Source organism: Rattus norvegicus, chromosome 14 (genome assembly GCF_036323735.1).
Source record: "Rattus norvegicus strain BN/NHsdMcwi chromosome 14, GRCr8, whole genome shotgun sequence".
NCBI classification, from domain to species: domain Eukaryota; kingdom Metazoa; phylum Chordata; class Mammalia; order Rodentia; family Muridae; genus Rattus; species Rattus norvegicus.
In genome coordinates, this window is record NC_086032.1 from 9,200,768 (window position 1) to 9,344,097 (window position 143,330).

At 46.8% G+C, this 143,330-nt stretch overlaps 3 protein-coding genes, 2 long non-coding RNA genes and 1 pseudogene across 13 annotated transcripts; 5 read left to right on the forward strand and 1 right to left on the reverse strand.

Moving 5' to 3' along the window:
* The first annotated feature begins 203 nt into the window (after positions 1-203).
* On the forward strand, positions 204-40,610 carry Hpse (heparanase). The gene is given in 12 exon segments (NM_022605.1): positions 204-474; positions 8,630-8,775; positions 11,630-11,755; positions 21,759-21,932; positions 24,325-24,493; positions 25,398-25,445; positions 26,744-26,837; positions 27,232-27,338; positions 30,047-30,161; positions 32,662-32,780; positions 34,818-34,964; positions 38,989-40,610. Coding segments are annotated over 12 exon segments (1,611 nt in total). The 5' UTR covers positions 204-268; the 3' UTR covers positions 39,149-40,610.
* Positions 13,659-21,735, forward strand: Ppid-ps10 (peptidylprolyl isomerase D, pseudogene 10; annotated as a pseudogene).
* Positions 40,611-45,009: 4,399 nt separating the features above from the next.
* Coq2 (coenzyme Q2, polyprenyltransferase) lies at positions 45,010-65,017 on the forward strand. Of its 8 annotated transcripts, NM_001044255.1 has the most exon segments (7): positions 45,060-45,316; positions 51,124-51,290; positions 55,515-55,636; positions 57,232-57,317; positions 58,757-58,890; positions 60,872-61,060; positions 63,670-64,491. In NM_001044255.1, coding segments are annotated over 7 exon segments (1,125 nt in total). In that variant the 5' UTR covers positions 45,060-45,063; the 3' UTR covers positions 63,844-64,491.
* A 14,709-nt stretch (positions 65,018-79,726) lies between these two features.
* Positions 79,727-84,075, reverse strand: LOC120096567 (uncharacterized). Its single transcript, XR_005493145.2, has 2 exons — positions 80,452-84,075; positions 79,727-80,049 (listed from the first exon to the last, which is right to left on the reverse strand). It is a non-coding gene; the product is annotated as an uncharacterized LOC120096567 (long non-coding RNA).
* A 3,748-nt stretch (positions 84,076-87,823) lies between these two features.
* LOC100363472 (nuclear receptor-binding factor 2-like) lies at positions 87,824-89,766 on the forward strand. Of its 2 annotated transcripts, XM_063273737.1 has the most exons (2): positions 87,852-88,151; positions 88,237-89,766. In XM_063273737.1, exons 1-2 carry the CDS (start codon positions 87,914-87,916, stop codon positions 88,983-88,985), a joined length of 987 nt encoding a protein of 328 aa, XP_063129807.1. In that variant the 5' UTR covers positions 87,852-87,913; the 3' UTR covers positions 88,986-89,766. The 2 variants fall into 2 exon arrangements, with proteins under 2 accessions (XP_002728120.1, XP_063129807.1); XM_002728074.7 differs by having other exon boundaries at positions 87,824-89,766.
* A 37,741-nt stretch (positions 89,767-127,507) lies between these two features.
* On the forward strand, positions 127,508-137,249 carry LOC134481703 (uncharacterized). Its single transcript, XR_010057446.1, has 3 exons — positions 127,508-127,610; positions 130,392-130,576; positions 135,781-137,249. It is a non-coding gene; the product is annotated as an uncharacterized LOC134481703 (long non-coding RNA).
* The last annotated feature ends 6,081 nt before the right edge of the window (positions 137,250-143,330 follow it).

Sequence of the window (143,330 nt, forward strand, 5' to 3'; positions counted from 1 at the left end):
ACCCTTCGAATGGGTGTGGATGATTTCAAAAGTGGACGTGACCGCCGCGGAGGGGGAAGCCAGCACGGAAATGAGAGAGAGCGCGGAGGGGAGGGCGGGGAGAAGAGGGCGCTAGGGAGGGACGCAGGGGAGGGGTGGGAGGGATGGAGCGCTGTGGGAGGGTACGGAGCCCTGGCGCCGGAGGCAAAGCAGGACCGGGTGCTGGGACCTTGAGCCAGCGCGCCGGCTGCCCCAGCTCTCACGGCCGCTGGCGGTCCAGCCAGGTAGGATGCTGCGGCCGCTGCTGCTGCTGTGGCTCTGGGGGCGGCTCCGTGCCCTGACCCAAGGCACTCCGGCGGGGACCGCGCCGACCAAGGACGTGGTGGACTTGGAGTTTTACACCAAGAGGCTATTCCAAAGCGTGAGTCCCTCGTTCCTGTCCATCACCATCGACGCCAGCCTGGCCACCGACCCTCGGTTCCTCACCTTCCTGGGGTAAGTGCAGCCCCCAGGTCCTGTTCCCTTGTCTCGAGGGCCAGCCATTCTCTTTGCTCAAACAACTTTGTGTTTGCTCTCTGGAGCCCTCACCCTCAAAAGCTTTTTCCTGATTCATTTACTCAGCGCGTGTTGCCTGGGCACCAGCCAGGCTCAGTTATTAAGAGGAGATTTGGAGGGGAAAAAAAAAAACAAAAACAAAAACGAAAACAAGGCTGTCACGAGCCCCAGCACTCCGTCTGGAACCTTTGAATTTTGCTTCAGTGTAGGACCAGTAAGCCAATGTCCTTTAAACTCTGTTAGGAAGTTTTGATTTAAAAGAAGGAAGAAAAGTCATGTAGAAATAACCTCAACGAAGAAGAACCATTGTTCATCCTCCCACCGTTTAAGCATGTAAATGTTACTGAGCTGGGCATGATACATTCAGTTAATAGACTGACTGTGTGTCTCGCTCCTAAGCAGGAAGACCTGGGTTCCAATCCCCAGGGCCCTGTAATCCAGGGTGTGGGTACACACTTGCAATCCAGCACTGGGGAAGCATAGCAAGTTTGAGGCCAGACTGAATTGAATGGGAGTGGAGGGAGGAGAGAGAGACCTGGAGAGAGGAGAGAGACTGAGTCTAATTGGGAAGGTGATAGGGGTCAGTGGGAAGGATGGGGGAGAATATGATCAAAATACATTGAATACACCTTAGAAAATATCGTGATGAAACCTCATTATTATGTATAATTAATATATGCTAATAAAAAAACTCTTTAAAAGCATGTCTCTCCAAGATGAGGGTGCAGACTGCCAGCTGCCTCGTCAGCTGCAGGAACCAACCACATCTATGGCTCCTGCCCCATGAGTGCACACTATCCCCAAGATGAAAGGCTCGGGGCACAGTCATAGGCCATCTAAATCTGGGAGCCTCCAAAGATGACCCCTCTGTTTGCTGTTTTGACATTGGGTAACCATCAGTACAGGCTAGCCTTGAACTTGTCACCTCCCTGCCTCGGTCTCTTGAGGGCCACCACACTCAGGTGACTGTCTTCACCAGCCCTCCCTGTCACCATTGTCAAAGGCCTAGACATCGATGGCATATCCGAGCCCACACTATTGGGTGTCACTGTGGATCTCACGGATTCCCATGGCTGAGGCTCTGGTAGTCCAACCACCCTGCTTTCTCCAATCTGACTCACTAGATTTCTGTGATGGCTTGCTGAGGTAGTAGGCACTTCCTACAAAGCTTGAAGTTTAAGCTAATGATTTCTTCTTGCCCAGCATACCCAAAATCCTGGGTTCAATCCTCAGCATTTGGTAAAACGAGGCATGGTGGCTTATGACCTCTTATTCTATCACTCAGGAGCCAAAGGGATAAGGATCAGAAGTTCAAGGCTAGCCTCAGCTACATAGCAAAGCCAGCCTGGGCTACATCAGACTTTATCTTTTAAAAAAAAAGAAAAAAAGGAATGTAAAGGCTGGTTGTGATGGTGAACATTTTTAATCCCAGCATCTGGGAGGCATCAATTTGTGGGAAATTAAATAACTCATCCGTGGTCGATCAGCTAGTAAATAGTCGTGCAGTATTTGAAGCCAGACCCTGATCACAAAAATAAAGGCATACAGAAAGAAAAGAAGCCAATTATTATTTTTAAAGGAACCGGGGCAGAGTGTGTTTCTTTAAAAAAAAAAAAAGGTTGTCTATAAACAAATTAATAGACTGATTTTTAAAAAACAACAACTTCCATTAACATTCAGATAGGAGAGTTGGGGCCCAGGCCTCTGACGTGCCTCCAGGAGGTGTTATCAAATGGACTCAGGTGGTCCAAGGTTGTTACAAGCACTAGATGAATGGAAACAGGTCTCTCTCACATTTGTAACCAGAGAACAAACAAAACGCAAAATTTAAATGTTAATCATAGAAGACTCTAGAATTGAAAAGGGAACATCTGTTAAATTTCTCTTCCCTGGGGAAATTAGTCAAAATATATCCCCAGCCTGGATTAGTGCAGAATACCAAGGAGACCCAGTCCTAGACACCACGTGAAGCAGAATTGGGATGTGAGGCTCATTTGTCAGACACACATGGAATTTGAAAACTTTTCAGTAGACACATTTTACAAAGGCCAGAGAGGCCAATCATGATCACTAGCTATAATCCTAGCACTTAGAGACAAAAGGATCATACATTCGAGGCTAGCCTAGGCTACATAGTGAGGCCCCCGTCTGGAGAAACAAAATAGCAAAAAGGAAACAGAAACAGTAAAGAGAAATGTGTGAACTCTAAGATTGGGCGGTGATCGAGCCTGAGTCCAGGGTCCTACACACTAACCAGTCTGCTTTGCCACAGAACTGCCACCCCCCCCCCCCTTTCTGGAATGACGCATCTCAAATCTTGTGGTTTTCGCTCGTCAGTTCTCAGTTCAGTTAAGCCTGACTACATTTCAAGTGCCTAGCTGCTATGCCTGCTGTATTAGAGGGCACCTCTATCTGAAGTAAGACACATGTACACAGGGCCATGGCTTCCTCGTTCGGATGACACATTGTTTCAGATGTGTCAGAATGCAGTGTTGAGGAGTGGTTGAAATCGTAAGTTCTTCAAGACAAAAGAGACATTGAATAACAAAGCAAAAAAAAAAAAATGCAGCCTTCGCTTGCTTCATACTCTGATCTGCTTCTTTTTTTTCCAGGAAACTTTTTTTTTTTTTGCCATTTCATTATAATTTTAATAGTTAAGCTCCCATATCGTCATTAACAGCTGCATCCCGTGAATGGAGAATTTGTTACCAATATGAAGTGCATGTTTTTATAACTCATTTTACTGGTTACTTTTCTGTCACGGCGATGAAACACCACAACCAAAGGCAACGTAAGGAAGACCCTTTTCTTGGGCTTATGTTTCAGAGAGTCCGTAATGGTGAGGAGGAAGGGCAGTGGATGGCCAGGCCAGGGAGTCAACACAAAGCTAAGAGCTTCTGGAAGTGGGGTGAGGCTAGACGCTCTCAAAGCCTGCCCCTAGCGGCTTCCTCTAGCAAGGTCTTATCCACTAACCCTCCTCAAACACCACTGTCTGGGGGCCATGGGCTCAAATAAGTGTGCCTGTCTTAGCCAGGGTTTCTATGGCTGTGATGAAATGCTGTGACCAAAAAGCAAGTTGGGGAGGAAAGGGTTTATTCAGCTTACACTTCCACATTGCTGTTCATCACCAAAGGAAGTCAGGACTGGAACTCAAACAGGGCAGGAGGCAGGAGCTGATGCAGAGGCCATGGAGGGATGCTGCTTACTGGCTTGCTTCCCCGGGCTTGCTCAGCTTGCTTTCTCATAGAACCCAGGACCACCTGTTCAGGGATGGTGCCACTCATAACAGGCTGGGCCCTCCCGCATTGAAGACTAATTGAGAAAATGCCTTACAACTGGATCTCACGGAAGCATTTTCTCAACGGAGGCTCCTTCCTCTCTGATGACTCTAACTTCTGTCAAGTTGATAAAACCAGCCAGTACAGGACATTTCTCATCCAAACCACCAGACCCACATTGGAAAGGGCCACAGGTCCCCTGTCTATTACTGAGAGAAAGACAAAAGAACTGAGAACAACCCCAGGCCTGATCCCTGAGAAGCTCTGTCCCTGACTGACCTCTTGGTATCCCCTTCCCTCCTAAGCCATTTCACCCCACTCCCTGGAGCCTCGAGCTTGGTGACCCACTATCATTTTCATGGTGTATCCCTTCACCCCCATGCCCTAGCTAATACGAGACAGTCCCTGGAAGCCTCCTCTCCCCTGTGTCCTGTGGAGTACAAGTTGTACATTCTCATACTCCACACCTGTGCCTGCTTCTAGACAATGGCTCCTCGGTTTGGATGCAAGCTGCTGTAGTTTAAATCCCCCAGTCAGTTACCTTCACTGGGTTAGCTCAGTTCCTTTTTGTTTAGGTTCTATATTTATAAAGTGAGGATAATAACAACACCCACGTCATTGTGATTTCAGGAGACCTGAGTGGGAAAAAAAATCCTTCCAACCCACCTACAGCACTGGAGGAAACTGATGTGTATTAAAGACTGTATTAACACCAGCCTAAGGTTCCCCTCCAGCTCCTGTTCAACCCTTGTTGCTTCCCTAGCCTCCATATTGATTAAGGCCTGGCAGTGCTCTCAGTCCCAAGTCCTACTGTCATCTTAGGTGACATCAAGCTTACCCCCGCCCCCCCCAAAAAACCAAAACCAAATCTCTCAATTTCTCCATCCTGGCCCTTCAGACAATTGCTACTCAGTGCTGGCCCAGTTTGCATCACTCGGTCAAATGTGAGCATTTCTTATCAAGGCCACATTCTACGGCATCACATCAATACCTTGAAAACAGTGACAGTGAGAATATTTACACCACGGAAATCGGCAAACCCTGAATCAAGGCACTTTTTTCCCCCTGACGGTTCTCCCCCTGACGGTTTGAGCACACGCCCTCCATTCTCCTCCACTTCAACCTGCAAATGTCATGCCCCCGGCTTGACTCCTTGTCTTTATTAACATCATTTCCATCTGTGGAAACTCGAAGCTCCAACTTCCTGCTCTTGGATCACATCTCTGCACCTTCTCAGCTCCCTCATGTAATAGCAAAAGGACATCCTCAGCACCCAGAGCACCGTGTCCTCTACGTCCTCCATATTTGAGCTTCTGGATTTCTCACCTGAACCCTTCGGTGATAATAACCTCTGCTTCTGCCTCATTGCTCTTTCTGAAATGCCAACCTATACTTAGTCCAATCCTATTTCTGCGCACACACACTCTTTGGAATCTCTGGGGTGGCCTTTAAGTCCGAAAATGGAAATATAATAGCATTTAGCGCATATCGCCTCTGCTTCTGTGTCAAAGAGAACCCCTGAAAGTAAAACACCAGCAGACTAGTGAGTGTGTGTGTGTGTGTGTGTCTGTGTGTATGGTGTGTGTGCGTGTGTGTGTGTCTGTATGTGTCTGTGTGAGTGTGTGTGTCTGTCTGTGTGTGTGTATGGTGTGTGTGCATGTGTGTGTGTCTGTGTGAGTGTGTGTATGGTGTGTGTGAATGTGTATGTGTGTGTGTCTGTGTGAGTGTGTGTATGGTGTGTGTGAATGTGTATGTGTGTGTGTATGTGTGTGTGTCTGTGTGAGTGTGTGTATGGTGTGTATGTGCGCATGTGCGTGTGTCCGTGTGTGTGTTTGCATGTGTGTCTGTGCATGTGTCTGTATGTGTGTGTCTGTGTGTGTGTCCGTGTGTGTGTGTGTGTGTGTGTGGTGTGTCTGTGTGCGTGGTGTGTCTGTGTGAGTGTTTGCGTGTGTGTCTGTATGTGTGTGTCTGTGTCTATATGTGTGTGTCTGTGTGTGTGTCTATGTGTGTGTGTGTGTATCTGTGTGGTCTATGTGTATGTGTATGTGCCTGTGTGTGTGTGTGTGTGTGTGTGTGTGTATCTGTGTGGTCTATGTGTATGTGACTGTGTGTGTGTTTGTATGTGTGTGTCTGTGTGTGTGTTTGTATGTGTGTGTCTGTGTGTGTGTGTGTATCTGTGTGGTCTATGTGTATGTGTATGTGCCTCTGTGTGTGTGTTTGTATGTGTGTGTCTGTGTGTGTCTGTCTGTGTGTCTGTGTGTGTCTGTCTGTGTGTCTGTCTGTGTGTTTTTTGACAGCCTCCTCTGGAAAAAGAACAGCTGCAGCTGCCTTACCCGTTCCTTTATTCTTTCCTTGACACTGTGGTAGACGGTGTTCCCCTTTCTTTTTCCAGCATATGACTGAAATACTGAGCCTTTCATCAATTTTGTTTTGATGGCAAGTTTTGCATCTGTGTTAAATCTGGTTTTTTTTTCCCATCAGAGGGTATTAATATCTTACTCTGAAACCACAAAAGACACTTTACAGAAAAGGAGACAAACAAAAGATCCTTAGTAGCAAGACTGAGATGTGTGACTTGCTTTCTGTGGTGATGGCCATAGCAGTGAGTTTTAATGTCATCTTTTCAAAGACAGCCATCGGCTGGCCTTCCCTTGCCCCTTTCTCATTCATTCACTTAACGGATATGGGCTAAGCACTGCCTCGTGCCATTCTCCTGGCACTGAGGAGAATCTGATAGAGCAGGCAAGGTCCCTAACCTCAGGAACCAGTACAAGGGCAGCAGCTGAGACAGACCAGTGAGATGCTTGAGGAAGCCGATTTCAGAGCATGGGAAACCCTCTGCAGGACATAAAGCAGGCTAGGTTGATGGAGAGTGACCATGACACTGTAGTCCATACCTCAGGGGACCAGGGTTTTGTCCGTGTGTATGTGACCCAGGCCTTCATTGGGTGCTACAGCTCCTTGCCTTCTAGGTTCCAAAGGACACCAGTCTGTTGCGTTGTCTCAATTACAGATAGTAGGTACACACCTTGCAGATAGTAGGTACATAAACCTAAACAGATCTCTGTCATCAAAGTCAAAATGCCAAGGGAGGACCAGAACCAGTGCCTGGCCAGAGGCAGTGGATGGTGCAAGGCCAGGGTGACTTGCTGAGGAGGACTTCCGTGTGAGCTGTGTATTGGCGTTCATGGGCTGGGTGATTGATTATGTTCTGTCCTCACTGAGACATTTTTCCTACCCTTTGTAAGACTCTTGAACACCTTCATAACTGCTACACTGAAATACTTGTTTTACACTTCAGCTAAGTTGCTTTTCTCAGGGCTGAACATAAAAGTGCACTGCTGGTTTCTGGAGGAGGCGTGTTGTTTTGGGGTTTTGTGGTTTTGCTCCGGGACCTAGGCATCTGGAGAATTGACATGCTTCTTTGTATAGATATCTCATCTCACCTTGGCTGAGTGGGTGTTCAGTTCTTTGGTCGCTATTACTCCAGTGAAACCAGCGGAATGGTACTTGGTTTTCAGTCTGAGGCCACTCCAGGTTTCTGTGTTCGAACTCTAACTGGTCCCAGATCTGAAGCTCTGGTTGCGACTCTGGGTTCATACTCTGAGCAGTCCCAGATGCGGGAAGAGGGTTGGAGTGGGTGGTAGGCTGTGAATGGGGAAAGGGACTGACTTGGGAGCTCTTTTAAGTAGGGACTGACATCTGGCTCCGCGGAAGGAGGGAAGAGGCAGGGATGGTTGGCCTTGATGGCTTCGGAGTGGGAGTGATGTGGGTACAGTGGCAGGACGAGGGGTACCCTAGAAAGATTAGAATAGGGGGAAATGAGGGCTGAGGTAGCTACCTGGGTCCCTGCCAAGTGTAGTGGCTGTGGAGTTCCTAGAAGATATCAAGTTTGCAGTCTGGTGTGACTGAACCTTGACTATAGCGAGGAGTCTACAGGAATTATCCCCAGCCTACGTGCATTTCTTGAGTTCCAGTCACGTATGGCCTTCGGACCTGTGGGTTTGGTGCCCGTTTCTGTATTAGTTTTGCCAACTTCAGTCACAGAATGTCTGGCAAGAGCAGCTTAAGGGTGGAAAGGTTTGGTTCAACATATTGTTCATCATGCCAGGGACGTCACGGTGGCGGGAGCTGCAGGCCGCTGGTCACGTGGCATCTGCATGGAGAGCAGAGAGACACCGTTCAATTTCTCCTTTTTATTCAGTCTGGGACTCCAGCCCATGAGGTGGTGTCACCAAAATTTAGGGTAGATCGTACCTTCTCTGTTAAACTTGTCTGGAAATTCACTCGTAGGCATACCCAGAGGTGCATCTCCAAGGTGATTAGAAACACAGGCGAGGTGACACTGAAAGATCAGCCACCACAATTGGCATCTCAGTTTCTACAGATCCTCCTGCCGCTTTCTTCCTCCCGACTTTCCAACCTATGGCCTGTTCCTCATCTCAGCAAATGACCATACGGTCTTCCCAGGCACTGCCCCCAAACTCACCCTGACACTTCTAATCTGGCTAATCACTAGATCTTTATTTCTGTGTCACCTCTCCTTGTCCCTTAGAGGCAGATAGCAGCTAGGAGTTAAGGAGTAGGTCCACCAAGAGACAAGGAAATGAAAATGTTTAACTGAAATGTTAACTAAATGTTTAGCTCTCTGAGAAAATAACAATTACAAGTCGCAACAATGTTGCACATCTATAAGCCTAGCCTTCCGGGCACAGTGGCAGAGAGACCACAAGTTGGAGGCAAGCATGGGCTACATATTAAGATGTCTCAAAAAAACTTAAAATAATATTAATTCTTATTATGCTTTCTTGTCACAGCTCTCCACGGCTTCGAGCCCTGGCTAGAGGCTTATCTCCTGCGTACTTGAGATTTGGCGGCACCAAGACTGACTTCCTTATTTTTGATCCCAACAAGGAACCCACCTCTGAAGAAAGAAGTTACTGGCAATCTCAAGACAACAATGGTAAAACTTTAAAAAGGGGATTGGGGATTTAGCTCAGTGGTAGAGCGCTTGCCTAGCAAGCTCAAGGCCCTGGGTTCGATCCCCAGCTCCGAAAAAAAGAAAGAAAAAAAAAACCTTTAAAAAGAATTTATGTTTTAGTTAGCCTCCATCGGTCATGAGACTGCTTAGTGAAAAGCGTTACTGCTCAGACCTGACCCTTAGACAAGTAGAGAACCCCAGGGGACAGACGAGTCAGTGGACGGCATCCCTCCTCTGATGACTTCTTGACTATAGAGCATCCCACATAGAATGTGCTGGGCATAACTGGGGTTATGAACAAACAGTGGTTGTAGCTGGAAAATAGCAGTTTGGAGAGAACGCATGGGTAGAAACAGTTAGACTAGAGAGTATTTATAGGTAACAATGTAGCAATAGACAGAAACACACGATTATGTGAGGAGAATGGAAGAAAAGCTGAACAAAGAAACATGGAGGAGAACTTTCAAGATTCGCTTTACTGGGCATTGGTTCTCAATTCTGCCCACTGTCCTGTTCCCCGGGGAAGTCTGAGTGATGGGGTCTCAGGGATCCAACCTTAGATTCTGTGTTTACCAGGCCTATCAGATGGTTCTGATATGAATGTGTGTGGACCTGGTCTGAGAACCTGCCCTTGCTGACCATGAGAATTTGTCCATGATGTGAGACACCAGACGTCTGGACAGTTCCAAGACATTTTATATGCTTCTTCACACCTTAAGAGCTATGCATTTTGTCTACAGTAGTGAGCTGCATTCAACCAGCTCATGTCTGACAGATTCCTTTCAGCTTACTCTCTCCAGTGAGGAAGTATTCAGTCAGTCAGCCGTTGGTCTCAAACTGAAGAGTGGTAATTACAAAAAGGCAGAAAGAAGGTGTGAGGGCCTCCTTTAATAATAAGTTTCTGGGGCTGGAGAGGTGGCTCAGCAGTTAAGAGCACTGACTGCTCTTCCAGAGTTCCTGAGTTCAATCCCAGCAACCACATGGTGGCTCACAACCATCTGTAATGGGATCTGATGCCCTCTTCTGGTGTGTCTGAAGACAGCGACAGTGTACTCATATACATCAAATGAATAAATAAATCTTAAAAAAAAAAGTTAGTGGTTTCTTGAGAATTTTCATACAAAAAAACAGTAAGTTTCAGGTGTTTGCTCAGCCCTTGCCCACCAGCCATAAGCATTCCTGGTTTTCTTTTCTGGATATTTGGCTTTGATGGCGCGGTCATCATTTAAGTTTAGATGGGAAGCCAGTTTTTGCATCTCGATTTCCTTATCCCGGGCCGATGAGGAGGCTCCCTGGGACCCCCAAAGCTCCCCTGAGAGTCCTTTGTGAGCACTGGGGTAGAAAAGGGACTGTGTCAGCCAGTCACAGGGTAGGAAGTCCCAGGAAGGAAGTCATCAGCTGATCACTGGTTCTGCCAGCAGCTCTGGCACCCCTGCTGTCTTGTGATAAGGCCATGCAGGTTTCCTGGGAGGAGAGTTGGGATGGCTCCAGAAGTTTGGATAGGGCCAGCCTTCAAGGCGGAACAGTCAGTAATTTGCCAAGTTGGGTCCTTTAGCTGTAAGAGGAAGTCACTACAAGGCAAAATAGCAGCTTTCTGTGTGTTTTTATTTTTTTTATGTGTATGTACACTTTGCCTGCATGTATGTATGTTCACCACGTGTATACCTGGTGCCTGAGGAGTCAGAGAAGGGTTCGATACTCTGGAATGGAGTTACAGACACTTGTGAGCCATTAAGAGGGTCCTGGGATTTGAACCCAGTGGTGCTCTTAACTGCTGAGACATCTCTCCAACCTTTTCTGGTTTTCTGTTTGTTTGTTTGTTTGTGGTTTGTTTTATGAAAGGTACTACATTTTATTCCTGGACAAACCATACCCCCCAATTTAAACATGATCAAGTCTCCAGGTTAAAAATGTTGAACTCTGGGGCTGGAGAGATGGCTCAGCAGTTAAGAGCACTGACTGCTCTTCTGGGGCCTGAGTTCATTTCCCAGCAACCACATGGTGGCTCACAACCATCTGTAATGGGATCCGATGCCCTCTTCTGGTGTGTCTGAAGACAGCTACAGTGTACTCGTATACATAAAATAAATAAATTAAAAAAAAATACTGAGCTTCATCTGGTAGGATTGTTAGGCGACCACGATTCTGTATAAAGCCTTGGTTTTCCCATTGTGTGGCTCCTTACAGACCCAGCCCCGTGCTCCCCCAGTGTCCTCTCTTGCAGTTGTGTCTGATTTCGCTCTCAGTTTTCCTCCGAATCCACTGAGGAACACAAGAGTTTTGCTTTTGTTTCTTGGCCAGGAATTGCTTGATCTGAAAGTCTTGTGAAATTTCATGGAGGGAAGCTGGTCGGGTGTTCTCTTTTGTCTTTAAGACAGGGTCTGGCTACTTAGTCAGAGCTAGCCTCAGACTTATGCCAATCCTCCTGCCACCGCCCGTGGAGCCACGCTGAGATGACAAGTGTATTCCCCAATGGCCAGCTGCATATGAGAAATGAAATTTCGCTTTTGAGCTGAACTCTGACCTCCACATCCGAATCTCTGATCAGTTCAAGCTGGGGAGGGGATATCGGGGTCGAACCCGTGTCCAGTGCTCTGTGTCAATGGACACCCAATGTTTCTTAGGTTGCTGCCCTTTGGTTGTTTTCTTGGTAGTCATTAGTTAGCCAATAAATGTGGTCCGTGTAACAATATATGTTTCTCTGATCTTATATTTAATAACCAGAAACATAAGTACCGGTGATAGTGGCCACAGAATGGTTGACTAAATATCCAGGTTGGGTTTCAACCTTGTCACTGTGAAAATGGCGTCCCTGAGTTCTCTCTTCTTCCTCCAGATATTTGCGGGTCTGAGCGGGTCTCTGCTGACGTGTTGAGGAAACTCCAGATGGAGTGGCCCTTCCAGGAGCTGCTGCTGCTCCGAGAACAGTACCAAAGAGAATTCAAGAACAGCACCTACTCACGTAAGAGCTGCAGGGCCTGCAGGTGCTCAGAGGGGCTGCACCGGGATGCGATGCCTGCCACAGGAATGTATATTGCTACTCCACCGTATTCAAACACTGTGGAGGGCTAATGAGAGTCTGGGGAATGGGTGAGGTGCCTGCCACACAAGCGTGAGGGTCCCCAGCGTTCACAGAAAAACTCGGGGTGGTTTCTCTGTGAGTTACTCCAGTGCTGGGACAGGTAGGTCCCCTCAGCGAGCACTCTAGTTGATTCGTAAGTTTCAAATTCAAAAAACTAAGGTGGGGGACTGGCACAGCTAAGAGCGCTGGCTACTGGGTTGGGGATTTAGCTCAGCGGTAGAGCGCTTGCCTAGCACGTGCAAGGTCCTGGGTTCGGTCCAGAAAAAAAAAAAAAAAAAGCGCTGGCTACTCTTCAAGAGAACTGGAGGGACTCCCAACAACCTGTAACTCCAGTTCCCGGGAATCTAGCATCCTCTTTTCCCCTCGTGCACCAGAAGCCCATGGAGTGTACCTGTACACACAGAATAAGTCATTTTCTAAAAGTTATTTGCTGTAATTTGAATAACAGATGAGAGTAATCTTTTTAAAAAAAAAACTCAAAGTGGGTGAAAGACAGAAATACCCAATGTCAACCTCTGGCCTCCATACATGTGCAAAAACACACACACACACACACACACACACACACACACCTGCACGCATGAACACACATGTGAACGTACATGTACACATACAGAGTTGATGACATAGGCTGGCATGAAGCTCTATGGTAGAGCATGTTCTGAGCATGCATGAGACTCTGGCTTCAATAACCGGCATCGAGAAATAGAGAAGAATCTGTGGAAGACCCCACCCCGAGCCCAAAGCTCGCACGGCTTCCCCTTGACTTCTGACTTTGGCAGCCCACCAGAGTAGGATTCAGAAACCAACTTCTTACGAAGTTTTTGATCCCTATGGATGTTCTCAATGAAGAAGGAGACAAAGCTAAAATCCAGAAATGAGAGAAAACGTGAAACATTTGTCTTACTGTGTCTGGGTTACCTCATCCAGAATGATCCCTTCCAGTGACATCCATTTACCTACACATTTCATAATTTCACCATTTTTCTCCATTTTTCGAGACACGGTTACTCTATTAGCCTTGGCTCTCCTGGAACTCATTCTGTAGACCAGGCTGGCCTTGAACTCAGAGATCCGGCTGCCTCTGCTTCCCGAGTGCTGGGATTGAAGGTGTGTACCACCACTGCCTGGCTCATAACTTCATTTTTGTTAAAGATTTATTTATTCATTATATATAAGTGCACTGTAACTGCCTTCAGACACACCAGAAGAGGGCATCAGATCCCATCACAGATGGTTGTGAGCCACCATGCGGGTGCTGGGAATTGAACTCAGGTCCTCTGGAAGAGCAGTCAGTGCTCTTAACCTCTGAGCCATCTCTCCAGCCCTCCTAACTTCATTTTTAACAGCTAAATAATTTCCCATTGTGTAAATGTAGCACATTTTTATTATACTCTTCAGTTGATTGACATCTGAGCTATTTCCTTTTCCTGGCTGTTGAGAGGAGAGCAGCAACGAATTTGACTGAGCCAAATATCTATAGTAGGACATAGAGTTCTTCCAACAGAAGCCCAAGAGCCATACAGTTGGATCATGTGGTACTCTGGTTTTTTTTTTTTTTTTTTTTTTTGGAGCTGGGGACCGAACCCAGGGCCTTGTGCTTCCTAGGCAAGCGCTCTACCACTGAGCTAAATCCCCAACCCCGGTACTCTGGTTTTTATTCTGAAGCGCCGCCCTACTCTTTTCATGATTGCTGTGCCCGATTGCAGTGTCACCTGCTGTGGGACTTATGTGTCCCCTTTCCTCAAATCCTCACCAGCACTGATTGTCTTTTTTTTTTTTTTTTTTTTTTTTTTTTGGCTTAGCCATTCAGGGAGTGTAGGATGGCATTGCCCTCCACGGCTTTAAAGCAAGTGAAAAGAGGCATTCTTCATTCACTATGAAGTGTTCTCATCCGAACCTTGATGTCGGATGACATTGCCTGGGTTCTGCTGAGATGGCAGTGTGGGCTGCCATGGCCTGATTCCTTTTGTTTGTTCATTCATGTGTTTTGAGTCGGGGTCTCTCTGTGTAGTCCTGAACTGGCGCTGACTAGGTGGACGAGGCTGGACTCGAAGTCAGAGAGATCCTCCTGCCTTTGCCGCCCAAGGGCTGAGACCAAAGGCGTTCTCCACCATACCCAGCAACCTTTAATGTTCTCGTCGAAATTGTTTTGAGGGACCACAAGCCACATCCAAAAAAGACAATGAACTTAATTGATAAGTATGTGTGCGTGTGTGCGTGTGTGTGTGTGTGTGTGTGTGTGTCTGTCTGTCTGTCTGTCTGTGTGCTGACTATCCCGTCCACTTATTATTTCCTGCCCCTCCTTTCTTGCCCTCCTATTCCCTAGGACACAAACACAGTGCAGTTCGGCTGAGTCATAGCTCACAGTGGCCTCTGATTACTCAAGCAGAAAAAAAACAAGAGTCAGATGCCTCTCATTCTAAGTCCAAAGCTAAACATCGAGGACGGCTTTCGAAAGCTGAGGTAGACAGAACACTCGACCTCTTCACCAAATAATTAGCCACGCTCTGACTGCAAGGGGAAAGTTGCTTAAGGAAACAGAAAGTTCTACTCCAGTGAGGACACGGTTGCCCAGAAAGCAAAACACCATTATCCATAAGGAGGGAGCTTTAGGGATCGGTATGGAAAATTAAACCACCACAGTCCCTTCGCCCAAAGCCTAATGTAGAGCAAACCCTAGCTCTCCTCAGTCTGTGAAGGGGAGAGAAGTGTGCTGCAGAAGAGGTCAAAGGGGCTCAGAGTACCTCGGGGTACCTCAGGGCACCTCAGGGCAGAGCATGATGTAGCTGCTGCCAATTATCCAGAAGGTCTGGCTAAGATGTTTGGTGAGGAGAGCTGTGCTAACATCAGCATAGGCAAAGCAGCCTTATCCTAGATGATGCCATCCAGGACTTTCATAGCTGGGGAGAAGTCAAGGCTGGCTTCAAACCCTCAGAGGGCAGCTGGCTTTCTTGAGGTAACAGACGACTCAGTGAGCAGTGGCTTCAACTTAAAGTCCCCAGCTGTATTATTCAGGTCTGCCATTGAGACCTACTGATGGGGGCGGGGGACGGGGATCGCTTTCAAAAACTTACTGCACACCAGGTCACCCACGCAGTCTTCATGCCTGTTCCACAAGCACCACGCTACGAACCGCTGGCGCCACTCGTGATTTCATAGAAGCATGTGGAACACGAGTTGACTCGAGAGTTTGGACGGAGTTCATTCCGACCCTCAAGGTAGATTTGAGGGGATTCACAACATTCAGTGGAGGAAGTAACTGCAGACTGTAACTGAAAATAGAAAGAAAAGGCGTCCTGTTTTCACTTTCACAGCGAGACTTGCCACAGCTGAGGAGTTACTGTTTAGCGATGAGCGAAGACAAGATTTCCTGAGATGGGATCGATTCCTAGGGGAGATGCTGTGAGCACAGAGAAGCCCCAGGGTCACACTTAGAATGTCACAGAGCTGACAAGAAACAGCGCAGGAGCCGAGGGTTTGGCTCGCTTTGCAGAAGCTGTGTCTCTAGGTGAGAGGCTGTCAAACGGCATCACGTGGCACTGAGAGCTCACCAGTTGCTAAGACAAACTTCATTCCTGTCTTAAGAAATTGCCTTAAATCTCTCGGCCTTCAATAATCACAACCCCTGTCCGGTAACAGCTGCCCAAATCAAGACCCTCTGTGGCCAGTCAAATGTTACAAGGAGGTGCAGACAATGATTAGTTATAGCAGTAAAAGGTTTTTGGTTTTTGAAAGATCAGTTTGTTTTGTTTTGTTCTTAGAGACACAGTTTTTCTGTGTAGCCCTGGCTGTTCTGGAACTCTCTCTCTCTCTCTCTCTCTCTCTCTCTCTCTCTCTCTCTCTCTCTCTCTCTCTCTCTCGACCAGGTTGATTCATGGATTTGCCTGACTTTGCTTCCCAAGTGCCAGGATTAAAAGTGTGCACCACCACTGCCCAGCAGATCTATTTATTTTGTGTAGATTGGTGTTTTGCCTGCATGTATGTCTGTACGAGGGGGTCAAATCCGATGGAACTGGAGTTAGAGACAGATCTGAGCTGCTATGTAGGTGCTGGGAATTGAACCCTGGTCCTCTGGAAGAACAGTCATTGCCCTTAACCACTGAGTGATCTCTCCAGTCCCCCGATCCTTTTAAATTAAGGTGTGTGTGTGTGTGTGTGTGTGTGTGGTGTGTGTGTGTATGTTAGACTTAATACTACTGCATTCTAAATAGACTGTGGTACAGTATAAATATAACTGTCGGTCATGACAGACTTCATTATAGATTTCACGTTTTATTGCAATGGTATGAAACCAAACCACTCCTAGCCATGTTTATCTGGCACAGAGACTAATTTGCTGCATGCCATCTGGATTCCAGTATATCAGACCAATGTTTATTACATGCTATGTATTTTTATATATAAAGGACATGAAAACGTGATAGGTAAGAAACCCAAAATGAGCCAGGCTGGGGTGGCTTACACCTCTAATCCCAGCACTTGGGAGGCAGAGGATCTCCGAATTGCAAGCCAGCATTGTCTACAGAGCAAGTTCCAAGGCAGCCAGGGCTACACGGAGAAACCCTGTCTTGAAAAAAAAACAAAAACAAAAACAAAACAAAACAAAACAAAAGAGGAAGAAGAAACCAAAGGTGAATTGTGTGCTGATGAGTAATACAGTTCCCTAAACTCTGGCGTTATTTATTTATATATTTCTGCATTACACAAAATGGTATTCTGCTTGCATGTGCACACAATATGCATGCAGTACCTACGGAGGCCAGAAGAGGGCGACGGGTGCCCTGGAACCGGAATTAGAGGCAGGTATGAGGTGCTTTCTGGGAGCTGGGACTAGAGCCTGGGTCCTCTGGAAAATCAGCCATTGTTCTTAAATGCTGAGCCGTCTCTCCAGCTCTAACTCTGGCCTTCTTAAGTGGAGTCAAGCTACCCAGATATGTTGGTAAGCCTGACTTATTGAGTTAAATTTGGCATGAAGCAGGGCCGTCTCTGATCCCTCTACAGGAATGACAGAAGTGCTAGAAATCCACAGTGTAAGCTCTTACTTGTAAGAGATCATTGTGTAGGTTAAGTGAGGAGGCTGACCACATGGTATTAGGTAATAAATGATTTCCATTTCCATGGCTTGGTACCGTCGAGACGCTGTGTTGGTGATGCTAAAATGTACACAAATAAAATAGAATGAAATAGAACAGGACAGGACAGGACAGGACAGGACAGGACAGGCATCCTAGAAAATATAGGTAAGTTTCCCGGTGCAGGTCCTGTCAGACCTGCTTATGACTCTCAACCTTCCTAATGCTGCGACCCATTAATACAGTTCCTCATGCTCTGGTGGACCCTAACCGTAAAATTACTTTTATTGCTCCTTCATAAGTAATTTTACTACTGTTATGAATCGTAATGTAAATACCTATGTTTCCTGATGGTCTTAGGTGACCCCTGTGAAAGGGTCAGTGGACTGCAAGGGGGTGGAAACCCACAGGCTTAAGTAGAGGACATAAAAACAAACAAAAAAGGCCTGTTTGGGCAGAAAGAAGGAAGGAGCTGCCTTGTTAGGCTGATTAGATTTGATGAGCTAGCCTCAGCTTCCTTTTCCTACCTTTCTCCTCTCTGCCTCTGTCCCCCTCAAGTGCAGTCCTATGCCGAATGTCTGTCTGCTGATCTATGTTGTAACTGAAAGGAAAGGTTGGTTCTATTTCTTTAATGTGTCACCTGGTTTATATTCATCCCAAAGATCTCTCTGCTTTCTCATTGTGTGTGTGTGCGTGTGTGCATGCATGTGTGTGTGTGTGTGTGTGTCTGTGTCCTGTGTGTGTACATGTGTGTCTGTGTGATGTGTGTATGTCTGTGTGTGATGTGTGTCTGTGTATGATGTGTGTGTGCGCGTGTGTGTCTGTGTCTGTATGTGTGTGTGTCTGTGTGTGTGTGTCTGTGTGTGTGTGTCTGTGTGTATGTGTCGTGTCATGTGTGTGTGCACGTGTGTGTCTGGGTGTGTGTGTGTGTGTGTGTGTGTGTGTGTGTGTATCGTGTGTGGAGGGCAGAGGACAACTGGTGGACGTTGGTTATCTAATTCCACAATATGGATCCTAGAGAACCAAACCTTTACTTACTGTGCCACATCACCGGCCCCTTATTTTTACTTTTAAGAATATATTTGAACTCAGAAGTATAGTACCTTGGTCCTAGGAGATATTAGTGTTTATCATGTTGTCAGGAGATGTACTGTTAGGAGAAAGGCCAACTCCACAGTTATCTAACTAAAGTAAGCTTTATTTAATCCTGGCCAGGATGGTGGAGACTTTGTAGCCCAGGCTAGCCCCAAACGCTTGATTCTTCTGCCTTAGACTTCCAAGTCCTAGGACCCCAGTTTATGCCACTGAGCATGTCTCTCGGCCTTGCTCTTTGGAGTAGATGTGTCTGGTCCTCGTTTGGGGCAGTAAATCCACAGCTGTGCCCTGAAGGGTAAACACCCTGCTCCTTCTCTCATCCGTAATTGGCAGGGATGAACCGGTGACTCGGGTTGACAATCCCTGACCCACTTCCCATGTCAGCCTTGCAATATGCAAGCGATCGTGGGCGTGGCTGGGCAGCTGAGCTGGTTTGCAGTGGGCTCTGTCGCTAAGTGTAGGTCCCTGGACTTGATCTTTGGGTCTGCATGGATTACGAATGACTGCTGAGGAAGAACCGACACAATCCCAGTGTGGAGGCAAAAAGCACTTGTGCTACAGAGCAAAGTGAGTGTGGGGGTTCGGGGTGAGCTCAAGGCTGTCCCAGATGAAGGCTTTAAGCCTCAGGTGGTTTCTCAAATCCCAGTGCATATCGCTCCTTGCTGGCTGGCCACTGTGCTGTGGAAGTAGGTGACAGCAAATATCTCGACACCTAAGTGTTGTAGTAAATATTATCGTGGGAGTTTTTACCGCACTTAGACCATATACTTCCCAAGTAAAAGACACAAAACCTAATAAACCTTAAAACATCAGAGCAGGGCAGATCTCCACCCTCTGTGCCATTTTGTCTACTCCCTGTCAGTAACCTCTGGATATCACTTACCATGTTCCCCCTGGGCCACTCCTACTTGAAAAGACCTGCCCTCATTGTCACGTGCTTAGGGTCTACCTACCCCATGGTGACTTCTTCCTCTTTCCTCCTCCTGGTCTCTGCCCAGGACCCCATAGCCCTGGAGCCTTTGCTCCGCCCCCTCTCCTGCTCAGCCCAGGATGCAGGCATCTTTATTAACCAATCAGGGATAACTTGGGGCACAGGTTTACACAACAAAAGGCTGGTATATGTGAGGATCTCCTCATCTTGGAGCAACCAGATCTTAGGGTCCAGTATATAGCATTTGAATACATATCAGCAGCAGACCAACCCTTACACCTAAGGCTGCCCGGACTCTGCGTTGAGTCTGAGACTGCATTGTTGTGATTACAAAGGTGATTCAGGCCAAAGACTTAGAAGCCAAAGAAAGCAAAGGAGAAAATGTGGACGTTTATCAGATAGAGGGAGGGGTGTGTGTGTGTGTGTGTGTGTGTGTGTGTGTGTGTGTGTGTGTGTTTTTAAACTAGAAGGGTTCTTGAGTGAATTTCTGCTGAATAAATGATTTGAGAATTTATATGAAAACCATATAGAGACTTATTACATGTATTAGACTCAGTTCAAAGAGCACACTTAAAATTGTGTTGTTGAGGACCGAGAGATGTCTCCATGGCTGCTCTTCCAGAGGACCTGGGCTCAATCCCTAGCACCAGCTCACAACATCTGTAACTCCAGTACCAGGAAATCTGACATCCTTTTCTGGCCTCTGAAGGTCTACATACACATGGAGGAACACAGACATGCATGCAGGCATGTGGAGGAACACAGACATGCATGCAGGTATGTGGAGAAACACAGACGTGCATACATACATGTGGAGGAACACAGACATGCATACATACACGTGGAGGAACACAGACATGCATGCAGGCATGTGTGAGTGATCATCCATATACATAAGATAAAAATGAAAGTGTGAAAACCTAAAATTGTGTGGTTGACCCTCTCAAATTCTAAGTAGAAAGCTACAGTCGCCAAGGCTTAGGAAATGGAGGCAGAAGAATGAGAAGTGAAAGGCCAAAATGTAGAGGTGCAGTTTGAGTTTGAGCCCCTGTGGCCATGAAAGGCCATAACTTAGAGGTGCAGTAGAGTCTGAGCCCCTGTCGTGCATGAGGCACTTGTGTCCCGCCTTCCAGCGCCTGCGGTAAAGATGTCCCACCCATTCCCAGAAGCCAAGCCCTCCAATTCCAAGAACCTGAGAGTCCTCTTTGACGTGGACATCGGCAGGGAGCGGGTTGGACGAATTATTTTAGAATTGTTTGTAGATATTGTTCCTAAAACTGCAGAAAATTTTCGTGCATTGCATACAGGAGAAAAAGGCACGGACCCCCAACAGGAAACCTCTCCATTTTAAAGGATTCCCTTTCCACTGAACTATTAAGAAATTCATGATTCAGGCTGGAGCCTTCTCAAATCGGATTGGGACAGGTGGAGAAAGTATTTATGGTGAAAAATTTGAAGATGAGAATTTTCATTATAAGCAGGACCGGGAGGGTTTGCCGAGCATAGCAAGTGCAGGTCCCAATACAAATGGTTCTCAGTTCTTCATCACAACAGGTCCAACTCCTCATGTGGATGGGAAACATGTGGTATTTGGTCAAGTAATAAAAGGGCTAGGTGTGGCAAGGATGCTTGAAAATGGATAAGTGAATGGTGAAGAATCTGCCAAACTCTGTTATTGCAGAATGTGGAGAATTGAAAGAAGGGGATGACTGGGGAATATTCCCCAAAGACGGCTCTGGGGACAGTCATCCAGATTTCCCTGAGGATGCAGATATAGACTTAGAAGATGTAGATAAAATTTTATTAATATCTGAAGACTTAAAAAAATTGGAAATACTTTTTTCAAGTCTCAGAACTGGGAGATGGCCATTAAAAAATATGCGAAGGTTTTAAGGTACGTGGATATTCAAAGGCTGTTATTGAGAAAGCAGAGCTGTCCAGACTGCAGCCTGTAGCCTTAAGTTGTGTGCGGCTGAATATTGGTGCTTGTCAGTTGAGGATGTCAGATTGGCAGAGGGTAATTGACAGTTGCTTGGAGGCTCTTGAAGTGGACCCTTCAAATACTAAAGCACTGTACGGAAAGCACAAGGATGCAGGATTAACAGAATATGATCAAGCATTGGCTAATCTTAAGGTGCATGGGGTAGCCCAGGAGATAAAGCTATCCCAGCAGAATTGCTTAAAGCCAAACAAATGATAAAGGCACAGAAAGATAAAGAGAGGCAGTGTAAAGAGAGAGAGAGAGAGAGAGAGAGAGAGAGAGAGAGAGAGGCAGTGTATGCAAAGATGTTTGCTTAATAAAGATTAAAGTTTCCTTAACTATTATATGTTACATTGATTATATAAAAGACAATGTATATTGTATACTATACAATGTATATACAATGTATATTACTGTCTACATGATCCCTGATGTGTCCTTTGATCATTGTTTACATAGAGGTGCTGACATAGGTTCCTTCTTAATCAAATGTTATGAAATACAAAAGAAAAAAAAGTGAAAGGTCATCCTCGTCTGGACAGTGGGTCTGAGACCTGAATGGAATCCTCAGCTTCCCACACATTAGCCAACTACGCTACCATCCAAGCTCCAACCCCAGCTCAGGCTTCCCTTTGCTTTATTGCTTGTCTAGTTGTGTCACCGCCTAGGCATAGCGACAGTCATTTATTAGGAATAGGGTTCCTTCGACTGAACAATATAAAGAAAACTCGTGAAGAGCAAGCTGGGAGGAAGTCTTCACTGTGGCGCCAACGTCACTAAATGCCACCATTTGTCTTTTAGGAAGCTCGGTGGACATGCTCTACAGTTTTGCTAAGTGCTCGAGGTTAGACCTGATCTTTGGTCTAAATGCGTTACTAAGAACCCCAGACTTGCGGTGGAACAGCTCCAACGCCCAGCTTCTCCTCAACTACTGCTCTTCCAAGGGTTATAACATCTCCTGGGAACTGGGCAACGGTATGTATCCGGGAACATTTCATTCATAAATGCATTTTCTGTTTTTATATTCCATCAGTCCCCACCTTATTTTTTGAGGCAGTTTTTTTTTGTTTGTTTGTTTGGGTTTTTTGTTTTTGTTTTGTTTTTGTTTTTTGGTTTTGGTTTTGTTTTTTTGTTTTTGGTTTTTTGATTGTTTGTTTGTTTGTTGTTGTTTTTGGCTACTGAGCCCTGGGATTTCTGTCTGTCCCTCCCAGCCGTTGCTGGGTTACAGGCACACTACTACACCAAGCATTTCATGTGGGTCCTAGGGATATGAACTAAGGCCTTCTTGCTTTCTACAACAAGCACTTTGTTAACTGCTACCCTAAATGCTGGTGGTGTTGGTTATGTGTCTGTCTGTCTGCCTTTTCTTTCTTCCTTTCTTTTTTCAAATGTGCATCATCATCATCACATCATCGTCGTTGTCGTCATCATATATATGATATATGTGATAGGGGACGGTCACATGCCACAGAAGACCCATGAATAGGTCAGAGGACAGTTTCTCGAGGTTGGTTCTGTCCTTCCGGCTCTGTGTGTTCTCTGAAATGCTTCACCAGCCAGACTATCTCATTGGCACACCTTCATGTAGTCATGAGATGAGAAAACCTACAGGAGCCATCGCTCTGGGCTTCCTCCCACATTCCCATAAGCACTGCAGTCCTTTAAACCTCTTGTGCTTAGCACACTGGACTTGTTTAAACGGTGAGGCTGGCAGTTTGATTTTCCCCCTCCCTTGCATTTGTTTTTCAGTCTGTCACGCAATATCCACATGGCGGTTTGAATGAGAAATGTCCCCGTAGGCTGAGGTATACGCAGACTGGGTCTTTTACTGGAAGAAGGGTTGGGGGAGGTAGTGTGGCCTTGCTAGCTAGAGGAAGTGTTTACTGTGAGCTGGCTTTGAGGGTTTATAACCTCATCTCTCTCTCTCTCTCTCTCTCTCTCTCTCTCTCTCTCTCTCTCTCTCCTCTCTCTCCTCTCTCTCTCTCTCTCTCTCTCTCTCTCTCTCTCTCTCTCTCTCTCTCTCTCTCTCTCCCTGTCTCAGCTTCCTGAGTTGGTCACTATAAAACATATCCTCTAAAACAATAAGCAATATAAATTATTTCTTCCACAAGCTGCTTTCAGTCATTGCAGCAGAAAGTACTTACTACACTCCCGACCACATTCCAACTTCCACTTCATGCTCAAGCTGTCTGGAAGTTTCCAGCGTAGATTATAGAGAGTTGCGAGCCACCAGGTGGGTCCAGGCCAAATGAAAGAACAGCCTGTGTTCAGCCTGTGTTCTTAACCGTGGAGCTATCTCTCCAGCCCCAAGGAACGTATAAGTTCTACCTAACATGTTAATGATTAGTCAGATTTATTCAAAATATTTGTAGAAGAATTCCCCATGCATCAGTCGAAAAGCTAAATGTGAGGCCCAAAGACAAAAACGCCATCATCTGATGAACACACGCTGTTCGGACAGACACTGTTCTACACATAATAGTTTTCTCCCTGCCTGTTCTTTTCATTTCTTGTTTTCTTTTTTTTCTCTCTCTCTCTCTCTGTGTGTGTGTGTGTGTGTGTGTGTGTGTGTGTGTGTGTGTGTGTGTTTACATGCTTGTCTGCTATGCTTATATGCATGAACATCAAAGGCCAGAGAACACCCTAAAGTGTCATTCCTTGGGTGTGAGCAAGCTGTGGTCTCTCACTCACCTTGGAACTCACCTTGTAGACTAGGCTGGCGGGAGAGCACGCCACAGAGGTCCTCTTGCCTCTGCCTCTCCAGTGCTAGGTTTACAAATGAGCCACCATGTCTGGCTTTTTTACATGGAGTCTGGGGGTTCAAATTCAGGACCCCTGCTTGCAAGGCTGGTATTTTACCAATTGCACAATGTCCCTAGCCCTCGCTTTTCTCTTGTTCTTTGTAAGGGAATAAATAAAAATCAGGCTACTAAATCCTGGAGGTAACCTACTTTCCAAATGCTTAACATCTCTACTAGTAACTTGAATTTGTTTACCCCACCCTCATGCCATGACCCAAATGTTGGTTTCCAAGCTCTTGTCTTTTTTTTAAAAATTTATTTATTTATCATATATATGAGTACACTTTAACTGTCTTCAGACACACCAGTAGAGGGCCTCAGATCTCATTACAGATGGTCATGAACCACCATGTGATTGCTGGGATTTGAACTCAGGACCTCTGGAAGAGCAGTCAGTGCTCTTAATCACCGAGCCATCTCTCCAGCCCCAAGCTCTTGTCTTTAATAACTCTTCTTGACTTTTGATTCTAGGTTTTATAGTTTGAACAACGTTTTGTTGCTGTAGGCTTGTGTTGAAAGAAAGAATGTTCAGGTGAGAGGTGAGTGTGAGACTTGCTGTCTTTCAGAGCCCAACAGTTTCTGGAAGAAAGCTCAGATTTCCATCGATGGGTTGCAGCTAGGAGAAGACTTTGTGGAGTTGCATAAACTTCTACAAAAGTCAGCTTTCCAAAACGCAAAACTCTATGGTCCTGACATTGGTCAGCCTCGAGGGAAGACAGTTAAGCTGCTGAGAAGGTAGGAACTGGGGGTGTACAACTAATTTCTTCTTCTTCTTCTTCTTCTTCTTCTTCTTCTTCTTCTTCTTCTTCTTCTTCTTCTTCTTCTTCTTCTTCTCCTCCTCCTCCTCCTCCTCCTCCTCCTCTTCCTCTTCTTCCTCCTCCTCTTCCTCTTCTTCCTCCTCCTCCTCCTCTTCCTCCTCCTCCTCTTCCTCTTCATCCTCCTCCTCCTCCTCCACTTCCTCCTTCTCCACTTCCTCCTTCTCCTCCTTTTCTCTTGGTTTTTCAAGTTAGAGTTCCAGGCTGTCCTGGAACTGATTATATAGACCAGGATGGCTTAGAACTCAGAGATTCACCTGTCTCTGCCTCCTGGATTCTGGGATTAAAGGTATAGGCCATCACCACTTGAAGCCTTCTTATTTTATTTTTAATGCTTAAATTAATGTGTACTTGAACTTAGCCCGCTGAACTGAGATTAGATGGTCCCAAATTTGTTGACAATAGCCAAAGTGTCCTAGAAAGAGGTAGTCGAGCATGTGCCTTCTGTCAGGCGTGAGCAGGGTATTGCTATGGGCTGTATGTATGTCCTAGAGTCTCCTATCAGCCTGTTTGGTCTGACTCTGGCTTCAGCTCTGAGGGACAGGGGTTTCCTTCTTAGCTTTCGCTGCTCTCTCGGCAAGAAAGCGGAACCCCTTTCCTCCGGTGGAGACGCCCCAGTAGTCCACATATTGGTAAACAGCTTGCTGCTTAATTATATGGTTTACCAAAATAGGAAATATTCAAGGATTCTGGAGCAAATGCCAAGTATGATTAAGATATTTGTGCTGCCTGAGACTCATAGTTGGCCCTCCCCAGGGGATGAAGCTCTTCTGAGGCACTCATTTGTTTGAGGGTAAGTGACCAACACGGGACTTTTCTTCTAGCTTCCTGAAGGCTGGTGGAGAAGTGATTGACTCTCTCACCTGGCATCAGTAAGTACTCACAGCTCAGTGCTCCATTATTAATGTCGGTTTGTTTGACGCCCTCCCCCAGGCCCTCGTGAGGCAATCATAGTTACAAATGGCAGCTCACAGGCTGGAGACCTGGCTCGGGCTTAAAAGCACCACTTGCTGTTCTTGCAGAGGACCTGGGTTTGGTTCCCAGCTCACAACCACCGGTAACTCCATCTCTAAGAGATCCAATACCCTTTTCTGGCCTCCAAGGGCACGACACACACATGTGCGTATAACTCTTACAGGTGCACATTTACACACACACACACAAATTTAAAAAAAGTTGGGTGTGGTTGGTGGTGCACATCTTACCACTCAGGAGATCTCTGTGAGTTCAAGTCCAGCCTGGTCTACACATTGAGTGCCAGGCCAACCAAGGCTACAGGCTGAGACTGTGTCTCTAAATAAACAAATAGTTTTTTTTTTTTTAATAGAGATTCTTTTCTGACGTTGGTTTGGTTTTTGTTTTGATTTTTTTTTTGAGACAAAGTCTCTGTGCCACACCTCCCCCCCCGCCCCTTTTTGGTTTTTTGAGACAGGGTTTCTGTGTGCAGCCCTGTCTCTCCTAGAATTCTCTCTGTGGTCCAGGCTGACCTCAGACTCAGAGATCCGGCTGCCTCTGCCTCCTAAGTGCTGGCCTTAAAGGTGTGCACCACCACCTCCAGCCAAAAGAATAAGAATTCTTTTTTTTTTTCTTTTTTTCGGAACTGGGGACCGAACCCAGGGCCTTGCGCTTGCTAGGCAAGCACTCTACCACTGAGCTAAATCCCCAACCCAAGAATAAGAATTCTTAATGCTGAAAAAATAATTCCAGTTGTATTTATTGTTGTTTTTGCCTGAGTGGGGATTGACTTTTAAAAGTTCAATAAACAGGTGGCATCTCGAATGCCATTATACAAACATTTTAATATTAATTAAACAAAAATGTAATGTTTTAAATAATGTGGTGGTTCTTACAAAGGTCGAGGTACGCAGCCAACTGAGCCATGAGCTACAGAAACAGGAAAACCAGTTGCTTGCCGATGAATGAGTAACCCCGAGTACCTGTACTGGGCCTGTCTTTTTAGCCACAAGAACTGATACATAGTTATTTGATAAAGTAGTCCCTTCTGATACATAGTTATTTGGATAAAGTAGTCCCTTCCCCGTGTTCCTTTCTCTCTGGAAGAACTGCCATTTTAAAAGTAATAATGATGAGAAAGTGTATGAAGAGGAACAAGGTTCACAACTGACTGAACAGCAGGGAGTAAATTGTCATTTTTTTCTGAATAATTTAGCTACTACTTGAATGGACGAGTTGCGACCAAAGAAGATTTTCTGAGCTCTGATGTCCTGGACACTTTTATCCTATCTGTGCAAAAAATTCTGAAGGTAATAGTCTTTCTCAGTTTTTCATGCCACACCAGTCTCTACGATACGGTCTGATGATGTCTATGGATTGACATATTCTATTCCTGATTTTAAAGAGTGAGCACCGTGTCTCCTTCCTTGGTTTCCTCCTCAGTATTGGATCTTATTTCGTTGTGATGGCTAGAAATTGAAATCCTTCTAATGGCCTTTCAGTGGCATTGACGATCATAGACCATGTTTACTTCTCTTCCTTCTGTACCTTAGAAGGCCCATAAAAGAGAATGGCGAAGGCCTGCATGATTACCGATGGATTTATAACTAACAGGACAGATGAGCCCCGAGACACGACACTCTGTGTGCCATTCACACTCAGCACTGAGGTGATTGACTTGTTTGCAATGGCCTTGTTCCTCAGGTGACTAAGGAGATGACACCTGGCAAGAAGGTCTGGTTGGGAGAGACGAGCTCTGCCTACGGCGGCGGAGCGCCCTTGCTGTCCGATACCTTTGCAGCTGGCTTTATGTGAGTGACACTGTGTGGCCTTCGGGCTCAGATTCCAGCTCTTCTGCATCCACTAATGGCAGCCAAAACCCGCATCCAGTACAGTTTCCGAGGTAGAGCCCTAACATTGTGTGCCAGGGACTTAGAAAAAAAGTGGTTTTCCAGGCTGGAGAGATGGCTCAGTGGTTAGGGACACTGGCTGTATGTATAGGACTGGGGTTCAAGTCCCAGCACCTACATAGTAACTCCACATTTAGGAGATTCAGTGCTATCATACAGTTTCCACGGGCACCAGGTATGCACAGGCTGCACAGACATACATGCAGGTGAGAACACATACATGTTTATGTAAGGTTTGCTAAACTGTGTCGGACATCTTTAATTGGTGTCCCTAGACAACCATTGTAAACAAGTATAAAATTTCTTTTATCAAGTTTGGCCGGGCATGAGGACATGCATTTGTCACTCTAGCTACTTAGGAAGCTGGGGCAGGAGGATTGCACGTTCAAGATCTGATTGGACTACAGAGTGAGTTCAAGGCCAGGCTGGACAACTAAGGGGTCTTGTCTGAAAATAAAAACATGAAATGAGGCCTGAAGATATAAGTCAGTGGTAGAGAGCTCACTAGAGGGTTCACAGGCGGGGTTGGGGATTTAGCTCAGTGGTAGAGCGCTTGCCTAGCAATTGCAAGGCCCTGGGTTCCGTCCCCAGCTCCGAAAAAAAAAAAAAAGAAAAGAAAAAGAAGAAAAAAAGATTGGGGCTGGAGAGATGGCTCAGCGGTTAAGAGCACTGACTGCTCTTCCAGAGGTCCTGAGTTCAATTCCCAGCAACCACATGGTGGCTCACAATCTGTAATGGGATCTGGTGTGTCTGAAGACAGCTACAGTGTACTCGTATACATTAAATAAATAAATAAATAAATAAATAAATAAATAAATAAATAAATAAATAGAGGGTTCACAGGCCCCAAGATCCACCCACAGTGTGCCAATGGTAACGATGATGACGGTGGTGATGATGATGACAGTGATGATGATGATGGTGATGATGGTGGTGGTGATGATGATGGTGATGAAGAAGATGATGGTGGTGGTAGTAATGGTGATGAAGATGATGACAGTGATGATAGTGGTAATGGTGATGGTGATGAGGAAGAGGAGGAGGAAGAGGAGGAAGGGAAGAAAGGAACAATTGTGTTTGAAAAATAGGCCAAAGAATTTGTGTAATCTTTCTGTCACTGTGGAAAAATACCAGAGATAAGCATGTAAGAAAGGAAAGGTTTATTTGGCTCACTATTGGAGGCTTCAGCCCCAGATCACTTGGTCCTGTTGCCTTTGGGTCTATGAAGCAGACTGTTAATGGCAGACACATATGGTAGTGAAACTGCTCACCTCATGGGTGATCAGAAGCAAAAGAGAAGGAGCCAGGAGGACCGGGTACCCCTTCCCCCAAGGATCTATGGCCTCCAGCTAGGCCTTCTTGCCTCACACAAGCACCGTAAGCCGAGGCCTTTGGAGACCATTTAAGGTCCAAGCCGTGAGAGTCCTTTCTCTAAGGAAGCTTGCTGTTTTCCAAGAGGCCACAGCTCCCTCGTGAACCCCTGTGGGAAGAGAAAGGAGGTAAACAAGGGGAGGAAAGAAGGGTGGGGAGGGGAGGGACAAGGATAAAAGTCCTCCCAGAGTTTGGGCTCTGAGGACACTTAGTGCGCATGCAGCTTCCTTGCAGAGTCTCAAGCTCAGCCCTAAAACACTTACGTCGCACTCAGAGGGTGACCTGTGCACCTCAGGACTGGCTGTGACAGCTCGGTGACCACTGCATACATTTGGTGGCTTTGGAGCTGGGGTGGCTTCCAGTTGGCATCTGGCTGCCCGGTCTTCATCCTGGAGCCCACTTCCGTTCTTACTCCTTTGTCCCTACCATCTTCCATGTTATGAGGCAGAGTCAAACATGAGCCTTCAGTGTTTGCACACAGAGCTGAGGAGAAGACAGAAGAGTCTGCCATTCACCGAAGGTGTGGGGGAGAGAGGAGATGATCCTAGCGTTTTGGTTGTGGTTGTGTGTGGCTGACTTTGGATGTCACTGTTGACAGCGCTCTCCTCTCTCTCTCTCTCTCTCTCTCTCTCTCTCTCTCTCTCTCTCCTATCTCTCTCTCTCTCCTATCTCTCTCTCCTATCTCTCTCTCCTATCTCTCTCTCCTATCTCTCTCTCTCCTATCTCTCTCTCCTATCTCTCTCTCTCCTATCTCTCTCTCCTATCTCTCTCTCCCTCTCTCTCTCTCCTATCTCTCTCTCCTATCTCTCTCTCTCCTATCTCTCTCTCTCCTATCTCTCTCTCCTATCTCTCTCTCTCCTATCTCTCTCTCTCTCTCTCTCTCTCTCTCTCTCTCTCTCTCTCTCTTTCTCTGTGTGTGTGTGTGTGTGTATATGTGTGTGTTTGGGGTAGAGGATTGAGACCACTGGATAAAGAACTGTCTATTTAATTCTACTCTGTAGAAGTTGTCTTGCCCTCCAGAAAACTCCTCCAGCCTATGAACGTCACTCTAGGCAAGCGTGTGGTGTGGGAGAGCGGGTGCGCCCATCACTGTCTCATTTGAATGACTTATTCTCAATTAACGCCATTTCTACCGTTTCCTGTCAACTCCTCCCGCCTAGATGAACAAATCCACGTGTAACCAGAATGGGAAGACTTTGTTTTCCAACCTAAAGAGAGCTCTTGTCACTCTGTCCCAGGTGGCTGGATAAATTGGGCCTGTCAGCCCAGCTGGGGATAGAAGTCGTGATGAGGCAGGTGTTTTTCGGAGCAGGCAACTACCACTTAGTGGACGAAAACTTCGAGCCCTTGCCCGTAAGTGACCTTACTCTCCTGGGTCTGTGAGTAGAGGGAAGTCTGCCCCCAGCCCTGCTCTAACCTTCTGGGGACAGTCAGAGCCCTCAGTAACAAGCCATGTGTGGCTGGGAGAAGAACCCTTTCGGATCTTCCTTCCTTCCTTTCTTTCTTTCTTTCTTTCTTTTTCTTTTTTTTCTCTTTTCTTTTTCTTTTTCTTTTCTTTTTTTTTTGTGACTCAAGAACAGAAATTAAGACTCAGGAATTATTTTTAAAATATTGTCCAAAAAAAAAAAAAAAGGCTTGGTGGTGGTAATCCAGCCCTCAGGAAGCAGAGGCAGGGGGATCTCTGTGAGTTCAAGCCCAACCTGGTATACAGAGTGAGTTCCAGGACACCGAGGACTACACCTGTCTTGAAAAACAAAAAACAAGAAACAAACAAAGAAAAGCTAAAATTGCTATTCCAGGACTGGAAGATGGCTCCGTGTGGGGAGACGCTTTTGCATTTTGATTTGTGTTTTGTTTTGTTTTGTTTTGTTTTTTGAGACAAGAACTTTCAGACTATAACTATAACTCAGGCTGTCCTAGAACTCACTATGTACCTCAGGCTGGCCATTGTCTCACAGAGATCCCCCCTGCCTTTGCCTCCCTAGAGCTGGGATTAAAGGTTGTTCACACTGACTTACATACAAACTGTCAAAAACATGTGCCTGCACACACACACACACACACACACACACACACACACACACACACACATACTCGAGGTGCAGGGGAGGGAAAGGGAGAGAGAGGGAGTGGTAAATGCTATCCTAGTTACTAGCAAAGAGCCACAGCTTTTTATGATATCCAGGTGTGGTGACTCCTGCCAATAATCCCACTTGAGAGGCCAAGGCAGGAGAATCACCATGAGTTCAAGGCCATCCAGGTCACACAGAATGTTTCAAGCCAGCCTAGGCAGCAGAGTAACCCCATGTCTCAACAACAAGGACAACAAATTATGTTATAACATTATAAAGTTTGTCCAACTCTTACAGCATGCCAGGGTTGTGTATTTGTTTTAGAAGACACCATTCAAATAATTAACTACTTTACCCATAATCTTCACAACTTGAACCAGGTGTGGCGGGGCATGTCTTTAATACCAGCCGGCTGCAGCCAGCTGGTCTATAGTGAGTTCTAATCCAGTAAAGAGCTACATAGTGAAACCCCGTCTCAAAAAATATGTATGTATGTATGTATGTACATATATAATCTTCAAGGTATTATGAATAAAACTTTATTTTTGCCCATCTCATACTATATTTGATGCTAAATGAGGAAATTTAACCTTTTATCCAACGTTCTACCTTGTGTATGTGTGAGTTCTGTGAGAGAGTGTGTTATGACTGGGTGTGTGTGTGTGTGTGTGTGTGTAAGTGTGAGTGTGTGTATGTGTGAGTGTGTGTATGTGTGAGAGTGTATGTGTATGTCTGTGTGTGAGTGTGCGTGTGTGTGTATGTGTGAGTGTATGTCTATGTGTGAGTGTGTGTGTATGTGTTAGTGTGTGTAAATGTGTGTGTGGATGTGTGAGTGTGTGTATTCTGTGTGCGTGAGTGTGTGAGTGTGTGTGTATGTGAGTATGTGTGTATGTCTGTGTGTGTATTTGTGAGAGTGTGTGTGTATGTCTGTATGTGTGAGTGTGTGTGTGTATGTCTATGTATGTATGTGTGAGTGTGTGTGAGTATGTGAGTGTGTGTGTATGTGTGAGAGTGTGTGTGTGTATATCTGTATGTGTGAGTGTGTGTATGCCTGTGAGTGTGTGTATGTCTGTGTGTATGTGTGACTGTGTATGAATGTCTGTGTGTGAGTGTGTGTGTGTGAGTGTGTGTGTGTGTGTGTAAACCATAAGGTATGATGGCCATTGCCCTAAGAAGCGTGACATTGACCTTCTACTCCATATCAATGGAAGCCAAGTGTGGGTGTCCTATCTTTGAAAACCGGAAAGTAACTGAGCAAACATATAAAACAACATTTGAAGATCTGTTTTCTAAGGATATTTTAATGGTATAGTTTTTAAAAATGTTTTTAATTTTTATTTTATATGTCTGGGTGTTTTGCCTGCATTTATGTGTGGGCCAACTTTCATACCCAGTGAGCTCAGAGGCCAGGAGAAGGCATTGCTTTCCCGGAAAGTGAGTTACAAGCAGTTCTGCAGCACTGTGTAGGGTCTAAGATCTGAACCCTCGTCCTGCGGAAGAGCAGCCGCTGCTCCTAACTGCTGAGCCATGTCCCCAGCCCTTCTAAGATTGACTCCTAAGAGAATGACTTGAATGTATTTAGCCAATATTTCAGTTTCCTTGTTGGAAATAGTGTGATGGTTGATTTATTCTGCTCAGGGCTTATCCCATTTACTGTGGTCATGGAAATCCCTGGGGTAATTGTCACACTCATACGATAGCTGTGCTTGTTATGACACAAATGAGAAAATAATCAGAGACCTGTTTTCTGTTCCATCCCTACCCTCTGCCCCATGAACTAGGATTACTGGCTCTCTCTCCTGTTCAAGAAACTGGTAGGTCCCAAGGTGTTAATGTCAAGAGTGAAAGGCCCAGACAGAAGCAAACTCCGAGTGTACCTCCACTGCACGAACGTCTATCAGTACGTATGGGACACATCCTTCTCCCAACAGCAGTCTGATGGGGAGGCACAGAACTTCCTTCTGGATTGGGGAGGCCCATAATTCCCCGTCCAGCATTCTGGTTACCCCCCCAGCTCTGATGAATAGGACTCCTGTTCTTTTTTATCCCTTCCTGTTTGTCTTCATGATAGCAGGATCTGACTTCAAAAATCGCTAGCAGGCTGGAGAGACTGCTCCAGAGGGGACATGTTCCCTGGAAGCATGGGGACCTGCGTTAACATCCACCATCCGGGTAGAAAAAGCCTGATGTGGCCATCATGAACACCTGTAATCACAGCACATTTGCATATGTGTGCGTGTGCACAGGAACATACACACACACACACACTTGCTGAAATAGGGGCTGAAGAGATTGCTCCGCAGTTAAGAGCAGCAGCTGAGGACCCAGGTTCAATTTCCAGTACCAGAACCCACACAAGCAACTTAAGCTGTTTGTAACTCTCAGTTTAGGGCATTCGATGCTCTGGCTTCAGCAGACACGCAGGCAGAACACTCATACACATTAAGAATACATTTAAAAGGGGGTGGGGAAAAAAAGAAAAGAAAAAAAAAAAGAATACATTTAAAAAAAAAAACATGCCAGGCTGTGGTTTTTTGTTTTGTTTTGTTTGGTTGTTTTTTTTTTTTTTGGTTTTTTTTTGTTTGTTTGTTTGTTTTTTTCCGGAGCTGGGAACCAAACCCAGGGACTTTCGCTTTCTAGGCAAGCGCTCTTCCACTGAGCTAAATCCCCAACCCCAGGCTGTGGTTTTAATCACACCTTTAATCCCAGCACTTGAGAAGCAGAGGCAGGATTCTTTTTTTCTTTTTAAGATTTATTTATTTATTATATATAAGTACACTGTAGCTGTCTTCAGGCACACCAGAAGAGGGCATCAGATCCCATTACACATGGTTGAGAACCACCATGTGGTTGGTGGGAATTGAACTCAGGACCTCTGGAAGAGCAGTCGGTGCTCTTAACCACTGAGCCATCTCTCCAACCCTTTAATTATCTTTTTTATTTTGTGTGATTATTATATTTTGTATGTTCTTATATATGGGCATGTTCATATGTGTGCATATACATACATGTGGTGCATATAGAAGCCAACATTCTTTGGGGTCCTTCCTCAGGGCCTTTTTTTTCTTCCTTTTTTTTTTGGAGCTGGGGACCAAACCCAGGGCCTTGCGCTTGCTAGGCAAGCGCTCTACCACTGAGCTAAATCCCCAACCCCATCTACCTTTTATTAGAGAAGGAAGGCTCAAAGGCTTGGAACTTTGCCAGGTTTGTTAGGCTAGTGGGGCCAGCAAGCTCGAGGGGGTCACGTCTTTACCTCCCTCTTCCCACCATCGCTAGAACGACAAGCAATGAGCCACCGTGTCCAGCTTTTTACATGGTTTCTGGAGATTAAGCAAGCATCTTAACAGCTTACCCATCTCCCCAGGCCTGTCTCCGTCTTAGTGTTTTTATTTTACATGCATGGTGTTTGCCTGCACATGTCTGTGCGCCACGTGTGTGCCTGGTGTCTGTGGAGGCCAGACGAGCGCATGAGCTCTGAAACTGAAGGTATACCAGTTGTGACCTGTCACGTTAGGACTGAACCCTGGTCCTCCAGACAAGCAGCTAGTGCTCTAACCAGCGTCCCGCTCAGCCTTTTGATAAGACTAGGGATAGCTCTTGTTTATATAGTTTGCAGTGAAGTCACGTGAATAGATCTTATTCTTATTAAACCTTCCAATATATATGAACATATGCCCTGGCCATGGGCTTCTGGGGCCCCGTGTAACAAAGGAGCAGAGAGTCCTATCCCGGGAGGTGGTGGTGTGGAGAGCAGTACTTTTCTCGTTTACAAAATAGGGCCACACGATTGCTCCAACATCATCCGAGGAAAGGATGCTCGTAGGTCCTGCCACCGTTGTGAATACGGGCACTCAGTGTGTCCGATCGCATGCACGTTCAAATTCTTCATCACCTGCATCGGACACATTCGTGACTGGATTAACCCGTTTGCGTTTAGCCCAAGGTATCGGGAAGGAGATTTAACTCTGTACGTCCTGAACCTCCATAATGTCACCAAGCACTTGAAGCTGCCGCCTCCGATGTTCAGCAGACCGGTGGATAAGTACCTGCTGAAGCCTTTCGGTTCTGACGGACTGCTTTCCAAGTGAGTAAATGTTCTGGTTGGTTGCAAACTTTATGTAAGCTTATTGGCATTTATCACAACGGAGACTTTTTTTTTTTTTATGGAGGGGAAGAAAGGGGTAAGCGTCGCGTTCCAATATTTTTCTTTTAAGTTTCAGAAATCCCATATGTGAATACTTATTCATATAAGTGTAACTCCAATGTAGAAGGGTATGGACGCCAACTAATAGCCATCCTAGGACAAAATCTGTAACCCCAAATTTCTTCACGTATCAAGATCCATTCAGTCTATTTAGTCCTTTTTTTTTAATTTTTAAAAAACGACTCTTAAATTTAAATGTATTTTGATCATATCCCACCCTCCCTCAAGTCCTTCCAGACCCTGTCTCCCTCTCTACCCACTCAGCTTTAAGTTCTTTCTCAAAACAAAAAACCAGTACAACAACAAAGGCCCCAAGAAAACAAAATGAAACAATGCCCAAAACGGTGTCTGTTGTCTCCTGCCCCCAACCCAGGGAGACTGGGTGTGCCTCTCTACTGGAGAAAACTGGTCCGTCGTTAACCTTTACCCTAGCGGCTACGTTTTCATGCATGCATTCATTGATTCATTCTTTAAAATATAACGAAATAAAATAGAAGCAGAAACTATCGCATCAAAGTTAGAGAAGACAAACCAACGGAAGGAAAAGAGTCCCCCCACAAAGCACAAGAATCAGAGACCCACTCCCTCTCGCACTCAGGAGGCCCGGGAGCCACTAAATTGGAAGCCGTATTCTGCCCTGTGGAGGACCTAGCGCACATCTGCGCAGGCCCCGTGCAGCCTCTTCAGTCCCTGTGGGTTCAGATAAGCTTTGTTCAGGGATGGCGTCCTCCATACCCCCCCCCCCCCCGACCCTTAGAGTCTTTCTGCGAGTTTCCTGGCTCTGACGGGAGGGATTTGAGGGAGACGTCCTCTTCAGTTCAGGGCTGAGTCTTCCCAGGCCTCTCACTCTCACACACTGTCTGGCTGTGGTCTCTGTATGTGTTCCTGTCTGCCGCCGGCAGAAGCTTCTCCGATCATGGGCAAACATGACGCTGATCTGTAAATACAGCAGACTAGCATCCAGTTCTCTGATCGCCACGTCTTTGTTTGTTTGTGTTAGGCCAGTATTATTTGGCTTTACCCTCGGTCCCTGGGCTATCTAGTCTCAGGCTCTTGGTCACCACTGCAGTGTCAGGCGTGGGTTCCACCTCATGGAGTGGGCCTTAAGTCTGATCGGTTATTGGTTGGTTACTCCCACGCTCTCTGTGCCGCCATTGCCTTAACGTATCTTGTAGGCAGTGCACCATTGTAAACAAAGGGCTTGTGGCTGGCTTGATGTTTATGGTGTGCAGAATACCTTCCAAATTAAGGTTATTTGTTCTGAAAAGATACCCCTCTTGGCGACGGACAGCCACAGGGGCTGAAGCACAGTCTGATCTAGTAAGGGCGTGTGGGTGGAACAAAACACCACACACAGGGCTGGGTGGGGGGTCTCCTGGAGCATTGAAGCAGCTTCTCTCTCTCTCTCTCTCTCTCTCTCTCTCTCTCTCTCTCTCTCTCTCTCTCTGCCTCCTCCTTTCCTCCTTCTTCCTTTTTTGACTAGAGTAAGAAAAAAAAAAACTTCATAAATGTGTTTCTAGATAAATCACGTTTATTTATTATCTATAAGTACACTGTAGCTGTCTTCAGACACACCAGAAGAGGGTGTCAGATCCCATTACAGATGGGTGTGAGCCACCATGTGGTTGCTGGGATTTGAACTCAAGACCTCTGGAAGAGCAGTCAGTGCTCTTAACCGCTGAGCCATCTCTCCAGCCTGATAAGTCCCTTGGATTGTTTCTAAATACATGTGGTGTGTGTATTCCTGAGCGCAGGGGTCAAAGGATAGCATGTGGAGGTCAGCTCTGTGCTCCCACCTTGTGGCTCTGGGAAATCAGATCCGGGCTGTTAGGTCCGGCAGGAATTGCCTGGGGATCCTCTGCTCTGCCAAATCTACTGGTGAATAATTCCCTGAGCCCGCATCTCACGGGCAGCTTAACAGACTTTTCTCCTCTTCCTCCCGTTTTGATTTAGCTCAGTGGTAGAGCGCTTGCCTAGCCCTGGGTTCGGTCCTCAGCTCCGGGGAAAAAAAAATAAAAATAAAATAAAAACAAAAATAACAAAAAAGCTAAAAAAAAACAAAACAAGGTAACTGTCTTCAAAACACACAAGAAGTTACTTCCCTCAGAGAACCCCCCTCCTCAATGCTGAACAGCTTAAACACGCATCCTCACAACACATTTGTAAGTGCAGCAGATTAAACGCCTCAGCCTGAGCAGATGGGACCTCTCTGCCTTCGTGTCTTACACAGCACTATTAATTCACAGGAATCAGATTTGTACAGAAGCTCTCAAATCGACGCTCGGACTTAGATAGGCCTTGCCAAAAGAGTCCTTCAATTGGTGCTGCGCTCTCTTAACTACCACCATGCAGAGAAACTTTTCAAGACCCATTTTTGCTTGTGGCTTCCTAACCTCCCCGCCTCATCTATAGTTTGATGTGAGATATGTGTAAAAACGAAGCAAAGGCCTGCGGACCTTGCTATAGACTTGGCAGCCTGGCACAATCAGGGCATGTTGTTCATAGGTCCTGAGCTGCGGGTCTCAGAGTTGAGCATCTAACAAAGGCTAACAAAGGTGGAAGCTGGTTTCTTTTTACCCACTGATCCCAGTAAGGATGGGAGGTGTGACTGGTGGTGCACACCTTTAATCCTACCGCATAGGAGGCAGAGAGAGGCAGATCTCCGTGAGTTCAAAGCCAGTTTCATCTACAAAATGAGTTCTAGGACAGCCCAAGCTACATAGTGAGATCCAGCCTTAGGCAAGAAATGAGATAAAAAACCGCCTGAAGAGCAAACAATACAAGCCAGGCTCTCGTCATAGTGCACACCTGTAATCCCAGTCAGTGCCCGAGAGGCAGAAACAGGAGGAGGTTGGACCATAGGTTAGGAGCCAGCCTAGGCTACATAGTGAATTCCAGGTCAGCTAGGTCTGCATAGAGAGACCCTGTCGAAAGAAAGAAAAGAAAGAAAAACCCAGGATACTTGGAAATAAAATATCTCAAAGTAGAGGATTAAGTAAAGCACTGATGAACTCATAGAACTCTGTGTGTCCGTCAAACCGACGCGGTGGATGAATACTGTAAGATGTGGATAAACATTAGGCTGTATTAAATGAAAAACAGTTTTAAGAAGGTATGCAAAACACACCATTTTTGTTCATGTAAAACGTGTTTATATGCTTAGAAAGGCAGAATAAAAATGTCAAGATGTTACAAGGAGGATGGGGAATAGGTTACTTCCCTTAGGTTTAGCTTCGTTTTAGGGGTTTTTGCAATGGGGTCTCCTGCACCCATGAATATGCTGTTTATTCTGAGCTGACTTTGAACTCCTGACCCCAGCCCCTGAGAGCTAGGATCACAGGCCTGGCCTGGTGCGCTCATTTGTATGAAAAGTGGTGATACGTAATATTTTCACAATGCTTACTGTGTACAGGCACTGTGATGAGTGTTGTACATGTAACACGTGAATTCCATAGATGGCATAAAAGTAACTCATCTCGTCAGTTTTTAGCAATAACAAAAGAAAGAAAGAAAGAAAGAAACAAACAAACAAACAAAGAAATGAAGTCCTTGAGTACAGTGGACTTGGGAAGACTGCTAGAAGTCTGAGACTAGCCTGGGTTCCAGCCTGAGCTACAGTGTGCAATGCTGTTTCAAAAAACAGGATAAAATAGGTACCGGATCTGTGCACGTTTCCGTAAAAGGCCACACATACTCTCGGCTAGTGTAGTTACATCCTCTCCCACTGCCGTTTTAAGTTTGTCTCTGTCAAACACCTAAGCTCACCTCCCGCTGAAACACGAATTATAGAATCCAAGCGGCCACAAAAATCCCCCTTGATGGTCTAAAAGGATCTCACAGGTTTGGTAGGAGCCACCATGCATGCGCAACCTGCCTAACTCAAGCGTGTCTTTCCTTCCTGTAGATCCGTCCAACTGAACGGTCAAACCCTGAAGATGGTCGATGAGCAGACCCTGCCAGCTCTAACAGAAAAACCTCTCCCCGCAGGAAGCTCACTAAGCGTGCCCGCCTTTTCCTATGGGTTTTTTGTCATAAGAAATGCCAAAATCGCAGCTTGTATATGAAAATAAAAGGCATTACAGTACCCCTGAGACGAAAGCGGTCAGGGGTGTCATTCATAAGAATAAAGCAAAACCCCAGCGGTAGGGAGCGGACTCCTTAGCAAGCTCCAGAGCCTCGGGAGGGCGGGGCATGCTCCAGTGCTGGATCCAGAGCCTCGGGAGGGCGGGGCAAGCTTCAACGCTGGATCCAGAGCCTCGGGAGGGCGGGGCACGCGCTTCAGTGTTAACATCCAGTGCGGTGTTCTCTAAGTAGACCACTGCAGGTGGTGACAGTTAATGGCACCATGTGGCAAATGACGCTTAGCACTTTGCATGCACTATTTTGAGGGTTATTAAAAATGAATACAAATGCCTCCAATATGACCAAGAGGCAAATAAGTGAAGGATATGTCCTGATTTAAAAAAAAAAAAAAACAACAAACTTTGTTTTTATTTTATTGTTATTATTTTGTTAGGAAGATTGTCAAATACGACCTCCAGTAGCCTCTCTGTAGCTCCAATGGGGGAAAGGCCCATTGCCTTAACGCCACACTGGCTGTAAGAAGACACCTGCTCACCCTGAGAGGAACTAAAACAGAGAAACAGCCCCTGTGCCTCTCTTCGTTCTTCTTGAGTCTGTGAAAGGACAGGTGGCTGGGTGGAGTAATACTAAACAAAAGCAAGAGACCGTCACAGTTGAGAGGGAAGGGAAATGACTGTAAAGGAGATGGTTGGTTGCTAGGGAGCTGTTTCCGGGAACACCTGACATGCCATCATTGGGGTTTATGGTTTCTACACCTGTAGTTCTTGCTTTGCTGGGAAAGCTTTGGCCTGTGAGTAACAGAAATCTTTAATGAGGACATTTGTAACCCCACATAAGTTGTTGAAGTGAGGTAGAGCCTGACAGCTGGGCACATCAGCAGGACACGTCATCATCAGGAGTCTACCTTCTTTCTCCCTCTCTGTCCTGCTGTCTGTAGTGCTGGCTCCCTTCTGGGCCTGGTCATGTGATGGCTGCAACTGGTCTACAGATCCATTGAGATCTGGCAGTGAGCAGAGGAAGAGATGAGTGGTTTCTTCACAGACCTGAAGAGCTCTTTCTTGGAGGCTCTCCCAGCAAGCCTTTCCTCAAGTCTCAAGTCTTACTGGCTAGGAATAGGTCTGTGGTCATTCTCAATGCCCATAACTGTCTTCACACAGTACTCCTTTGGGGAAGAGAGGTTTGGTGGAGTCCACAGCCCTAGACATTTGCTTTCGGTCTGTGCTTTTGATCAAGCAACAAAGTGTAATTCTCCCCCCCACCCCGGGATTTTAATATTAAGGATCGCAATTCTATATGTTTGTGCCTGCTATGAATATTATCTCGAGTGAATTTAGCATGCCGATGAAGCTAGAACGTAAAGTTTGTATGCCTAGATATTTTCAATTTTTATGCAAGTAGGTTTTATATTTTCACATTCGAAATAAACTAATTTTATAGCCTCGATTTGTGGTGTTCTAATAAATCTAAAGTTTACAGGATCTTACATTTGAAAGTCCAGTTTTGATGGGTCAGAGCTGTGGCTCACTGGAAAAAATGTTAGCCTAGCACAGACAAAAGGCCCTGTGTTTGATCCTCACCACCTCAGAATGAACGAATGACTGACTGAATGAGGCTTCTTGTTCCTTCACCATTTTCTGTAAACCTCCTACCTGTATGTGTTTATCCTCCCCAGCATCAGAGTGCTGAGTCTGCAGAAGAGGAACAATCAGGCATAAATATAATTTCCTACCTCAGTCACAACATCTTGACTTATCTATTTTCCTCGTCCCCCTTCCACGGAATAAACTCAATGCCTAATTTTTCACTTGTATGACTATAGCAACATCTGAGTTGTTCATTCACCCTGACTTTGCTTCTAACTCCTTCAAGATTTATTTTTTATTATTTCAACTGGGGGGGGGGCGGGTAGAGGCTGGTGCACGTGGGTGAACATGGGTGCACGAGCCCTCAGAGGGCAAACGCATCACCTCCCCTTCGAGTTGGAGTTATAAATGATTGCGAGTCATGCTGGGAACTGAACTCGGGTCTTTTGCAACAGCAGTTAACTGCTCTTAAACACTAAGCCATCCATTCTCCATGCCCTGTTTGAACCACCCACGTGGCTTCCCATTCCTTATAGGGCCATTAGGTCCTTCAGTAACTGGCACCTGCGTTTCATGGACCTTAACCTTAGACACCTCGTCCATTCTGTTCTCTCTGCACACAAGGAGATCTGAGCAGCGTGTGCCTGTGCCCTTTTTTCCTTCCCACTCTTTTTTTTTTCTTCTTTTCTTTTTGTCAGAGCTGGGGACCGAACCCAGGGCCTTGCACTTGCTAGGCAAGCACTCTACCACTGAGCTAAATCCCCAACCCCTCCTTCCCACTCTTATGTGTGTGCTTTCCCTCTGGCTGCTCTAGCCCAATTCTCACAAATGTCCGAGTTTAGAAGGTCCATTCAGACATTAACTTCAACACCTCCTCGCAGCATCCAAGTGACTTAACGTTGCTTGACTCTTTCCACAGAACCTTCCCTGACACTCACAAGCTATTTCAGCCACTTTCATCCCATCTCATGTGAAGCTTACAAGTGGACACGGGATCTTAACCATTTTTGCACTGCCTGTGATTGTCATACCATCACAGATATCTTTCTAATGACATAAAATAGCTCGCCTTACGGGCAACCTAAGTTCCATCCCTGGGACCTGTGTAACGTTTCATGGAGAGAACTGACCCCACAAAGAGCTGACCTTCTCCACACATGCAGGGTGGCACGTGCGCCTCCCCCACCCCACACACAAATAACAAAAAATAGATTGAGGTATTTTGATTTTGAATGTTCAAAAAATATGATATTCAGAACCTGAGAAGATATTGCCTGTGTAAATTTAAATTCTTATTTTTAAAAAAGCTAGAGTTATGTTGTAGATTCTATCCAGCTTATTAATTAGAACTTCACGATTGTGCAGAGCTGGAATGTTATGGACCCAGAACCAAAATTACCTTGGACTATCTTTTGTTCCCTTACCAATCATTCATTGCTAACCTCTGTCTCTGAACTAGCATCCTCCCAACATCACTTGAAACCTTTCAATGTATTCACTTAGTCTACCAACCCCAAACTAAACGCCACAGGATTTATTCCTTCCTTTGGGTGTACATTATTATTATTTCTACATTGGAACATTGTTTGGGGATAATCTGAAACCCGGTTCTTGAGCCACAGTCACTCATGTGGCTCAGAATAAACTCATATTCCCTATAAAGTAAGAGGTGTGGTTCTGTGTTGATGTATGTTACCTATTTAAAAATATTTGTGAATTTACTTTACTATTTTGTTAGACATTGCTCATTGTGTAAAGGTGCTTGTCACCAAGACTGATAATCTGGGTTCAATCCCTGGGATCCATGTATGTGACTTCCCACACACATGGTCACACACACTCACATATGAACACATGCACACACATGTGGACACACTCACACACATGGACACATGCACACAATAGACACAGGCACACACACATGGTCACACATACATGTGGACACATGCACATACATGGACACACTCTCACATGGACACACACTTACACACATGTAGACATACTCATGGACACACGTACACTTACACATACATGCATCATTACACCCAGATGAAAATTGTTTTAAAATCATTAAGGAAGCTGGGCATAGTGACATATGCCTTTCTTTTTCTTTTTTTTTTTTTTTGTTCTTTTTTTCGGAGCTGGGGACCGAACCCAGGGCCTTGTGCTTCCTAGGTAAGCGTTCTACCACTGAGCTAAATCCCCAGCCCCGACATATGCCTTTCTTTAATCACAGCACTTGGAACAGGCAGATCTCTGAGTTTGAGGTTAGCCTGGTCTACATAGAGAGTTCCTAGCCAACCAGAGCTACAAAGCCCAACCTGGCCTCAAAAAAAGAAACAAAAAGGAAAAAGGAAGAGGGGAGGGAGGGAGGGAGGGAGGGAAGGAAGGAAAGAAGGAAGGAAGGAAGGAAGGAAGGAAGGAAGGAAGGAAGGGTGGGTGGGTCAAAGTAGTTTAGAGGCATGTGCAATAAGAGGCATACGCAATACAAATTACATGGCTGCATGAAGCCCAGTGCTCAGTTACATTACTGTACTGAATATTAAATGTAATAGCATTGAAGTTTCCTTAAGATTCCTTAGAGGAAATGCTTGTCTGCCTCGTTAGTGAGACTTTTAAGCTCACACACCTGTTAGATTTTAATCTGCACACACCTTATCTTACTGCTCCAGTGATTCATTTCACTCTTGTGGTTCTCAACCTACACACACACAGAATAACTAGATACATGGAATAAGAGTAAATGTGTGTTTGTTTGTGTGTGTGTGTGTGTGTGTGTGTGTGTGTGTGTGTGTATCCCATGGAAAGTCATGAACATCATGTCACAAAACCAAAAAGGTTGCTATTAACCTTCTGCAGGGTTAACAGAACAGGGCAGAGAGCTGTGGGTCCTGAGCCCCTGCTTCCTGCTAATAACAATTCTTTGGACACCGGCTAGTCTTCCCTCTTCTGCCTTTGATAACATTCCACTACCACTGCTGGGCAAGTTGATTGAAACGGGTTTGAGAATCAAAAAGTTGATGGACTTTAAAAAAACAATTTCAAATAAAAAAATAAAGCAAATTTAAAAAATAGCTTTATCATCCTTTCCCTCTAAAATGGGAAGCATTCACAATGACTTTTTGCAATTTTAAATATTGTAATAGGAACTCCAGGCAAAAGGAAATAGCGTGCACGTGTGAAACATCTTGCATTTAGCATGGCGGCCCCTCTGCTACCTGAAAGGATGCTTGAGAATAAACAGCGTGGAGGCAAGTTTTGGAAAAGGAAGGAGCATAAAGGCCACAAACTTGTAGAGAATTCAGAGCTCAGCTAGCAAGCAACAGATGAAGCTAAAAGATCAAAGGACCTACAGTGCTTCCCAGACTACGGACAAAGGCCAGCACACCCTCCTGCTGTGTCTTCCACAAGTGTTAGACCAGCAACCTGTTGTTACACAGGTATCACAGAACTCACCGAACAAGCTCTAAGGAAGGGCACCAAAAAGGATACACCACCATCTTAAAACACTAAAATCCAGATAAACGACTTGTCCAGAGCCAGTCAGTGAGGGGAACACTACCAGGTACCTGGAAACATACCAGGGCCGACTACCTTAATCAGGATGTTATAACGTTGGTTGTTTTGTTTTTCTTTATTTTCTTTTTCAAGACAGGGTTTCTCTGTGTAGCCCTGGCTGTCCTGAAACTCATTCTGCAGACTAGGCTGATCTCAAACTAAGTGCTCAGATTAAAGCAGTGTGCCACTACTGGGTAGCTATGAAGTTGAGTGAAACTGCATCGGTTTCTTCGGCTGACTGTCAAACTTAGGTTCACCCTCGAGTAAAGAACTTCCCTTAATTAAAAAATGGTATATCTGAATTTACATAATTGGATTTGCCTTTTTAGTTCCCTTTTAGTTTTAGAATGTGAACATTCGATGTCGTTAATTTTTTTTCTTTTTGTGCCAGAACTGTTCCATACAAATAAACACTTTCCTTTTGAGTTCATTAAGAAACCTGGCGCTGGAGGGATGGCTCACCGGCGTACAGCACGGGTTGCTCTTCCTACTGAGGACCCAGGTTTGATTTCCAGTACCCACATGGCTAAGCACCATCTATAAATCCAGTTCCAGGAGATCTGGCGCCCTCTTCTGGCTTCCATTGGTTATAGGCGCGCGCGCGCGCACACACACACACACACACACACACACACACACACACACACACACACAGCGCAAAGAAACTCATAACCACCTAATACGACACCACTGCGCATGCCCGCCCGCGGCCTGTCGCCTGGGTGACGTCACCAATCGGCGTCCAGCCTAGCGTCATGCTGCGCTTGGGAGGCGCGGGGCTAGTGCGGGACCTGCGGGTGGTGTGGCCCGCATGGCTGCGAGGTCCGGGTGGACTCCCGCTGGCCCTGGCGCGCACCACAGGGACGTCGGGAGCGCGGGACCGGCGAGCGCCGGCCTCCGGGACGCAGCGCGGGCGCGCACTCAGCCTGTCCGCCGCAGCCGTAGTGAACTCGGCGCCCCGCCCGCTGCAGCCCTACCTGCGGCTCATGCGCCTGGACAAGCCCATCGGTGAGTGGGGCGGGCATATCCGTGGCTGCGTGCCCGGGTCCCATAACTGAGAGCCCGCTGCCGGCGTGATGCACCCATCGGGTCAGTCCCCTAGGGACTCGGTCAGGACCTTAGCCAGGGAGAAACACGCAGATTTCCCCACGCTCGGAGACCGGAGACCGGAGGCGAACATTGATAAACATGTATTTGCAGAGATCTTTCAGTTGTGATCCGGCGCTCCTTTGCTTTCTCGAAGCTTTTGATTGGTGATTTGCAGTTTTGAAGCATTTCTGCATTCATTAGTTTTCGTTTCTGCCTCCAAATATGTAAGGTCCAAGACGCATGTAAGACTATTGAAATTCACGCTCCCTGTCAGAGCCAGACCAGAAAAACCCAATAGTGTTGGTACTGGGCTTTTTCCTTCATTACTGATTACAAAGATTTAGAGCATCTGAACACAGCCGGGTATCGTGCTTCCTATTGCCCGTCAACATAAAACCCACACAATCCCCTCTCTCTCTCTGACCCTCTTCTTGACACCTGTGACACAATATTAACTCCGTCTGCACGGAACGCTTCTGTCTAGTTCGTAAAACGCTGTCCGGAGTAGTAGATGGATTCACCTTGGCCTTAGTGACAGAAAGCACTAGGGAAACTACCAGCTTTGAAAGAATTTGTTTCTGGTTGGACAAGACAGTTGATGACCTAGGAAGGTGTGGAAACAAATATCATGCACAAGGAGAAAGAACTTACTGTGGGTCTCCAATGCTGGAAAAACGGAAAAACTAGTACTCCAAAGAGAATGCTATATTACAGAGGAGTAGAGAGATCTTGGAGAAATATTTTTAAGATCCAAGGATAGCCAAATATGGTGGCTCACGTCTATAGTCCAGTGTTCAAGAGGCTGAGGCAGGAGGATTGATTCAAGTTGCAGGCCAGTCTGGGCTATATATTCTGAAATAAAAAACCAACACTTACTGGTGAAACGTCAAGAATGTCTGCCTGACCTGCACCCCTGGAAAGATGTAGGAATTAGTGGGAGACAAGGCTGGACGGAGGAAGAGAGGAACAACTGAATTCTAGCCAATTTAGATGTTGATATGTTCAGTTTCGGTGTATGGATGTGCACCCAAATGCCAAAAATATCTGTTCTGCCTTCACCTATGTGACCCCCAATGTGCCCTGTTGGGTGTGGTGTCTGTTTTCAGACGGGGGTCCCATTATGTGTTTCTGGCCAGCCTTGAACCCCTGCTTCCTTTTCCCAACTGCTGGGACTGCAGGCGCTGACCTCCATACCCAGCCGAACCTGTTTAGTTTGTGTGAGACAAGGGCTCTCTTTGTACTGCAGGTTGGCCACAACCTCCAGAGCTTGCTTCAGTGTCCAGGTGACAAAGGGGGGGGAGTGAAGTGGCAGCAGCCAGGTGCCACTGTTGACATTCTAGCTGTGAATGCTCCCTGCTTGGGCTTTAAGCACCGAATCCCAGCAGTGAGAGATTAGAATATAGAGCCTATTAAATGAAAGGCAGCCCCGCCATGATTAGGGTGTTGTGTAATTCAGGGTTTACATAAGCATTCTATAATTCTGTTCTTAAAATCTGGGTGACAAAGCTACAAGGGCGACCTGCAGGCATGCAGGACAGACCAACAGCTGCCACTGTTTCTGTTTTCACAATTAAACATCATCGTTCCAGTGGCCGTACGTCCTACCATGTAACGGGACTCTATAAAGTGTTATGAGCCTGGTTTCCAGCCAGATCTCATAGATTTGAACCTTCAGCCCCATCCAGTGGAGGAACTGTGCTTAAACTACTTCATGTCCCTACACCTTCATTTCTTTCTCTATAAAAGGAAAGTGCTGATATTGACTTTATAAAGTTAGCCTTAACGTCCATCTTCACATGGTAAATACTTTGACAAGTGCCTGCGTGTAAGAGTTCCAGAGGTGTTAGTCACTACCACTTCAGAAGTGGAGATTAGAAAATTATCTTTATAGTTATTTGTGTTGGGAATCTTAAGATACTGGCCTGCATGTTTTAATTCTATGTAAAATGATTACAGGGTAAAGTTTGTTCAGTGAATGCTTTTGGACGCCTACCATGTGTCAGGAGCAGAAATTGGCAGTAGAAATCTTGGTTTGATATGTATGTGCTTGTCTTATACGACAGTGGTACTTACTGTATTGCTGTTATTTTTTTTTTTGCTGTATTGATGTTATATCTAATTACCTCATAGAGCAGTATTAGTCGTCGTTGTGTTTTAGAAGGCAGTGACAAAGCTTTCTTGTTTCTCAGTACTAGGAGTGAAACTCAAAGCGCCTTCCACATGCTAGTCAAGCGACATACCACTGGGCTACATCGCTGGTCACTTAACCGATGTTATTCCAGGAAGTTTCGGCAGGTGGCGCTGTTTCTACCAGGTTGGCAGTGTGTTTCCCACTTCACTGCAGTTCCCGGTTGTCTTAAGGGAAATATATCATTAGAGAATCGTAAGCTCAGTCTACACAGGCATTTTGCCCTGCCATCCCATTCAGAAGCTGACCATTTTATTTCCTCTCCCAGAGACTTTCCATTTTGTAATAAACATGTCTGTCTACTACCCGTTTGGCTTTTCTTTCTTTCTTTTTCTTTTTCTTTTTTTTTTTTTTCGGAGCTGGGGACCAAACCCAGGGCCTTGCGCTTGCCAGGCAAGCGCTCTACCACTGAGCTAAATCCCCAACCCCCCGTTTGGCTTTTCTTGATACCTCTGCACCGTTCTTCACAGAACATAACTGAAACAAATGACTGTGTCACAGGAACACAGAAAGGAATGCCCCGGCAACCAGTGGGAACAGAAGTAGGGTTTTTGTGGGTTGGGATTTAGGTATGAGATGGAATTTTTGACTTAGGCTTCTGCCAGAGTGCTGGTTTAGAATTCTGCCCTAACACTGTGGCTCTGGGCACACCATGCTCCCATCTCTTGGTTTCTGCACTTGTTACCTTTCTCTTGCTGTGAGGAAGCATCATGACCCAGGCTGGGCTCACCGTTCCAGAGGGGTAGAAGTGTCATGGCAGGGAGCCTGGCAGCAAGTCTCAGCGGAGCAGAAGCTGGGAGTTCACATCTTGAACCACAGACAGTACACAGTCCACCCAGAATGCCCATGTCTTACTCCCAAAGCCTTCCTCCAGAGGCACACTTTCTCCCAGGTCAGATGCTGAGATTCCCAACAGCATCACCCATTGTCCGAACGCTAGAGCCTATAGGGGACATCCTCCTCAGACCTGCAGTTAGTGTGATAGAAAGAACTCTTGCCTTACTGTCCACTGTGAGAACCAGCAGTGTTTCCTGGAAGGTCCTGACACAGAACTGCTGTGTACCGGGAATTCATAAACACATAGTCCATTCTTTGAGCAATGTCTTCCCATAACAGGGGCTCAAGAAATATTAATATTATTACTTCAGGAGTTAGAGAAAACCAACTCTAGTTATGTGTGTTATATAGGTTAATATACACTGATTAGTCCATTCCAGTAGTCTTGGGACACAGCTCCATGGTCCAGTGCCTGTAGCTGCTCACTTAAGCCCCAAGTCCTGCTCTCAGAACTGTCCTCTGTAATACTGTCGTCTCATTAAAGCTCAGTGGGTAGATGTCAACCTCCCTGTTCTCAGATGAAGTTGAGACCTCTGCCTTCAGCCTCTTTGCTGTCTAGTGTCTGCCCCCTTACTGCTGGCCCCTATCAGCGAGTGAGCACACGCACATTGGAATACGGACTTGTAGCCAAGGAAAGCCTGGCTTCACTGTGCACTGGGTGTCATGAGGCCTAGTTCAGTGGAGACTTCCGTTCTAGCTACACCAAGCAAACGGTGAAACAAACGCAGTCTCTCCTCTAAGGAGCAGCGGTGTCTGCCTCATTTAGTGCTCCTCCGTTTGTGAGGTGCTGTTACTAATGACACTCCCTTTAGGACCTGGCGAGCACCGTGATTATACATATACAGTGTTTGCTGGCCAGTGCTTCCTGCACAGCCCATAAGTGTTACGTATTGTTCAAGTTTTGGGTAAGGGATTGTAAGGGTGTGCCTACCTCTTTCCAATGCCAAAAGATTAAATCCAGGGCCCTGGGTCATGCTAGGCAACTACTATCACTGGGCTACACATCCCCAGCTCCTGACTTTTTTAAAGACATGATTATACTGTGGAGCTTAACCTGGTCTTGAACTCAGACTCCTCCTGTCTTCGCCTCTTAAGTGCTAAGGTGTAGGCGTATGCTCCTCCCCTGGCCCCTTTTCTCTCATATTCCTAAGTCAGGAAGCAAAGTAACTATCAAGCTTGTGGTTAGCGGCACCAAGGATGCTGAAGCAGGAAGAGCTCTGCGGATTCAAGACCTGCCTCGGCAATACAGTAAGACCTTGTACCAAGCAAAACAAATCTTTATACCCGTTAGACTGTACCTAACAGGCAAGATACGCAAAGACTAGTTAAGACTTCCAATTTGGAGTAGAATTTCAAAGGTCGTTTGTAAGTCTCTATATAATGACTTCCATTCAGTTAATTTCATCTGGTTTATTTGCTAAGCATCGGACTTTAGCCCCCTTGTACACATGACTTCGCATGACTCAGTACTGAAGGACAGAAAACTCCACTGTAGAAGCCCTTACCCCTTACCATGCCCGTGAACTGTACCGGCTACAGTAAAGTGATGTTCTAGTGTGTTCGGAACAGCTGGGCCATCTCTCCAGCCTCTTTTGTGCATTTCTTCATTGTACTACTTCTTTCTCTGCTCTAGGAGCTTTATTTCATGTCTATGAGTACACTGTCCCTGTCTTCACACACACCAGAAGAGGGCATCGGATCCATTACAGATGGTTGTGAGCCACCATGTGGTTGCTGGGAATTGAACTCGGGACTTCTGCAAGAGCAGCCGGTGCTCTTAACCGCTGAGCCATCTCTCCAGCCCCTGGGGTAAATTCGTATTTGCTATATGGTTACAGGTTTATTTTCCCTTGATTTGATGGGTCTGGTTGTTGTTAGTTGACAGGTCTCTCTGGTTAGCCTAGGACTTGATCACAGACTGGCCTTCACCTTGATCCCCTGCCTTTGTGTCTTGGTTTCAGAGTATAGATAGCCAGCCCCACACCTGACTTACCCCCCAGTTTTGCTAGGTTTTATTAGGGAAGTTGTTGTTTTGTTTTAGATGGGTCTTGCTGCACAGACCCTTCATCTCAAGACCTTTGAGCTCTTGCAATAACGTCTCACTGTATAGCCCTTGTTGGCCTGTAACTTGCTATGAGGCCAAGCAATCTGCCTGGTGTGTGGGATTAAAGAAATTCTGGTAATCAAAGGCATGCACCACCACAGGAGTCCCCAGTGCCACCACTGGAGTCCCCAGTGCTGCGGTTCCAGTGGTGGCCTGTCACCGCTTACACACTTTGGGATGTGGTGGTTGCGCTGGGCAGTTGGGATTGGGGTGGGGGAGGGTGGCAAGGGGAGTTGGTTGTTTTTGTCAACCTGACACAAGCTAGAGTCCTCTGGGAAGGGACAACCTCAATAAGAACATGCCTCCAACTATGCCTGAGGCATTTTCTTCATTAATGATGTGGGGGGTCTGGCCCACTGGGGACAATGCCACCCTGGTCAGATGGTCCTGGGTGGTAGAAGGAAACAGGCTGAGAGAGGCAGCAAACATCAGCTCCTGCCTCCAGGTTCCTTTTATGGTGGACTGATGGAGATGTACACACACCAAATCAACGAACACTTCTTCCCACGCCATGGGCTCTGTCACAGCAGCAGAAGGCAAGACAGCAGCTAAACAGATGGAGCAATTACCTGACTGAATGTGTTCCTTCCTGTTTAGGAACCTGGCTGCTGTATTTGCCATGCACTTGGAGCATTGGTCTGGCCGCTGACCCGGGTTGTTTTCCTGACTGGTATATGTTATCACTCTTTGGCACTGGAGCTATTCTCATGCGTGGAGCAGGCTGTACTATTAATGACATGTGGGACCGTGACTTCGATAAAAAGGTACTTTCACCCCGGGAAGGAACAGACAGGCCTCTGTCATTTTTCAGAACACCTGATGACATCACACGAGTCCCACAAACCCACCGTGAAAGGGGCCATTTGAGTGGCCACTGTTGAGAAGTGTGGCTCGCTCCCTGCAGAAGAGCGCCAGAGGGCAGGGTGTGTGCTGGAATTTTACCAGTAACTGAAAGAGTGGGAGACCAGGGTGAGGAAGTTAAAGGTAGGAGCTACAGTTAGAAACAGACCCTGAGTCTTTGTGTGTCTAAGAGATGTCATCTTTCCTTGGCTGCTGTTCTGTAAATGAGGCTTCAGTTTGAATGAACCCCGGCCAACAGGCTCATCAGCCTTGGCTCCACTACAGCCCTGCCCTCAGCTTACTCTCCTGCTTCAGGACCCAGGCAGCCTGGCCCAGAACTAAGTGGGGAATTCCAGCGCCTCAGTGTGTTACCACAGAGCTCTGCTTCTCGGGTAGTCTCACGGGGGTGGGTCCTGTTTAATCCTCAGTCCTATAGTTAGTCTCTTACTGTGCCCCAAAAGTATAAGCATATTGTATTGAACAGTCCTCCACCTCTCCCTGTCTCTCGTGTGTGTGTGTGTGTGTGTGTGTGTGTGTGTGTGTGTGTGTGTGTGTGTTGGAAGATTGGCCAGCAAATGCAAATCTGATTTGCATGTTCCCATTTCCTGGGTCATTTTTCATTCTGTGTACCTTATGAATGAGGTTTCAGAGTCAAGTTTATAGTTCAGTGTGACCTTTTTAAAAGCCGGGTATAAGGCTTATAGAAAATGAAAAAAAGAGCTGTAAATTAGCACATCTGTGAGTAATGGCATATGATTTATAGAAATTATCATTGGAGGTTAAATATTCAAAAAGGATTTCGTTCTCAGTTACCTTCAAAGCTAATCTTAGACTTGAGATTGGAAAGAGGGAATTTGAGGAAGAAATGAACGTTTATATCTGAGTTGCCTTATCTGACTTGGAGACCATGTGGAGGTCTCACACTTCCCCTGTGTTCTCACTGCCCTAAGGTGGACTAGACAGGCTTCCTTCCTCCCACCGAGCACAGCCAGACTCCAGACATCACAAGCAGACAGCACACGAGACTATAGAAGAGAAGGGGGGAGACCCTCAGCCCCAACAGCATGGCAGTGACTTTTCTGGACTACTTTTTGCCTTTCATAAGAGGCCAGCAGCCTGGGGACACAAATGGACACAGACCACAGCCAAGCACTGACAAACGCCTACTCCTCCAGGAGCCACTGGAGGCCAAGGATCAAAAGTGAGCTAATTCCATGTGGAAATAATTAGACAGAATCCTCAGTTCCTTCCCAAGAACCCAACTAAAACAAGGTTAAAAATGAGATCCAGGAGGCCGGAGAGATGGTTCAGCGGTTAAGAGCACTGGCTGTTCATCCAGACGACCTGGATTCAATTCTCAGAGCCCACATGAAATTCACAACTGTCTGTACCTCCAGTTCTAGAGGATGTGACACCCTCCAGGGTTCTGTAAGCACCAGGCACGGAGGTGATGACCAGACATAGAAGCAAAATGCCCATACAAGTAAGATAAAGATAAAAGAGATAGACTCTTAGACACCTAAGACGCTTGATTTCAGGTAAGAAACACTGAAAAATGCCTGAAGGAGTACAGCTGAATGTCTGAATTGGGAAAAGGCAAAAGTACACTGTGTCCATTTTCATGAAGGAAATGCCTAAAACACAGTAGACAAATCCACAGTAAGATACGCCTTTGTAAGAATGGACTGAAGAGCGTCTGAAACTCTTACATGCACTGGAAGACAGACACCAACGTGTAATTCATTAAAAGAAATGCAGCTACGTTGGATTTCACAAGAATCCATGTATAAGTCAGAGGCCCTTTTAGAAGGATTAAAGGTGTGCACTAGCAAATGTTTGAAACCTCATACCCACCAGGATACCATTATAAAAATGCTCAGAACCAACGCTGAATAAAAGTCTGGTTCCTACGTAAGTAGTTATTTAACAGAAGATGCCTAGACTGCAAGTAACATCAAAATGCTTTGTTTTTCCCAACATCATTTGCTTTGATTTACTGCAGACTTGACTGCAGTAAAACGTCATCATACAGGCACGGTGACTGCAGGGAGAAACAGTGCCAGGGTCATAGCCGGGCAGAACTGCTTGTCTATTGCTGGTGGGAGGGTTCAGGGCGTGTCAGACTCAGACGGAAGCCTGGCTTGTTGGTTTACTCTAGGTGGTGGTGTCCAGGTTATGGCTGCACTCCTGGGCTTTCATCCATAGAAATAAAAACTGTTCGTTCACGTGACGTTTTCATATGAATGTGTGGCTTTGCTTGTAATAGTTCCAAACTGGGACCAGCCAGTGTCCTTCATTGTCTGAGTAAACATTTATACTGTGGAAAACTTCAGTAGCAATAACAAACAAGCAGCAAACAAGCCGTCCATGCAGCAGTGTGGTGAATTTCTAGAGGACTGTGTCAGGAGAAAAACCCTGCAAGGATTGCACGCATGCGGCCTTGTGCTTCTGCATACACAGTTGCTAGGTGACAGGAGTGGGGGGAGCAAGGGGAGAGAGCAATTCCTGACGAAACTAGAGATCCCTGGAGCTCTATAGATTTTTTTTTGTGTATTGATGTACAAATTGTGGTTGCATATGGAATGTTTTCAATAATAACATTCTGATAAGAGCAGATGAGGATTCCATATTCTTAAATGCAGTTATCACAGAGAAAAGGCTTCATTAAATAATCAAGCCATCCGGCATGGTGGCTTTAATCCCAGTACTGCAGAGGCCGAAGCTGGTGGACCTCTTGAGTAAGAGGCCAGCCTGGTCTACAGAGTGAGTTGCAGGACAGCCAGGGCTGCTCTTCATAGGGGGATGGGGACTCCTGCTGACCTTCTCCATCTTCTCCAAGAATCTGGGTTATATATTATCATGTAACAAAGCACAAGGGTTTCACAGTCGTTGCCATGGTTTTTGCTTATTTAAATTTTAAAATGTTACTTGTTTCCTTTAAAGGACGAGGTAAAAGTCTCAGGCTAATTGTCACCCTTATTTCAGTTTCCTATAGGCAGTGTCTCCCATCAGTAGTGACGAGGCTATGACTCAGGGTTTGCTGATTACTGAACAGTGAATAGCACGCACAGTGAATAGCTCGTGCATATATTAAGTGCCAAGTGCACAGCCACTGAGGCGTATCCAGTTTGCACGTCTGTTGACACTGGGCTAATCATTGGCCACCCGAATGACTGTGGCAAACATCACATCAGAAGCATGGACTCCAGTGTGAGGCTTTCCCAGACCCCAAGTTCCTTATTTCTAACAACAATGAAGTTTCCCTACTATAAGTAAGGTTGACTTTGGTATGAGGAAATCCCACTTCAGAGGATGATAGCAGCAGTCATCATCGGTGTGTCTAACAGCACTGTCCACACTCCCCATTCACTCTGCCCGTTTGAGCACAGTCAGCTGACATCACAGACGCATTCAGTAGTGTGGCATGTGGCACCGGCTCATCTCTCTTCACTGACTTCTGACTTAGTGTTTCCCTAAGTGTCTGCTGCGGTTCCCTCGCTCCCGAGACAGTCTGTCACTTTACCATTCCACCTGTGTGTGGGAAATGGACGTGCATTTGCTGGGCTGAGTGGCTACATATCTAGATCAGGAAGACACTGTTTTGTTTGGAGGTGGGGGGTGGGAATGATGTCGTAGCATTTAGCCCTTCATCGCCACTTTAAGCCATTTCAATATGCAGTGTTAGTTCTTGAGGGGACATCAAATGTCGAGTTCACTCCGTTCATATTTGTGCCTTGGCCCATCGCTTTAACATGCTTTTGTCTGCGTGTACGTCTGCACACCAGAAGAGGGCAGCAGATCCTTTTGTATTACGGATGGGTGAGCCACCGTGTGGTTGCTGGGATTTGAACTCAGGACCTCTGAAAATGCAGCCAGTGCTCTTAACCTCTGAGTCATCTCTCCAGCCCTCACCTTAATTTTGAAATAACATTTATTTGTATGTGTGAAGGAAACACTGCCCATGAGAGGAAGTCAGAGTAAACCTTAAATCTGGAGGAGGCGTTTCTCTCTCCTGTTGTGTGGGCTCCAAGTCTGGAGGCAGGTGCCAGCCCTGAGCTGTCTTGGTCGTCCCTGGAGCCTGTGTTAACTGTGCTTAAATGGACAACTGACCTAGTGTGTGAACTGAGGCACTACTTTCCTGTGTTTAGGTCGAGAGGACAGCAAACCGCCCAATCGCCGCGGGAGACATTTCAGCCTTCCAGTCCTTCGTCTTCCTTGGGGCACAGCTGACCTTGGCACTGGGCGTTCTCCTGCATCTGAACTACTACAGGTACATCAGCTATGGTCCCACGGTTGTGTGTAAAATATCGCCTCTGACGTGTAGCATGTACGGTGAGGTGGCGTTCTCTTTTTTACAAGTCTGCTTCCTGAGCCCTGCGCAGGACCTGAGTCAGCAGGGCACAGGAGCTCAGCACGCTGCCGTCAGATCTGCTCACAAGCACAGGGCCAAGAGCACTTCAGAGCGTGCTCTAGGTGCTCCTGCTAGGACGCAGAGCACACCCCTGGGCTCTCTGTTGTGTATGCAGCCATGTGTGTGCGTATAATTTCCCTCACACGGCCTGTCACTGCTGAGTACCTGGGAGCAGAAGTGGTTAGGCTCAGTTAGCAAAAAGTGGAACTGCGACTTTCCCAGAGTCTGTAACTAGTCAAATAGCAGAAGAGAAAGATGTGAGGACCCATTCTTGGGGCTCCTAAATAGACACAGGCTCAGATGGCTGTTTCAGAGTACGTCCTGAGTGAGGAGAGAGCCGGAGCAGTGCCCACAGAGTGTTGCACCATAGAGAAAGGCCTGGCCCCGGCAGTAATAGCATGAAACGGCTGTGTTAGATGAGCTTTCGGCCACCTCGGAACATTCCTGCAGCTGTTTTCTCTTTCTTTGTTTGTTTGTTTTGTTGATGGTTTGTTTTTTCAAGACAGGGTCTCAACTGTGTGAGTCTAACTGGCCTGAAACTCACTTGTGACCAGGCTGGCCTCAGACTCACAGAGTTCCTCTCCTCTGCTAGGATTGAAGGCGCGTATGCGCCACTGCCACTGCACCTGCTGTTTTCTCTTTCTTGAGAGTGCCTGCCCTGTATGAAGGGACTCTCCTCCATCCGCTCAACTCTTCTGGACACATGGGGAGCGAGGGGCATGACTCACTTGGTGAAGTACTTGCCACATAAGTCCTTAATCCTCAGCCCCCACTGTGAAGTCAGAGGTGGGGCTGTGTGTGATCTAGCACTGGGGAGGCGGAGGCAGGCGGATCTCTGGGACTCTCTGGCCGGCCGGCCTCTCCTGGTTGATGACCCCCAGGTTCCACTGAGTACCTTGTCTCAGAAAGCAAGGTACGACTTCTCAGAGACACATCTGAGGTTAGCCCTCCTTGTCCCTCATGCACACGCACACACACACACACACACACACACACATGTGCATGACACATGCGTGTACACACTTTGTTTAGTGCATACCTTGGGATTTGCAAGCAGTTTGGAGGTAGCCATCAGTACAGGGTGGTTACCCTGGTGGGACTGGAGCCAGGTTGCTGTAACATTTGAGTCTCCCGACCCTGGGTGAGCTGGGCGACGCTTGGCTCCTTCCTGTCTTTGCGCTTCAGCTTCCGCTCTGCCAAAGGGAATGAGATTAGACGGCCGATGCCTAGGGAAGGTCGTAGAATAACTTACCAGAGTTGGAGCACTTGCAATAGTTCCTAGTCCATGAAAACACTTTTCTAATCATTTTCTAGAGTAGGTAAAGTCAAACTCTAGGGAAAAATTTAACAAAAATATTACAAAACACAAAAATATCTTGCAATTATTGTCACTGATGACTTGAATACTTAATGATTTCTGAGTTTCACACCAACCCTATAATCTCTGTTTCCAGTATAGCAATGGGAGCAGCATCCTTACTTCTTGTCGTCACCTACCCCCTCATGAAAAGAGTCACGTTCTGGCCTCAGTTAGCCTTGGGTAAGTCCTTTCACACTGTCTGCCATGTTCTTATATCCCGCACAGGGGGTGTGTGTGTGTGTGTGTGTGTGTGTGTGTGTGTGTACACGTGAATGTCAGGTTAACCATCAAGTTTTACATACTTTAAAGGAGCTCAGTTAGTTATTCTCACTGGCTAAGAAACCTTACATATTAATTAAGATTACCAGGATTATTATTTTTCTGGAGTGGCTTTTAAACTCCAAATATGTCATGAAAAGATGATTATTGAGAGTATCCTATGGAGTTAGAAGTGAGGGAGGAAGCACGCTAGAAGCTCTAAGAGCTCCCACTCTCTGACGCTTTAACAGAACATGTCTGTTGTCTCTCCGCCTCCATTAATAGACTGGAGTGGCTAAAAATCGTCCTTCGCTCTCGTGCACCCCAGCGTCGGCATTACACACAGGTACTCAAGGCAGTGATGCTTTTCATGGAAGGAAACCCTACTTCTACGTCCCTCCTATTTCTAGGACGTTCTGAATTACTCGTAGGCCGGTTGAAATGCTGTGAGCCATTTTTCTAGAAATAAGAGAATGAAAAGACATTTCATGAAATGCGTGAGGACTTGGCTTTGTGGGAAGGTCTGATGGGATATTTATCCTCTCCTTGGATATCTTCCCTCCAACCCCCTTATTTTTTTTAAGGTAGAAACCAGTGTTCCGGTGGCTTTGGCAATCTTTTGGTAAAGGGGGTCCAGGCATTTCCCATCCTCAGGCTGGTACACTAACACTGGAACAGTTTCTCCTAACCTTATTGAGCCCTACATGTGCTTCGTGCTGGGAACTGCACCAGCTACTCAGATAAACTAATACAGCCAGCGTGTCTATAGACTAGAGGCCAGCACCCACGCAGGCCATCCAAGTGCCTTGTGACAATCAGGAATGAATGTGGTGGGACCACAGAGGAGAGGCGTTTTCTCAGTAGAGGAAGGGTCTTCTGAATGGGAACAGACGGTGTAAGGCAGGGAAAAGGTTTCTGCAGAGTGGCCTGAGACACTGTGTCAGGTCCTGAGAGATCTGAAGCCAGAGTATCCATTAGTGAGCTGAGCATCTAGCCTGGACTTCGGGAATGATCGGCCTCACGCATAGGATGTAGCAGCTGCCAGTGGGGGGCGCTTGTGCAAGTGAGTAAGGCTATGTCTTCTTGTCCCATCAGGCTGAGCCCGACAAGTCAGTTAGCTTATTAAACACTGTTCTTCTTACTGACTATGATATCTTAATTATCAGTTAAACTTTCTGTGCCTAGTGTGTTACTTTGTAAGATGAATGAAATAAATACCAACCACAGGAGGTGAGAAGATTCTGTGAGGACAAAGAGCAGCGGAGCATGCGTGACGGTGGTGATCATGTGACCCGTGCTGAGCCCATGTTCCTGTGCAGTGCTGACATACAATCCACTTCCCTCTTCCTTCACCAATGTAGGCTTGACTTTTAATTGGGGTGCGTTACTCGGATGGTCTGCTGTCAAGGGCTCCTGTGATCCAGCTGTGTGCCTGCCTCTTTATTTTTCTGGAGTTATGTGGACACTGATATATGATACTATTTATGCCCACCAGGTAAAGAAATGATATTTTTTCTTAATTTTGGTTTAGCTGCTGTTGTTTTCTAAAAAAACCTTTCTTTGTGTAGTTTGGATTTATTTTTTTGAGACAACATTTCATGTTACCCAGGATGGCCTGGAGCTCCCAGTTGTCCTGCCTAAGAGTTGGGATACAAATGCACACAGAGCTTTTAGAATAAGAACCCGGTTAAAACGCAAGTTATCTTCCTACCCGGATCGTTCACAGTTCCCTTGTCCAGCAGACGGTTTCTGTTCGAGTTTGTCCGTCTAGTCCCTAACAGCCTGCACAGACGGATCTCTTCTGTCCCTGTCTGGTGAATAAGTAACTTCCCGTGGCTCCATGGGTAGTGGGGAGCAGAGCTGAAAATCGGGCCCAGATGGCCTCCAAGTTCCGTGCTTTCATGTGCTCTGCCTCTCCGTCTGTGTCTCACCGCCACATTCGACAACGTGTAACGGTGTAGCAATAAGCATTTCCTTCTTGTAGTTTAGTTTTTATAGTGTTTGAGACAGGGTCTCCTGTGTCACAGGAGGCTGTCTGTTGGTGAACTCCTGTCCTTAGGTCACAGCCTCAGATTCAGGGTCTCAGGCACAGTCACTCCACTCTGTCATTGTTGCTTGAAGTCCGACGAATAGTCCCGTGACTTGGAATGGGATGACTGCTTTAAACATGGATGTCTGCTCTGGGGAACCAAGCTGTTTCTGAGCTTTGACAGTCATAAATAAATAACCCTCATTAAAACTTCCAAATGCTGTTTGTTCTTGCGGATCTGGGGAGATGGCCCCACAGTTGTGAGCACCTGCTGGTCCGCAGGTGCCTGTCACTCCAGCTCCTGGGAGTCTCCACCCTCCCGGTCACATGGCAGACTTGAGGGCGCTCACATGCACACAGAAATTAGAATAAATCTTGTTTTACAGGAACATTGGCTCAGGTGCACACATCCTCACGACGCTTAGTACCTCCTGCGTGGTTTGTTTGGGATGCTTCATTTCTGCTTTTCTCAGGTCATGACTGTTCATGTTTACCCCTTTGCTGAGGTCCAGGTGACAAACGCTGTGTGTGTCCAGTGAGTGTGACGGGATGCTGTATCATACACACCACGTGAAATGATCAGCAGTACCCCACACAGTTACCACCCGTGTGTCTAGTGAAGAGACATTTTTGAGCTTGAAAAAAGATGATTTATTTTTTAGTGCGTGTATGTGTGTGAGCTCTCTGCTCCTTCAGAGACAGCAGGAGAGCAGCAGCAGAGTCATGAGCACCCAGTTCTGGGAGGAAGGGGTCAGCTGGGCTGACTGGGAAGTGGTAGGTGTGGCTGTGCAGTGAGCTCTTTACGCCTGAGGGAAACAGAATGAGACCCGTGGAAGAGCAGTGCCCAGCAGAGAGGGAGACTGGAAACCACACGCGCTAGTGCACGCCTTTCGATGCCAGCACCCAGCCAGCAGAGGCAGTCGGAGCTCTGTGAGTTCCAAGGTCAGCCTGATCTTACACAGCAAGTTGCAGGCAACATGGAGAACATGGAGATAAATTATGTTAATTATAATAACTAATGATTGTAATTATAGCTACATAATGTATAATTATATTAACTGTACAAAGAGGTAAACAGTTGATTTTAGTCCTAATGTCGTAAAAGTCTAATCCCAATCATGGCGGGGCCCTAAGAGGCAGAGCAGTGCACAGCAAGGGGACGGCTGGGGTTCAGTGTGAGGAAGTGATGTCCTGCGCATCCACCGAGCATCCGTTCTGCATCTCGCTTTATAGCTGTGATGTATCTGCGAGGTCTTTAGCACGCTCTGCGCTTTATAGCTGTGATGTATCTGCGAGGTCTTTAGCACGCTCTGCGCTTGGGTTAGAGAGCACTGCTGGTTGTGTGACCTTGTAAATACATTAAATACGGCTAAGTTGACCACTTAAAAAATGTGATCTTCAACTGCTGAATTAAATATCAAACATGCTCTTCTGTTTCTGGTATCAGGACAAGAAAGATGATGCTCTGATTGGCCTGAAGTCCACAGCTCTGCTCTTCAGGGAGAACACCAAGCAGTGGCTCAGTGGCTTTGGGGTCGCCATGGTGGGAGCGCTGAGCCTGGTGGGAGCCAGCAGTGGTCAGACCCTCCCTTACTACGCTGCCGTGGCTGCAGTGGGAGCCCACCTGGCTCACCAGGTTGGACCTTTTCCTATTCTCCCTCCATTTCCCTGGTATAAATTATGGAAATTATTAAAACAAAATAACCACTGTTCACTCACCAAGGAGCTTCTTAAAGCTAACAACTGCTTGGCTTGTGTGCTTTGAATCGCTCCTCCCTCCACATCAACTTGTCACGTCAAAGGGTTAGCATTGCTGGCTGTGGTGGCCTAGGCCTTCGATCCCAGTGTTCAAGAGGCAAGAGTAGGCACATCTCTGTGAGTCCAAGGCCAGCCTGGTCTACAGAGTGAGTTCTAGGACAGCCAGGGCTACACAGAGAAACCCTGTCTCAACAAACAAGCAAACAAGAACTAAACAAGCAAGCAAAATTAACCTTGTTGATTTAGAGGACAACATAAACATAAATGGGGGTTTTCTTTTTCTCTTCTTTGATTTTTCTGAAATTACTTCTGATGTCTGCGAAATTTTCTCCTATAGCTGAAGCTTGTGGGTTGAATTCATTAGTCCAAAAACAAACTGATAAACCTTAAAAGAATAATGATGATGGTGGTGGTGGTGGTGGTGGTGGTGGTGGTGGTGGTGGTGGTGGTGGTGGTGGTGGTGGTGGTGGTGATAGAGCCAGACAGATGAAGGTGCTTGCCGCCGAGTCTGATGGCCTGAGTTTGTTCCCCAGGACCTTCATAGTAGAAGGAGAGATCCTTGCGTTGGCCTCTGACCCCTGCAAGTGCACTGTGATGTAGTTGAGTGCCACGGGTGTAGGGACCACTGCTGGCCAGAGAAAACACATCCAGAAATCTGCAATCCCCGCGTCTCAGGAAGCTAAGCCAGGAGGATCATGAGTTCAGAGTCAACCAAGGCACTTTAGTGAAACCTGATCTCAAAGCGAAAACAAAGGGGTCAGTGTTAGGAGTTAGGGAGCTTGCCTAGCACAGGTGTGGCCCTGGGTTCAAGTCCCAGCACCCAAACAGCAACAAAAACATCAGGAAATGCTAAGTGAATCCAAGCTCTGCCTGGAAAATGGAACTGTCCTCAGGGTGCTCACCCAGCCCCACAGCCCCAGGCTCTGAGCGAAACCCACACGGAGAACCTTGTAAAACCAGCCACCAAATCTAAGTTGAACTGAATCAGTGGCTATGAAGTTCCGCACCGGTGTTGTAGAGTAGAGTAGAGTAGAGTAGAGTAGAGTAGAGTAGAGTAGAGTAGAGTAGAGTAGAAAGGGGTTCCCGAGGTGATCCTGTGTCTGATGATGGCTTACAGCTCTCTGGGAACTTCATCTGTGTAAGCAAGGCTACAGTGACGTTTGCACAGAAACTACTCTGGTGCACGGCATGCCTGCTCCATGGCCTGCCAAAGCACTAGGGTTCTTCAGTGCTTCACCATTTCCTCTCCAGACAGTCTCAGGCCCTTGCCGAGAATGGAGACCTAATTAACTGTCTAGTCTCAACACATTAAAGTAGGAGGTGGCAAAGGAGGGGATACACAAGCATCTGTGAGTGTTAGAGAATTGAGGTGGGCCGAGTGATATTGTAAATGGCATCTCAGGTCCTCAGGACAGACTTTCAGTTTTCCTTTTATTAAAGATAGTTCTCGATGTAGCCCTGGCTGCCCTGAATTTCTGCTTTGTAAAAGGAAATCCTGATTTTGAGTCTGCTGACGTCTTAACAGAAAAGAGAGAGTTCAGGCATGTGGCATGTCCTAGCTCTAGGGATGCTGAGGCAAGAGGATCCAGAATTTAGGGCTAGCCTCAGCTACACAGTGAGACCCTGTCCAAGAAGGAAGGGAAGTTAAATGAGACCAGTTTGGTTTATCTGCAGGGCTGGTGTGGGCAAAGAGCATGTCTGACCTGGGCAGCTGGCCATAGGTCTGGGTCTCCGGATGCTCTGTGAGCACAGGAGGGAGTTAGACGCACAAGGGTAGAACATCTGTGGTTGCCATAGTAACCTGGGAGGGTCTCCTTCACTTAGTGAGGGAGAGCCAGGAGTGTGCAGGGTCTTTCTCAGTTGAGAGGCTGAAACCGAGGAGGGGAGCTGCAGGGCCCACCGTGAGTCCACGTGTGGAAGGAAGGTCTTCCCAAGGGCAGGTGGAGGTCCTTTCCTGAAGGGCTTAGGACCCGAAGGCTTTCATTTTAAACCTTATAAAAAGTTTGCGGTACTCACATGTACATAAGAGGTGTCTGAGGAATGGGACCCAAACTGAAACATGAACTTCACATGTGTGCCATGTCTGTCTTAGTCATGCAACGTGACAGTGCTTATAGACAGGGATTTCAGAGTTACCTGAATCCTGACCGATTGTCACGGAAGCCACACTGCAGTGTCAGCCCCTGTGTCAGTGGTGGACATTGGAGTATCTCACAGTTCTGATTAGAGAAGTCCAGCCTGTGGTTAGAACTAGGCAGAACAGTGGGTCACCTCAGACATTCTCACAGCCAGGGCTCGTAGGGCCCAGCTTGAGTGACTCCCGTAAGAGATGTTTGCATTTTTCTGCATTGGATAGTTAGAATATAGTGAGGCTCCCTACAGCTTAAGGTCTGTAACTCAGTCCAAGCTGCTTCCCTCTCAGTAGACCTGCTGTGCTGCCTATAGTCAGAAGGGATCCTAATGTCGCTCTGCGCTCTTCTCTTTCAGATTTACACCGTGGACATCCACAGAGCCGAGGACTGCTGGGAAAAGTTTACCTCCAACCGCACAGTAGGCCTACTCCTGTTCTTAGGGATTGTGCTTGGGAATTTGTACAAAGACAAGCCGGACGAGACGAAGGGAGTGGACGCTGTTGGAGAGGAAAGTGAGCGGACAAGCTGAGCTTGGTGTCCCCGGGAAGCAGGCAGGAAGACCGTGAGGTCAGGGCATTGAGTGACACAGTAGGACCCTGTCTCAAAGCAGCACGCCGGCTAGAGTTGTAGCTTGTGGGAAGAGTGCGTGGTCACCATGCGATACACCTGAGCTCTGGGTCAGCATAGACTCGTTTGTAAAACTCAGGTCTGGAGACCACATTGCTAGATTTGAAGTAAGACGCACTGGGGTAGCATGTGCTGGACCTCACGGCAGCTGCTTCCCCCACCTCCCTTCCGGGAACCTGGGCTTCTGCACACTGTGCAGCCTTCGTCCTTGTTCCTCTCACCTGGAGTTTCAGGAGCTTCAGGAAAACCTTGCCTAACTCACTGAGTTAGTTTTTTCTTTTCTTTTCTTTTTTTCGGAGCTGGGGACCGAACCCAGGGCCTTGCGCTTGCTAGGCAAGCGCTCTACCACTGAGCTAAATCCCCAGCCCCCTGAGTGAGTTTTTTATGAAAATGGCCGGATACTTTATTTTCTCACTAAGAATCTCCTGTGAGAACTTCCTGTGATCTTTGCTCACTTCCAAAGCTGAATTCAAGAGCCATTCTGATTCTGGGTGTTTTAGAAGAGTATGAGCAAATAAATATGTTTCCATCCATGTGTGGATGTCCATGATGGCCGGGCAGATACTGTGGTGTGTGCGTATCTCTCCTTTATCTTGGTGGTCTGTGGGATGGTAACGCACAGACATGAACTCTTTCCTCTAAGTTAGCCTTTCATCGTGCGTCTATCAGAGTAGCCAGAAAATCTAAGTGAGGTCAAGTCACCCCCCAGCTCACACGCCAGGGTCCCCCAGTCACTCGGGACACGCCAAGGCTGACTATTGGCCGGCCTCTGACCTGATCTGATCTCTTACCCTCCAGACCCGCACTGTCCTGCACTGTCCCGCACTGTCCCGCATGTCCCGACTCCACCCAGAGCTGTGCGCTTGCTGTAGAGTGAAGATTCTCCTCACAGCAGGCCTTCAAATGACACTCTCTCAAAGAAGCTTTGAATTTTCAACAAAACCGCCTGTGTTTCTTTTCATTCATTTTAGGCTTATTTGTATTTTATGTAATGAGTGTTTTACATGCATGTATAATTGTGCACCCCTGGGATTGGAATTAAAGATGGTCGTGACCACCCTGTGGGTGTAAGAGCAGCAAGTCTCCAGCCCGTGATAATCTTCTCCTTGTATTACATGTCTAGTATGTGGGTTGTGTTGGCAGGTGTGTTCATGTACCAAGTGCATGCAGTGGCCACAGGCCAGAAGAAAGTGTCAGATCCCCGGTCCTCGAGTTAACAGTAGCTGCCCTGTGGGTGCTGGGAATTGAACCTGGGTCCTCTGGAATTTCAGCCAGTGCCCTTAACCACTGCGCCATCTCTCCAGCCCCACCGGTGCTCTTTTGATCTGTGCTCTTGATTGGTTTCCCCTTTGCATTATCAATTACTACCTCGAGATACAATGTACTTGGTGTAAGCAAGTCTTGCTGATGGTGAGGTGTCTTTGGTATGGGATGCTGGGCTGCAGTAAGCATTAGCTTGAATGGCAGTGGTGACAGGCTCACATAAGCCTGGAGCCCCTGAAAGCCTCAGTGTTGAGGTCACAAGGTAGCAGCCCTACATGCCTCACAGCCACAGAATGACGGAATCAGGAAGGAGCTAGGCCAGGAAGAGCTTGGAGGGAAGGAGATAACGTCCCGGCAGCTAGATGAGAGACAGCCACTACTGTACAGCTGAGATGCTATCTCCCTGTCTCTTACCTCCCTGGGCTGAGGGCCATCCAGCTCAGGAGATGAGGTAATAGGAGAGGGAACGAGGAAACTGAGAAAGAAAAGTGTGTGGGGCGGGGGGTAGTCCAGGTGCCCTATGGTAGACTGCAGACAGCCTGGAGATCCCACCCTTCCCGGCAGGGAACTCTGCCTGTTTTAGCTTTGACGAACTTCCGACTCTTGTCGAAGAACCCGGACACCTGGACAGCCAGCCCTCGGGGTAGGGATATTGGAATCACTCAGACCCTGGCCATTGGCCCTGGCTTCAATGAGAAGGGTGAATGTAATGAATTTCAATCGTTTCATTTCCCTAAGTGAGCTGATGACAGTGAGACAGAAATGCACCTTAATGAAAAGTCTCAGCATTCATGAGAGACAGGACAGTCAAGTCGCAAATCCTCTCATTTGTAAGGACGCTTTGACCTCGTAGAGTTTTAAGAGTTCTAGGCTTTTTTACTTTTTCTTACCGTCTTAAGACGGAAGATGTTACGTGGGTGGATAAGGGGGAGATGGGAACAAAGTGGGGGGAGTAGGTTATAAGCCCCGAGAATGACAGAATCAACCAAGCTCAGGTCAGGAAGGAGCCCAGGGGCTGTCCAAGGCTTATCCAGGATTACTGTGCCCCAGGGGACTTGCTGATGTGACAAGTTAGGGTCCTGGGAAAATGTGCTCGGTAGAGACCCTTGCTCTAGTCCACCTCTGAGCCCGTGGGTAGAACAGAAATCGGTCAGAGAGGCTTAGAGCTCACTGTGCTGTGTCATTGAATGGTGAGCTGGAGGCAGGACTCACGCTTGAACTGCGTCCCGGTGGCCACCTCTCCTTCTCCCCAGTAACCTTGCTAAGTATTCCACCAGACTGTAAAGGGCTTCACCGTCAGACTGCACCCCACTATTTCCTAACTGAGCCTCCAGCCCACACACACCCTCTTGGCTTGGCCTCATCACACTCCTTGGGTCACACTTAGCTGTCCTGCTAGCAGAGGCATAGGCAGCTGAGCCTGCTGTGAGTCCTTGAGACAACCCAGGCAGACAGGAGCCCTTAGGCACCACCTTCTGCTCTGTAATAACTGCCAACATTTAGCCGAACCAGCTTATGTCACCTCCAGTTATGGCCAGAGTCTTAGCCCTATCACATTCATGGTTTGAAATCCTAACCCCGAATATCTCCTGTGGCTGCGTTTGCAGATTAGGCCTCTGAGGGAATTACTAATTTAAGAGTCGAGGGGGGCAGCTGTCCCTGGAAGTAGAAGAGGCAAGTGTGAGCTAGTGAGGGGGCGTGTGCTTGCAATCCCAGCTTTGACAGGTAGGGGGCTGTGAGGTCCAGGTCAGCCCGAGCTACAAAACCAGCTCCCCAAACCAGACCACTACAAAATGTGCAGAGACAGAAGCCTGCTAACAGCAGAACGGTAGCTAAGGGGTCATGCCTCACTTCCGGCATCCAGAAGACTGAGAAAATTAATTTTCTTGCTTAAGGAATCCTAGAAAGCTACTGAGCCTTACATGTCGAGGCCACACTTCGAATGGAGTCCGCCCGAAGCTACTGCGCTCTCCACTCCAGTTCTCCCTCAGCTCACGGTCTGGCCCTTCCTGTGTCTGCTACTGCAGTAAGCTAAAGAGAAGACCCCAGAACTTCCATGGCGCCACAACCAGGCCTGAGCTAAGGACCAGATTCAAAATAACCCTCTTGTATGTAGACTACAGAGTAAACACAGGCTTTCTTTTCGCAGGAAGATCTAAGGGAGAAGGAGGAGATGCCATCACAGAAAGCCAGAGATGTAGTAAGGGAAGGGAGAGGCTGCTGGCCAAGGCATGTGAAAGGACTCGTGTCTCAGACCCAGAGGCAGCCCGGCCTTCTGACTGGCACCTTCACCTTAGCCCAGTGAGGCTGATTTGAGGCTTGTAATTTCCAGAACGATAAGTTCATGCACTTGGTCTGTGTTAAGCCACTAGATGTATAACAATCTGTTATGTATAAAATGAACGATTCCAACTCTTGTAGCCCGCCTTCCAAATTCCCTGAGAACATTCCGGGTCCTTACCTCAGACACAATGCTAAGAGCTGTGTTCCAGCCATAGCCCACAGCAGCGTGGTTTGGGGTCGCCGCCTTAAACCCTCGCTTCTCAGGGGTCTGGGTATTCAAATAGGTTGAGAATTTCTCTGTTTCCCCTGTTAGGAAGGAAAACTCACACACGCACACACACACCCTACCCCTGTCTCCACCACTGGGGTGTCCCCAGCACACCACACTGGAAACACTTGAGTACTTGCCTCTCCCTGTGATGAGTGAACTAACATTTGAATGTAACCTTTGAGTACTAACTATTCCACTGCGGCCGCTGGGCATGGTTAATGCCCTTCGAGGACGAACTCCAGTTCACAGTGTGAGGTGTCGCAGTAAGAATGTTTTCATCCCACGTGCACAAGGATCCAAACTGCAAACCGTGCAATGAAAACCAAAGACAAATATGAGAAAGTTTCTAGGGAACGCGCTGGTCGCAATGTCGCTTTGCCTTGTAACAAAAACTGGAAGGCCATGCTCTCTAAGGTTCTTGTTTGAAACTACCCTGTGAGTAGAATCCTGGATTTGTCCGTGTGGTCTTTAAAAGATTTATTATATATAAGTACACTGTAGCTGTCTTCAGACACACCAGAAGAGGGCATCAGATCTCATTACAGATGGTTGTAAGCCACCATGTGGTTGCTGGGATTTGAACTCATGACCTCTGGAAGAGCAGTCAGTGCTCTAACCACTGAGCCATCTCTCCAGCCCCCGTGTGGTCTTTAAAACTAGACTTCCAGGCCAGCCCGTGTGGCGTCCATCTTTAATCCCGGCACTCAAGTACCAGAGGCAGGCCTCTGTGTACCTACCTGTCACTTTAAAGGCTTGTGGAGTCCAGGGAAGATTGGGTGTAGTAGTATGAACAGTTTTATGGCCTGAGAAACATTTTCTCAAGTTGCACTCCAGAAAGATCTACATCCCTCTGTCCACAGTGCACAAAGCCTCAGTCCTATCTCCAGCTGACATTAAGGCAGCGTTGTTCCTTCCTTAACAGTAGCCAGGCAGGAGTAAACTGTTTCTTCAACAACCTGGGACTTCCGGTGCCGCTGAATATTTTCCAATGCACTTATAGGAAATGTACGTTCCTTCCTTATGGCTTGTCTGGGTGACTTTCCCGTTGGGTAAGAGGCATTGTGGGTACATGCTGCCTTGTTAGATCGTAAGTACCAGGAGCTGACATCAGACAGACTCCTGTTCTCAATGATAAGATCGTTGCTTTATTGGTAGAGGGAGGGTTTTAGGTTTTAGGTTTTGTACTTTATACAGAACTCACTTCTTTGGAAAAGGGAACATGTTTAACATCTATAGCCGACCTAGTCAGCCATCAAACACTTGAAACATCACTCACTATGTGGGAGACGCAGGCTACTTGCTTCGGACAGAGACGAATCAGTCATTTTCCAACTTCTGGAAGCTTTCAGTGTTGTGTGTAGCACCGTGCCCCCCAATATTGCAATCCCATGAACCTGGTGAGCACTTGAAATGTGGCTCTTCTGACCAAAGTTGTTAGCATAAAACACACACTTAACTATGAAAACTTTGTATTAAAACCCACAAAACACAGGGGCTGGCTTTGAATGTCGGATCTCCCTGCCTCGGACGGAAGACTGGGTGGGATTGCGTGGTTTTAACCACCATGCCTGGCTCCTCAGTCCATTCTTTTGTCAGATTGCAGCCCGTAAGCCCTCAAGAGCAAGCTAAGGCAGAGACGCTGCCCTTTGAATGATGGTACCAGCGTCCTCTCTCTCTGTAGAACTCACATAACTCCTGTCGAAAGCCGAGGCTTGTAGAAATAAAGCGAGCCTTTGCCACTTTTGAGAAGCATAAGAAGAGCGAACCTTTGAGTCCACACTGCTCCGAACTCAGCAGACCATTGAGACGTCTCCACCTCAGCTTAGTTTACCATAGAACTTGAATACTTTAAATAATGCTGACCTCGTGGTGGCGGCGATGGCGGCGTGAGAACTACATGGGAAAATGGCCTAAGCAAGACTCACGGCAAAGCCACGGGCACCTCAGAGCTATATCCACAGTCCTCTTTCTAATCTTATTTTTATTTTGAAGGAAGGGCTCACTAAGGTGGCCAGGCCGGCCTCTGACTCACTCTTCACCAGCCCTGAAATTCAATCCTCCTGTCTCAGTCTCCTCAGTAGATGGGTTGACAGACCCGTGCCACCAGGCCAAGATTCAGTGCACAGTAAGCAGGCTCAGGCACTAACTGTGTCCGGGATGAGCTCAGGAAACCATTGGGATTGATTAAGTACCACGGAAGCCTCCAGCCCACACCTCTCTTCCTTGAGCCAGACCCGGACGGACCACCTGCTGAAACACCTACTTGACATTTTGACTTCAACACCAGAAAAGAGCCTCCCAACCCGGCGTGTTCAAAGCTGAATCTCCCCACCCCCAGCCTTGTTGCCCCACCCCCAACCCGTGCTCCCCTAGCAACAGCATTCCCCTCTTCCTTTCCTCTGGCCAAAGCCAGGCAGCTGTCGGTGACTCCTCCCAGAAATGCCGTGTCCCAAGTCCAGAGCCACGGAGCTCCGCCTCCAAACTCCATAGACAGCCACCCCACTGCCTCCACGACGACCCAAGTCACCCTCTTCCCTCCCGTGGATCACCGCAACAGCTTCCTATATTAGTAACTGTCCCCACCGCCCTCTTCCTCCCCACATTACAGGATTCCTTTAAAGCTTCAGGCGGCACAAGTCTGCCCACGCTCAGAACCTCTCAGAGACTCCCAGCCTCCCTCAGGGTGTAGCTGAGGTCCTTGGGTGGTCAGACCCTGGTTACTGCGATACTCCTCCTCTGCCTCCCTCCCTCACTCACTCACTCACTCACTCCCTCCCTTCTTCCCTCCCTCCCTCCTTCTGGAAACACTCCCTTGGAAGTCGCCATGACTGCCCTCACTCCTCCCCCTTTAATCTTTGCCAATCCTAATTACGCTCTCCCTGCCTTATCTATCGATAGGAAGTTGATTTGTCTTTCCTACCCGCCCTCACCAGCTAGTAGTAGTAAGCACCACAGGGCGCCGGTGTTTTCTGTGGAGATCAGCGTTTTCCCTTCAGTGCGGTAAATTCTAGCTGCTCCTGTAGGCAAAGCCTTTAAAGAACACCATGCGCCTGAGGTCATTGGTCATAGCCATTGTCGGTTCTCTTTCCTCCCCGAGTTCTGGCCTAAGTGTGTTCTTTTTAAAAGAGTAAACTGAGGGGTTGGGGATTTAGCTCAGTGGTAGAGCGCTTGCCTAACAAGCGCAAGGCCCTGGGTTCGGTCCCCAGCTCCGAAAAAAAGAAAAAAGAAAAAAAAAAAAAAAAGAGTAAACTGAGTTCTGAACTGAGGAATATCCAATGGCTGAGATGCACCTAAAGAAATGTTCAACATCCCCCTAGTCATCAGGGAAATGCAAATCAAAACAACCTTGAGATTCAACCTGGAACCAGTCAGAATGGCTAAGATAAAAAAACTCAAATGACAAAAGATGGTGGCGAGGATGTGGAGAAAGAGGAACACTCCTCCGTTGTTGGTGGGATTGCAAACTGGTACAACCACTCTGGAAATCAGTCTGGAGGTTCCTCAGAAAATTGGACATAGTACTACCTGAGGACCCAGCTATACCTCTCCTGGGCATAAACCCAAAAGATGCCCCAACATATAACAAAGACACATGTTCCACTATGTTCATAGCAGCCTTATTAATAATAGCCAGAAGCTGGAAAGAATCCAGATGTCAATGTTTGGAAGAATGGATACAAACAGTGTGGTACATTTATACAATGGAGTACTACTCAGCTATCAAAACAATGACTTCATGAAATTCACAGGCAAATGGATTGAACTAGAAAATGTCATCCTGAGTGAGGTAACCCAGTCACAAAAGAACACACATGGTGTGCACTCACTGAGTGGATATTAGCCCAAAAGCTCAAAATATCCAAGATACAATCCACAGATCACATGAAGCTCAAGAAGAAGAAAGACCAAAGTGTGGATGCTTTTGTACTCCTTAGAAGGGGGAACAAAATACTCACAGGAGGAAATACAAGGACAAAGTGTGGAGCAGGGACTGAAGGAAAGGCCATCAGAGACTGCCCCACATGGGGATCCATTCCATATACAGTCATTACTGGGGATGCCAAGAGGTGCATGCCGCCAGGAACCCGATAAAGCTGTCTCCTTAGAGACTCTGCCAGAGCGTGACAAATACAGAGGTGGATGCTTGCAGCCAACCATTGAACTGAGCACAAAAGACTTTGTAACTGAGGAGGTTTGCAACCCCATAAGAAGAACAACAATATCAACCAACCAGAACCCCCCCCCCCAGAGCTCCCAGGGACTAAACCACCAACCGAAGAGTACACATGCGGGGACCCATGGCTCCAGCCACATATGTAGCAGAGGATGGCATTGTCGGGCATCAGTAGGGATAGAGACCCTTGGTCCTGTGAAGGCTCCATGTCCCAGTGTAGGGGAATGCCAGGCAGGGAGGCAGGAGGGAGTGGGGGGTTGGGAGTGGGAGCACCCTCCTGGAGGCAGGGAGTGGGGGAATGGGATGGGGGTTTCCGGAGGGGAAACTGGGAAAGGGGATACATTTGAAATGTAAATAAAGAAAATATCCAATAAAAGAAAAGAAAAAAATAGAGTAAACTTAGTAACTACTTACCCCCTTTGGTTCTAGTATAACAAACATAAATGACCCAACTTCCTTCATGCAACAGAGAGACAAGCACAGTGTCTAGAGATGGACAGCGGCAGAGGTCAGCTGTGGCAGGAAGGATCCTTACCACAGATTGCTTTCAGGTTACCTTTCATCTTCAAAGACAGAAGAAAGGAGACACTAACGGATTGGAATCCTGAGTGGGGAAAGGTGCCGTGCAGACGGGTGATGTGAGTTCAGTCCCCAGAACCAGTTTCACAAAGTTGTCTCCTACACATGCGTTGTGGCACACACGTGAGCACTCAGACATGCATATGCACGTGTGTTTATACCTTACCAGCAGTAGTTTAGAAAACGTATGTATTGCCGGTAGACATGTGTCTGTGTGTGGGTGTGTGCACATGAGTACAGGCGCCTTCAGAGCCCAGAGGTATTGGATCCCCTGGAACTGAAATTCCACTTTTTTTTTTCTTTTTTTTGGTCTTTTTTTTTCGGAGCTGGGGACCGAACCCAGGGCCTTCTGCTTCCTAGGCAAGCGCTCTACCACTGAGCTAAATCCCCAGCCCTCCGAACTGAAATTCCAAACAGCTGTGGGCCATCACACAGCTGATACCCAGCTGGGTAGAGCTGAGATCTGTCCCCAGGTTTTCATTGTTCCCATCCCGGCGTTCGTGTTCCTGTCTTCAGTTGGGCTTTGGCCGGCCTTCATGTGTGTGGAGATAAACGCTCCTGCAGGTTCAAACGCTAACAGAAGCTGCCCTCCTCCCGCAAACAAGTAACCAGTCCAGGAAGAAAAATGTGCAAGTGCAGAAACCTCGGGTGGGATGAACCAATTCTTGAGGCAGAAGGGAACAGACAATGGGGCAGTGTGGAGCAGCTGAGACTTTCATGCTCGCAGAAGTTGTCACCTTGGAAAAGCACTAGGCGGTTCCCTACACAATGAGCAGTGACTGAGACATAGCACGGCCATCGAGCTCTTTAAATGTGAGACTAAAATTCTCTCGCTGCTGCTTTGTCTGCACATGAACTTGGGTTCCAGAAGAACAACCCTCGTTCACCAGGGCTCACCACTCTACCCTATAACTACAGCCCTTCGAAGCCATGACACCCGGTTCAGGTGGGATCCTGACATCTTCAATCCCTGCACAGGTAGGGCAGGCAACCTGGCTCCCCATGCACCCTGCAGAAGTTGGCCATCCTCTCCAGCCATGACTGAACTGCTGCCAGCCTCAGCTCTTATGCTCTCTCGAAAGGGGGACCCTGCCTGTTCAAAAACTATAGACAAGCAGGTCCCAGCCACCCAGCAACTTGTCCAGCGGTCCTCAGCCACATCCTCTCCAGTGTTTTGACCCTCGGATTGAGAAGAGATTCCTCCTCGAGTCTCTTCTTGACCCCCGTGTACTTTCGTCCATTCTCCTTATCCATTCTTGGCATAGTTAATAATTCTTTATGTTAGACTTTCCCTGGTCAAAGTATGCTTGGACTCTGGCCTAGTACCAAGTCTGACAGAAGGAGGAGAACTGGCACCTCTGATAACCTCTGGGTAGATACCTTGAAATGGGCTGTTCATTCTCCTTAAAACCTACCACCACCAGCAGCCCCCATCACACACACTGTCCCTAGGTCCCCACCTAGCGTCAGATCTCAGCATGCTTCAGAAGGGCAGGTACACACTAGATCCTAGGAAGAACGTGAACACCACGCTTTCCAAATCCATATAGTCGGAAACCCAGTGACCGTGAATGGGAGGACACCCGGGTGTTAAGGCAAGCAGAGTGGAGCCCCTCAGTAGACCAGGTCAAGATCATTCACCCAAGAGCATTCTCTAGAGAGTTCTCCTGCTTTCCTAAGAATGAGGGACCTCAAAGGCCTAGGGGAGTTGGGCTGGATGGATCCTCTACACACAATACCCTTGACTGCCCTGGAACTCACTCTGTAGACCAGGCTTATAGACAAGAGATCTGCTTGTCTCTGCTTCCTGAGTGCTGGGATTAAAGCTGTGCTCTCCCGCCGCCCAGCAAACAGCCTTATTTCAATAAGAATGGCTACACGTCATAGCTACAGAACCAACGTGGTGTATCACAGGATGGTATGCACACACCATGATCAGTTGACATGGGTCATAAAGACCTTCGACAAGGGCTAATTAGTCATGGTGTCTCTAGGAACAGAACAACTTGCCTTCCATATTATAACTGCTATATTGGGAGAAATTCTAAGTCTGTAGCCAAGACTTTGGCTTGAGTTGTTACAGTGGAAAAAATCACAATTCCTCACCCAGGTTCAGAGGTAGAAGAATTAGAGACAGAGGTCCTTGTCCAATGAGTGTCTGTTGGCCCACCCTAGTCAGAGCCTGGTAGATGGGGCAATGTAGTTCAGTCTGGCTAAGTGCACTCATTACAGAGACACCACACAAAGGAAGGGGCAAGGCAGAACAAGGCTTTGGTCAGTGGTAGGAGTCTCAGCCTTACACTGTATACGTGTCGTCCACATGCTTGTGTACCCTGTGTGTGCAGTGCCCAGTAGAGGCCAGAATACAGCAGCAGACCCACTGGGACTGGGGTGATGAATGGTTGTGGGTGCTGGGAATCGAACCTGGGACCTCTGGAAGAGCAGCCAGTTCAGCTCCACTCTTAACTTTATTGACTTTCTTGGAGGCCAAGGCCATGACACAACCCTCAAGCTTGGTCTACATGCTATGAAGCTCTAGCTGGAGCTTGCTGGGTGGCACTCCACTTGGCACTGAGGGATGTACAAAATAAGCGAGACTTCAGCTACGACTTGGTGAAAAATGTCCTCCCTGCTGTTCTCTCTCCCTCTGAGGAGCTGTGGAAGGCAGAAGTCAGTGTTTGGGTCCGGCTTGCCCTTGGTGCTACTGAGCCCACACCTTTGGAACTTTCTGAAAGCTGGTGTATCTGGGCCCCCTTTTCCTCCTTGGAAGGTGACCGCAAATCCCGGCCTGCCTGGTGCTTTCTATGCTAAACTAGAAAAATTCTGGGCAAAATGGGACCCTCTTCCCCCCCAGAATCCATAAATCCAGCCACCTTTTTACTCTTTGGAATGATAAGGATCAGAACACTGATTTGATCAATTTTAATCTCTAAGTCTATTTTGCTTGCATGACTGTGTGTGTGTGTGTGTGTGTGTGTGTGTGTGTGTGTCTGTATGTGTGTGTCTGTATGTGTGTGTATGTCTGTGTGTGCAGTGTTTTTAGAATCTTAGTTCAAGCTGGCCTTGAACTTGCTTTGTAGCAGAAGCTGGCCTCAAACTCCAGGTCCTTTTGCTCCTATCTCTGAAATTCTGGACTTCCAGGCATGTGCCACCACACCCTGATGAATCTTAGTGTTGTAACCCCAGCAAAAATCTGCAGTTTTTAAGGGGAACAGATAGTGAGTATGTAGATAAGATTAATTCAAGGAATGAGGAACTTCTTCGAGGTCGAACAGCTGTGTACGTGGCTTTCGTTCTTTAAAAATATTTCCATCTTCTCTCCCCGACCTCCTCTCCTCTCCCTCCCATTCTCTTCATTTTCTTAAGTAGAAAACCGAGAATCAAGTGTCCAGAGAGCAGACAAAAGACAAAGCAAGAGAAGAGTGACTTTTCTTCAACTCTGGAGTCTGCTTACTCTCTAAAACCACACTGCAGGATGGTCCAAGGTACTTACTTATCATATCACACACAGTGACAAAGATTCAAAGTCCCACCGTTTACAGATCTGGCAGGAGAGACAAGTGATGATAAGGCGGGTGCACAGAGAGTGACAGGTGCTGATCCAGTCACAGGTGGACGGGTCTGTAGGTGTGGGAACTGAAAGTCGGTCAAGGTGTCCTCTCACGGGGATTGATAAGGGCAGAGTCACCGAGGACTCTGTTCTAAAGCAGTGCCAAGTGAAAGCGAATCGTCATGGGCAATATATACCAGCTGCAGAACTGGCCAGCCCCAGAGTGTGGGATGCTCGAAGTACAAGACCCCTGGGGAAGAGCTCCTCCCTCGAGGCAGCTGTTTGTAGGCTTCCAGTGTGAAGGCTGCCCCTTTTCTGAGTTCTAGCTCAAAAAAGCCTAACTTTTCCTTCCCACATCTGCATTTCTTTTTTGGGTGCCAACCAAATCCTAAGCATCCACCTCTCTAGCTACTCGTAGACCTTCGATGATTGCCTCACAGACAAGGCTTACCTCTCTTCCTCTCCCTTCTTCAATTTCCCCATTTCCCCATTCTGTGCCCACCGCCACCCACACAGTGATCACCAGGATACAACCGCTGGTCTGCCCTGCAGCTATGAGGTGATCCTCCTCAAGCTTCCTTCAGAGCCCACTTAAAAATTCTTTTATCAGCTGGGTTCATGACCCACGCCTTTCATCCAAGTACTGGGGAGGCAGAGGCAGGCCGATCTCTATGAGTTTGAGGCCAGCCTGGTCTACATACTGAGTTCCAGGACAGCCAGGGCTGCACAGAAAGATCCTGTCTCAGTAAACAAACAATTTTTTTAATCAGTGAGATTGAGAGACTACAGAAGGAAGCCCTGGTTCCTCTGTGACGTACGGACACCTACATTTGCTCTTTGGTTTTCTTGGCATTGAAACTCCAAGAAGCCATGGTGTACAGGCAATAAATTACCACATTGGGGGTAACGGATTAGTAGAAGAATCCTGAGTCCCTGAGAGAGTGCTTTACATACAGTCACCTGCCAGCCTAGGCTATTATTTAAAATCAGTGTATTCTTTATTGCTGGGTACCTATCTATCTACCTTACAGATGCCTTGCCTTATCCTGACTAGGCAGCTAACTTGTGGGACTGACAGATATAGTAGGTTTTGATTGGAGACTGGACACAGGACTAACATAACAACCTGGATCCGGGCGACACCGACATTACTTCCTGACTGCTCTGCACTGTACACCCAGTCTCAGGTGCAGCGAGACAAACATGGGACAACTGACATTGAAAGGTCCCTCGACACCGCCCGCCTCCTCCATGCAGGGCCACTTGAGGGAGGCAGCAGATCATTCACAACACAGAGGCGAGGGTGGCGAGCACAGGCAGCTTTCACTGTGGTCTCTAAAGGGAGGGCATTTGAGTTAAATGTGGTGGCTGGTAACTCCAGCACTTAGCACACTGAGGCAGAAGCTAGAGATGGCTCCTGGGGAAACAACACTCAGTAACTTTTTTTTTTCTTTTTTTTTTTTTTTTTCTTTTTTTTTTCGGAGCTGGGGACCGAACCCAGGGCCTTGCGCTTGCTAGGCAAGCGCTCTACCACTGAGCTAAATCCCCAACCCCCACTCAGTAACTTTTGATCCACACACATACACATGAGCACTCTTGTGTGCACATGCACACGCGTGCACACACAAACAGCGTGAGCTGCCACCTCTAGCTCCTCCCGAGCCTCGGAGACACCGACTGTCACTGTTATTCTGCACCAATGCCGACTCAGAACTCACCTTTTCTTCACTTTCTAGGGGAAATAAATCTGGAATTGCTGGTAATTTGGGGTCCGTAGAGAGGAGCTCATTACACAATAACACAATAAGTAGGCCGTCCTTTGACGCCAGCAGGAGGACCCTCCCTACATGTTTAGAGAGTCTCACTCACCTGACCACACTCCACTGAGTGGAGCTTGTGGCTGAAAGCCGTGGTCTCAGCACCACTTTCTTCTGTGCCGTGCTCTGGGTGCCCGAGCCCCCACAGCACATACCTGAGCCTGTTCAGGTCTTTCCTCCTTCCTTGTTCAGTCCTTCCTAGGGCTGGCTGTGCAGCGGGAGAAGTTAACCCTGGCCTCGGGACTTCTGAGCGACATAGGTTTGATGGGGTAGGGTTGGGAGAGCGTTGGTGTGCACCTACTGTGCACTGAGCACCGAGACACTGTGCACCGAGAGTCTGCTGCAGAATGGGGTGGCAACAGCACAGGCCTCGGCTACAGATGGTAAGTGAGGGAGACGGCTGTCCCCGCAGTCTGTTGTGGAGCTTCATGCTTTGTGAGACGTCCAACCTTGACCCTGTCCTTCAGGTCATTGTAAGTTTATAGGGACCCAGGGAGGTGGTTTAACAGTGCAGCACATGGGGCTGGGGGAGGAAGGAAGGGGTATGTGAGTTCAGAAAGGTGGAACAGGTGTTATTATTTATTATTATTATTATTATTATTATTATTATTATTATTTTAAAGATTTAGATGTCCATCTGTGGTCCTGCCCCAGAGGTGTTCTGGAAAGCAAGCTCTCTGTGGACGAGTAGCACTGGTGACCGCTTCGTAACATGCCAACTGCATGATACCTGTAGTTTCCGTGATGATTTAAAGCCATCTGCATGACGGGATTGAGTGTGGAGTTGGCTCGATTGGCTCGTTTGACCCTCCTGAGCCAGGATCAGAACGACCTAAGCTCTGCTAAACCCAGATGCTGGAGGCCAGGCAGTCTGCTCTCACAGCCTTACTTGCCTTTGTCTGACTTATCCGGCCCTTTCCCTCCCAGGAGCAACTGACTTCAAGCACCGTCTTGCCCAGCGCGTGGCTGGGAACTGAGACCTGCTTTTTTGTTCATTTGGTTTTGTGGTTGTTTTGTTTTCTGTTTCTTTCTTTTTTTTTTTTTAAAGATTTATTTATTTTATGCATAAGAGTACACTGTGGCTGTTTTCAGACACACCAGAAGAGGGCATCAGATCCCATTACAGATGGTTGTGAGCCACCGTGTGGTTGCTGGGAATTGAACTCAGGACCTCAGGAAGAGTAGTCAGTGCTCTAACCACTGAGCCATCTCTCCAGCCCCCAGCCCTTGTTTTCTGTTTCTTGAGACAAGGCCTTGCTATGAAGCCCGGGCTGACCTAAATTCTGCACAGTTCCCTGCCCTTGCCTCCCATGTTTTTGGATTGTAAGCGTGCGATGCCATGTCTGGATTGGCTTGTGACTTCTCTTAAGGTTGACTTGCACCATGCCTCACCCACAGGGGCGGCCTACAGAAACCGTCCAACCACAGTCTGCCCCATCTGGATTGTCCTGCAGAGAGTGTAACTCAACCACCCTGGAGGACGCAGTCAAGGGGATGAGAGGGAAGAGGCAAGGTTTACCCACCGTCCTGTCTAGAATTTGTCAGACACAGAAAGTGGCTAAGTCTGGTCCACATTTACAGGAAGGTAAAATAGGTCCCTCCCTTTGGAGGGAAGAGTGCGAAGTATTTGTGAACGTATCATAAAGCTGTCATAAACCTCCATTAGGAAATGTCACACAAAGGGCACTACGATGCCTAAACATCTCATATGGTATATGTGCGTGCGTCTGTCTGTACTCATGGACTGAATGCTTATATCCCTCCACACTTCCTGCACTGAAAGCCCAAGACCCAGTATGGCCGGGGGACACAGCGCAGTTCACGTCTTACAAGAACGACTTCACGTGGTAGTTTCGTGTAAAAAGATTTTCATGCCGATACAACGGTAAGGTAAAAAGAAAAGTTTACGTTTTTCGAATTAAGCATGTGACTTCAAGGAAGTTCTCTTGAACTTAAGAGAGTTCTAACTAGATGGCTCTGAGCCACTTCCTCCCAGAAGTACTTTCTGTTCTCTCTCCGAGCCTGTGTCAGAAGGTTGGAGCTTCAGACATTCATCTGCATCCTGGCCTTGAGGAGTTAGTGGCAACTTCTCCTTTGTAGCGCCTGAAGGATTCACCCCATCCTCTTAGAAGCCTGTTCCAACTTGTCCCTCCTCCTTCCAGCCGCCATTTCTAAAAAAGATTCATTTATTTATTCTATATGAGTACACTGTCACTGTCTTCAGACACACCAGAAGAGGCATCAGATCCCATTACAGATGGTTGTGAGCCACCATGTGGTTGCTGGGAATTGAACTCAGGATCTCTGGAAGAGCAGTCAGTGCTCTTAACCACTGAGCCACCTCTCCAGCCCCTGGCTCTGCCATTTTTAAAGTTTGTGTATGAGTGGTCAGGACCTCCTCTCAGATAGCCTGGATAGGTGTGCACAGTCCCCACCTCTACCTACATTGTTCTTGGTCTTTCTTAATGAGCTGTTTGATATTTGATTAAGTACCATTTATCGGGTTCTATAAATTGACTCTATTTCAGTAGCTACTAGATATGAGGCAGGCAGCCCGCTGTCCTGGTCCTTACTGTGGTACATTTGGGTCTGGTTCCAGGTCCAAGATGAGCACATATCCCAGCTATATTATGTTGGTATCAGGAACCACTTTCCATCTCCAGCAGTGACGCCACCTGCAGGCACATCTGTTGCCATGGCAATGGCCATACATTCCCAGCATACATTTGGTTCAGCTCCCACCTTCACCTGGGAGCAATTATGTCACAGTTTAAATAAAAGGCAGGCCCTTCCTCCCCCTCGTTCTCTTTTTCTTCTTTCTCCCCCCCCCCCCAACTCCGTCCCTTCTGTCTCCATCATCCTCAATAAACCTCTTCTACTTGGGACTGTATTGGCCTGATGTGGTCTGTCCTTCTGTCAGGGACTCAAGCCGTGATTCTATCCCGACACACACCATCCTGAGGATCTTTCACGGTCCTCACGGTTTGGTTGGCCTCCAAGGTGAACATGTATTTCCTTCACCATTTTTATTTAAGGTTTGCTTTTATATTGTGTGTGCAAGTGTTTTTGCTTACATGTGTGTCTGTGCACCACATGTCTGATGCCCAGGGAGGCCAGAAGATGGCGTTGGATCCCCCGGGACTGGAGTTATGGATGGTTGTAAGCCACCTTGCGGGGGCTGGGAATCGAACCTGGATCCCCTGGAACGCAATCCTCTCCAGCTCCCTTCCTTCACTTTGGACGCTTTTCTCACTGCTGAGTTACCCAAGAGGCTGCGTTTTTGACCACTGAGAAGTGTCCAGTCGACACAGTGAAATGTCAAGAGCCTGTCACAGCAAACTGTGATTCGAGTATCAGGGAGACCAAAGATGGTGGTTTGGGGGTGAGGGAAGACAGGGGAGGAAAGTGTCGTTTGTTCAGGACGAATCTTCCTGGAAGCAAAGGAAAGATCTAACAGAGAGTAGTGTAGATTCCTGGTCTGCTCCACTTTGCCAGGAATTCTTGAGTCCGTTGGGAGCTTGTGGCTGGTTGAATTTAAGTCTTGTTTTACCTTAAAACGGCATTGTAAGGAACTGGCCCCAGCTAAGTTTCACTTTTGTTTGCAAATCAAGCAAGGCAAAGAAAGGTTTGTGTGTGGTAGGGCAACAGGCTCCGGGGAGCCACCTTCAGAGAGGCTGCTTCCTTCCTCCTTTCAAGAGAATTAATTGCCCTTTCTGTTCCTTCTTTCCTATCCTTTTTTTTTTCTTTCTCCCCTTCCTCCTCCTCCTTTTTCTCCCCCCCACCCCCAGCTGGGGACCGAACCCAGGGCCTTGCGCTTCCTAGGCAAGCGCTCTACCACTGAGCTAAATCCCCAGCCTCCTCCTCCTTTTTCTTCTATCCGCTTTGTTTTATTCCGACTTCAGAGCAGTGGCGCTTAAAAACCGTTTGCTGCTGAGGACCGACTTCAACGGCAGAGCACACACTTTCTAACCCCCGGCCCCCCGCCCTGAAGAATCCCACATAAACAAACCAAAAACCCCAACCGCAAACATTATTCTGAGAAGTCGATGGCTTTCCTGACTCTGTACAGCACAGATAAATAGTCGACTGGTGGCAGACAGATGTGATTACAGACCTTGTCTGGCCCGCTAGCCATGTGGACCTTGGGCAATAATTAGCCCCTATAAGTATCCTTGTTTCCACAATAAAATGGAGATAACAGAACATATTATGGGGTTTTAAGGATCAGATGAGATTATTCCTGTAAAACATTAACATTCTGACCAGAGAGCATTAATACACGGCAGACCCAACCACCACAGGAAAGCACGCCTGAATCGCACACGCGTTCTTGCTTTCCATGTTCTACAATTATAGAGCCCTCCCTGGCTCGAGTCGATTAATGGTCGGTTATTAATGGTTCTACTCTGTCTCCCTTTGTCATAGCCTAACATACCTTAAATCGCTTATATGATAAAGCCTAACAACATACTTGTTCCTCCTCTCTCACCGAAAGCACCGAGTAAAGCACAACAACCACCACGTTAGACTTGATTAGAAACTATTCCAGCATTAGAACCCTAAGAGAGGAACACACGGCCTGCTGAACCCATTGGAAGGAGTCTCGGGGTTGTGTCTCTTCCAACAGCAGACAACGTCAACAAGGGGCAGTGGCTGGCATGAAGGACCAGGCGTTCCTTCCTGTTGGAGCAGTACAAAGAGCAACTTACAGAGAAGAGCTTCTATGGCCTTGTTAACACGAGAGCTGAGTTTGCATGACCCTGTCAACAGAGGCATGTACCGTTGAGGAATCCAGACGAAAGTCAGAGGCAACTGGGAGCCTGAGAGGGGCAGGAGGCACTTGGTGTCCCCGTCCCTTTGTTTCTGAGAGTGTGGAGACCAGGAAGAGAGCGTTTGACATCTGACCAGCACCTTGGGTACATTCTGGCCTGGATGCTCAGCACAGACAGAAACCGCATCTGAGTATCAATACAAATAGTCCCTCCCTGGATGCTGTCCTGGTCCTGGTCTCCTAGCAGTGCATCAAGGATGTTTCCAGGAAGGCAGAAGCTGTTGCTTCAGCTGGGACTGCGCCACCAGGGAGTACTTAAGTTTTGATTTCCCAGCAATTATGAGAGAAACTGAAAGCACATTCTTCTGCTATGCGCTCTGACCCTAGCAGCCTTGCTCTCAGTGTGGGGGCAGTGGTTTTTTCAAAACAGCGCTGGCAAATTTGAAATGTTGTTGAGGCAGGACAGAAAGTTGAGGGAAAAGAAGGGGCTGTGGGAAGCAAGGGAGCCCCTCTCCACAGATCTGGCTCTCGTTGGCTGCAAGTCAGAAACCCCAAAACAACAAGCAAGTCTGCCTGGAGACAGGAAGGCATTATTCCCTTCAGGTCAAGAGAGTGAAGGAGAGGCCAAGAGTTTGCCGTCTTTCTTCTCTATCTGTGGCCCCTTTTCCTGCCTGTCTGTCAGTCAGAGATCTGTATGGCTCTTAGCCCCTCAGCCTTGTAATGAAGTGGCCTCGTCCCCTCGCTGTAACTTAGGCTACGGTGGCTACGGTGGCTACGGAGTCTTCTTAGCCCTTCCCTGTCAACTTCTCCTGTTGTGGTGTCATTATAGGGGGAACAGAACAAAGTCATTTTTCAAGATCTGCACCACATCAAATAGCATGTCTTTTCCTTCTCAAAAATAACAATACTCGTCCTTCCCCTTCGTAAGAATTAGCACGAATGGAGCTGGGCTTGGTGACACACGCCGTCCTTTCAAGAGGTGGAGGCAGGAGGATCACCGCGGGTTGCAGCCATGTTGACAGGCCAAGCTTTCCCTCTCCGCCCAGGTGTTAATTCTAACTTCTGTGTTTAAGCAGAAACTTCAAAGAGTGTGTTTCACCAGCTGTACAAATACTAAAACCAGTTTCAGCCAGCCTGGGTAGGGATCAGACTTTCTACCTCCTTTCTACTGACTCCACCCTTGAAATAACCAAACCCACCCAAAGAACAGGGCTCACGGCTACAGCCAGCCGAGAGGCAGAGCCGGGCCCTGGAGCCTTGTTTTAAGGACAGTTCTCCGGGACTGCTACCAAGGACAGTTCTCTGGGACTGCTACCCTCACCCGGCCTGTCCCCCTTTGCAGTGCCTGCCCTGTTTGTAGTTGTGAAGCTGTGATGATCAGGCTCTCCCGCTCCAGGGTCAGCACAGTTTCTCCTTCTTCCATTTGTGCCACTTTCCCAGTCCTGAGCTCAGTAATGTGTGCCTTGATTAGATGACAGCCTTCCGGCTGTGACGGGGACACACACACACACACACACACACACACACACACACACACACACAGAGGATCATCACGTTTTCCAGATTATTTATGGTCCATTTCAACGCTTCCTCTTTCTAGCTTTCAGACTCCCTAAGCTTTGCAAAATGACTCCTCATTGCAAAATGAAAATGAAGATAATGTCCCCTGAGGCGTGGCAAGGAGAGAGAGAGAGAGAGAGAGAGAGAGAGAGAGAGAGAGAGAGAGAGGATTTTCCTTACTCTCCACCTTAGTTTTCTAGATAGTCTTTCTTTGAACCTAGAGCTCACTGGTTGAGCTAGACTGGTTGATCAGTAAGCCCAAGGGCTTCTTCCTAGTTCCTTCTCCCCAGAGCTGGGATTGCAGGCACACGCTGCCCTGCCCGGCTTTTTACATGGATGCTGGATATCCAAACTCAGGGTTTTATACCCACATGCTAGCACTTTATCCACGGACGCGTTGCCCCAGCGCTCAGCTCGGCTCCAGAGAGTGTGGAACCCCAGCCACTGTCACATGTATCAACATTTCTCCAGTGCATGAGGACTTGGCCGAATTCCTGTCTACTCTCCTCCAGCTGTTGAACTCAAGCAGCTAGCTAACACCAGAGACCAAAATGTTTTAGCTGTGTCCGAACTTTCCTGTCTTTAGGGGGTTTACGAAGCCACCCCACGATTTGCTTTCTCTCTGTTTAGGATTGTATCGAATCCCTAACGGCCTGCCCTAATCCCCTCTCAGAACTCAGGCTGTCAGGCTTGGCAAAAAAACAAAACACGGGGCCTGGAGAGATGGCTCAGCGGCTAAGAGCACTGACTGCTCTTCCAGAGGTCCTGAGTTCAATTCCCAGCAACCACATGGTGGTTCACAACCATCTGTAATGGGATCCGATGCCCTCTTCTGATGCATCTGAAAACAGTGACAGTGTACTCACATACATGAAATAAATCTTTAAAAAACAAAAAACAAAAAAAAAACAAAAAAAAAACACGGAAACAAACAACCGAAGAACAACAGCAAACAAAAAAAGCCAACCCCACCGACTGAGCCCTTTCACCAGTCTCTTTTCCTTGATTTCCAAGTGTGCTTAGCGGGTCTAGGTGGCTTGACTTCCCTGGGATGTGTTAAGGTCACTCAGCCCAGAGCAACACAACACAGCCCGGTGAGAGCTGTAAGCACCGAGGGTCACTGGTCTCCTGCTCATGGGTACAGTTTCAGTTTGCAAGATAGAAAAGTTCTAGAGATGCATGGTGGTGCGTGAATCAATCAGCCGACCAATCAGTCAATCAACCAGTCAACCAATCAGCCAACCAACCAACCAGTCAACCAATCAGCCAACCAATCAATCAATCAGCCAACCAACCAACCAGTCAACCAATCAGCCAACCAATCAATCAGTCAATCAACCAGTCAACCAACGAGCCAACCAATCAGTCAATCAATCAGTCAACCAATCAGCCAGCCAATCAATCAGTCAATCTATCAGTCAGCCAATCAGTCAATCAGTAAATAAAAAGGAGACACGCTCCTGGGTATGGTGGAGGAGGATTATTGTAGATCTGAGGGAGAAAATGACCAGAGGTGCGAACATGGCCGGACTATATGGGGAGAGAGGGGAGGGAGAGCAAGAGAGAAGCTGCTTACCAAGAGTGGAGGCCTGGGCCAAGAGACTGGCCGGACAGTAAATCAGCCGATTGTAAAGAAAGCAGAAAGGGGCTGGGGGACTGGCCCGGCAGCCACTGGAGTTCAGGGTAGGGAGGGGGGTTTGCCAGCCAGGAGGCCACTGTCACAGTGGGGACTAAGGGACACTCAGCCCCTCAGTTACTCATCTTTCAAGGATTTAAAAGGCCATTTATCAGGATGGCTCATCCTTCTTTTCAGTGTATGGTAGCGACTGCAGTAAAATCTGCCCTGTGAACATCTTCCCGTTGATAATTCAGCAGTGTCAGGTTCTTGATCTGCCATCTGGTAGGTTGCAAACCTGGTGCCTAACAACATATCAAAGAGAACACTGGCTGCTAGGTTCTCCCAGCATTCCTCAGTCCTTAGCAGGTACAGGGTCCTCTGGGTAGGAATACTCCACCCCCTAACCCCCTCCCGACCCCACCCCCGTATCCTGGCTGCCCTTCCCCCAGATACCCTTCCATTTATAGTCCATTTATAGCCATTTTGGTAGCCTGTCCTTTCATCTACCTTTTACCTGCTCTCTTGGTCTGACCCTCTCTTCTCCCCTCCCCCTCTCCTCACAGGGCCCAGCTCAGTCTGGCCACGTTCACTCTGGACTCTCCCTGAGGCCTCTGACTGATTATGCTCTCCCTTTTGTCTACAATAAACCTTCTCCTCCACCATCCCTAGGAGCAGATGTGCCTTTTCCTTTTTATTCTTCTCTCTTTCTTTTTTTTTATTCGTCTGGTGAATGAAATCCTGGACCAGTCATCTCTTTTTTTTTTTTTTATTTCTTTTTCTATTCCTTTTTTTCATTTGGCAGGAAGTAGACATGGGTGTGTGTGGATTCACACCCGAATCGACTTGGAATGGGAACTGCCTGTGAAGAAAGCCTTGCGTAAGCAGGCTCTGGGTGGTAGGGGCTGAGGGAAGGTTGAGATATGAGAAGTAGAGAGGCCAGGCCCACAGCCCAGGGTTCAGTTCTCAGATGGTTTCTTCCTTCATGAAAGTCCCTAGTCCCCCCCCCCCCCCCCCCCCCGGAGCTGGGGACCAAACCCAGGGCCTTGCGCTTCCTAGGCAAGCGCTCTACCACTGAGCTAAATCCCCAACCCCGAAAGTCCCTAGTTTTGTAATACCTTCTAGCTACACACTTCTGCCTGAGTCCTCCTGGAGACATATACCAATAGGTGTGTCAGCCTTTCCTTAATTGAGGACACAAGGTTCAGAGGCATTAAATGCCTTACAGAAAGTCACGTGGTCAGTAGGGAGGGCTGCTGCTCAACCTGAGTCCTAAGTCCTGGGAGTCTCCCTCCCACCTCTTCTGTGACTCACTCCCCGAGCCATGCACCTCCCTGGACTCTGTAACCTTCCCCGTTATCAGCTGGATGTTCCCAGCTGGGCATCCTGGTGATGTCACGGACATAAACTGTCAAAACCTCCTTGTTTTCTGCTAAACCCAGTTAGTTCACTTATAAATGTCTTCAGTCCATCTACAGGCAGTGTTCTGCCGGTCAGCTGGGAACACAACCTGGACTCTCTCTTCTTTCTTGCCTGGCTTCTGAGGAGGCACCAAGTCTGCTGTGTCTCTTCAAAAGGGCTGTCTGCTTGACTGTCCGACTTCACCGCCGTCACCAATCTTATTACGCCTGTCAGCGGTTGAACACAGGTCGGGCAGCAAGGAAGGGTCTGTTGCCCCCATAGTGTCTAGGATATTAGCTTCCTTCCCAAGGAAATGCCAGACATGTCTATTGACAAACATCCAACCTCCAGGACACAAAGTTGAAAGCACTCCATCCATATAGATGTGTGTAGTGAATTCCTTACCTTAACTTGCCTAGGCACTGGATAAACCGGTCCTGCGCTTGCAGGGGGTGGGGGGTGGGAGGTAGGGGGGAGTGGGGGGATGGGGTGGGCATGTGAACGCCCCAAAGGCAGGGGTGCCGGCAGCTCTGGGCCCCTCCTCTCTCCAGCCTTTAGACAATGCTGATCCCACAGACTGGGATCTCTGGTTCAATTACTATTCTTCTTTTCCATGTATCTGATGAACTCGTGTGACGTTTAGTTCATGACATTTTACAGCATTTCATGAACTTTTACTCAGTTGTGAATGCTACATTCTATACCCAAAAGGCCGAGACACTCTATCAATAGCTATAAAAACATTTTCTCGGCGGCCGTCGCTCCTGGGCTCTCACTGCCGGCTCCGGGTTCTGCTTGGAGCCTCCTGCCAGCCGCCGCGTCTCCCTGCCCTCGCTGCCCCTCCATGTGCCCAGGCGCCGCCGCTCCGCCTCGGGCCGCCGCTCACCCCGGGGTCTATGGAAGTGATGGAAGGACCCCTCAACCTTGCTCACCAACAGAGCCGACGGGCAGACCGTTTGTTAGCTGCTGGGAAATACGAAGAAGCGATTTCTTGTCACAAAAAGGCGACAGCCTATCTCTCTGAAGCCATGAAGCTGACACAGTCTGAGCAGGCTCACTTATCACTGGAACTGCAAAGGGATAGCCACATGAAGCAGCTTCTCCTCATCCAGGAGAGGTGGAAGAGAGCGAAGCGAGAGGAGCGGTTGAAAGCGCAGCAGAGCACAGACCGGGATGGAGTCCCCCACCTGCAGGCATCTCACAGACCCTCTGAGGACTCGGAAGGCCAGAGCCCTCTTCTTTCTCAGACAGACATCCCTTCCACAGAGAAGCGCCTCCCTGAGGTGCAGGGGGTCTTTGACAGGGATCCAGACACGTTGCTATTTTTACTTCAGCAAAAGAATGAGCCGTCAGAGCCCTGTATTGGAAGCAAGGCCCCAAAAGATGATAAGACGATTATAGAGGAGCAGGCAACCAAGATTGCAGAGTTGAAGAGGCACGTGGAGTTCCTTGTGGCGGAGAACGAAAGACTAAGGAAAGAAAATAAACAGCTAAAGGCTGAAAAGGCCAGGCTCCTGAAGGGCCCAGCCGAGAAGGAGCTGGACGTCGATGCGGACTTTGTGGAGAAGTCGGAGCTGTGGGGCTTGCCGCCACACTCGGACACCGCCACTGCCTCTTCTACCTGGCAGAAGTTTGCAGCTAACACCGGGAAAGCCAAGGACATTCCAATACCCAACCTCCGGCCTCTGGATTTCCCGTCTCCAGAACTCCCTCTGATGGAGCTCTCGGAGGACATTCTGAAAGGATTCATGAATGACTGAATGGAAGGCTGGCCACACAGCTGATCCAGCAGAGAATACAAAGGGAAAGCCAGGCCCCGGGGGAGGCCAGCCATGCTGGAGATGCTCCTTCCTCTGGAGTGCTGTGGGAGAGGTGGCGGTGCCTGGGAAAGTCACTGTGAAACATCACTTATCTTCTTCACGACTAAAGCTCATGATTCCGACTTGGCAGACACTGAACTCTTGGAGGTCGCTTTCTTATGATACAAACCAAATGGCTACCTGGAATAATTTTTCAAACACTTATTTTTCTTATCTTCAGGGTTAAATGTATAAAAGTATGTCATGTGTAATTAATCTATAATGCCATAAATGATAATGCAAAAGCTAACTATGGTGGCCTGAGAGGCTCACTTGTATTTGGAACATGCTTTCTATCATGCGTTGACTGTATGCATTTCATGCACATTTTGTTTGTTTGAGATATGGTGTGTAAGATACACGCTTCCAGACGGAACTGTACGTGCCACAGTTTGCACTACTCGTAACATAATGATAACCTCAAGACTATCAGGAGAAATATTTAAATTTCCAGTTTATGAAGAAAGGAACCAAATTATTAGTTACGCTTTTAAAAAAAATTACCAGTTTACATAATTAATCAGGGTGCATTTTCAGTTCTAACTTTGTGTTATATATGCATCATTTGAAAATACTGAGGAACTCTTCCTTCGTTCTGAATGATGCATGTGTGAAAGTAATGCTAGTTAGCAGTATTTGATTGTAAGAAATCAATAAAATAATTGTGTTTCAAAAAAAAAAACATTTTCTCATGCTTGGCAAGTGACAATATAACTATTTCTCCCCCTCCTCCTCCTCCCCTCCTCCCGTCCTCCTCCTCTCCCTCTTCCTCCTCCTCCTTCTTCACCATCACCATCATGATGGTCAGTAAGATCTCTTTTCTGGATCCTGGCCACATTCCTTGCCACTTGTCTTGTCGGTAGCCATTCTGACTGGGATGAGACAGAATCTCAAAGTAGTTTTAATTTGAATTTTTCTGTTGACCAAAAAAAAAAAAAATGCTGAACACCTTTAAAAATATTTTATGATCACCTGTACTTTATTTTTTTTTTTTTTGAGATTGTTTATTGAGTTCATTGGCCATTTTACTGGCTGGTAAATAAGATTTTGGTGTTTAACTTTTTGTAAATCTTTTAAACAACACAGGTATCGATACACCATCTTAAGTATATCTGGCAAAGATTTTTCTCCTGTTCCGCAGGCTATCTGCTCATGAGGGTATATCTTGGGCCCTTCCTTTCTCCCCGGATTACAGTGCCACATTTCCACAGCCCGTAGGCCACCGAGTCTGTGCGCTGCCCTGATTTGACAGCCCTTGCGTTCAGCTGTGCGGCAGACAAAGGAAAGCCTCCCTTAGCACTGCTCATGGCCACTGGAGCCAGGGCTGTGTTTGCTTCCCTTGGTGAATCGTTTGCTCAGTCTGCTCCGCTCCGAGAGAAACAACAAAACAAAACAAAACCCTTTTCGTTGTAATAGAAATCCTAGGACCTCAGTCTTGGGAGATTGGCCTTTTAAAATATAACGTAAGCTACGTTTGCCACCTAGTGTGGTTCTGTCTTGCCCTGTCAATACGCTTGTTTGGTTTTCCTTCTGAGTTATCTTGAATTTTCTCATATATATCGAAGAGTACATATTCTTTCTTCATATTTCTTCTTTTTCTAATCTTTATGCTTATCACTTCAAAAGCTCCTTATATTTAATTCACAGAATATTCCAAATACCACTAGGTTATAACGGTGGCATGATGATCTGATTCTATCTAAAACTGGGTGCATCTTCCTGTTTCTCCGTGTAAGATAATATTTGTTATTGCTTTGAGTAAGTGGGCTTTGTCTTTTTTTTTTTTTTTTTTTTTTTTTTTTTTTTTTTTTTTTTTGGAGCTGGGGATTGAACCCAGCGCTCTACCACTGAGCTAAATCCCCAACCCCTGGGCTTTGTCTTTTAAGTCCTCCTTCCTGTGCCTCCTTATAGCTCCTATGGAGAGCAGCCATGGTTATAACTGGCCTGTAACTCCAGGGGATCCCACGCCTCTAGCCTCTGCAGGCACCTTCACTTGTGTGCACATCCACACACAGACACATATACTTACACATAATTAAACATAATAAAAACATTCTAAAACGAGTGGCCGTTGGCCACTGAGGGCTATGGGGATGGCTCTGTGACTAAGCTCTTGTTGCCTAGTTTATCCGAGTTCAATCCCTACAGCCTGCATGGGGAAAGGAGAGAACCAACGCCTAGAGTTGTTCTCTGTTAGACACATGTGTGCTACAGCATATATATTCATGCATACATACATGTGTACATACACACATCACATATATACAATTTTTGTTTGTTTGAGACAAGATCCGTTATGTAGTTCTGACTGTCCTGGAATTTCACACGTAGACCAGGCCGGCCTTGAACTCACAGAGATCCACATGCCTCTGCCTCCTTAGTGCTGGGATGTGTGCACACCACATCCATTCTGGAAAAAAAAAAATTCTTTTTAAAGCTTTTGAAGAATAGCTTCTGAGGGCTGGAGAGGTGGTTCAGCCGTTAAAGGCTGGGCTCGCAACCAAAAATATGAGAATGGCTTCTGACTTCAGCAATGTTTATTTAATCTTAGTGTGTGTGTGTGTGTGTGTGTGTATGTGTGTGTTATTTACATACGAGTGTGCAAGTCCACACACCTGTGCATGCACTCAGGAACCAGAGTAGAACCTTGGAGACAGGCAGATGGCCGGAAAACTCCAATGGTCCCCTTATCTCCTCCCTTCCCAGAGCACTGCCGTGGGCGTGCTTACATGGCCTTGCCTGCTCTTGAGTGCTGAGGGCTGAAATTGGGCCCTTAACTTGTGAAGAATTACCCAATGAGCCATCTCTCCAGTCCCTCGAAGGGCTGAGGAATCAAAGGTGGGACCTTGCAAGTTCTCAGTAAGCGCTCTCCCACTGAACCTCATTCCGGATCTGACTGACCGCTTCTCTTCTTGAGCTCCACAGGGAACAGTAATAGGGCTCTGAGGACAAACCACCCTTGTGGGTCTCAGATAAACCTTGCTTATTCGTTCCTTCATAGTCTTTCAGTAGACTAAAGACATTTACACCATGGCCACATTTTATTTGTGGTTTTGGTAATTAAATCACACGTGAGCTGGGGATGTAACTCAGCGACAGATTGACCGCAGATGATATTCAAGGCCTGTGCCTTGATTCCCAGCATTACAAGAAAGCAAAAGACAAAAACAAGAAAAAAAAAAACTTAAACTGAATTAGTTTCTAATTTGTGTTGTGATTAATAGCTATCCAGAGCCGGGTGCGTGGTACACAGACGGAGTCCTTGCCTTTGGGAGGCAGAGGCAGGAAGGCCACCAAAATCTGGGTCTATTTTACTCCGTCTTAGATTTTTGTCTTAAAGTCGTATTGGTTTCAAAGACGACGTTGGGAGACAGAGAGAGAGAAAGAGAGAGGGAGACAGAGAGAGAGCTCAGCAGAGAGACACATGTACAAACCACTGCTGAGCGCAGTTCCCAGAACCTTATCAAGGAGGAAGAGTGAGCGAGCTGGCTCCACATGCTTGCCCTGTGACCTCCACGTGCATGGCAGATGGGTATCTACCCCTCCACACACACCCCACCGCTCTGTGGGCTGCTTCTGCACTCCGTCTCCTTTGATGAGCAGAAGTTTGTTCCTTTCATGAAGTCCCATTTGTTGATTCCCCCCCCCCCATTTGTTTTTTTTTTTTTTTTAAACAAACAGGACTCTAGTTCGGGCCGTCCTGGAACTTGCCGTGTAGACCAGGCTGGCCACAGATCACAGAAATATGCCTTGCTTCTACCTCCACAACGATGGCATCGAAGGTTTGTGCCACCATGGCCGCCTTCCATTTGCCAACTCCTGGCATTATTCCCTAAGCGGCTGGGTTCCTACTCAGGAAGCCCCCTTTCTAGCTATAGCCTGTGTTCCCCCTGATGCCCTTCTAAGTAGCTTCTGGTCTCACATGGAGGCCTTCGATCCGTTTGGAGTTGACTAAGTTCAGGTGGTTTTCGTTAGCTGTGATTAATGGCTGTGCTTGTCCTCTCCGAGGCTGACCCTCCTCGGAGCAGCAGGTCCCAGTGAGCTCACATCCAACCATAACTAAACCCTGGAAGTGAGATCACTGCGAACTTGTCAACTACCTCCCATCGTTTTGGAATGACTGCTCCCTGGTGTTCCTCTTCTGGAGTCAATTTTAATCTTATTTCGTTATGAAATCCTGTATTCCCTCTCGGCTTCCACAGCCATTGGCATCCAAGTGCCTCTGCTGAGTATCTCGCGCCTGTCTGCCATCGCTTTGATTCCTCCTCTCCTTCATTTCCTTCTTTACGGATCAAGAAGATGACAAGCTGTTAGAGTGGCCTCCAGCATCGCTCCCTCTCCTCTTAGCCCCGTGCTATCATTTTCCTCTTTCATTCATTCCAAGTTTCACTGATGAACTCCTGCTTCCTGTTCCTCTGAGGTTTGGAGGGAAGACTCTGTCTCTCTGCTGGTGGTTTTGTTTTGAACTAGGAAGGCTTTGGATGTCCTCAGGACAGTGAGGTTCCTTTTCTTTCCGTGTCACCTTTAGGAGTTTACCGTTTGTCCCCTCAGTTTTTAGCTATTAAGAATTTTTAGGTCCTGAGTCCATAATTTTTCAGGCTGTGACCTAAGCATTTGTGGTTAAAGCTACTGGGGGAGCCAAGATATGAAATATGAACATTTTAACGCAAACACTTCTGTATTTACTTACTTATCTGGAGACAGGGTCTTAGCATATGGCCTAGGCTAGTGTCGAAACAGACTGTATATCTAAAGCTGGTCTCACTTCACAGCAGCCAGCAGCCATCTTCCCTCCTGGTATCCCAGTACCGCAATCAATGTCCAGCAGATTTCCATTTTTGTGAGGAAAAAAAACCTCTCTCTCTCTCTCTCTCTCTCTCTCTCTCTCTCTCTCTCTCTGTGGGAACATAAGAAGTCTTTATACATGCTATAGTAAATCCTCTAGTTATATTATTCTGTTCAAGTGAATGATTTTTTTTTTACTAGCAAAAATGTTTGTTAGTCTGTGGCCCTTTTGACTTTTAACTCTGGCTAATCGTTGGAAAGATACTTTGAAACTTTCCAGAATAATAATTGTGTGCTTATAAATGTCTTCTTGTCTTTATATGTTATTTGTTTCGTTTGTTCTAAGGGCTGTGATTGCAGGATTTATGTATTTAGCCAATAGTGTGTGTGTGTGTGTGTGTGTGTGTGTGTGTGTGTGTGTGTGTGTTTGTGTGCATGCGCTTGCAGAGGCCAAAAGACAAATCCCTTCGAATTGGAGCTTCAAGTGGTTGTGAGTGGCCCAAAGTGGGTGCTGGGAACCAACCTCAGGTCCTCTGCAAGAGCAGCTAGTGCCCCTAACCATCTCACCAGCTAACACCACCTCCCCACACCCCACCCCCCACCTCCCACTCACACCCACACCCACACCCACCCCCGGCGAGCCCTGTGTTAGTCCCATCTGCTGTGTTAGTCCCATCTGCTGTGTTAGTCCCATCTGCCCGTGTTTGCGCCACTCCAGCTCTTGTTTACTCAGTACTGTTTGCCGTCTTTTTATTTTCAGCTTTTTTATTACTACTATCTGGTTTCGAGAATGAGTCCGTGTTCCCATCGAGGCAGATCTCCGCAGTCGTATTTTCCAGCACTAAACTTACACCTTTGAACGGCGAGTTCATCGGTCACATCCCGAACTTGTGTTTTCTCCCAGTGGTGCTACCAGTGGCCTTGCTGTGAAGCCTCTAGGCACCCCAGCTCTGAGAAAGCTCATCCCCCCCCATCCCTCCCCACCCCACCCCCCACCCCCCACCCCACCCCCACCCTCCCTACCCCACCCCCCTCCGGTCTCAGCCAGGGATTTCACAACACCAATGGCGTTCCTCATGCACTCATGCAGAAGCAGTCAGTGACTCTGGCCAATTAGAAGGGGCTCCTTTCTCTAACCCTGTGTGGTGGCTGTTCTTGGTTGTCAACTTGACTGCATCCGGAATTCACTGAAACCCAAACAGTCAGGTACCTGTAAGGGATTTTTTTCTTTTCTTTTTGCTTGCTTCTTTCTTTCTTTCTTTCTTTCTTTCTTTCTTTTTTTGATTTTTAAATTGCTTCATTAATTTCAAATTGTGAAAAAGATTCCCCCCCAAAATGGTTTAAATTGCCACGGTAATAGGAATGTTTAGAATTCAACGCAAAAATTAAACAGTGTTTATATGGAAACACCAAAAGTTTACAGAAAAGAATGCCCCACTGAACACAAGCTTGTAAAACAGTGGCCATTTTATGAGCCCAGAGAAAACCTTTGTCTTCAAGGTGTGAGGCAAAAGTCCTACTGATTGTCAGGTCCCGGTGTTGGGAAACTGGAGACGCAGGTAAGGCCTTAGGCGTCCTCTCTTGCTCCTTAGTCTTTCTCTTGGCTTCCATCACCTGCACTACAAATCTCCCAGAATCCTCTCCCCCTTCACTGTCATCAACACGTCTATTAGGCATGGCCCATAGAAAGTTAGGCACAAGTCGCCTGACTTTCCTTCTGACATTTCCCCGGAAGACCCACTTTTTTTTTCTTTTTAATATTCACTTTACATCTGATTCATTGCCCCCTCCTGGGCACCCCACACACACAATCCTTCCCCAAACCCCCAGCTCCCTCTCCTTTGAGTGGGTGGGTTCCCCCCTGGGTATCCCCCCACCCTGGCACATCAAATCTCTGTGGGCTTAGACACATCCTCTCCCACTGAGACCAGAAGGCAGCCCAGCTAGAAGAACACATCCCACTGACAGGCATCAGCTTTGGGACAGCCCCCGTTCCAGTTGTTCAGGACCTGCATGAAGACCAAGCTGGCATCTGGTACGTAAGTCTGGGGAGGCTTACGTCCAGCCTGTATATGTTCTTTGGTTGGTGGTTCAGTCTCTGAGAACCCCAAGGGTCCAGGTTAGTTGACTCCGTGGGTCTTCCCGTGGAGGAGTTTCTATCCCCTGCAGGGCCTCAATCCTTCCTCCTATTCTTCCATACCTAACCTAACCTCCATCTACTGTTTGGCTGTGGGTGTCTGCAGCTGTCTGAGTCAGCTGCTGGTTGGAGCCTTTCAGAGGACAGCCGTGCTAGACTCGTGTCTGCAAGCATAACAGGGTATCATTAATAGTATCAGAGATTGGAGCTTGCCCATGGGATGGGGGAAGGCCCACTTTTCTCTCCCTATCTTTTGAGGTGGGAAGATCCACCTTTAATCTGGGCCATGCCTACTGATGACAGCCTACACATAGAACATGGAAGAAGGAAGTTTTCACACATTGACTGCTAACTCTGCCCCTCAGTGGCAAGTCCATTCCTCCGCTGGAGCCCAATTCTTTGGGATTATGGCATCCGCTAAAGTCTAACTGAAACACCCAGCATCGTTGACTGGACAACTACTGGATTCTGGGACTTCCCATTGGTAAATGGCCACTGTTGGACTAGCTGGACCCCAGCCTGTAAGCCATTCTAGTAAAACCCATATATATATATATATATATATATATATATATATATATATATATTTTTTTTTTTCCTATAAGTTCTGTCCCCTAAAAACAAAACCTCTGGCTAATACAGCCTGACTGGACCCAAACACAATACCTGCCGTATACTAGCTCCCCAAAGACATGGCTTCTTTCAGAAGGGACAGTTCAGAGCACAGAAGTGATAAAAAAGCAGACTTCCTGGACAGAAAGCGCAGCTCTGACTCTGGCTTGAAACCGTGGGCTAGTGGTTTAACGTGCCTCGGTTTTACTGCCTGCAAGACTGTGTCAAACACAGAGGATCCTTGTGAAAATTACACATCGAAATATGGAAAACATCAGAATCGTGCCTAGTGCTTATTTCTTTGTCCCAGAATCCAGAGGATAACTAAGGAGCTACTAGTGCTCCCTTGATGTTGAGAGATAAGATTCACATGATGGAGGATAGGGGCCAGAAGGTAGGGGCCTGGGACTTCACAGGGGTTAGGTTCTGGAACCAGCTACTCCTAAAATTGGCCGTGCCTGAAACTTTTCGGTTGCTTAATATTCTGTGACTTGCATAAAGGAAAGAAAAAAAAAAGTTCCGAGATCAGTACTCCAGTGTCCCGGGTTAGAAAGATGGGAGCCAGCCACATCCTGTGTTGTAAATCTGTGGTTTCTACTCCCTCGAGTTCTTCTCAGTCCCATTCCTTTTCTTCTCCCACACCTCTACTACAGAGAAGGCTGGGCTTGGGGAGGAAATGCTTTCTGGATACTTTTGAAGTGTTTAGAGCCCGTGCTTGGACATGTAAACTGTTTTAATTATTATCTAGTCAGGACTGACCTTCAAATGCGCTCAATCCTTTTTTTTTTTTTTTTTTTTTTCCCAGAGCTGAGGACTGAACCCAGGGCCTTGTGCTTGCTAGGCAAGCGCTCTACCACTGAGCTAAATCCCCAGCCCCTTGCTCAGTCCTTTTTTTAAAAAATGGCGCTGGCCCCAGAGCGCTCCACTCAATGCCTGGGGTCCCACACGCCAGTCTCAATAATCTTTCTCAGGCAGCCAGTCGTCAACTGCTTCATCCATCTGTCCTCAGTCTCAAAGCTGAATCTTACTTGCAAAGAAATTATGACCCGGCCACCCACCTCCAAGGCACCCATGCTCTCTCCTGCATTACTCCGACCTCACAGCAGGCCTGCGAGCTGAGGTCTCCACCATCTTTGGGGCTGATGGCGAGGCCAAAGCACGGGCGTCTGGGTCACGCTGGCCTGAGTTTGAATTTTACTTTCCCTGGTTACGGATGGTGGGGCACATGCGCAGTAAGAGGGCACGGGGGTAAGTGGTTTTATTTCTGTTCTGTCTCATCCCTGGTCCATCCATTAACACAGCACGCCGGTACCAGATGCATAGGAGCTCTTTCCCCACACCAAGCAGCCAGTCAGTGTTTGCAACCTCTGATCCAGTCTGACTCTGACACCACTGACCCGGAGGTAATATCCGACGCCACGGGTCACGGATTTGGTACTCCATTGGCCCTAACTTCGTGTCTTACTTGAAAGCACAAGGTTTGCTCTGTGCATCTGACCAGTTCTGTATAAATTTGGAACTCTATGGCCCCTTCCTTGAGTTCCACTGATTTGCTAAGACGGCTCGGAGAATTCAGGGAAGCCCTTGCTTGGGGCCGCAATGTACTGACCTCTTGCTTTGTAATATCCCAAGGGTGTTTCCAAACAATGTGTGCTCTTTGCCTCACCTCCCAGGTTTCCAGTACAGAGGTGAGTCACCCACTTTTTCAATTTAACAGCCTAGATAGGAGTGGACTTTGTGGCTCATGGTCTAGGACGGGATGTAACCCCCATGGCGGAAGCCGTGTGGCAGAAAGATTGAGAAGCACACGTTTAATCCCAGCGCTCTGGAGAGGCAGCATCAGGCAGGCCTCTGAGTTCGAGGCCAGTCTGGTCTACCTAATGAACTCCAGGATGGCCAGGACTTCATAGTGGGCCCTCGTCTCAAAAACAAACGAGAAGAATGAGCGGTAAGAAGCAGAGAGAGGCCAGGGCTGGTGTGCAGCTGGACTTTCCCCTTTTTCCCCTTTTGAGTCAGTCCCAGACCCCATCCCATGCGATGGCGGTGTTCACATGCAGGCTAGGCCCTCCTTCAGTCAGTGAAAATGTCCTGGGGCACACTCAGCGCTGTATCTCCTAGGTGGTTCTAAATCCTGTGCTGACAACCCACGACATACCGAGGTGGAGTTCTCCACTCAGTGGGGTATGTGTAGATGGTGACCCCAGAGGCAAACTCCTCCCTGAAATAAGCAAGCACCAAGGGACCCTTTCCCATTTATGCGTCACGTCCGGGAACAAGTCTCTCTAGTGTTAATTACAACCGGGGAGAATATCACAAGGATGTTGTATGGCGTGAGTCATCTAAGTTTTATATTCAAATGTAATAAAAGACTACATGACTTATTAGAGCCATAGCTAAAGGATTGAAAGACATTTGACCGGCACTAAACTAACAGATTTTAGTCAGCGATCCTGGAATAATTATGGCTGTGTACAGAATACCGTGTGTGTATGTACCTAGCTCGTGATTCATTAGATGAGTCATGCCTTCCCTTCCCCTTCACCCCGTTCCTAAGAGTGCGAGGCCCATTTCACCTGGGATGATTTTCTGTTCAAGTTTTCCTCCTGCCTTCCCCTGCTCAGGGCCTCGGGACGGTGGCCCTCTGATGTCTTTCTTACCTCGGGGACCAGAACAGAGTGATGAAATACCATTGACCGTGCCCTCGCTGAACCCCAAGCTTTCCATATCTCCTCTTGTCTACGCTCGTTAGCCACAAACACAAGACCCGCAGCCTGGCTTTGGGTTTCACCGGCTGCTCCTCAGGACAGCATTAGTGTCTTGAACATTTTGAAGTGAAGGGGTTAGAAGGCCTCAAATGAGTCTCTCAGATCTCTCCTGTCCCCCACCCCCACCCCGGTCGGTCTCTTGCTCTTTCTTCCCTGACTGAGGTCAGTCACAGAAAGCAGAGACATTTTTCACATCCCTTACCATTAGCATTTTGAGGGAAACGCTTCCCTCTCCCACAACCAAATAACATTCTTAGTTGTTTAGCGAAGTTGTCTACCTGCTCACCGGAAAAGGTAAAAAGCAAAAAAAAATAAAATAAATAAATAATAATAACAACAATAATAATATTAATACCCAGACCAAATCTCTTTGGATGTTTCATAGCAAAATGGCTAAACTGTTTTCTGACTCCGCTGGTCAAATGAATGCTTGCAGCCCTCGGGGCCTGACAGACAAACCGCTCTGGTTCAAACGCGAGGTCCTGAGAAGATTCGGTGTGCACAGTCGCACCTCACAGATCTTCCGGTTCCTGTAGCCCAAACAGTAAATCTGAGCCTTGTAAAGGACCTGCCTCCCCAGCCGAGATGAGAGAACGGCGGATCTGCAGAGAGCTCTGCAAATACAAGAAGGGGCCCCGCTTTGCTTTATCACTGCATCTGCTGAGCTCCTGCGGGAGCTCCAAAGAGACGAGAAGAAAGAAATAGTCTACGGGCAATGCCTGAGTCTGGGTTTGTTACATCACACCAATAGTGACCCTAAGGCTGGGCATACATCAGAGTTTCTCAGCCTCGACACTACTAGGGTGTAATGCCTTGCTGGGAACTGAGGCCGAGGGGTGGTCAGGTCTCCGCACTGTGGACTGTTCTGGGCACCCCAGTTCTAAACTCACTAGATGAGGATATCACTTCCCTTCCACCGCCAACCCCCAGCTATGGCAGGCTGTGAGGATGAGGTTCCGCGAGTTGGGGGAACTTGTGGGCTGCTGGAGTGACCCTTTTGCAAAAATCCTGCCCCCATACAAGTTTATTTGTACACTGTGCTTCAGTTCAAGAAAGATAGTGGCAGTGAACCCCTGATGTCTCAGAGGAATAAAGAAAGAGCTAAGACAAACCACTGAACTGAGAACGGGACCCCCGTTGAAGGAATCAGAGAAAGGACTGGAAGAGCTTGAAGGGGTTTGAGACCCCATATGTACAACAATGTCAACCAACCAGAGCTTCCAGGGACTAAGCCACTACCTAAAGACTATACATGGACTGACCCTGGGCTCCAACCTCATAGGTAGGAATGAATATCCTAGTAAGAGCACCAGTGGAAGGGGAAGCCCTTGGTCCTGCCAAGACTGAACCCCCAGTGAACGTGATTGTTGGGGGGAGGGTGGTAATAGGGAGGAGGATGGGGAGGGGAACAGCCATAGAGAAGGGGAGGGGAAGGGGTTAGGGGGATGTTGGTCCGGAAACCGGGAAAGGGAATAACATTCGAAATGTAAATAAGAAATACTCAAGTTAATAAAAAGAAAGAAAGAAAGAGAGAGAGAAAGAAAGAAAGAAAGAAAGAAAGAAAGAAAGAAAGAAAGAAAGAAAGAAAGAAAGAGCTAAGAGAAAAGAGAAGGCAGGGTGGGACATCACCTGCTGTGAGAACTCCAGACAAGATGTCCAGAGAAAGCAGGCAGGGTGGGGTAGCGCTTGCTGTAAGAACTCCAGACACAGGATATGAACAAATCTACAGGGAGGTCAGGGTCACGTAAGCAGATCAGAGTTCCAGGATTTGCGTGTTGGTCTCCAGGTTATCCTGATGATTTGTATGTGCGAGGGGCTGTGGTGACAAAGCTGAAGGGATATGCTGCTTAGCTATGTGACCTCTGAAACTCCTGCTCACAGCAAAACTCGGAGCACTGAAGCCAGAGGCTGAATCGGGACTTCTTGTCCAGCGATGTGTGCTCAATCCAGGAATGATACCAGCTTGTCCTCGTCTCAAAAATTACTCACGTGGGGGACGGTGGGTGAGATGGCTCAGGGAGAGAGCATTTCTTGCCAAGAATGATGACCGGGGTTAGAAACCTAGGACCACATGGTGGGAGGAGAGGACTCCCTAGTAGAGAATTGTCCTCTCTTCCATTCACAGATGTGCATCCACCCACAACACGCACGCACAAACAAACAAGTACATAAATAAATGTAGCAGTAAAAAGAGCTTTAAAAACTTACTTACTGGCACCAAACACGGTTATTCCTATTCTAAGCCAGTCAATACAACGAATATGTCTGTTGCTAGGTAAATATTTATAAAGGACTAGATGCTCACTATTTAAGGTGTAGTCTAGGGTCCTTGTGAGATGGCTCAGTGGTTTTAGTATCCACTGATCTTACAGAGGACCAAGGTTCGATTCCCAGCACCCACAAAGTGGCTCACGGCCTTTCCTAACTCCAGTCCCAGGGGTCAAGGTGCTCGGAACTGAGCCTGGATCCTGTGCAAGAGCTCTCATCCTCTGAGTATCCCTGTTACGTGTTCAGGAGGTGATGTCTCCAACTCACCCTTGAGGCCGGAGGTAGCCCTGTCTGTAAAGGCTAATCTTGGGTGATAACGTGCCTGGACTGAGAGACGTCTTGAAGATGAATAAAGCACCCTGTGGACATGTCCGCAAGGGTGTTTCCAGAGAGGATCAACTAAGGAAGTGTCTTAGTCACTATTCCACTGCCGTGAGGAGACAACATGGCCAAAGCAGCTCATAAACGGAAACGTTTAACTGGGTGTTTGCTTGCAGTTCAGAGGGTGAGTCCATGACCATCATGGTGGGCAAGTCTGCCTGATCCACAAGGTGGCTGGGCCCGGTGTTGGCTTTTGAAAGTTTACCCCTGGTGACACACCTCCAATAAGGCTAATACGCCTCCTAATCCTCCCTAAACAGGCTACCAGCTAGGAACCAAACATTGAAATATATGAACCCATAGGGACCATTCAAACCAGCACAGTCTTTGCCCTGGAAGTGGTTGGCACCAGCTCACAGTCTGGGGACCTAGACAGAATCGATGCAGGAGAGAAAGGAGAAGGTGTACTATGCAGCCATTTGCTCCTGCTTACAGCCTTGTTCCCGCCATGAGGTAAGCTGCTTCGCTCTACCAGGCACTTCCTACCATAAGGGACTGAAATGTCTGAAACCCAGAGCTGAAGTGAACCCTTCATGCCTTAAATTGTTTTCCTCAGATGTGTGCCATGGCACTGTATAGCTCTCACGTGGTGCCGTGCAGAGCGGGATAGCACTTTACCTGTAAAGCTTAGTCTTTCACGTAGAAGTACATTAAAGCTCCTATCATGTGCCGACTGTGATCAAATGGTAATAGCACAGCACCCATGGTCCTGTGAAGGATTCTGAGATGTGTGCAGCAGGAACATTCTGGAATCAATGATCAATGCTTGCTACATGTGGGAAGGTGTGAAGACCATACATTGTTATCCTGCATCAGATCCTGCTTCCGACTCCAAGAACCTACCATCTTGTTTATATTGAGACTGGGCCTCATTACATAGAACAGGCTATTCTGGAGCCTGCTATGTAACCCCAGTTGGCCTTGAATTCACAGCAATTCCCCTGCCTCTGTGTTCAGATCACAGGCCTGAGCTATCAAGTCCATCAAAAAGCTGACATCTTTATGGCCCCTCGCGGCCTCTGCAAACTGTGTCCGTGGCCTTCTCTCCAAGTACATTCTACTGCCTAGACTGCTCTACTCCCTGTGCTCTGGACAGCGTCCCCAATCTGCTCCTGAATACAGAAGTGACACTGTCTCTGCTAGTTTAATCAATCAATCAATCAATCAATTAAAACCAAATTGCACCCAGATTATGAGTTTGGACTTCTTCCGCTCAGAACCCTAAAATCTGATACTTATCTATTTGCAACCAAACCAATGCTATTCCAGTCTGGATTTGTTTTAATTGAAATTAAAAAGCCATTACTTCTTTGCAGCCCATATTTGTCTAGTGTGGATCTTTCTAGTTTTCAGATCTTCAGTTTCACCGTGGCAGATTCCCAGCGGAATGGGACTCTGGTCGTCACCTCCTCTTCCTCTTCTTTTGCTTCCTCATCCTCCCTCTCCTTTAATGAGTTCTCTTTCTCGTTACTTTTCCTCCTTACACACAGTTCTGGTTGGCCCACCTGTATCCAGATGAAACTGAACCACTGGGGTTAGCTCCTGAGAGGATTCTACTTTTCTTGTCCTTTTCTCACTTGTTTTTCAGAGGTCATTGTTGGAAAGACAATTTAGGTTTAGATTTAAAAGCCATTGTATAGGGGGCCTTTTGCCTCCCACCTTACAAGCGGTCATCAAGGAGAGCTCTGGGTACTTCCTAAGCATGCGTATTCCTCAATCCCTTCTGAACCACACTGCGCCCAACTTTGTAAACAAAATCCTTAGAGCGGAGGTTCTCAACCTTCCTAACGCTGCGACCCTTTAATAGTTTCTCCTGCTGTGGTGACCCCCAACCATAAAATTATTTCGTTGCTACTTTGTAATCATGGCTTTTCTATTGTTAGGAATCACAATGTAAATAGTTTGGAGATAAAGGTTTGCCAAAGGAGTCGAGACCCAAAGGTTGAGAGCCGTTAGCCTAGCAGCTTAGTCAGGGCCTTGACTGCAAGAGCTTTACAGGAAGTAGGTGCAAGAAATGAAGAAGTTACTTTCATCCTTCTGCTTGGGTAAAGGAGACTGGTGTCTCGGGTGTTTGCCAGCTGTTTAAAAAGAGGTCTCCTTAGAATAGTGGTCCTAGATCATGGACATAGTGGGGAAAGTGGGTGAATTGTGGTTCTTGAATAAAACAGACACAGACACAGGAAGGCCAGCAGTGATTTGGGGGAAATCAGACCTTTGGAGTTAGCCTAAATTTGAGCCCCACTTCTATAACTTACATGTCCTGTGACTGTAAGTCTTTCTGAATCTTGGTCCATACCTGCAAAATGGATGTAATAAACCCCATGCAAATCCCTGTACTGCTCACGAGTAGAAAATGCATCCCAGTGCACAGAAGCCAAGTGCCCAGAAGCTGTTCCTTTTCTTCTTTCCCCGGAAGTTTCTGGGTTTTCTGGGCTGTGCCCATGACAGGAGTGGCATGTAAAACAAAGGTATCGAATGATAGAACCCCACCCCCGTGTAAAACTTTGTATGGGAAACGTAAGAGGCAAACAAAACAGAGAGCCCAAATGATACAAATTGGTCCCAGAGCACGGCTTTGTTCTGGAGGAACCAGAGAGATGTGGTGCCTATCAAAAAGCTTGCTTACTATCTCCCAAGGGACAATTCCTACATTATGGAATCCCAGACCTACAAGTGACCTTAGGACCAAGAATGGTGGCAAATGCCTGCAAATTACAGCATTAGAGGTTCAAGTAGAAAGATTGTATGTTCAAGGTAGGCCTAGTCTGCAAAGCAAACCTCTTGTCTCAAAAATAGAAGAGAAAAAGGGTAAGTGTAAATGTCATTTGCATGACTTCCTCATGAGAAACGTGAAAACTTTAAATGTCAAACTAGTTCTCAGAGCGTTACAAAATAAGTGAGGTACTGCATAGCTTCTCCAAATTTCATCTGCAGAATCAAGATAGTCACCACTCTTCTGAACTTCTTTGGGTTCCAGGAATCTCTCCACAACGACCATATATATCCCTACATCACAAGACATTTGCACAGTTTCAGGAGGTCACTGGTCCAGGCAGAGTCAAGACGCTATGTGAGTTTAGCTGGGCGAACCAGCACACAGAAGGAATGAACCCGGGAGTCCTAGATGCAAAACTACCTGAAAAAATGGCTGTGTTGTGTTCTGGGGCTAAAAACAAAACCATTAACAGTCACAAATTACTTGCTAAGCACTCTTTATATGTTATCTCTTGTAATGTTTACCTCAACACCATTCACGTAATGCTTAACTCAACCCCATACTTGTAACAATTAAGTCAACACCATGTGTATGATGCTTACCTGGACACCATACCTGTGATGATTACCTCAACGCCATGCAGGAGGCACTGTTACCCCCATTTCATCAGGTACGGACTTGAAGCGTAGAAAGGTTAACAGCTCACCCTCTGTCATGTGGAAGCAGAATCAGACAGAGGCTTGGGTTTCAGACAGGAGAATCCCCCGTGCCACTTTTTCATTTAAACATTTTATAGTTTTCTAGATCACTCAGAGTAAACACTAAAACGTCCCCCAGATGGCCAGCATCTCTGGCTTTCTGTCATCCCCACCCCCTTGGAATGTTCCACAAACCTTAGATCTGGTCCTTTGCTCTGTGAATTTCTTCCCCAAACAAGACAACAGCTGGCTCTCTTAGTTCTTCCCATCCTCGTCGAGGTCTCGGATAAGTCTAGTTAGAATTAGAACCCATTCACTCCATTCTTTGCTTTGTCCTCTCTCTAAGTGCTCCTCCATCCCCGTGCTGTGGCCAATCAGAATGCTAAATTGACTATTAATGCCACATTATTAGTTGGTTCATGAAAGAATCCCCAACAGATGTTAGGTTTGAAGAAGAATGAGGTATTGGTAAGTCCCCTCGAGAACCTTTATTATAGCCAGTGTGATGACATCTGTCTGAAATTTCTACACTATGGGGCTGAAGTGGGAGGGTCATGAATTTGAGGTCAGCCCTGGATTTCATAAAAAGAGACTGTCTAAAAAACACTACCATCACCACCCCTACAACAGCAACAAAGTAACGAACAAAAGCCGGCAGGACCACTCACACTAGTAATCAAGACAAAAAACCCCTGTCCCAAACAATGTTACTTTTGCGTTTGAGGTGTGTTTACATTGACTGGGGATTATACTAAACTCTCCTAGGCAATTCTGCCCATGCTGTTGCAATTGTTCCTCAGGTGCTGGGAAATAGGGAATGCCACTCAAGTAAGATACTAGTTTCTCAGATAGCAAACTGAACCTTAAAAAGAGTCTTTCTTTTGCTGTAAGAGTGTAGTAAAAGGACTCAACTTCAATTTCAGTCATTCAGAAGGTGAGTCACTTGGTATATGAGTTGGAATCTGGACCTGGGTCCTCCACACACCAAACCCCACTCCTGCCTCTCAAAAACTTTCCAGAGAAGTATAAGCTTCTAACAGGAGGAAAATTCAAGTAGCAATGATGACCTTTCTTTCCTCATCCATTAACACAGCGAGAGCTTCTCTTCATTGCCTTCTTAGTGACCTCCTGATCACTGATGCTTCAACAGAGGACCCACACTTCTTTTTTTTTTTTTTTTTCTTTTCTTTTTTCGGAGCTGGGGACCGAACCCAGAAGACCCACATTTCTTAACAGAATGGTTGGCTTTCTCTTGCTAAAATGTCAAGCCAGAATCTGAGAAGAAATAAAAGCGTCAGGGCCTCATAGGAAACCAAGTTTTGGCGAATAACCAGGAAACAGCATGTGCGCACGTGACGTCTATACGATTTCCGCTGTGTTTGGTTCCAGACTGGTGTTCTCCACTGCTGTTTGAGCACAATCTACAGTGCTGTGCTCCTTTGTTGGGCTGCTAATCCTGCTCCTTCCTCTCCTTGTGTTGTTTCCCAGCCTGTGTGGGGGATGTGGGTGCCCATCTATATGTGTGCACGTGAAGCTCAGAGGTTGACACTGAGCATCTTCCTCAATCGCTCTCCGCCCTGTTTTGAGACAGGATGGGCTCACTGAGCTTGGCATTTGTCAGTTTGGCTAGACTGGCTGGCCAGCGGGACCCAGGGATCTGCCTTGTTTCCTCTTCTCAACGTTGTGATTGTAGACACACACCACTCTGCCTGCTTTTACGTGGGTGCTGGGGATATGAGCTCCCTGCTTCACGATTGAGCAGCCAACACTCTACAAACTGAGCTGTGCCTCAGGTTTCTGTTCGTAAGACTTCCCCTGAGCAGGGACAAGAAGAATCCTGTCCCTCTGCTTCACTGCCTGCCCTCTTCCTCCCTGCTACCATGGAGGACCCTAGTCAGGACTGCCACAGTGCTTTACATGCTGGATGGCAGGCCTAACTATGCTGACTTAGCAGGATGGGTGGGCTCTGGGCAGGTGCACTTTTTAAGAGGTGACACTGGCTTCTTGGCCTGTCTCTTGGCCCAGGCCACCATCTTGGTCAGCAAGTCCTCTCTGGCTCATCTCCCCTCCCCCTCTCTGCACATTGCCCGGCTCAGGGTCACGTTCAGTCTGGACTCTCCGGGATGTTTCTGCCTCTGACTATGCTTCTCCCCTTTGTCTACAGTAAACCTTCTCCTCCACCATCCCTAGGAGCAGCCATAGCCTTTCCTTTTTTATTTATTTTCTTTATTTTTTTCATCCAAGAAGTCAAAGTTCTGTGAGAAATTGAAATACAGGAGCTTTGAATTGCCCTTGAAAAATATCTCCAATATTCATTCATTAACCTGAACTTGTTTTATGACTCAAGGAGGAAAAACCCAGACTGAGAAAATTATCTAATGGCAAAGTCCTGTGAAGAATAATTTTCAAAACTGCCCAGCAGAGATAAATATTTAACTGTAAGCAGAGAACTTTCTCTGATTATTCCAGAGAGTGGTGCTGTCATTGCTAGTACCACAGGAATATAAAGAGAGGACACGACCACTCCAAGATATAGAGCTTGAGGGGATTTTATGTAGACATACGGGAGAGTACAGACAGCGATATCTGAAGAGTCTGGAGTAGGGAGACAAAGGAGTAGGCTAAACATGGCCAGAGGAATGGACCAGGGAGGAGAGAGGGAGAGAGAGAAGGAGAGAGGGAGAAGGGAAGGGAGGAAGACAAAAGAGGAGCTCAAGAGAGGGACAGGAGTGAATGGACAAAATGACAGGGTGCTATAGGAAGGAGAATCTGGAAAATGAGAAGCCCTGTCATAGAAGCCCCGCCATGGAAACCCCACACCTGGGCAAGAGACTTAGAGGCCAGGGTGAGAGGAGCTGAGGGGAGCCACAGTACTTGTTATCTGTGAGAAAGCCAGGAGGCCAGCATTCACTTTGGAATGCTGGTAGGCACCAAGGATGGCCGTTTGTCCTGAGTTTCTTTTGGGCCTGACAATAGGCTACTTATTGGCTACCTAACAGTGATTACTGACTGGCCAGGCTTCTGAAGGACTCATAACAGCATCAGGCCCTCCTCTGGTGTGCTATAGAATACTGTTGAAAGAATGAGGGAAGCCATGGCTAAAAGTCACTCTACAAGGGAGCTGAAATTCCCGATTGTGCAAGGATGTGCTTCAGCTTTTGTATAGTAAAGTGGTGGGTGTAGCTCTAGTTACAATGAAGTCTTATTAAATAAAACAATGAGTATTTTCCGTCCTGTCTGCCTTCAGAGATTGCTTTCGAGGATGTGTTGGTTTTTGTCATTGTGACCAGAGTTCCTGACATAAACAAATAAGGGGAGAAGGGCTTACGTTGGCTCAAGCTTCAGAAGGCTTAGTCTATGATTACTTGAATTCCCTGATGCTGGGGCTAAGGTAGGCAGAGCAGCAGGAGGGTGGTAGAGGAAGTCGTGTATCTCATGCCTGACAGCAAGCAGAGAGCAAGAAACACAAGGTAAGACAGGGTGAGAAATAGGCCCCAGAGAACTCCTTTCTCCAGCTACGTCATCTCCCAAAGTCTTACCCCACCTGGGGACCAAGCATCAGAGCATGATCCTGTGGGCCTATAGGGGACACGCTCTCTCAGCTCCCCTCTTCCTCCCTCCCTCCTTATCTCTCTCTTTCATTCATTCTTTCTTTCTTTTCTTCCTCCCCTTCCCTTCTCTCTCTCTCTCTCTCTCTCTCTCTCTCTCTCTCTCTCTCTCTCTCCCTCCTTCCTTCCTACCTTCCTTCCTTCCTTCTACCAGATCCCACAGAGAACATTTCATCATCAAACCTCAACTTTCCACCCGGTCCCCAAGGCTCATGTTCAGCTGCCAGTGAAAAGTCCCCTACAGTCCTCGTCACCTTAGCTCCACTGTTGTTAAAACACAAATTTGAATCCTCCTCTGAGACACGAGACCATATCCAACGATGAGCACGGAAGTACTATAGAATAGTACTACAGAGTAGAAAAGTTAAGCATTTCAAAAGCACAGTGATGCCGTATATAAACTGTCCCACTTCCCATGAGAGGAGCTGGAAAGATCGGAACCAAAGAATACAGGACTTGGTGTGGCAGACATGAAACTCTAGAGCTCTATGTTTAGTGTCCGCACATACGATGATGTAATATGCTCTCCAACGGGCCTGGGTATAAACCTAAAGAAGCGGGGAAAGTTCTGACGTCTCAGCAGGGCCGCTTGAAAACGCACACTTCGGCCACACAATGGCCAATAGTTTCAGCTGACGCTTCCTGCTCGGAGCCAGTGGGATCATAGGCATCCACACAGTTCACACAGCAGCTCATGCTTCCCCAGTGGGAAGTGGCTGAGCCTGAGCTACGCGGGTGTCAGCATCCTACAGAGAGCGTTTGCACGCTGCAGCTTCCGGATCTACCTAGGCCTGCCTGACACCTGCCGATCGTCTAATAGCCACCCGACATACTCACTCCAGTGTGTGCACTGCCACCTGACATACTCACTCCAGTGTGTGCACTGCCACCTGACGTACTCACTCCAGTGTGTGCACTGCCACCCGACATACTCATTCCAGTGTGTGCACTGCCACCTGACGTACTCACTCCAGTGTGTGCACTGCCACCCGACATACTCATTCCAGTGTGTGCACTGCCACCCGACGTACTCATTCCAGTGTGTGCACTGCCACCTGACATACTCACTCCAGTGTGTGCACTGCCACCCGACATACTCACTCCAGTGTGTGCACTGCCACCCGACATACTCATTCCAGTGTGTGCACTGCCACCTGACATACTCATTCCAGTGCGTGCGTTGTTGAAGTTAGAGTAGAACCAGCTTCTGCTGCTTGTAGTTAAAGGGCCATAATGAAGACCCTGCTCCCTGACAGCTCACATTGGAGTCCGTTTGAAAAACCGTATGGAAACCCACTACTGTAGAAACTTCCTAAATATATATATACACACATACGAAAGGGGTTTAAACGGAACTACCAAATAAGACAGAGGAAAATGCTCCCACTAGACATCTCGTGCCACCAAGGAAAACTCCCAATGCCAGGACCGGGTCACAGCTTCCTGAGTCATGGGGTCAACGGGTGCTGTCGAAACATCCACGGTTACTCTCTGCAACCTGGTGGATGATAAGGCCCTCCTATTTAAGTCATTGAGCATGGAAAAGTCACATGCCCAACTGGACGATTCCCTCATTCCAGTGTGTGCTGATTCGTCTTGGACGCTACCCCAAAAGCTGCCGGAGGGAAGGTAACCATCATTGTCACCCAGCTGCAAACCTTGTGACTTGTGACAGTGACCTGATGCAAAATGTACTTGTGTAATAATAGGGGTACAGACATTAGGGGTCACCTAACCGCTTTTCAACTCGATTCAAGGCCTATGTATTAGTCAGGGTTCCCTGGAGCCACAGAACTTATGGACTCTGTCTACATGTTAAGGAAAGTTATTGGAAGGACTCACAGTCTGCAGCCCAACTGAACCAACAGCAGGCAGCTGTGAATGAGAAGTCCAGGAATCTAGGAGCTGCTCAGTCCCACGAGCCTAGTTGTGTCAGCTGGTCTGTGTACGCTGGAATCCTGAAGAGGTAGGTTCCAGCACAGGTGCTGGCAGGGACGTGCGAGCAGGAGAAGAGGGAAACCTTCCCTCCTCCCCTGTCCTTATGTAGGTGTCCAGCAGAAGGTGTGGCCCAGATGAAAGGTGTGACCACCACGCCTGGACCTAAGCTGTTCTTCACTTGGAACTTGCTCTGTCCCAGGATGGCCTTGAACTCAGAAATCTGCTTGCCTCAGTCTCCTGGGATTAAAGGCGTGTACCATCTTGCCTGGGCCTAAACTCATAGCCACCATGCCTCAAGATCCGGATCAAAAGCCTATGACTTCCAGCCTCAAGATCTGGATCACAGATGTGACCTCCATTTCTGAAGTGTAGTTCATTCCGGATGTAGTCAAGTTGACAATTGGAAATAGCTGTCGCAGCCTACTCCATACATGTAGCAAAGCGTGTGAGACTACACAGATCCCTGACCCAGGGGAAACACAGACACTATTGTTTTGCTAAATGAACATAGCAGTAGAATGATCCCTAAAGACAGTCTAATACACCCATGGATCCAAGCACTGCTTAGCCCTCATCGAATTTCTCACGGTCAGGGAGAACTAACACGGAGACCCACAACTGGACAGAGTGCAGAGTGTGAGAGACTGTGGAACACTCAGTCCTCAATGGGATGACTTCATCAAATCTCTTCCCTCGGGGCTCAGGAAACTCCGCAGAAGCGGAGACAGGTAGATTCTAAGAGCCAGAGGTGATAGATGACGCCAAGGGACCCGTATCTTCCGGACACAGCAGGGCTGATGCACAAGTGACTAACGGAGACTGTGGTAGTATCAGGGGACCTGCACAGGTCCATCTAAGCCAGACAGAGCACCAGCAACGAGAGGGACATGAACATGGCGTCCCACCCCTAACCAAGAAGCCATCTACGATGATACCCACTGGCAAAAGAAAAACCAGTTTCCTCTATGGTGTGTCACTGGGTACAGAAACCACACTCCAGGTCAGGCCCCATGGCCGGGAGTAGTTAGCCAGCACAAAACAAACCCAATTTTTAAAAAAAAAGACAATAAAAAATTAAAAAGTACTTGAGAGAACTAAATCAAACACACAAACAAAAATCCCTACTGCATATGTAGCCTAGGGGGGCGGTGAGGGGTAGACGTCCCTTCTGCACCCCTAAAATAGCTGCAAGTTCTGCTCCTGTCTAGAAGTAAATACCTGCTTTAAGATTCTTGCTAGACTCCAGTGGGATGACAGTTCCACTGCCGTCCTCCAAGATGACTGTCATTGACAATCCTCCTGGAGGCTGGGGGAGAGGTGACACGTATATATTGATATAAACAAGTTTAACTGCAGTTGTCCTACACAGAGGACTCTGCTCATCTGTAGCAGGAGGGTTTTGTTTGTTCGTTTGTTATTAGCTACTCCAATTTATGCTCCCAGCAGAATCTGACACACACACATTAGCTTATTTTTAATATGCCGTCTAGCTCAACGGCTAGGCACTTCTCATCCTCCGCCTGCCCGATCAGGGAAGAGGCCAGCGGCCACTTTTTGGAAATCTCACCTGGGTGACTTTACCTCCAACAGCTACCATGCCCATCCATCTCCCACCGCTTCATGGTGAATTTCCCCCCCACCAAGTCCTAGCCCCCACAACTCTAAGGGTCCCGCCCCATCTCCTTTGCCCAACAACTAGCCGCTGGCTTCTTTATTGATCGATAAAAAACCAATTGGGGATAAGGACCTTTAGGGTTTGGACACGCAGGTTCCTGATTGAATCAAAGCATTAGAACCAATCTCCAACAACACTCGTCGCATAAGCCGTAGACTGCTAAATAGAAAACCCAGTGCTACCCGGGGGATCCCTCCCCTCAGACTGTTAGTCAGAGGTACCCTGGTGACTCCGAAACAATGCGGCTTATCACTGTTGCTCTTGGTCTCCTGCCATGGTCTGATGGATGACCCCATCACTGAAGTTATCACACACACTGGCACTGGCTACGTAGAAATCAAGTTAGTACTAACCAGGAAGTGTGTTCGCTGCCAGCGAGCTTTCAGAGTTGAGGGGTTAATGACCTGAAACGAAGGTCCTCCCCAGAGAAGCTGAAAGGCTCCTGACTCAACACGATGATAAGACGACCTGCTGACAAGAAAACCAGCATAATAAGGAAATCTGTGGCCAACCAAAAACTGGAAAACTCTGGACAACAGGTCAATACATGATAAAAATGTCTGGCACGTCTGAGACTACAAGTAACAAATATCCAGATAAAAACTTTCCACCCCAAAAGTCCCCTTATGAAACCTTCAAGTCCTCTGCGTCGCAGCAAACAGTCTCTGCTCCCATAGAGAAACCACTGCCCTTTGCTGTTCTAGCAGGGGACGATCTGCTTGGGTTGAAATCAGTCTCCTCTTTCTTTTATATTCATGCTGCCTCAATCACTCCTAATCCAACAGTAGCATTGGGAGATGCCATACAAGCGACTGGAAGAAAAAAGCTATCAGGGGTTTATGAGCAGTGAACCCAGTGAACAATGACTGAGGTGGGAAGATAAGCACGGATTGTGGTGCCACTGAGGTACGGATGTTGTAGCAGTAACCAATTGCTCTCTGATTGGCTCTAAGGCCTGTTCCATGGGAGGCAACATGTACAAGAAGAGAAACAACAACAACAACATCTGGCCAAGAACGGGTTTGCTAAATGGACACAGTATCGAACAGCCCTGCAAATTTGTATCAACAGAGTAGTGCCTGGGGATTTCATTGGCAGTTTCTTTGCCCAGTGGACGGTGGCTAACACAGAGAAGTAACTGGTCAAGCTCTAAAGAAGTGTCTGTGGTTGCTCAGCCACCAGTGAGGAATCTGGATCTCACCCCTCCCCAAGGCTCAGGATCACTGTGGAGGAGGGGTAGAAGGAATGACCGAGCCAGAGGTCAGGAAGGGCCAGAAAGAAACTGTCTTCTGGACACCACAGGACCCCTGTGCTCATGAGCTCACGGCAGCTGTGGTTTCTACAGATCTATGTGCCCAAGAGCAAGTCCATCAACATTCCAGCACCGAGCTGGAGGAGCTCATGAGCCCCACCCCTAACTGAGGAGTTAGCTATGCCAAATTGATGGTTTCTGGGCAAGGGAGAATCAGTTTCCTTAAGGTTGTAGTTCCTGGGGGAAGGGGGGTCACTATGCTCCAACTAATGGCCTCGCACTCAGGAATAGAAAGGCAGCACAAATGAGATCCCATGACTTATCAAAACCAACAGAAAGAACACAAACTGGGGACACAGGGACGTGGCGGGGGGAGTCTTGGAAATTTTAAGGAGAAGAATAGGAGCGAATATAATCGAATTTTGCTGAACGAAAATTCCAAAAAAAAATTAATAAGAATACTATTTTAAACATTATCTTCCCAGCACTGGGGAGGGGGAGGGGGGCAAACACAGGCGGATCTCTGAGTTTGAGTGAGGCCTGGTCTATTGAGTGAGTTCCAGAGTTCCAGGACAGCTAGGGCTTCGCAGAGAAACCCTGTGTCAAACAAACGAACGGATGAATGGACAGGTTATAAAATGCTTGTTTAAGGAAATAGGCTCAAGGGGCCAGCAAGATGACTTAGCAGGGAAAGGCTCTCGCTGCCAAGCCTGAGACCCTGAATTCGATCCCTGTAACCCCCGTGCTGAAAAGTGCAAACCAACTCTATAAATTATCTTCTGATGCCCACATGTGAGCCGTAGCAGGCATGCACACACACGATACATAGGTGTGCATACAATAAGTAATTTTATTTTTTTAAGAAAATGAGACCAGCAAGATGCCACCGAAACCGAATGGAAGTGTAGGCAGTCTGTGTCCTCTACTTCTCTACCGTAGGCGTGCTTGAAGCGTCCACAAACAGCACTGTCCGCGCTGTCCAGTTGTCAAGCAAAAGATACTACCCTGCAGATTCTACTTCCCCTGGAAATGTGCGGTCTCGCTGTATAAACTGCCTCATCGTCCTGAAAACAGTGCTTTTCTTCCTTCAGAGCCCTGAAATGGAATTCGGTGCCTCTTTCTGTCCTCAGGAGTCCGTTCGCTCTGGGAATCATTTCTTCGGCTAGCTTAGTCTGCCTTGGGTTTTTGCAACAAACAACCCTGCCTTCTCCTCCTCTGTGTCCGTTTGCCCCCCAGGGAGGAAGTGGAAATCTTTCTGGAGCTAGGACCTCCCCTCTGCTCAGGAGAGGCTTGCATTTTCTTCTCCTACACCCTTTCCTCGTGCCTGGACCTCTGAACTCAGGCATCTCTGAATCTGAATCTGGTGAGTGTCTCCTAGAACCAACCCCGCACTCCCCCAGGACCATCTGGGCTAGGGGCCAAGGGTTAACACAGAACAAACAATCCATTAGCACTATACACATGCTAAAATAACACACGAGTTCAGAATCCGTCACGTGGGGTAAAGTACAAATGGGTTTTTATAACAGAATAGAAAAGTGCTTCTACCCATCCCTCTCGCCCCTTACCAATTCCCGGGGTCACAAACAAGTCTCTGGAAAGAGCTGTGTCACGGGGCATATTCTGCATGGTGCATGGTTGATGTCAGCATAGTTTCTTCCCAGTAAGAAAACAAAATCTCGAGAGAGACCCAACCGCCTGGTCAGGTGGGCACTCCTGAGGCTGCAGAGCGGAAGAGACCACCAACACTGCTCACCCCTGCCCACATCCCTGGCCCAAGAGGAAACTGTATAAGGCCTCTGGGCTCCCGTGGGGGAGGGCCCAGGAGCGGCAGGACACCTGCCAGAGACACCGCCGGACCCTGAAGGAAACAGACCGGATAAACAGTTCTCTGCACCCAAATCCCGTGGGAGGGAGAGCTGAACCTTCAGAGAGGCAGACAAGCCTGGGAAACCAGAAGAGACTGCTCTCTGCACACACATCTCGGACGCCAGAGGAAAAAGCCAAAGACCATCTGGAACCCTGGTGCACTGAAGCTCCCGGAAGGGGCGGCACAGGTCTCCCTGGTTGCTGCCGCTGCAGAGAGCCCGTGGGCAGCACCCCACGAGCGAACTTGAGCCTCGGGACCACAGGTAAGACCAACTTTTCTGCTGCAAGAAAGCTGCCTGGTGAGCTTGGGACACATGGAAGCAGAATTCCTCTAGGACCGGGCACGTTCTGTGTTTACCGGAAGTCCCACACCCGCGGATCCCGGCCCGCAGCAGCTCTCTGCTCCCAGACCCGGTGAGAGAGAGACCCAACCGCCTGGTCAGGTGGGCACTCCTGAGGCTGCAGAGCGGAAGAGACCACCAACACTGCTCACCCCTGCCCACATCCCTGGCCCAAGAGGAAACCGTATAAGGCCTCTGGGCTCCCGTGGGGGAGGGCCCAGGAGCGGCAGGACCCCTGCCAGAGACACCACCGGACCCTGAAGGAAACACAGTTCTCTGCACCCAAATCCCGTGGGAGGGAGAGCTAAACCTTCAGAGAGGCAGAAAAGCCTGGGAAACCAGAAGAGACTGATCTCTGTACATACATCTCGGACGCCAGAGGAAAACACCAAAGGCCATCTGGAACCCTGGTGCACTGAAGCTCCCGGAAGAGGCGGCACAGGTATTCCTGGTTGCTGCCGCCGCAGAGAGCCCGTGGGCAGCACCCCACGAGCGAACTTGAGCCTCGGGACCACAGGTAAGACCAACTTTTCTGCTGCAAGAAAGCTGCCTGGTGAACTCAAGACACAGGCCCACAGGAACAGCTGAAGACCTGTACAGAGGAAAAACTACACGCCCGAAAGCAGAACACTCTGTTCCCATAACTGGCTGAAAGAAAACAGGAAAACAGGTCTACAGCACTCCTGACACACAGGCTTATAGGACAGTCTAGCCACTGTCAGAAATAGCAGAACAAAGTAACACTAGAGATAATCTGATGGTGAGAGGCAAGCACAGGAACCCAAGCAACAGAAACCAAGACTACTTGGCATCATCGGAGCCCAATTCTCCCACCAAAACAAACATGGAATATCCAAACACACCAGAAAAGCAAGATCTAGTTTCAAAATCATATTTGATCATGATGCTGGAGGACTTCAAGAAAGATGTGAAGAACTCCCTTAGGGAAACACAGGAAAACATTAATAAACAAGTAGAAGCCTACAGAGAGGAATCGCAAAAATCCCTGAAAGAATTCCAGGAAAACACAATCAAACAGTTGAAGGAATTAAAAATGGAAATAGAAGCAATCAAGAAAGAACACATGGAAACAACCCTGGATATAGAAAACCAAAAGAAGAGACAAGGAGCTGTAGATACAAGCTTCACCAACAGAATACAAGAGATGGAAGAGAGAATATCAGGAGCAGAAGATTCCATAGAAATCATTGACTCAACTTTCAAAGATAATGTAAAGCGGAAAAAGCTACTGGTCCAAAACATACAGGAAATCCAGGACTCAATGAGAAGATCAAACCTAAGGATAATAGGTATAGAAGAGAGTGAAGACTCCCAGCTCAAAGGACCAGTAAATATCTTCAACAAAATCATAGAAGAAAACTTCCCTAATCTAAAAAAAGAGATACCCATAGGCATACAAGAAGCCTACAGAACTCCAAATAGATTGGACCAGAAAAGAAACACCTCCCGTCACATAATAGTCAAAACACCAAACGCACAAAATAAAGAAAGAATATTAAAAGCAGTAAGGGAAAAATGTCAAGTAACATATAAAGGCAGACCTATCAGAATCACACCAGACTTCTCGCCAGAAACTATGAAGGCCAGAAGATCCTGGACTGATGTCATACAGACCCTAAGAGAACACAAATGCCAGCCCAGGTTACTGTATCCTGCAAAACTCTCAATTAACATAGATGGAGAAACCAAGATATTCCATGACAAAACCAAATTTACACAATATCTTTCTACAAATCCAGCACTACAAAGGATAATAAATGGTAAAGCCCAACATAAGGAGGCAAGCTATAACCTAGAAGAAGCAAGAAACTAATTGTCTTGGCAACAAAACAAAGAGAATGAAAGCACACAAACATAACCTCACATCCAAATATGAATATAACGGGAAGCAATAATCACTATTCCTTAATATCTCTCAACATCAATGGCCTCAACTCCCCAATAAAAAGACATAGATTAACAAACTGGATACGCAACGAGGACCCTGCATTCTGCTGCCTACAGGAAACACACCTCAGAGACAAAGACAGACATTACCTCAGAGTGAAAGGCTGGAAAACAATTTTCCAAGCAAATGGTCAGAAGAAGCAAGCTGGAGTAGCCATTCTAATATCAAATAAAATCAATTTTCAATTAAAAGTCATCAAAAAAGATAAGGAAGGACACTTCATATTCATCAAAGGAAAAATCCACCAAGATGAACTCTCAATCCTAAATATCTATGCCCCAAATACAAGGGCACCTACATACATAAAAGAAACCTTACTAAAGCTCAAAACACGCATTGCACCTCACACAATAATAGTGGGAGATTTCAACACCCCACTCTCATCAATGGACAGATCATGGAAACAGAAATTGAACAGAGATGTAGACAGACTAAGAGAAGTCATGAGCCAAATGGACTTAACGGATATTTATAGAACATTCTATCCTAAAGCAAAAGGATATACCTTCTTCTCAGCTCCTCATGGTACTTTCTCCAAAATTGACCATATAATTGGTCAAAAAACGGGCCTCAACAGGTACAGAAAGATAGAAATAATCCCATGCGTGCTATCGGACCACCATGGCCTAAAACTGGTCTTCAATAACAATCAAGGAAGAATGCCCACATACACTTGGAAATTGAACAATGCTCTACTCAATGATAACCTGGTCAAGGAAGAAATAAAGAAAGAAATTAAAAACTTTTTAGAATTTAATGAAAATGAAGGTACAACATACCCAAACTTATGGGACACAATGAAAGCTGTGCTAAGAGGAAAACTCATAGCGCTGAGTGCCTGCAGAAAGAAACAGGAAAGAGCATATGTCAGCAGCTTGACAGCACACCTAAAAGCTCTAGAACAAAAAGAAGCACATACACCCAGGAGGAGTAGAAGGCAGGAAATAATCAAACTCAGAGCGGAAATCAACCAAGTAGAAACAAAAAGGACCATAGAAAGAATCAACAGAACCAAAAGTTGGTTCTTTGAGAAAATCAACAAGATAGATAAACCCTTAGCCAGACTAACGAGAGGACACAGAGAGTGCGTCCAAATTAACAAAATCAGAAATGAAAAGGGAGACATAACAACAGATTCAGAGGAAATTCAAAAAATCATCAGATCTTACTATAAAAACCTATATTCAACAAAACTTGAAAATCTTCAGGAAATGGATAATTTCCTAGACAGATACCAGGTACCGAAGTTAAATCAGGAACAGATAAACCAGTTAAACAACCCCATAACTCCTAAGGAAATAGAAGCAGTCATTAAAGGTCTCCCAACCAAAAAGAGCCCAGGTCCAGACGGGTTTAGTGCAGAATTCTACCAAACCTTCATAGAAGACCTCATACCAATATTATCCAAACTATTCCACAAAATTGAAACAGATGGATCACTACCGAATACCTTCTACGAAGCCACAATTACTCTTATACCTAAACCACACAAAGACACAACAAAGAAAGAGAACTTCAGACCAATTTCCCTTATGAATATCGATGCAAAAATACTCAACAAAATTCTGGCAAACCGAATCCAAGAGCACATCAAAACAATCATCCACCATGACCAAGTAGGCTTCATCCCAGGCATGCAGGGATGGTTTAATATACGGAAAACCATCAACGTGATCCATTATATAAACAAACTGAAAGAACAAAACCACACGATCATTTCATTAGACGCTGAGAAAGCATTTGACAAAATTCAACACCCCTTCATGATAAAAGTCCTGGAGAGAATAGGATTCAAGGCCCATACCTGAACATAGTAAAAGCCATATACAGCAAACCAGTTGCTAACATTAAACTAAATGGAGAGAAACTTGAAGCAATCCCACTAAAATCAGGGACTAGACAAGGCTGCCCACTCTCTCCCTACTTATTCAATATAGTTCTTGAAGTTCTAGCCAGAGCAATCAGACAACAAAAGGAGGTCAAGGGGATACAGATCGGAAAAGAAGAAGTCAAAATATCACTGTTTGCAGATGATATGATAGTGTATTTAAGTGATCCCAAAAGTTCCACCAGAGAACTACTAAAGCTGATAAACAACTTCAGCAAAGTGGCTGGGTATAAAATTAACTCAAATAAATCAGTAGCCTTCCTCTACACAAAAGAGAAACAAGCCGAGAAAGAAATTAGGGAAACGACACCCTTCATAATAGACCCAAATAATATAAAGTACCTCGGTGTGACTTTAACCAAGCAAGTAAAAGATCTGTACAATAAGAACTTCAAGACACTGAAGAAAGAAATTGAAGAAGACCTCAGAAGATGGAAAGATCTCCCATGCTCATGGATTGGCAGGATTAATATAGTAAAAATGGCTATTTTACCAAAAGCAATCTACAGATTCAATGCAATCCCCATCAAAATACCAATCCAATTCTTCAAAGAGACAGAACAATTTGCAAATTCATCTGGAATAACAAAAAACCCAGGATAGCTAAAGCTATCCTCAACAATAAAAGGACTTCAGGGGGAATCCCTATCCCTGAACTCAAGCAGTATTACAGAGCAATAGTGATAAAAACTGCATGGTATTGGTACAGAGACAGACAGATAGACCAATGGAATAGAATTGAAGACCCAGAAATGAACCCACACACCTATGGTCACTTGATTTTTGACAAAGGAGCCAAAACCATCAAATGGAAAAAAGATAGCATTTTCAGCAAATGGTGCTGGTTCAACTGGAGGTCAACATGTAGAAGAATGCAGATCGATCCATGCTTATCACCCTGTACAAAGCTTAAGTCCAAGTGGATCAAGGACCTCCACATCAAACCAGACACACTCAAACTAATAGAAGAAAAACTAGGGAAGCATCTGGAACACATGGGCACTGGAAAAAATTTCCTAAACAAAACACCAATGGCTTACGCTCTAAGATCAAGAATCGACAAATGGGATCTCATAAAACTACAAAGCTTCTGTAAGGCAAAGGACACGGTGGTTAGGACAAAACGGCAACCAACAGATTGGGAAAAGATCTTTACCAATCCTACAACAGATAGAGGCCTTATATCCAAAATATACAAAGAACTCAAGAAGTTAGACCGCAGGGAAACAAATAACCCTATTAAAAAATGGGGTTCAGAGCTAAACAAAGAATTCACAGCTGAGGAATGCCGAGTGGCTGAGAAATACCTAAAGAAATGTTCAACATCTTTAGTCATAAGGGAAATGCAAATCAAAACAACCCTGAGATTTCACCTCACACCAGTGAGAATGGCTAAGATCAAAAACTCAGGGGACAACAGATGCTGGCGAGGATGTGGAGGAAGAGGAACACTCCTCCATTGTTGGTGGGATTGCAAACTGGTACAACCATTCTGGAAATCAGTCTGGAGAATCCTCAGAAAATTGGACATTGAACTGCCTGAGGATCCAGCTATACCTCTCTTGGGCATATACTCAAAAGATGCCCCAACATATAAAAAAGACACGTGCTCCACTATGTTCATTGCAGCCTTATTCATAATAGCCGGAAGCTGGAAAGAACCCAGATGCCCTTCAACAGAGGAATGGATACAGAAAATGTGGTACATCTACACAATGGAATATTACTCAGCTATCAAAAATAACGACTTTATGAAATTCGTAGGCAAATGGTTGGAACTGGAAAACATCATCCTGAGTGAGCTAACCCAATCACAGAAAGACATACATGGTATGCACTCATTGATAAGTGGCTATTAGCCCAAATGCTTGAATTACCCTAGATGCCTAGAGCAAATGAAACTCAAGACGGATGATCAAAATGTGAATGCTTCACTCCTTCTTTAAAAGGGGAACAAGAATACCCTTGGCAGGGAAGAGAGAGGCAAAGATTAAAACAGAGACTGAAGGAACACCCATTCAGAGTCTGCCCCACATGTGGCCCATACATATATAGCCACCCAATTAGACAAGATGGATGAAGCAAAGAAGTGCAGACCGACAGGAGCCGGATGTAGATCGCTCCTAAGAGACACAGCCAGAATACAGCAAATACAGAGGCGAATGCCAGCAGCAAACCACTGAACTGAGAATAGGACCCCCGTTGAAGGAATCAGAGAAAGAACTGGAAGAGCTTGAAGGGGCTCGAGACTCCATATGTACAACAATGCCAAGCAACCAGAGCTTCCAGGGACTAAGCCCCTACCCAAAGACTATACATGGACTGACCCTGGACTCTGACCTCATAGGTAGCAATGCATATCCTAGTAAGAGCACCAGTGGAAGGGGAAGCCCTGGGTCCTGCTAAGACTGAACCCCCAGTGAACTAGACTGGTGGGGGGAGGGCGGCAATGGGGGGAGGGTTGGGAGGGGAACACCCATAAGGAAGGGGAGGGGGGAGGGGGATGTTTGCCCGGATACCGGGAAAGGGAATAACACTTGAAATGTATATAAGAAGTACTCAAGTTAATAAAAATATATATATATAAAAAAAGAAAAAAAAAGAAAACAAAATCTCTCTGACACATAATTGAGTAATATATATTATATTATATTATATTATATTATATTATATTATATTATATAGTATATAATAATATAAAACATTATATGGGATACTATAAGAAGTTATGACTTGGTTGAAAATGTTTGAACTATGTCTGTTTCTGCAACAGCTACCATAAACAACACAAGCAGGAGCTGAGGTGAGAACGAGGTAGCTTGTAACAGGCATAAGAACCACTTGGCACAAGCGGACTCCATCTTCGTGGTTGGCTTTGACACAGGTTCTTAATGTGGCTCAGGCAAGCCTTAAACTCAGGGTACTCTTGTCTGAGCTTCCCCAGGGCTGACATGCCATGTCCCTGTGAGGTTGTTTGAATCCTGAGTTTTCCCCCTCGTCTTTAGACAATTATGTAAAAATATTCTTGGTTAGCTGGGAGCTAGAGAGATGGCTCAGCACTTAAGAGCACTGACTGCTCTTCCATAGGTCTTAGCTTCATCGAGACTTGGAGTTTTAGAAAGTGTGTGTGTGTGTGTGTGTGTGTGTGTGTGTGTGTGTGTGTGTGAGAGAGAGAGAGAGAGAGAGAGAGAGAGAGACAGAGACAGAGACAGAGACAGAGACAGAGAGACAGAGACAGACAGAGGGAGGGAGACAGAGGAATCTAGAGTTACAGAGTGCAACATTTCAGTGACAAACAGCCAGCATAACAAAGCTTCCAGTGACTTTAGACAGTGGGCAATCACCTATGAGCAAGAAGCCAGAAGGTAGGGAAAACACACAGAATAGCAGAAATCTTTATGTTAACCTCGCACTTGTCAGGGCTACAGAAGGCGTCTGTTTCCCTGGTGCACTGAGGATAGCAAACAGTTTCTTTCTTTGGAGGACAAAGAAAAAGATCCGAGGGAAGGGGAGGTGCTTAGCAGTGCACACTGGACGAATTTGCTGCTGGGCTCACCATGGCGACAGAGTGTTTGTGCATTCATCTTTAAAATATAACATAGAGACCCTAAATCTAACTCTGGCGTGGATCTCATACTCTGTTATGCTCAAGAATCTTAGGAGTGAATTAAGCCTTACCTCAAACTGTTTTAGACAGAAAATGGCGTGCAGACCAATCACGTATTCAAAGTGCGCTCCTAAGTAGAAATGAAGTTTAAAAAAAAATTTTTTTTACACCTGCTAGGCAGAATGAAATGAGCTTTCATTAAATGAAGCTCAAAGCCAGAGGTAATGTTTGTCTGTAGACTGAAGGAAACATTTGTACCTATTTTCTTGGTCCTTGGAACAACAGCTCTATTGACAAAATAGTGTGACTTAGAGGGTGCCCGAAGTCCCTTAGGGGGTTACCACAGTCTCCCTCTGGCAGGTAGCTATGTTGCTCTCTACACGTGTGGTCTCTGAGTTTATCAATCACCACACCCTTCCCTCCATGTCTGGATATTGAGTCTCAGTCACCCCTAGAAGTGCTCAAGTCTACGTAGCGTCTGCCATCTCAGCCTGACCCTCTTTTGTGGCCATGGGCTAGGCAGGAGTTTACTGTGGACAAAGCACTAATGAGGGTGTGTATGCTAAGCTACTAGTAATGTGTTCCTCCCGTTCTTCTACAGGATGCAGGACCAGGGTGTCTTCCTAACACAAAGACAGAAATCTGCCGCCTATCCTCTCCTCCTCCTCAGAGCTACGAACGTAGCTCTTGGCAGACGCCAAGCTGCAGAACACTCAGGACACTGTAGGAGACTTCACTGTGAGGAGTGAAGAGACAGGAAGATGGCTGGAAATCTCCTGTTGTATGACATGCTTTCCATATCGTTCATTGGAAAATTACATTAGAGCTCAGGATACAGCTGCAAGATATGGGGGGGGGGGTGTAAAAATTATCGTGAGTACATTTCTTAAATCCTTTACCTAGCGGAAAACTGTTCTGAGTGTAGCCTCATTCTCTCTTGACATCGTGCTTTACCTCGTGTGTTCCAAATCCTCAAGGCTCCCACACACCAGGCTGCTTTTTCCAAATCAAAGCCCTTCTAGAATTCTACTTGACACTAGAATATGCTACAGACCAACATCAGCATGCTCTCTAAGGAAGCTGGGAGCAAGAAAAAGTACATGTGTGTGCTCAAAGATTTACAAAGCAAGAACAGCAGACAGGACTCTACCAGGCCTGGCCCTCAAGGCATGCAATGAATTTATAATATATACATCAATATTAATTAATAATATATTAATGTATAATATTATTAATATTATAATAAATTTATAATATATATTCTCCCATGGTGCTTCACCACTATTTCATGGCTTATAGAATGGTATGCATCTTTTTTTAAAGGCATTTTATTTATATGTAGTATGCATGTATGTATATATGTGTGCCTGCATGAGTTACATGTGTACCGTGTGACTGCAGATGCCCACAGATGACATTGGATCCCCTGGAGCTGAAGTTCTAGATAGTCGTAAGCTGCCATATGTCTGCTGGGAATTAGACTCAGATCTCTGCAAGAGCAGCAGCGCTCTTAACAGCCGAGGCCTCTCTCCAGACCCTGGGTTCATTTTCCCCACCCCCACAACATCCTCTGGTCAGACAGGACCTCTTGCCTCAGCAGCGCTCAAAGAAATAAATGTGCATGGAGATTGTAACAACAGTTAATTCCCCCAGACATACTGACTCCTGTCTGTGGGAGGATCCAGGAAGTCTAGGCCAATAATTAAGACGTTGATTGTACCCATGATCCTGTGGAAAACCTATGGAGTTAATGAAAGGACTGGAAATTCTGAAATACTCCGCTTTTCTTGTTTTCATCCCTTCTCTTCCACCCTGGCCCCTATTTCTGCTTACTTTCAACACATGGCCCGTGTACCGTCACATTGTAACAACTGTTTCTTTCCTTCAACCAATCTCCTTGCCCCAAGCGCTCTCATTTTCTCCATGATACAAGCACACCTGAGCTTCCCCGGTTCATTTCTGCCACAGTAGCTGCTTTACACTCAAGAGTTTTGAGTCTTCTCCTGGCAAGGTGTGGATGCAGCATCTTCAAGCTGGAGAAACTGCCCCCCTAATCTTAAAGCTGCTAGAATCCTTCCCCGAATCTTGTCTGTTCTACGGCTCTCATGGTGTAGTAACATCTGTCCTGAGGTATCATCAATATTCTCTCTGCCATAGAGCTCCTACAGAGCAGAAGGAAGCCCCAGAAGTAGAAAACCACTGAGCCTCACAGCCTTGGAGTTCAAAAGGCGGCAGTGGATAGAGAAAGGAAGCCAAGCGGATATTCTGGTCAATCCAGTTTTTATTCCAGGGTTGGTCACATCCCCAGTCTGGGTTCTAGAGAAGAAGTAGTCCTTTAGGGAAAGGAAATAAGGAAAAACCACATCTCTGGCCAGGAGGAAACCAGACAAACTTTTGGCCTATGCACTTCCGGTATCTCTGGCTTCTGTCAAGAAGGAAGCTATCAACATTTTAAGGATACATTTTCTTTTAACTCTAAAGCACCTCACCTCCTATTACCATCACAGTTTTAATTGATTCCCCCACTTCTCCCCTGTTGGTTATTAGTGCTTACCCACTGCCATGGGTCTCCTGTCCACTGAGTCCCCAGAATCTATATGCACCATGAACTGTTTAGAAGAAAATGAGATCCAGGCTGACGAAATCACTTGGCAGGGAAAAGCACCAAGCCGGTAACCTGAGTTGAAGTCCCAGAACCGACACTGTGGAAAGAGAATGCCAGCTCCTTACAACCTTCGGTATGACTTTCACAGACATACCTCGACATGTGCATGTGGGTGCATTGTGTCCCAACGCAGAGATAGATAGAACGGGACAGACAGGCAGACGGAAATGGAAATTTCTGATTTCTTTAACCACTCAGTCATGTCACATGATGTTTTGCTGAGAACAGTCACGTGAGAGGGCATGTGATGTTTAGAAAGAGTGTAAGTAGAACCCCACAGACAGTGAGGGATGCTCTTGATTTACCACATCATGCAATTCTTGGTTTCTTCACTGGTCTTCACTGGTCTTTGCTGGTCTTCACTTTGTAGAGAGAAACATGCCAAGAGCTTCAAGTGGTATTACAGCTGATTCTGGCCACTTCCACTGGCTCCCGCAGATTCCCGCTGATTCGGGTTAGATCAAGCTGATTCTTGTTTGGTGTTTGCTCTTGGACTAGACTGCTGGTGTCCTGACAAAGAGGAGTAAAATTGTCCCAAGGAACTACTTCTAAACAGGTCTACAAACCCCTTTTTCATACAATGTCTTTCTATCCTACCACTGGTTGGTGGGCTAGAAGGAAGGTTGAAACATTTAAGAACCCTAAATAAAGTAGATTTTGAAAAATCTAAGCCTACAATAGATAGATAGATAGATAGATAGATAGATAGATAGATAGATAGACAGACAGATAGATGATGGATTATAGACAGATGATAGAAGGATGATAGATGCGTAATAGATGGATGATAGATGATATGTAGGTAGATAGACAGATCACAGATAGACAATGATAGATAGATGATAGATAGATAGATAGATAGATAGATAGATAGATAGATAGATAGATAGATAGATAGGTAGATAGTTACAACAACAAAAGATGATGGTGACATCACCCTTCTCAAGTCCCATGGCTGTGGTGCTCCTTAGTCACACGAACCCACCTATGGCTTTGAGTCCCACCCTAACTGAGACCCTGCCTCCAGGATAGCTCTCTCTCCCTGATGAAGACAGAAGTAACAAGACTGTTGGGCTTTCAGGATACAAATACAGTTTGCGCTTTAAAAATAAATCTTAGAAATAAAGTTAAGAAAACTTAAAAATCTAAGAACAAAAGGTGGCCTTCAGAAAAAAGATGTAGAAAAACAATGAATAACAAAACTCCCTCCAAACAAAGGAAAGTTCTTCCCACGGAATTCAGAGACAACCAGAGAGCGGACACGGCCGCCATGATGAAACCCTGCATGGTCTCTCCATGCCTTAGAGAGGTTAAAGACTCACTTTTCAAAGGACAGAATACACTTTCCACAGGTGATTCACTTTCTGGTGTGCACGTCAGGGCCGAATGCTGTCTTTAAAGTTTGGATTATTTTTCTTCAAACCGATGTTTCTCATTTCCTACCACCTTAAATGAGAAAGTGCGTGTGATCTGGTGTAGTAGAATCCTGAAACAGAAACTGAGGAAAGTAACAGAGCAGGGGAATATGAATTCCTAGAAAGGAAGTGTCACCCTAGATAGCTGGAGAAAGAGACTGAGGAACCTGTAGACGTTGGGGAATGAATGTTGCCAAGGGAAAGTACGTGCTATAGTAATTGTGTGAGTCACTCAAGGAGGCAACCAGAGTTTTGTTTTGTTATTATTTTATGTTTGCGTAGTATGTGGGTGGGACACAAGCCACAGTGTGTGTGGAAGTCGTAGGACAACTTGTGCTCCTGAGATACATTAGTGTGACAGCCAGCACTGTTACCCGATGACCCATCTTACTGGCCTGGGAGACAGGGGATTTAAAGGTAAGTTAAGGAGGGTTACAGAACTCATTTGGAAACAACCACCTTTGACTCCCAGGAGTGGCAGCCAATGTTGCACCTTACCATAGGCTGTAGGCTGCCATGTCCAGACAGCTTCTCAGAGCTTGCAGCAAAATGGAGGCCTCCCTTTTCTAGCAGGGCCACTCCTTCTCTGACCTTGTCTGGTGAGCCCCACCCCACACCCTCTATCAGAGAAAAGTCACACTGCCTTTGACAATTCTACAAGTTCAACTTCCTACTTCCGGATAAGAACCTGCCTAGTAAGTACCTGGGATTCCTGAAATGCCTCTCCATACAAATGAGGAAGTCACTTATTCTAGCCAATGATTTTATAGTCACCCTGAAAACTCCTTCCCGCTCTCCAAGGTTCTTATATAGCCCTTGGCCATCCTGAATAAAGTGTACGCATACAAGCTATTTCACTGAAAATTGTCTAAGGCAGCTGTTTCATTGAGTATCAGCTGAAAGAGCTTTAACACTAGAACCCTTGGGAAAGGCCTTCCCCTCACCCCCCAATCCCCTACCACCTACCCTCAACTCCCAAATCCCATCCCAACTGTGGTCCTGCAGACACGACCCATCCCAGACTTTGATGTGTCCTTCCAGCCCAGTATACAGTAGCATCTGGACACCCTGAGGGAGGAAAGGGAGGGTCTGGAACCATAGCTGCCCCCCAAAATGCACAGGGCAATAGCAGTCCAAGATCGGAGAGGGGAATACTGGGCAGATGTCACAGAAAGTATTTTGTTGAGGGCTGGAGAGATGGCTCCCTGACTAAGAGCACTTGTTGCTCCTGTAGAGATCCGGGTTTGATTCCTAGCACCTACCTGATGGCTCAAGACCATCCATAACTCCAGTTCCAGGGCTCCAATAGGGACAACAAACTAGGAGGGAGCTGCAGCCATTCCCGTACAGCTACAGGGGACAACTGGCCTGTTTCCTACTCAGGGCAGCATGAAGCCTCCTACCAAAAACCTAAGGAACAACAGCCTGCTGACTTCTAACCAAAAAAATCCCAAACACCCCAAAAGATAAGACAGCCGTTGTAAGAGAGATATGAGGCATCAGAACAAGATTAGTATACCAGGGTGATTATCAGACTAGGAATTGACAGTCGTGACTAGCTAAGGGCTCTAATAGAAAAAGAATAGATGGGGTTGGGGATTTAGCTCAGTGGTAGAGTGGTAGGGTAGGGCAAGGCCCTGGGTTCGGTCCCCAGCTCCAAAAGAAAGAAAGAAAAAGAATAGATAAGGGGTTGGGGATTTAGCTTGGTGGAGGGCTTGCCCAGCAAGCACGGGACCCTGGGTTCAGTCCTCAGCTCCGGAAAAAAACAAAACAAAACCCAACCAATAACAACAGGAAAAGAATAGATAGATAGATAAGATAGATAGATAGATAGATAGATAGATAGATAGATAGATAGATAGATAGATAGATAAACAGAGGTTGAAACAGGATAGAAGTACAAGAAATAAGCACACGAAAGCACCCACAGTGAACCAGGTGTGCGGCACACTCGGGAGGCAGAAGCAGGATCTGTGTGAGTTCGAGGTCAGCCCTGTCTACAGAGTGAGTTTCAGGACACCTGGGGCTATTAAACAGAAAAACCCTAAATTGAAACACCAGCATGCATACGTACATCATAATACATACATACATACATACATACATACATACATACATACATACATACATACATGCATACATACTGTCTTAGTCAGGGTTTCTATTCCTGCACAAACATCACGACCAAGAAACAAGTTGGGGAGGAAAGGGTTTATTCAGCTCACACTTCCACATTGCTGTTCATCACCAAAGGAAGTCAGGACTGGAACTCAAGAGGGTCAGGAAGCAGGAGCTGGTGCAGAGGCCATGGAGGGATGTTACTTACTGGCTTGTTTCCCCTGGCTTGCTCAGCTTGTTCTCTTATAGAACCCAGGACCACCAGCCCAGGGATGGCACCACCCACAAAGGGTCCTCCCCACCTTGATCACTAGTTGAGAAAATGCCTTACAGCTGGGTCTCATGGAGGCATTTCCTCAAGGGAGGCTCCTTTCTCTGTGATAACTCCAGCTGGTGTCAAGTTGACACTCAAAACCAGCCAGCACACATGGGGTGCACAGACACGCTCATACACGTAAAGTAAAATAAGTGAGAGCTTCTTTCAAAGCAGAGAGTACTTGTGTGAGCTTGTGGTTCTGGCGGTTGCTTGTGACCGCCCTTATCCAATATATGTGCATGCCGGCCCCTCGTGACCTCATTTATTTGATTGGGGTTTAACAGGAATGATTCCATGTCGATTCTACAAAGCCAGCCGAGGAGAGGGACCCAGCAGCAGAAGACACCGAGATACAGTGAGGGATGAGAGGGACTTTGATGAGGCGATACCCCTCATGAGAGGTGATAGGTGCCTGGACAAAGTTGGGGCAAGTCTTCTGGGGAAGCCGACATTCACCTGAAACCACAAGGTAACGAGTTATTAACCAACTAGGAGGGGCAGGCAGGGTGGTACAGGTGTCAAGTGGGCGTGTGTGTCAACGCCTAGAGAAGAGGAAGTACACTGTCTGATGACGAGGCAGCCGGGCCCTTTCATGGCACCCGGTTTTCAATATCAACCTGGGCAGCCAAAGCACAGACAGGAAATGGAGAAGCTTAACCCCAGGAGGTGATGTACTGCCTCACCCTCTAAATTCCTTGTAATCAAGCTCCACCCCAGGAGAAACAAGCATTAACCTGAGGAGAAGCTTTGCTCCCTGGTTTGCCCCACCAAATGACCCTACTGTCGCCTTTTCAACTAAGCCCCAAATCTCAGCGTAAAACAGACTTCTATACTGAGCTCTCCTAATATTAATCCCCCCCCACCCCAGATGAGAATCTACTGAGAGACTGTGGAGTCCAGAAGTCAGAAAAGGCGACTTTTAATAGTGGGAGGGCTTCTTTTTCTGTCAAAATATCCCAGGGCACCACTGTGCCCACCCATTGCCTCCAGTGTATCTGTACTTGACCGTCAAAAGCGTTCGATGGCTTTGCATCAAATCAGCCACGAGTTAACGGCTGTCACTCTTGTCAGAGACAGAGCATTAGATGAGCACTGCAAGGGGCTTTGGGTTTTCTTTGTCATGCATCCTGGTGACCTATCCTATCCCCTCCATTGTGCGGGGGGGGGGGGGATTTGAAATAGGAATTAAAAGCATCAAGCTATGGAGCAACAGTGTCTGGGACTGCATGGAGTTGGAAATATTTTGAAATTCCATGCGCTCAGATGCCCGGACCTGGCTGGTGACAGGCTCTGACTCTGAGGACCTGCCCCTGCTTGGCCCTCCCCATCGGTCCTCCTTCTTGGTGTCTCAGGAAAGCAAATGGAGAAGTTTCCAGCTGAAGAGCCTGCAGATGGGAAGTGTGGATGTTGGCATTTTTGATACATTATTAGAGGCTGCTGTCCTCGTCCTCATCACCTCGGTTCTGTGGCTCTGAAGAGACCCTGTGAACAAGCAACTCTTATAAAAGAAAGCAGTTAACTGGGGGTGGGGGGGCTGGGGGGCTGGCTTACAGAGTCAGAGGGTTAGTCCATTATCAGGGCAGGAATAGGTATGTAGCTAATAGTTACATCCTTTTCTTCAGGCGAGGAGAGAGACACTGGCCTGGCGTGGGCTCTTAAAACCTCAATGCCCGTCCCCAGAGACACACTTCCTCCTGCAAGACCACACCTCCTAATCCTTCTCAAATAGTGCCACATTCAAATCTATGAGCCCATGGGGGCCCATTCTTATTCAAACCACCGCAAAGGAGTCTAGTTCAAACCCCAAACAGGGAGAGGAAGGTTGCCACCAAAAATCAAAAGAGCTTGTTTCACTTCTGGAGGGAGTAAAGTGAAAGAGTGGTGGCAAAAGAGAAGGGGAGGGGGCTGGAGAGATGGCTCAGTGGTTAAAAGCACTGACTGTTCCTCCAGAGGTCCTGAGTTCAAATCCCAGCAACCACATGGTGGCTCACAACCATCTGTAATGAGATCCGATGCCCTCTTCTGGTGTGTCTGAAGACAGCAACAGTGTAGTTATATATAATAAATAAATACATCTTTAAAAAAAAAAAAGAGAAGGGGAGGGAAGCGGATGATTGGGAGAGCTAGAATAGGAGTGAGGTTCTCTCTCTCTCTCTCTCTCTGTCTCTTTCTCTCTCTCTCCCTCTCCCTCTCCCTCTCTGTATCTCTCTCTCTCTCTCTCCCCCTCTTCTTTCCTTTTTTAAAAAAAAATTTTTTTTTGCCCTCATTTTTTAGGCAGGAGTTCTCTGTGTAGCCCTGGCTGTCCTGAAACACACTGTGTAGACCAAGCTGGCCTCAAGCTCAGTGGGTGTGCCTGCCTCTGCTTCTCAAGTGCTGGGATTTAAGGCATGTGTCACCACGGGCCAGTCTTTCTCTCTTTCAAAACGCTAAAGGTGCTTATTTAAGAAACATCGAAAAATAATAGGAGACAGAACTAGTCCATTCACTAGTGTCTTTCTCAGGGTTCCTACTGCTGTGGTGAAACACCATGACCAAAAACAAGTTGAGGAGGAAGGGGTTAATTTGGCTTGCACTTCCACGTCTAGTCCATCCCTGAAGGAATTAGGTCGATGTTCTTTTACTTTTCTTCTTGGTATACTTTATTGGGTTTGTATACCTCAACCTCCCTTCCAACCATTATTCCACCCTAATCCCTTCCAACCCTCCCCCCAACACTTGGTAGGAGAGAAAGAAGGAAAGAGGAGAGAGGGGGCAGAGACTTCCCTAGACTCCTTCCTGCTGATTAGGGGCCTCCAGTTCCTTGGGGAATGTTGATCTTTGTCACCAGGATATCTTTAACTTCTCAGCTCTTTGCTCCCGACTACTTACAAACCACAACAGCTAGCAGAAGCAGCCTCTGCCGAAGGGAGTAACAACCACCCCCAGTCCCTCTTGGGGCTCTCCTGTTTATAACTTCTCCAGCGTCCCCAGAATTAAAACTGTCTGCAGCTGGTAAAAATCACACCCCTGCTAGTGCATGAGGCAAATCACAGTCACCTGCTGTGAAGCAGCCTCTCCCTCCCCCCCCCACCCCCCACCCCCACACCTGGGGTTAAATCTAAAACCTATTCACATGACATAACTGGGTTTTTCAAGAAACTAACATTCTCACTACAGAAGTCAGAACAGGAACTCCTATATGGTTGGAACCTGGAGACAGGAGCTGATGCAGAGGCCATGGAGGATGCCGCTTGCTTAGTGGTCTGCTCCTTCCGGATTGCTCTCCCTGACTTTTTATAGAACACAGGACTACAGCCCAGGGAAGAAACCATCCTCCACAAGGTGCTGGGCCCTCCCCCAACAATCGCTAATTAAGAAAATGCCCTTCAGGTAGATCTTTTTTTTTTTCTTTTTTTCTTTTTTTTTTTTTTTTTCGGAGCTGGGGACCGAACCCAGGGCCTTGCGCTTGCTAGGCAAGCGCTCTACCACTGAGCTAACGGGGGTGTTTTCTAATTGAGATAACCTCCTCTTTAGCTTATGTCAAATTGACATAAAACTGCCCAGCACAACTTGAATCAGAGACAATAACTGAGAGAAACAGATATTCCCTCAAGTTGAAGGAACGTGAGTCTGGGTGCAAAGATTCTTAAGGGGGCCAGCGCAGTGAAAGAGGGGGTGGTGGAATTCATAACTTGATGTCTCAGATCCCGGTTGTGTGTGAGGCCACAGAGTCTGGTCACAGCACTAGAGGAGAAAAAAAAAAATCAATAGAATTTCCATCAGCCACATCAGATGGTAGAATAGAATTGACAGACGCACACGTAACAGGGAGGTTTTTCTCTTCCCATGGAAGCTACAAAAAGCTGGAAACCCCAAGAACAAGCCCTGAAAGTTTTACTTGGATCTCATTCATCCAGTGGAAGATGGAGTTCTTGGTTCTGAAAGTTTTGGAACAGTTTCTAGAGGTTAAAGTCCAGGGAAGAAGTGGAAATCTTGGGAATGTTGATCACACTGAATGCTTGGAGAATGAAATCACAGTCGTTTCTGGGAGACAGTTCTCCTGAAGGTATTTGAAATATCTTATCAAGAAATACCTTAATAAGAGGAATCTCTGAGATTGGCTTCTGGTGGTTGCATCTGACAAGGAGACTTAACAACTTCCTTATTTCCAGATTAGTCCAGATGGGCTGGCATCTGAGGACTAGTTGGTCTTTGCTTTTAATAAAATGCCAATATGCTAAAGTAACCTGAAGTCTGTCTTTATCAGCAAAAATAAACCCACTGTACTCTAAAAAAAAAAAAAAGAAAGAAAGAAAGAAAAAAGAAAGAAAGAAAGGAAGGAAGAAAACATTCAAGCATGGGTTTATGATTATAACATGAACATCCACTAAAGATATTTAATATCTTAGACACTTGTGACAAATCTAAGGCTCCTAGCCTGAATTCTTGCATTTTGCCCCCGTTGTAGAAATCTCAATTTTGCACTAGTAATTTCCTTGATTTCCTTTCAGCTTCTCACTGGTTTATGGATTGCTGATCAATATAATTCTGGTTTGAAAAAAAAAATCACGTAAGATGTATCTGTCTCCTGAGAGACACAGCCAGAACATGTCAAATACAGAGGCAAATGCTAGCAGCAAACCACTGAACTGAGAACGAGACCCCCTTTCGGGGAATTAGAGGAAGGATTGAAAGAGCTGAAGGGGCTTGCAACCCCATAAGAACAACAATGACAACCAACCAGAGCTCCCAGGGGCTAAACCACTACCCAAAGACTATATACATGGACTGACCCTGGGCTCCAACTGCATATGTAGCAGAGGATGGTCTTGCTAGGCACCAATAGAAGGAGAAGCCCTTGTCCTGCCAAGTTTGGACCCCCCAGTGTAGGGGATTGTGAAGGGAGGGGCAGTAAGGGAGGGTATATGGGGAGGGGAACACCCTTATGAAGAAGGGGATTGGGAGGGGATAGGGGGCTTATGGACAGGAAACCGGGAAAGGGAATAACATTTGAAATGTAAAGAAATATCCAATAAAAAAAAGTATCTGTTATTTGAATTTTTGAAAAAAATTACACCCTATGACATGTTTTCCTCTGAAGGGCTACTCATCCATGTATTTTTTTTAGTGTGACCACATTGCTATGAACACCCGAGTTCCAAATTGGTCCTGTGATACACTCTTATCTACCTTATATATCTACCTTATAGAAGGCAGGCACACCAGTTTCACTCTGAGTAATCCCTATAAATCTTGCTCTCCCCTTTGGCTTATACCGGGTTTGGGCACTAAGCAGACAAACCTCGATGCTATAGAGAGGTTTTTTTGTTTGTTTGTTTGTTTGTTTTGTTTTTTGTTTTTCCGGAGCTGGGGACCGAACCCAGGGCCTTGCGCTTGCTAGGCAAGCGCTCTACCACTGAGCTAAATCCCCAACCCCGAGAGGTTTATTTTTAAATCTGATCTGATATAACTAACACTTTCACGGGGTTATTTAATGTGATCCCTGGCGTGGGTACCTGCTCTCCCACCTTCTACTTTGTAGTTATTTCTTTTGCTATCTCTGTTTCTCACCTCTTCTCCTTTTCTTTCTTTCTCTTTCTTTCTTTCTTTCTTTCTTTCTTTCTTTCTTTCTTTCTTTTTTTCTTTCTTTCGAACTAGTCGAGTGTCTCCTTCTATGTTCCCACTTCTGTACAGAAATCTGTTGAAACATGGAATTTCGAATCAAATTATAAACGTCTGAGGGAAGAATGAAAACCTTTTCGGACATAGACGGACTCAAAAATATCTTCTCCAGTCGCGTCGGAACGCGATCCAGTTAAATGCGGGAGGAACCAGGGAAAGGGACCAACGACAGAGAGAAATGAGAACGGCTTCCTGGGAGTGAAAGGCCAGCAAGCAGCTCCAGACAGGAATCACCTGGCTGTAGGTACAACCAGAGGGACCGCCCAAAGCACCGGGCTCCGCCTCCAGCATGCCCGGTGTGTGGGGGAGGGGGCAGAGAATAATCAACCGGAACAGAAGTCAGGGGGTGAAAATTTGAAGAAGGAGCCATAGGGCGTGGGGGCAGAATCCCAAAGACTTGGAGCATGGAGCAGCAGATTAAAGTACGTTCAATAAGAAGGTGAAAGACGTACTAAGAAACTCTCCAGGGGGAAAAAATCCTGACCTCACCGGTTACATTCACTATTACCAACCTCATGGGCCTCTTGTGAGGATTGTTAGTTAATAACTGTTGAGTGCCTGGAAAGGACCAAAGTCAACAGATACAAGAAAATGAAACTTTGCTGAGTGAGCCCTTGGTGATAGCCCCGCGGGGCCAGGGAGGAGTGGTCAGTTCCTTAACAGCTGAGATTCATTCAAGCCCTAGTTTGAATCACTGAGTGCTTAGCCCTGGCTAAGGATATAAGTCGTACTAACTTAGAAAGCATGCGAAAACTGTAAATCTATAAGACATTAAAAATACAGACGTTGGGGAATAGGAATGAAAAGAACACAAGACATGCTGTCCGTGTCTTACACAGAGCACAGGTGGCTCAGCAGTTAAGAACACCGTGCCTCCTTGCAGAGGACCTGGGCTCGATTCCCAGCACCCACATGTTGGCTTACACTCCAGTTCCTGGAATGGGGTCTAATGCCCTCCATAGTCACAAGACGCACACAGAGGCAAAGCGCCATACACCTAAAATAAAATAATAGTGTGGTGGTTTGAATGAGAATGGCCGCAGGCTCATATATAGGAAGTGTGGCCTTGTTCGAGGGGGTGTGGCTTTGTTGGAGAGGTGTGGCCTTGTTGGAGGGTGTGACTTTGTGAAAGGGGTGTGGCCTTGTTGGAGGGGTGTGGCCTTGTTGGAGGGTGTGACTTTGTGAAAGGGGTGTGGCCTTGTTGGAGGGGTGTGGCCTTGTTGGAGGGTGTGACTTTGTGAAAGGGGTGTGGCCTTGTTGGAGGTGTCACTGAGGTTTGAGGTTTCAAGAGCCCAATATAGCCCCTGTCTCAATGTCTCTTAGCTTTACTGCTTGCTGCTCAGAATGTAAGTTCTTAGTAGTTCCTACGCACTATTCTAGTGCCATGCCCGGCTGCCTGCCGCCATTCTCCTCGCCACAATGGTTACGGACTTGCCCTCTGAAACTGTAAGCAATCCTCCGATTAAACGCTTTCTTCTACAAGTTGCCTTGGTCCTAGTTTTTCATCACAGCATTAGAACGTCAACTGAAACAAATTCGGGGGGGGGGGGTAATTAAAATAAAGGAAAGAAAATAAAAGTTCTTTTTAAACTGTTCAGATCTTGGTTCTGGCTTTAACCAAAGGAATGATGTTTAAAGCAGACAGACCTGAAGTAGAAATCCGAGTTTGGCATTTTCCTGTAAGGTCATTAACTGTGATGAGGATAACAAGGAGCGACTATGGCTACGCTGAAAGATAAACATGAGAGAGGGAAGTGTGAGTGAGGCAGGTCCTCCTCGATCCTGTGGTAAATCCCGCCTAAAATCATTAGTTAGTTACAGCACTAACCAACAGTAAATACGTTATACACTCATGTGAAGACAACCCCCCAGAAAGGCTATAAACAGAAACACAAACCATTAAAGGGGTTGACACAGTTCTTTCTCTGGAGCAGGAGACTCTGAGAACGTACACAGAAGACTGAAGCTTTTCATAGAAAACCTTCTATAGGGTTTGGAATTTTCAGTCACTTCCATGTATTACTTTGGAAAGAAAATAAAAAGTGCTTAAGTGTACATTTGCAGCTTTGATGAGGGAACTCTTGCAATTACCATTTTTTTTTTTTGATTCTTTTTTTTTTTGGAGCTGGGGACCGAACCCAGGCAATTACCATGTTTTAAATGCTTAGTTTAATTTCTCATCATTAACAGTTCGCTTTAGCTTCAGATTCCTACACAAAGATCAAATGTCTTCTTGATACAAGCTTGCAATGTCGAACAAATATTAACAGGTCATGAGTAAACCACCCCTACCCCATCCCCACCCTGCCCCCATCCCTCCACCTTCACCTTACCCCCACCCATCCCACACCCCACTACACCCCCACACCTCCACCCCTACTCCCCAGCCCCCAACTCCCTCTTTTCCCCCAAGACAGGGTTTCTCTGTGTAGCCCTGGCTGACCTGGAACTTACTGGGTAGAACAAGCTGGCCTCAATTTCAGCCTGCCTGCCTTAGCTTCTCAAGCGTTGGAATTATAGATATGTGTCACCGTGCCCGGCTCCAAATATTTTAAAGTTTTAGATATACCAAGTTACTAATTCTCCTAGAAAGTCCTCGAGCTTTTAAATCATGTCAAAAGTTGGAAGATTCTTGGTTGTGGCGGTCTTTACTCCTGGGGCTTGGGAGGCAGAGGCAAGCAGATCTCTGAGAGTTCAAGGCCAGCTTAGTCTACAGAGCAAGCCAGAGAAACCCTGTCTTGAAATAAGAAAGGAAGAAAGAAAGAAAGAAAGAAAGAAAGAAAGAAAGAAAGAAAGAAAGAAAGAAAGAAAAAGAGAAAGAAAGAAAGAAAGAAGCAAAGGAAGAAAGAAAGAAAGAAAGAAAGAAAGAAAGAAAGAAAGAACCTACCTCAAAACAAAATGGAGGCTGCATTAGAACTTCCTTTTTAAAATTACATTTTATTTTGTGTGTGCATGTGTGTGGAGGAGGAGGAAAAGAGAAAGAAGTTTTACACGACAACGTTTTCTAAAGCTGAGGTAAGCTTCCTCCCTTACCCATGAGCAGCTACTCTATGCCATGCGTTTGTCCCCTGGTTGGGAAAGAGTAGAAGTTAAGAAGAACCAAGAGGCTTCCTTTAAATTAAGGAGGAAATTCAAGACTTTTAGAAAACACACGGACCCAGTGCCAGAGGTGACTGCAACAGAATGGGTGGCGTGATGCCAGAGAAGTCAGAACTTCCCAGGTTCCCTCTAAGCCAGTGAACAAGGAAGGGGCCCAGGGCCCAGGGCCGAGGGCCAAGCCCACGGCTTCCTTGTTCTCCCTGGGTCTCCGGGGCGCCGGCACTGTCACAGACAGCGTCTTTGACATTTTTGCTTTGCTCTATAAAGAGGAGAGTTACTTCCCGTGACCCGTCCACCCAGAACTTTATGACGTCCCTTAACTTCAGAAGGGGCCTGCTTGCAATTTAAAAAAAGGCCAGAACCAGGAAACAGAGAGTCCTAACTGCTCCAGTTCAGAGTTCTGGTCTCTTCTAAGGGCCTCTTAGATTCCCTGCCCTCAGGGCCTTTTTTCTTCTGCCTGTTTTGTTTACTGAGAAGAGTACAGGGTCCATCTATGGGTTTCTGTTTGATGGCCTCTCTAACAAGGGTTTTCAGAGTCACAAGGAAAAGCTCTACCCACCTATGACTCCCATAGCTCCTGGGAATAGAGACGGTGCACCTCCAAGAAATGGAGTCTCCTATCCAGCTGCTAAAGGTTGAGAGACTCCACAGTAAAAATATACCCAGGAGGGGTTGGGGATTTAGCTCAGTGGTAGAGCGCTTGCCTAGCAAGCGCAAGGCCCTGGGTTCGATCCCCAGCTCCGAAAAAAAGAAAAGAAAAAAAATATATATATACCCAGGAAACAGGTCATAAACCACCTTCATGGTCGGATTTCTCTGTTATAACCTGGGGATGTATTTCCGCCAAACACCACCTGTTGCTGGCATAATCTTTAAGGAGCCAAAGATCTAGCCGGAGATTGACACCCATGTTTCTGTTTCCTTTTCCTTGAGAGACAGGGTCGTTAGGGAGCCAAGTGGGTGGAGCAACTCTCCTCGAGGCTGCCTGTTTCCTTCCTTTGAAGGAGGCAGACTCTCGATTCTTCTGTCCCCATGAAGTTTAATGATCCGTATTGATTTTGCATCAACTGAAAAACAAGATCAACCAAGCCATCGCTGGCATCACAGTTGTCTGAGAAAGGACGCGACATCATCTGGAGAACGGCCCTGGTACCTCTGGCCATGTTTCCAAACTGAGATTGCGAGCAAAAGTAATTAAGTCAGCTTACTCTTGACCTGCTAAAAGCCTGTCAAGAGTGTGAATGAATGGTCCTTTCCTCGCTTGCATCAGGGATGATGGCAAGAAAACAGAGCACTGTTTCTTCAGTAATGAAAGTGACTTCCGTTGTCTGTTTTGATGCCATCTCCTAAGACTCATCAGCCCAGAGCAGTGGTGCACACCCAGCGCTCAGCAGGCAGATGGTTCTTGTGAGTCTGAGTCTAGCGAGGTCTACATACAGAGTTCCAAGCGAGTCAGTGCCACATAGTGAGACTGTGTTTAAAAAGTAAAAGACTGGGGGTTGGGGATTTAGCTCAGTGGTGGAGCGCTTGCCTAGGAAGCGCAAGGCCCTGGGTTCGGTCCTCAGCTCAAAAAAAAAAAAAAAAAAGTAAAAGACTATCGTTCTGGAAGCTCTCCAGTGACCCGAAAGAAGTGCATTCAAACGTCAGGTTCCTCACACAACATTGTTCACCCTCGTCTCTTACCAGCTACCTATTTCTAAAAGCAGCCCAGAACTTGGTGGCTGTACCTGGCTTGTTTCACCCTGTAATTTATGTGACCCCCCCCCCCCGCCCGGAAGAAACTGTGGTTTGGTGTTCTGTTTTGTTTTGATATCTGTGTGGTTTCTGTGTAGATAGCTTCAATATGACCTACACGTTAGTGCTTACTCTGGCTGGTCTAGTTTACGGCTGTGATCTCTGTTTCAATTCCTGTGCACGTGGGTCTCTCAATGGTAAGTTACTGGGTTTGAAAAACAAGCATTTCAAGGGAAAGTTCCCGCTTCACAAGACCTGGCCCACAGAGCGACACAGACTTCTGCCATACTCTGTGGTCAAGAAGCCACAGACTCCAAATTCAAGAGAAAGGGTGTAGATCTTCCCTGGGTGTGAAAGGGGTATCAAAGAATTCAGAGGACATGTTTTCAAGTTGAAATATGAGCATTCTTGTTCCACCCACACACACACACACACACACTTTGCATATACATTGAGGTCATATGATCTGTTCAGAAAAATCTAGCACAAAGAACACACTACATACATACACTCAGGGGATATAACCAGTTTCAGGCCTATAAAGTGACTTTAGATTCTGGAGTTGAAATGAGTCATTTATAGGAAGAGCGAGAAGAGGGGTAGGAAGAAGAGATAAGGAAGAGAAATGAAAATGAAGGAGAAGCCAAGTCTTGGTCTTAAGCACTGGGTTAAAACCAACAAGTTGACAAAAAAAAAAAAAAAAAAAAAAAGTGGTGATGTCTCAGGCTTTGATCCCAGTACGAAGGAGGCAGAGGCAGGCAGATCTCTGTGTCCGAGGGCCAGCCTGTTCTACAGAGTGAGTTACAGGACAGCGAGGGCTACACAGAGAAACCCTGTCTCAATAAAACCAAAACCAAGACGAACGAGAACAGCTCGTCACCACGGCATATTTCTCTTCTGCTCTCCCAGGTGTGTGTTTATCAAATTTAGGCCCTTGGGTCTGTTTAGAAATGTGTATTATAGAGGCATGAGGTGGTATATGCCAACCTTAAATCCTCCAGCAAAAAATAAAACCAGATTTCCATAAACAGTGCCATCAAAGCCAAATCTGGTAAACAGTAAACGAGAGCCAGGTCAGAGTGAGCCACCTGTCTCTTTGTCACCACAGAACACCCAACACGGGCGGCCTCAGAAAGCTAGTTGACCTTCGTGTCTCTCCAGTGTGGCAGGGAAGGGGTGGGGGAGGGGGACTCATGTTCGACTGGCTTTCTCCTTTCTATTTAGTCACATGATCTGCATTGGCTTTGGAGGAATTGGCATGAAGCCATGACCTAAGTAGACAGGTGGTGAATATGTACCCATGCCTATACCCGTGTTCATACATGCCTAACCATGTATCCTACCTATACTAAAGGGGCCTAAAAGCAATGCTAACCCCACAGTAACAAGCGTCCCTAGAAACCTTCTAAATAACCTTCTGGTGAAAAGGCATGCTGGTACCCCACAGAGGAGGTCATTCCGGTGTGAGGACAGGAAAACACAAGAGGAACCTGGGATTCCAGAAAATAAAAAAAAAATTTTAAAAATAAATCTTTGTGAGGGGTTGGGGGAAGGGGTCGTCAGCCTGAAAGACCTGGCCTCTTTACGGCCGAAGCTGAACTAATTGGGACAAGAAAATAAATGGCTGTACAAAGGTGACAACTTATAGAGTAAAATAAACATCTAGCCTCTATCAAGATAAATCATTTGAATTCTAATTAATGAATGAACAAAGAAGAAGGAGGAGGAAGAGGAGGAGGAAGAGAAGATCACCAGTGGAAGGGAGATCTACCAACAAGTAGAACGTTAGTTGGTAAGAGGAGAAGCAGGACCTTTCCCCTGCTAAAGTATTTCCTGTGAGACCCTCAGTCACGCAGTGTCATATGCTGAGTCATGCAGTGTGTCATACGCTGCGTCAAGGGGTCAAGGTCAACATTAGCATCGGTAGACGCACTGACATCCCCTGCACTGAAAAGAGGTCAGAGGAAACCAAATCGAAAGATGTCTGCGAAGTAACAGACCAACACGCTTCAAACATGTCAACCACGAGAGCAAAGGGAAAACACACACACACACACACACACACACACACACTCAGATCATGTATTGATTGTGTTTTCACCCCCTCTCCTGGGTCACAAAAAAAGTATCAAAACTTTATTCTGGATTGAGTTGTCACGATAGTGGTTATTAATAGATAATTATTCAAGCTGCCATCTTCACAACCGTTTATAGGTAATCATTGAAGGAAAACTGCGTCGTCTTTCTTTGGAAAGTCTGTCCATCCGTTATGTGTTTCTGGTGGACCAGTAAGGGATGCTATTCGAGAAAGCTGTACACCAAAGCTCATTTGCAGCGAAAGACTCTGTGAGATCAAGTTGGTTTTGTGAACATTTGCTGGTGAGTAACATCTGTGAAAAGAAAAGAGGAAGAAAGGTTGGGCAGCGAGCCATGAGACACCAACAGTTAACACCTAGCCATTGGGCCGGAGGGAGGGCTCAGCTAAGAATACTGACTGAGATTCCCAGCAACCATGTGGCAGTCACGGACGCCTATCATGTCACAACTGTCTATAACTCTACCTCCGAGCGATCCACCTTGGGCACTAGACACTCAAGGGGTGCTCAATCATACGTGCAGGCAAAAACACCCGTACACATAAAATAAAAATAAATACATTTTAAAACAACAACCACCAAAATCATTGTTAACTACAGCCCTCCCAGACGCCCTGGCTGCTTGATCTTGAA

Excerpts from the sequence above, each read along its gene's own strand:
- Coq2 (XM_006250675.5), top strand. The coding sequence starts at position 45,064 with ATGCTGCGCTTGGGAGGCGCGGGGCTAGTGCGGGACCTGCGGGTGGTG. Across the intron at positions 55,637-57,231 it reads CTGCATCTGAACTACTACAG|TATAGCAATGGGAGCAGCAT; the intron begins GTACATCAGCTA and ends CTCTGTTTCCAG. Across the intron at positions 58,891-63,669 it reads ATACTATTTATGCCCACCAG|ATTTACACCGTGGACATCCA; the intron begins GTAAAGAAATGA and ends CTTCTCTTTCAG.
- LOC100363472 (XM_063273737.1), top strand. The coding sequence starts at position 87,914 with ATGCTACATTCTATACCCAAAAGGCCGAGACACTCTATCAATAGCTAT. Across the intron at positions 88,152-88,236 it reads TGGAAGGACCCCTCAACCTT|CCTATCTCTCTGAAGCCATG; the intron begins GCTCACCAACAG and ends AAAAGGCGACAG.